At 45.9% G+C, this 141288-nt stretch overlaps 6 protein-coding genes across 13 annotated transcripts in view; 5 read left to right on the forward strand and 1 right to left on the reverse strand.

The window, feature by feature from the left end:
- cachd1 (cache domain containing 1) overlaps window positions 1-17020 on the forward strand; it is a 44533-nt gene extending 27513 nt beyond the window's left edge. The window contains exons 5-27 of the mRNA XM_029146123.3: window positions 798-924; window positions 1526-1670; window positions 1743-1959; window positions 2044-2193; window positions 3946-4227; window positions 4348-4497; window positions 4991-5114; window positions 5202-5319; window positions 6146-6314; window positions 6405-6547; window positions 7170-7351; window positions 7639-7749; window positions 7997-8119; window positions 8587-8686; window positions 8848-8964; window positions 9140-9300; window positions 9381-9467; window positions 10050-10166; window positions 10353-10504; window positions 10859-11020; window positions 11569-11646; window positions 11754-11855; window positions 14983-17020. Of these exons, the coding sequence (XP_029001956.1) occupies window positions 798-924; window positions 1526-1670; window positions 1743-1959; window positions 2044-2193; window positions 3946-4227; window positions 4348-4497; window positions 4991-5114; window positions 5202-5319; window positions 6146-6314; window positions 6405-6547; window positions 7170-7351; window positions 7639-7749; window positions 7997-8119; window positions 8587-8686; window positions 8848-8964; window positions 9140-9300; window positions 9381-9467; window positions 10050-10166; window positions 10353-10504; window positions 10859-11020; window positions 11569-11646; window positions 11754-11855; window positions 14983-15227 (3362 nt within the window). The 3' untranslated portion in view covers window positions 15228-17020. The remainder of the gene's footprint in view (window positions 1-797; window positions 925-1525; window positions 1671-1742; window positions 1960-2043; window positions 2194-3945; window positions 4228-4347; window positions 4498-4990; window positions 5115-5201; window positions 5320-6145; window positions 6315-6404; window positions 6548-7169; window positions 7352-7638; window positions 7750-7996; window positions 8120-8586; window positions 8687-8847; window positions 8965-9139; window positions 9301-9380; window positions 9468-10049; window positions 10167-10352; window positions 10505-10858; window positions 11021-11568; window positions 11647-11753; window positions 11856-14982) is intronic.
- Window positions 17021-23185: 6165 nt separating this feature from the next.
- On the forward strand, window positions 23186-72769 carry raver2 (ribonucleoprotein, PTB-binding 2). 4 transcript variants are annotated; one of them, XM_029146133.3, is made up of 17 exons: window positions 23186-23396; window positions 24158-24439; window positions 35779-35845; window positions 48889-49196; window positions 49647-49811; window positions 56505-56696; window positions 59498-59618; window positions 60953-61035; window positions 61115-61213; window positions 61663-61774; window positions 63219-63427; window positions 64381-64489; window positions 64629-64810; window positions 65428-65538; window positions 65934-66035; window positions 66724-66933; window positions 67295-72769. In XM_029146133.3, the coding sequence occupies exons 1-17, from the start codon at window positions 23265-23267 to the stop codon at window positions 67433-67435; spliced, it is 2625 nt and encodes an 874-aa protein (XP_029001966.1). In that variant the 5' UTR covers window positions 23186-23264; the 3' UTR covers window positions 67436-72769. The 4 variants fall into 4 exon arrangements, with proteins under 4 accessions (XP_029001966.1, XP_029001963.1, XP_029001964.1 ...); XM_029146130.3 differs by having other exon boundaries at window positions 23191-23396; window positions 63219-63571; XM_029146131.3 differs by lacking the exon at window positions 23186-23396 and adding an exon at window positions 23659-23935 and having other exon boundaries at window positions 63219-63571.
- On the reverse strand, window positions 72619-97331 carry jak1 (Janus kinase 1). 2 transcript variants are annotated; one of them, XM_029146125.3, is made up of 25 exons: window positions 97025-97331; window positions 87679-87890; window positions 87013-87136; window positions 85430-85583; window positions 84730-84893; window positions 83776-84041; window positions 83557-83672; window positions 83196-83378; window positions 82828-82985; window positions 82510-82624; window positions 81978-82176; window positions 79831-79925; window positions 79171-79323; window positions 78945-79032; window positions 78730-78857; window positions 78456-78594; window positions 76619-76770; window positions 76359-76506; window positions 75633-75730; window positions 75335-75527; window positions 75120-75244; window positions 74770-74942; window positions 74575-74692; window positions 74377-74487; window positions 72619-74162 (listed from the first exon to the last, which is right to left on the reverse strand). In XM_029146125.3, the coding sequence occupies exons 2-25, from the start codon at window positions 87881-87883 to the stop codon at window positions 74046-74048; spliced, it is 3522 nt and encodes a 1173-aa protein (XP_029001958.1). In that variant the 5' UTR covers window positions 87884-87890; window positions 97025-97331; the 3' UTR covers window positions 72619-74045. The 2 variants fall into 2 exon arrangements, with proteins under 2 accessions (XP_029001958.1, XP_029001957.1); XM_029146124.3 differs by lacking the exon at window positions 97025-97331 and adding an exon at window positions 92420-92687.
- Window positions 97332-98048: 717 nt separating this feature from the next.
- Window positions 98049-103280, forward strand: ak4 (adenylate kinase 4). Its single transcript, XM_029146134.3, has 5 exons — window positions 98049-98572; window positions 99276-99395; window positions 100661-100833; window positions 101287-101405; window positions 101847-103280. Exons 1-5 carry the CDS (start codon window positions 98431-98433, stop codon window positions 101971-101973), a joined length of 681 nt encoding a protein of 226 aa, XP_029001967.1. The 5' UTR covers window positions 98049-98430; the 3' UTR covers window positions 101974-103280.
- A 717-nt stretch (window positions 103281-103997) lies between these two features.
- dnajc6 (DnaJ (Hsp40) homolog, subfamily C, member 6) lies at window positions 103998-119081 on the forward strand. 4 transcript variants are annotated; one of them, XM_029146128.3, is made up of 18 exons: window positions 103999-104428; window positions 107149-107287; window positions 109855-109990; window positions 112150-112199; window positions 112275-112423; window positions 112524-112646; window positions 113039-113172; window positions 113302-113496; window positions 113584-113701; window positions 113936-114015; window positions 114115-114308; window positions 114826-115197; window positions 115292-115360; window positions 115584-115685; window positions 115758-116231; window positions 116303-116451; window positions 116793-116969; window positions 117048-119081. In XM_029146128.3, exons 2-18 carry the CDS (start codon window positions 107275-107277, stop codon window positions 117147-117149), a joined length of 2637 nt encoding a protein of 878 aa, XP_029001961.1. In that variant the 5' UTR covers window positions 103999-104428; window positions 107149-107274; the 3' UTR covers window positions 117150-119081. The 4 variants fall into 4 exon arrangements, with proteins under 4 accessions (XP_029001960.1, XP_029001961.1, XP_055363945.1 ...); XM_029146127.3 differs by lacking the exon at window positions 107149-107287 and having other exon boundaries at window positions 103998-104428; XM_029146126.3 differs by lacking the exon at window positions 103999-104428 and having other exon boundaries at window positions 106800-107287.
- Window positions 119082-128683: 9602 nt separating this feature from the next.
- Window positions 128684-141288, forward strand: part of lepr (leptin receptor) — a 15988-nt gene continuing 3383 nt past the window's right edge. Inside the window, exons 1-16 of the mRNA XM_041070459.2 lie at window positions 128684-129198; window positions 131040-131096; window positions 132014-132057; window positions 132472-132687; window positions 133975-134095; window positions 134412-134608; window positions 136980-137134; window positions 137296-137434; window positions 137958-138118; window positions 138201-138300; window positions 138382-138481; window positions 138920-139122; window positions 139206-139360; window positions 140187-140340; window positions 140451-140533; window positions 140619-140832. Coding sequence (XP_040926393.1) covers window positions 131083-131096; window positions 132014-132057; window positions 132472-132687; window positions 133975-134095; window positions 134412-134608; window positions 136980-137134; window positions 137296-137434; window positions 137958-138118; window positions 138201-138300; window positions 138382-138481; window positions 138920-139122; window positions 139206-139360; window positions 140187-140340; window positions 140451-140533; window positions 140619-140832 — 2056 coding nt within the window. The 5' untranslated portion in view covers window positions 128684-129198; window positions 131040-131082. The remainder of the gene's footprint in view (window positions 129199-131039; window positions 131097-132013; window positions 132058-132471; window positions 132688-133974; window positions 134096-134411; window positions 134609-136979; window positions 137135-137295; window positions 137435-137957; window positions 138119-138200; window positions 138301-138381; window positions 138482-138919; window positions 139123-139205; window positions 139361-140186; window positions 140341-140450; window positions 140534-140618; window positions 140833-141288) is intronic.

Genomic DNA, 141288 nt, shown 5'->3' on the forward strand with positions numbered 1-141288 from the left:
GCTTGATTATCGACCCTGTGTTTTGGCGGTTAGCGCGTCTGGCGTGAGTCGTAGCCTTAATCAACAAGATGTTTGAAATCCTCCACGTAGTTCAGGCACGATCGGCTAATGCAAATATGTGCAAACAGATGCTAATGAGCTGCAAAACCATCTGCAATTTGTATTTTCATAAACAGTATGGCTTAATCACACCAAGCTGATAATAGATTATCTTGGCCTGGATTTTACACAAGGTTAACTTTTATGTACGAAAAAGTTGAGTGAGTTTTCACCATTCCTGAATTGAAAGAGGCGAAAAAGTAGTTTTTCCAGCTGCGTCATTCTTTTCTGCTTCTTTAATGGAGCCTGCATCGAGGGCTACGCTCAGTTTCCCCCTCTCCCTGTCCCTCCGGTTTGGTTTCTCCCCCTCCACCTCGTTGTGAAAGGCCGTTTTGTGTCGCAGCGAGCGGAAACGTCGTTGCCGGCTTTGTGATGGGATCGCTGTGCACACGCCGGCGACTCTCTGACCCAGAGAAACAAAACGTCTGCCAGTGTTGAGCGAATCCTCTGTCTGCCGGGGTCGTAGCGGCGAGTTATTTCACCTCGCCCTGCAGTCACTGCTAGGACGCGGGTCAATATCCGCTGTCTGAACCCCAGGGAGAAAACGGAGGCGCTGTGAGCGACTGGGACGTCTACAGGAGATTCTTTGGTTCATTTATGCTGAGGTGTGAGTGAGGAAATACAGCTATGAGCCAGGTTGTCTCCTGTTATTAACAAACCTTTACAGTAAAGACGCTCTCCGCCTCTTCCTTTACCAGTGTTGGCAGACAACCTAAAGTCCAACCCGGGAATAAAGTGGCAGTACTTCAGCTCCGAGGAAGGCATCTTCACCGTGTTCCCCGCACACAAGTTCCACTGCAAAGGAAGCTACGAGCACCGCAGCAGGTATGAAAACACGGCTCCCCCTTCGTCTCCGCACTCGGTTCGACTCGGCAACGACGGGGATGACGAGGCGTCGCCTCGCTCCCAGCAGGTACTGGCATTCAGACCGGCCTTCAAACCCCCCGCTGCTGAGGGGTGGCCCAGGGGGCATGTTGATGGCATGCCACCCTCACGCGCCCCGACCGCACATTCCCTCGGTGGGAATGCAGCTCTGTTCCACTGAGGCCCGTTGGAATTTCACACCTTTAGCGGTGTGTGTGTGTGTGTGTGGGGGGGGGGGTTCTGCCTCAGAGTGGAGGAGATCGCTCTGTCCTGGCTGATGTATTTCGCATTAGTTCTCTTGTACTTCAGTTGTGTCTTTGGAGCTTTTGGCAAACGGCCACGTCGCTGCTTGGCCTTCTTCACGCGTGAATGAGGCTTTGTGAGTCCGTTGCTGAACTCTGTGTTGGCGTCTCCCCGTCCACCGGACCACACAGTCTGAGGCTTTGACCCCCGGCCTCAGCCTCTAAACTGATAATATGTGGAAATGCAGTAACACGTGTAAGTTAGGAGCTTCACAGTCAGGGTGAGATTCCTATGAAAGCGTGTCTGATGTGTCTCTCAGGCCCGTGTACGTGTCCGCCGTGCGTCCTCAGTCCAAACACATTGTGGTCATGGTCGACCACGGGGCGTCTGTAACCGACACCCAGCTTCAGATTGCCAGGGACTCTGCACTAGTCATCCTTAATGCCATCGATGAACACGACAAGGTTAGTGGGAGGATAGACATCAGAGTGTCCTCGTTTCAGCGATGGCGCTTTACGACCTTCTCACCCCTCCAGATCTCGGTCCTGTCGGTGGCGGACACGGTCCGCTCCTGTTCCCTGGACCAGTGCTACAAGAGCTTGCTGTCTCCAGCCACCACTGAGACCAAGAGGAAGATGAGCACCTTCATCTCCAACATCAAGGCTTCCGATGGGGCCACACAGCACGCAGCGGGTTTCCAGAAAGCCTTCCAGCTCCTGCGGAACACCAGCAGCCTCAGCAGGCAGAGCAGCAGTAAGAACCCCCAAACACGCGCGTTGAAGCGCCTCCCGTTGGGCTCCGAATCACCGTGCGCTGCGTGTGTTCCTGTCCCGCCAGCGACGGACATGATGGTCATCTACCTGTCGTCCGGCATCACGTCCCGGGAGTCGTCGGAGCAGGAGAAGAAGGCAACGCTCAGCGTGGTGAGGGAGGAGAACCGGCACCTCAACAACTCGGTCATGATCCTCACCTACGCCCTCATGAACGGTAGGTCGCTCGAATCAAAGAGCCAGATCGTGGCTCGAACGTGTTGTCTCAGGGCTGTTACCGTAAGGAACCACTGATGAGCCACTGAAGCCCTTTATTTGTCTGTTTGGAAAATATGAGCATGTGAAACCATTTAATATCCTGCTTTAAAACTAGAACAAAATCCATTAGTTTTATTATTTTACACAGCCGTACACTAGTTACACATACAACCTGGGCTCCACACATACCTATAACTCTGCTGGGAGCCTTCTCTTTGTGTTCGACACTGCTTCTCTGCGTTCTTGGGCACATTGTGCCAAAGCCTGCCTGGAGCCGGGGAACCTCAAAGCCTTTTTGTTTTTGTTGTGTGTGCCTGAGTGTTGGTGTGCGGTGTGTATGCGTCCATTTCCTCCTCTATTGTCCTTGTCCGTCCATCTGCCCCCTCTAATTCCCACCACCCTCTGTGGTGTGTACACACACACACACACACACACACACACACACACACACACACACACACACACACACACACACACACACCGTGCATGCATTAGTCCACCATTAATACAAATCATTTTTGCATTGGAAAATGGAAATGAGGTACATCTAAGAGAGGAGATGGTGAAGACTTCAAAGCGTGCACGGCTCACTCTGTGTGTGACTGACAGAGGACCCGGGCTGTTTAAAGAGCTCGGCGATGAAAAGGGTGCAGAAATCTCTCGTCCTGAGTTTATTAGCATTGCTTATCCAGAAAAACATTTGTTTTGTTTCTAGAGCTTTAAAGGTGGACGCATGCGTTGTAGCGCAGGTCTGGTTTGTGAATGCAGACTCTGCAGCAGCTGTGTGCAGAAGCCACGTGACGCAAGATGAAGCATCAGTTTGTGCAGGAGAAGTTTCCCAACTTATCACAGGATCGTCGTCGAGAAGGAAGAAGCCCGTCATAAATTAAGCAAACAGAAAAATGTGCTGTTCTGCGGGTTAAAGATCGCCACCCATGACGACATCGCCACCCACCAGTCGGCCAGCGCCTCAGCGGAGCAGAACCTTGGCATTAAAAGGGATTCTGCTTTAATCCCGTCAGCGATTGAATGCTGGCAAAGCGCTGGGTGCCTGATCCTTCCAATAGGCCGCGATGCCAAGAGTTCCAGGTGACAGCTGGGGCCCCCGCTCTGCTCTGAGCGACCTTTTGGGGCTCGGAAAGACAAAGTCTGAAGCGTGCATTAGCGTCTGAGCCGCATATTTTCTTTAACATGATGCGGCGCTTATAAATGTCACAACCCCTGAGCTTGACGGATGACAGTTGCGTTTGGCAGATGCACGGGATTGTGCGATTAAAGCCTGGGAAGATCAAGTCGCAGCTTGTGCGAACGGTCTCTGCTGCCGAGGCCAAGTGAGTGTAGGAAACCACGCGTGTGCTTGGAAACGAGAGGCGTTTTCAGAACAGGGTCCGGATTCGTTCTTTCAGAATTCATTTTTCATTTTGGGATTTTTTTTTTCTGTCCTTACAGCTCGAGGGGACCGCGAAGAGTCTGCTGCCTTTTATAACTGGAATCTGAGTCATGTGCTCCCATGTTATGAACTGTTACTCCCTGTCAGCCGCTCCCTCCACCTTTCATTTGCACAGTTGCCCTTTTCAATAGACCTTAAGCTGCGCTGCTAGTTGCAGATTTGTTCCTAAGATCTCTGCTTGGTTAAATCAAACACATTCTGCACCAGGCCTCCTTCCTGTCCTCAGCTCTCTCTCTCTCTCTCTCTCTCTCTCTCTGTCAGAGGGGGTGACGGGCCTGAAGGAGCTGGCCTTCCTGCGGGACCTGGCCGAGCAGAACTCGGTGAAATACGGCGTGGACCGCGTGGCCGAGCGGGAGCGGGCCTCCATGATGTCGTCCGGGTCCGCCGGCGCCTCCGTGATGCCGGTGGTGAAGGGGAGCATGATGGTGCTGAACCAGCTGAGCAACCTGGAGACCACGGTGGGCCGCTTCTACATCAACCTGCCCAACCGCATGATCGACCTGGCGCGCTTCAGCCTGCCTTACTCCGACCCCATGGGCGACGGTGAGCAGCCGCGAGGTCGAACTCCGGACTGATGTTGGTCTGAGGTTCAGTGAGGTTCTAGTGCTTTTCCTGATTCCGTAGCCGAATGCGCCTTTGACTGAACATGTGCGTGTTCTCCAGGGTTCATCATGACTGTGAGCCGGCCCTGCTACTTTGGAAACCTGCTGCTGGGCGTCGTTGGGGTGGACGTGAACCTGGCCTACATCCTGGAGGACGTCACCTACTACCAAGACTCTCTGGCTTCATACACCTTCCTCATTGACAACAAAGGTTTGTCACAGCACACAGTTGTGGGAAACCTTTTGGGTTTGTCTCTGCCAATAATGAGCAGGGCTTCGCTGGAAGCGTTTTTTGGTGATACTGATTCTAAAGTTTGTTACAGCAGAAACTGTGGAACTCAAAACTAGTGGAACCAAAAAACAAACATGCCAGTCTGCAAATATTTTGTGAGCTGGGAGTTTTTAAACAAAGATCTCACAACAAAGCCGTGAAGAGCTAGTGTCAGGACACGGCACACGGTGCAGAAGGAGCAGACTGCAGTTCTTCTGCTTTCTGAACCTATTGAATCTGGATCTTCTCCAAGTGACCTTAACTAAATTCAGCTTTAGACTTTTCTGGGAGCTCAGCGACAGGAGGGAGGCAGGCGTTTAGAGCAGCGTGTCAGGATTTGGGCAAGGAAGGAGAGAGAGGGGCAAAAAAAGCTGTTTAAATTTAACTTCAGGACCACTAATAATTAATGATGGAGCTGTGTTTGATATTTCAGGTTACACTCTGATGCATCCATCGCTAACACGACCCTACCTGATGACGGAGCCTCCGCTGCACACCGATGTCATCCACTACGAGAATATCCCAGGATTCCCTGCTGTACGACACAACATCCTCAAGTAAGGAAGACGCACACGCAGCTCCTTTTAATAAATCTCTCTCCATTTAAAGCCACGGGTTCAGTTAACTCTGTGTCTGCTTTTCAGCCTCCCTCTGGGCAGTCAGGTTATTGCTGTTCCTGTCAACTCCTCTCTGTCCTGGCACACAAATCGACTCCGGGACAACAGCAGAGAGGCGTATAATGTCAGCTACGCCTGGAAACTGGTAGGTGGTGGTTTACACATGACACACGGTGACCGATTATATTTAGCCTTTAGCCTCCATTAGACCATGAACTCTCTGGTCGCTCCCCGGCTCTTGTGTACACCGACAAGGAATGTGCCTTTAAAAACACATTACAGTAGATAAATACATCACACATCAACACAAGGGATCTGCATCCCTTGACGGGCTGTCGTGGTGGAACAATAGGTGTCCAATATACTTTCCCTCTGTTTCTCTGACTATCTATAGGACATCTCTTTATCATTGCTGTCTACACTCACTGCAGTGATTTACGCTGTCTGTCTTTGTGTCTCCACCAAACCTCCACACCTTTCAATTAGTCAGTGGAATAAAAACAAAGCGCTCCCACACCCAGAAACTGTCGATCCCTGGAACACGCCTTCCGTGTCCTGTTTTAGGAGCTAATGGCAGCGGGACACTTATAACATCACACCATATTGTGTCTGTTTGCTGTCTGACATTTAGACTTTTGGCAGGAGCAAAAATATCACGCTTGATGTGTGCGTTTCCTTTTTAGTGGCTTTTAAAAGCTTGTGACATTCTGTTTTTTTTCCACACAGTCGCTGCAGTTCAAACTGGCACCTTTGCCATGTGTTCGCCGGCGCTCTCTGTTTTATTTAAGTCAAACTTCCCCGAGGCCAAAAAAGTGACCTAGAAAGCAACGACTGAGACGAGCCCCTGGTTTCACAAGCCGTTCTGTTCTTCCAGATAATATCCAGCCGCATTCATAAGCTGCTTGTCCATGACGTCAGATGATGCTTGGGTGCAGAATCTTGAATCTTGTTCCTCCCGCGTTGCCCTCTAGGTTCAGGACACGTCCTTCATCCTGTGCATCGTGTACGTGCAGCCTGAAATCCCAGTGAAACAGCTGAAGAACCTGAACACGGCTCCCAGCTCCAAGCTGCTCTACCATCGCCTGGACCTGCTGGGTCAGCCCAGCTCCTGCCTGCACTTCAAGCAGCTCGCCACTGTTGGTAAGAGGAGCGATGGACACCGGGTCCTCAGTGCCGCACAGTGCAGGATAACTTCAGTGATGGCTGTCGTTGGTCCCCTTGCTCCTTCAGAATCCCCCACGGTGATGCTTGCAGCCGGCAGCTTCTCGTCCCCGTACGAGCACCTCAGCCAGCCGGAGACCAAGCGCATGGTGGAACACTACACCGCCTACCTGAGTGACAACACCAGACTCATAGCCAACCCAGGCCTCAAGGTACGCGAGCACAGGAAATAACAGCAAAAACCCGTCTGAGCACCAACACCGAGGCCTAATGATGCGTGTCTGCGCGCACGCAGCTACGCAAACAATACGACACACTCTCCTCCGCGTTGCCGTTGAACCCGCCTGCTCCGTAACATGTGCTCCCAGCTTTTCGTGGCCGCTTAGATTAAAAGCCACAAATTGCCAGTGCGGCCCTGTGTCTTTAAGGAGACAAACCCCCACGTGGTTTTGGCAGCCCGTGTGCATTCCTGTCGCTCGGGGAGTGGGAGGTGAGAGTTTGAACTCTAAGCCCCAGTCTCAGCTCTGATTCCCAGGCTGGTGTTAAAGCCCCCCCCCCCCCCGGTGACCTCATCACCCCTTTCAAGCCTAGGAGCTTTAGTGAATATGGTACTGGGGTGTGACTTTTTTCTATGATTGGGACGAGTCTCCCAGTCTCCTCCTGGGCCTTTTCTACCTCACGTTCCTTCGTCTTTATCAGAATTAAAACGCAGCTTTTGCAGCTTTGCTCTAATTGCAGATTGAAAGAGTGTAAACATTTTTCCTGTCCCGTTATTCACGCTTCTGTCTCTCTAACTCGGTCTCCCTCCACTCTTTCCTGCCTTCCCCTCTGCAGTCCTCTGTCAGGAACGAGGTTATGGCGACCAGTCACGTCACGGATGAGTGGATGACACTAATGGAAATGAGTAGCCTCAACTGCTACATTGTGCGCCGTTACATAGCAACCCCCAGTGGGGTGCTCCGGATTTACCCTGGATCGCTGATGGACAAAGCCTTCGACCCGACCCGCAGACAATGGTGAGGCTTACTTTTGCAGGGGCTGGGGAGGAAGAGGGGGGTAAAGGTGTGAGACGCTGTTTTGGGGACAGTGGAGTTAAAGGTAATCAGAATGAGGGAACCTGCAGGTGCATGTTTGTGCTTCAAAAGGTGTCCGAACCTTTTAATGAGATCCGCCCACTCGAGATTTTCACCTTAAACCGCACTTTAATTCGAAATAAAACTGTTGACGAATGACACCGTGGAGCCCATTCGTAGCTATTAGCCGCTAGCAGAGATAACCCTGAGCCTGTGGGACGTGCGTGCAGGTACCAGCATGCCGTGGCCAACCCCGGCCTCATCACCTTCACCGGGCCCTACCTGGATGTGGGAGGGGCCGGATACGTGGTGACCATCAGCCACACCATCCACGCCTCCAGGTGAGTGCGCTCGCACGCCTCCAACAGCGGTTTCCGCTTTCTGGCTGCAGCTGTGACTGCGTTTGTTTTTGGTTCGGCTTGAAGTAGAACCCACATGTTTGTGTCTTGATATCCGTGCGGCTGATAAAGTGCGGACCGCTGCTCGGCGAGCGTGTGATTGTGCCCGCTGTGGCCTGCGCAGACACAGATTTATAGCATGTGCTTGTTTGTGTGACACGCATTCACGCGTTTCCTCGTCACGTTCTAGTTCTCAGATGGCCCCTGGTTATGCGGTGGCGGTGATGGGTATAGACTTCACCCTGCGCTACTTCTACAAAGTCCTGCTGGACCTGCTGCCCATCTGCAACCAGGACAAAGGCAACAAGATCAGGTAGGGAGAGGGACCCTTTCGCGGTGGCTCGATGTTTGTTTCACCGAGCAAGAATGAAACTTTCAGAGAGCCTGAGAATAAAAGAGGAGACGGGAGGAGGATATAAGCTGATTATCACGGCATTCCAGCTGGAGATGTGTTGCTGTTGCTGCTCCAGCTTGTGCATCCTTTTTTGATTTTCTTTCTTCATTCTTTCATCATTTTTCTCCCCCAGTAGCTCTCGCTCTCTGCTTCCTTCATTCTCTGTCTGTTGGTGTGCAGGGCCCATATAAAACAGGATTAGCCCATGCAGGGTGTGGGGCAGAGAGGGGCAGGGGAGCGGACCTGAGCTGCATTATGCACATGAATGAGCTAGAATTTAGCACAATTAAACAGAAGAATTTCAAACAAATAATACTCAGCTCACACATTTAAATTAATCTAAAAGTGTCTGTCTGCATTCTTGACGGTTGTTATTGTTGTTGTAGGTGCTTTATAATGGAGGACAGAGGGTACCTCGTTGCCCACCCTACTCTGATTGACCCCAAAGGCCATGCTCCTGCAGAGCAACAACACATTACACATAAGGTGAAGCTTCCAGACTCCCATAACAAATGCCAAATGTGTGTGATTAAAGAAAAAGTAAATTTGAAGCCTCCTGAAAACATTTAAAACTGGCAGTGGCACCAAACTCTCCGCCATCTTTAGTTTACAGTTGTCTCTTGTTCATGCTGACCTTTGTATTGCAGGAGCCGCTGGTGGCTAATGACATCCTCAACCATCCCAACTTTGTCAAGAAGAACCTTTGTAACAGCTTCAGCGACCGCACGGTGCAGCGCTTCTACAAGTTCAACACCAGCATAGTGGTGAGTCACAGAGAAGCAGGACGAGGGTGAATGTAGAGCACCATGGCAACTGTGTGGTCATTTGATAGTACGAGGCTGCCATCTGGTGGTGAGGAGTGGTTCTACAACCGAAAACAAATGTAAAGAATTGAAATTTTACATGTTGATCTTAAATAACTACAACTTTTTTCCCCAGGGTGACCTCACTAACCTGGTCCATGGCAGCCATTGCTCCAAGTACCGTCTGACCAGAATCCCAGGCACCAATGCCTTCGCCGGTATCGTGAACGAGACGTGCGACTCATTGGCGTTCTGCGCCTGCAGCACCGTGGATCGGCTCTGCCTCAACTGCCACAGGTCTACAGAGTGCAGAGTCTTTCTGGTGCCAGAACAGTGATGACGTCGTGTCTAACGGGACAGTTAATGGTGTTTTTCAGGATGGAGCAGAATGAGTGCGAGTGTCCGTGTGAGTGCCCCCTGGAGGTCAACGAGTGCACCGGCAACCTCACCAACGCTGAGAACAGGTCAGTGCAGGACCTGAGCGCCCGTGTCGCTTGGCTGGTTTCACCCTGTCCTGATTTTAGTTCCGCACGTCTGTGGGCTTCTTGAAATACTGTGGGAGCTGTTTGCTGCTGTGGAAACGTCTGTGGGTGTTTCCTCACTTCTCTTTTTTCCCTTTCTCACTGTCTCCGTTCTTTGATCTGTCCCGGTCTCCTCTGTCTTTTGTGCGGGTGCCTGTTCTCTGTCTCTCTCACATCTCCCCACTTCCTTTCATCAACCATCAGCAGCCTTTGACAGGACGTCAATGTTTCAAATGCCAATTCCTCTTTTATTTCAGGAAGACGTGTAATTATCATTTCTCCCCGTCAGAATCGTCTCTGCTTTGTGTCAGGCAGCAACTGATGTTTGTCCTTTTTTACTGCTGCTTTGCATACACTGACACACTCAGCATCATCTTACCTGCTGCATTTCTACACTACATGCTACATCCTGCTTGTTTTTTTTGGCTTAGGTTTGAATGATTGTCAGATAAATAGTTTGACTAATATGTGACCTCCACCCTTGTGTAAATCCCCTTTTGATGAATGTGTGTTTGTGTTGCACAGGAACCCTAGCTGTGAGGTGCATCAGGAGCCAGTCAGTCTGAATGTGATCGATCCCAGTCTGCACGACACCCTGCCCCAGTGCATCAACACACGCTGTAGCCAGAGATACACCAGCAGGTGCAGGCATTTCTCTACACACATACACGGTTCATAGTAATGTTTGTTTAAAACACATGTTCTCACAAAAGCTGCATTATAAAATGACATGACCAGCTGCAGCAGCAGTACAGCGCCACCAAGTGTCAGTAAATGGAATGAAAAATCTGTAGTCTCACATCGTATTTCCTATGATCTCTGCTGCAGCGATTGCTTTGGCGTGCTGGACTGCGAGTGGTGCATGGTGGACAGTGACGGTAAGACGCACCTGGACAAGCCGTACTGTGCCCTGCAGAAGGAGTGCTTTGGCGGCATCGTCGGAGCCAAGAGTCCCTACGCCGATGGCCTGGGGCTTTTAGGTGAGTCCAGCATGGACGGCGGTCGAACATGCTCCAGCTATAACTATTACCATAATATGTGTGGAACAGGGATTTTGTAAATGGTGAGAAGAAACCACGTGTGGCCTGTTTTTTTTTTTTTTTTGTATTATTTCCGTTTGTGTTTTGCTCCTGGTATTGGCTATTTGAAGCTCTTCTGGCTACCTGCCTGCAGTTGAATAACTTTTCTGTGGCATTTCACACTGATTGGAGAGAGGAAGTGAAGTACAGAATGTTCCCACATCGCAGCGTGCCTTCAAATCTGAGGCCAAGCTGCTTAAAACTGCCCTCGTATTTGACTTTAAACATGATCTTTTGGTTTCTGTTCTTCACCAGATGAGGAGGTGGCGTCTCTGAACATGATCAAGAGTGCTCCCGTGGGTCCCGTTGCCGGGGGCATTATGGGATGCATTATGGTGCTGGTGCTCGCGGTGTACGCGTACAGGCACCAGATCCACAGGCGCTCCCACCAGCACATGTCACCGCTGGCAGCACAGGGTAAGAGGATGGGGAGGATGCTGCGCTGCCGCCCAAATGCTCACATCGGGAACAAGCTCAGGAACCTTTACGTTGTCCTCTCCGGCGGCTGACATTTGGAGAAATACCAAAGGCGGAAACAGAGTTTTTAAAGCAGCGTGATTAACAAGCGAGTGCCGCTGGAGCCAAACGCCTGACATTAGCATCACGCAGCAGCTGCTGCTGCATGATTTATGAAATTACTCAGCGATATTGACAAAAACATCAAACGAGATTACAGCCCCATTAAAGCTCTTCAGTCCAAGTCCCTTTCAGTCTGATAGTTTGGTAAACAACTTGGAATAGATGGTTGATGGTTGCATCGAGGCCCAATACTGGGGAACTGACTCATGCATCACAGGGCTTTGCTTGTGTTTGTATGGGTCACACAAGCGCTACTGAATAAATCCAGCATTGTTTGGGTGAAGAGACGTCGGGTCATTTGTATTTCCCACCTTGCAATACTTCTCATTTTAGAGTATCACTGTACAAACCTCACGCTTCTGCCCTCCCACCTGCTTCATCTTCAGAAATGTCGGTGCGAATGTCGAACCTGGACAATGAACGGGACGACAGGGATGAAGACAGCCACGAGGACAGAGGAATCAGTGAGTGCTGTTCATTCGGATGAAGTGTCTTTAACCTTGTTTTAGCATTTAGCGTTTCGAGGCAGAAGTGGCCTTTGTGTTGATGCGTGCGCTCTCTTCTCTTCCAGTCAGTAACACGAGGTTTATAGCGGCGATGATCGAGAGACACACTCACACGCCTGAGCGGAGGCGGCGCTACTGGGGTCGGTCCGGCACGGAGAGCGACCACGGTGAGATCGCGTTCAAAACTGTCTGCTGCTTTCATCGACGTGAGGTCATTGACTGCATCGGCATATTTTAAAAGAGGAAGTGAGTGAGTAGCGCTGCATCAAAGCAGAACAAAGTCCCAGACGGAGACACGTAAGCGCTGAGAATGTGGTTCCATCACATCCAGAAGCGTTGGCTGCTTCACTGGACGTATAAATAAACCTCTGCTGAGGTAATTCTGGCGAATTGACCTGTATTTTCCTCCGTGTCATGCTCATGTTGTGTCATGTTCTCGCACAACAGATTGTTCAGTGTAAAATAATGTGGTTTTGCGAAGAAAAACAAATGAATCACCCGCTGGTTACAAAACAGACACGTCTTCTGACATTTCGCTTCAAACGGGAACAAACTCGCGCAGCCACAGCTGTGGAGTGGCTCATAACCATATGTGCGTTGTTTGAAATCGGTCCTTCTCCTGGTGAGAGGGATGAGTTGTGTCCTTGGTAGAGTCGGGACGAGGGGCTCGTGTTCAGAGGCGTCCTGGATAAAAGCTGCTGTTTGTGTGCGCTGGGAGCAGCGACACAAGGTTTAGCCACGCGTCCAGGAAGCTCGGTGGACACCAGGGAGTCTGGACCCCTGCTCCAGAGCTGGATGATGAAGAAAGTCTGAGTCACCTCCATCACTCGCTGCCACCGTTCTGTGTGAAGCCCCCATGAGCTGCCGCTTGTTTGGCAGCGGTTCAGCCCTGGCCTTGTTCCTCCGATTATGTCACCGCTCAGATCCTCTGTTCTCCGGACGAGATGCCCGCGTTTCTAAAATCGTTCAGAGAATTAGTACAATAAGTCTGACGCTGAGTGTGGATGGACAGTTCCTCCCACACGGGCTCTCACCACCTACATATGCCATCACTCCACTTCCTGGCAATGATCGTCCGTTACTTAACTGATGCTAACAGAGGGAAAAAAGGAAACCAAGACCCTTCATGGTATCTGCAGTGCAAGTGTTAGCAGCAGTATGAAATGATGAGCTCCTGTTTCCAACATATAACTGTTAAACTGAAAGTGTGAATCTGGAAATAAACAGAAAATAAGTCGTTGATTTCAATGAGCGAAGAAAAAGTCATGGGAAAGATTATCGCGTGTTGCATAACTGGGGACTGGAAACTGAAAATGGAGGGACACTTACAGACATGTTAATATGATGAAAGAGGGGAAATAATAGTGAAACGCGCAGGCAAGTGAACGGAGGTGGAAAAGGAAGAGGAGTCTGGAAAAATGGAGCGAGGGGGACGTTCATCCATCATAACATTAGAGCAAATTCATTAGCGCGCTGACGCCGGGGAGTTGCTGCTCGTCTCTCCACAGCCCACTCCCTCCACCGCTGGAGGGTGTGATACAACACACACGCACACATAAAGCTACATGCAGATCACAAGGATCGGTGCATTAAAGCCGAGGGAGTGACGCACACATGCAGCACAGAGTGCCGCTGCCTTTCAGCTGCAGTAATGGCTTCCAGGGGATGACTGATATTACCCATTTCTAAATGAATATTGTATAACACTGCGTGCAATCTCCAGCTGTAATCCATGTGATTTATGTGTGGGGAGGAGAATAAATAATGTATCTGAAATGTGTGTTGCACAATTGTGCATCTTCAAATTCATATTTAGTCGCTCTGCTCAAGATTAATGGCACATAAACAGCTTATATTAAGTGAGATCAGCTTTAACAAACACTGATTTTGGTTTGATCTGGTAGGAGGTCCATGGCAAAGGCCTGCTCAGTAGGCAGGTACTGTATAAGGTGTGTTTGTGTCTGGTCTGGGGGCGTTTAATGTACTGTACCTCACCTGATGCCTCTGAAGGCTGATGCTGGCAGCGTTACACACCAGAACTTGTCTGAGGTCTCCGTCCTTTGCGGTGGTTTTAACCCCCTCTGTTTTTCTCTCGTCATTCTTTGCCAGTTTTCTTTCATTTGGAGTAAAACCCCAGCTTATCTTTAGGGAATATAAACAAGGGATACTCAGATTCCTAATGGTGCACACTTTGGTGATTCTCTGACTTTCCATCCGGCTCCATTATCGGGTGAAAATGTTCACTCGTGACATCATTCGTGGAAAAGTGCCTCAGAGTTTGGTTCTGAGGAGTCTTTCCGTTTACACGCCGCACACACTCTGTGAGCATCACTGCAGGTTTAATGTTTCATCATCCTAAATGGCAGCGGTTTCTCTATAAATACGATCACAGAGGCCTCTCTCTCTGCTTGCTTGACAGATTGATGTTCACCAGCTTGTTGCTGATAATCAAATCAGAAGCTCAGGATGATGGAGCTGCAGGAATTAAAGAGAATGAGTTTATTTTCAGATCAACTCCCAAATATTCCACTTAGAAATCCTGAGCACAGTCTGTTTTACAGATAGATTTCATAACCCTGGAGGTGATGAAACCCCGAGTAGATAAAGCGATTGACATAACCTTTTGCAATAAATGAAAACTGTGGAAACAGAGAGCTACAGGGATTTCGGTAAAATTGGCAGCTGGGAGGTTTGTTGAGCAGGATTAAATCCAGTAAAGTATGTGATCACAAAGTCAAACGCAGTATCAGGAGAGTGTTTGTGGCTTTTAAACAGACTTTGCAGTAATTTGAACGGAGTTAAATATCTTGGGCTCCCTCCGCGGAGCAGTGCTGCCCTGTATTAAGCCGTGCTGGCATGATTCTGTGGCTTCAGGCTAGACATATGTTGGAAAGTGATCAGAAATATGTACAGCTTAGTTCAAATTGTATGAGAAAGCTGAAAACATAAGGAGAAAACGCCCAGTGGGGGGATATGTTGTCATTGTGCCATCAAAGAGCTTGTCCTGCTTCCTGTTACATTATGTGTTGGGCCTTATTCATCTTGGGCTTAAGCTTTGTGACTGGAAGGAGTGCTGCATTAGACAATACACTACATTTGATGATGCCTCCATTGATTTTAGCTCGTTATTGAATTAATATAAGTAAATATTCAGGTTTTAAATATTCGTCTGCCATTATTAAAATTATGGAACTGATTTAGACTGTGGGTTTTTCAGGGGTTTGATTTGACAGAATGTTGTGAAATACGTGTGTGTGTGTGTGTGATGCTGAACCCTGTACTGTTTGTGTCCAGGATACAGCACGATGAGTCCCCAGGAGGACAGCGAGAACCCCCCGGGGAACAACGACCCGCTGTCAGCCGGCGTTGACGTGGGCAACCACGACGACGACCTGGAGCTGGACACGCCCCCGCAGACCGCGGCGCTGCTCAGCCACAAGTTCCACCCGTACCGGCACACGCACACGCACCACCACCCGCTGCACACGCACCACCTGCAGGCCGCGGTCACGGTGCACAGCGTGGACGCGGAGTGCTGATGCTCGGTCCTCCTGCGGCGGATGGGAGCCTGTGTTGAGTTAAGGACTATTTACGAGTGTGCTCTGGTCACGTGGCGCAGTGGACACTGCCACGATGGAGGGACGGCTCACGATGCCACTGGGCCATGGGACCTCCGCCATGAAGGGAATCTGTGTTTTAATCGGAATATTACCCGTGTGGTTTCACTGTGCCAGTGTCTCCATCTGAGTCCCTTCAGCCTCATGTATCATCTGCTACGTGTGCACAGCTTCACACACACACACACTGAAAATGGCCAAATAGGATTTTCAATTGTTGTTCTGAAGGAATCTGGCATTCGGGACGATTTGGGAGCGCTGGTTTTGGCTCATTCTTTAAGCCATGATTACAGAGAGGACATGACTGGAACCTAAATGCCTTGCGAGAGGACAGACCTCATTATCACATGGGAGTCTAGACACTTGATTGAGCCAGCGGGTAGTCAAATTGAATTCAGAGTGGATGTGGACCCTTCATGTCAGGGCTCCATCCCAACCTCCAGAAGTTGTTTCCTACTAAGCCCACTTGGGGTGATGCGATTAAAGCACTCCTCACGTTTGTGAAACCGATGGATGTCACGGAGGATAAGCAGAAATAACAGGATGATCTTATGGATTCTGTCACAGGTTTGTGGTCCCGTCGACCGATGGACACTTTAAGTTATGCCTTCATCCAAAGGAGCAGCTACTGGCCTTATACAAAACAGTTTGACAAGGTATTTGGACATTTTCGTGAATGTCTACGAAGAACTACGATGTAGGAAAACCTCCTCTGGGTCCGATGAATAGAGGAGAATACAAATAAAACAAGATATTATTTTTCTACTATTTATTATAAACAGATGTACGAACCCAGTTCCTGCAATGAGTGCTTTATCTTTTGGGCTCATGATTTTTAGTTTTTTTATTTTCTTCAATGATGTATTTGAAGATTGGTAAAACAACAGCAACTTACAGCTATGTAGTGAGGTCCTTTCAAAGCAAGCGGGAAGTCACAATCCCTTCAACTGCCAGGTGTTTTTCAGTGAATATCAGTTAAGTAAGAAACTAACATGATGAGCCTTAATTACGTATTTCTCAGTGTCAATCTTTGGGATGTAGCCCATGTTGCTGCTTGTTTAAAGACCTGTATCCCCCGGTTGTTTTGTACTCTTGTGGGCTCAAAATGTTCTGGACAGGTCCTCCGTATCAGGAGGCAGAACTTCTTCGCTCGCTGGCCTTTTTCAAGCTCCCTGGGGGTCGAGGAAGCAGGAACAAGAACTAACACCAGCAAAACATTCCTGGTTTTAGTCGAGGCTGGGGATTTGGTGTGTGAGAGGATAATTGGGGAACCTCACAGAAATCCTGAGAGACTCACAGAGCGAGTGTTGTGCCGCCTGTGAAGGAAATCTAGCAGAGAATGTTGATTTTTATTTGTTTTCCTACATTTTGCCATGACCTGTTTGCCTGTGAGGCCAAGCTAATGTTGTATGTCGAGTACGTGAACGTTGTGTTTTAGATTTTATGCAGAACCAGTGGAATTTCCATTAATGCCCATGTTGGAGTCTCTGTCTTGTTAGAGATTAAAAAGAGGAGAGATGCTGCTGTTGTTGTACAGAGGCTACACATCTGTTGCCTCCTCTGCGATTAACCACTCAAAATGTCTTTTTCACACATTTCTGGTTTATTTTAGTGTGTGTGTGTGTGTGTGTGTGTGTGTGTGTGTGTGTGTGTGTGTGTGTGTGTGTGTGTGTGTGTGTGTGTGTGTGTGTGTGTGTGTGTGTGTGTGTGTGTGTGTGTGTGTGCGCGCGGCTCTCGCGCGCCTGCTTCTCTCCTGGTCCTTTTTCTGCCTGCCTTCTTGTGTTTTTTTTTTCACCCTCGTTCTCGGTGCCCTCCTTCTCGTTCGCGCCCCTTTTCTTCTGCCCCCCCGTCCCCTGACCCCTCTGTGCTTTCTGGGTTTACTGTCATTGTGTTTTCTTAACTGGTCAAATCATGTCAGTGTGTCATCCAGTTACTGCTGGGTGTCAAAATGTCTATTATTTTTCTGAGAGTCGTTATGAAGTGTAAATACAGAATCACAAATAGTTGATTAATGTCCTGTACACTTCATGTTTATGTTGGTAAGAAACAGTGTATGCTTCACATGATACTCAGATATTTGAGTTGATAATTGAATCTGTTCATGGTGTCTTGCTATATTTTTGATGCCTTGGATGTTTTTATTTTTAGACTTAAGTTTTTTTTAGGTCCATATTGGATGAAAGTCAGTACTTGGAAAAAATAATACACACTTTTTACGTTTTAGAGACTTTTAGTTGTTAAAGTTTTATTGTGTCTTAAAAATGTTTATTGAAAGCTTATCTCTGTATGAACTAATTTAGACCTTAATGACCAAAACGTAACAGGCTCATAGTGATTGAGGGTTTACAGTAGTGGTAAACCGTGCTGTGGTTCTGTTGCTACCTGAGACTGTCACTCATTCACTGTTATTTGAGAGTTTCCTCTGGTAGAATATTCACATTTGTGCACTCAAGGTGATCTCATTAAACTCATCTGCACTGGTGTGAAATGATGTGACGCGTGATGGAGCAGCGATTATTGTTATACTATAATGAGCTATTTCTGCTGAAGGTTTAAATTACAGCGGGTTCTTTATCAAAACGTCTCACCACTTTAACACGGTACATGTTTCAGTTCAGTTCCTAATGAAGCAGTTTTGTAGCGTTTCAAGGCAATCTTCAGATCAAATGCAGTCTTGTGAGTAACTTTTAATGTGTGTATGCTGGAGCAAACCTTTTTTCTCATCTCCAAACTGAGTGGGATGGCAAAGGCGTTTTTATTTTTGTTTGTTTGTTTTTTGGAGATCTTTTAAACAGTATTTACCAACTGTTGTTGTAAACAAGTATATGTGTGTATAACAAACACTCTCAATCACATAAATTAATGTACTGAAGGAACATGTGTACATCACCTCTCATGTATCATTATAAAGTTATCAAATTGAGATTTATTACAATGTGAATGTGATAAAGTCCATTTTACACTTAATGACCTGCCTTTTTTATTCCTGCACTAGCTCTGGTCCACAAATGGCTTCTGCCCTGTTTAGTTTAGGGCTCCTCTTTATTATGTCATAACTGTTAAAGCATATTTATGAGCAGCTAAGAGGAAAAACCTTCATCCTGCTGTTTCCAGCTAGGATCTTTTTCCTTTTTGTGAACTATACGGCTCACTCTGTGTGTGACTGACAGAGGACCCGGGCTGTTTAAAGAGCTTGGCGATGAAAAGGGTGCAGAAATCTCTCGTCCTCTGAGTTTATTAGCATTTCTTATCCAGAAAAACATTTGTTTTGTTTCTGGAGCTGAAAGACTGTGTGTGTGTGTGTGTGTGTGTGTGTGTGTGTGTGTGTGTGTGTGTGTGTGTGTGTGTGTGTGTGTGTGTGTGTGTGTGTGTGTGTGTGTGTGTGTGTGTGTGTGTGTGTGTGTGTGTGTGTGTGTGTGTGTGTGTTCTCAAATGAAAAGCAATATGTAACACAACTATTCAGGATAATTTAGGCTATCGAATGTTATCACCTTTAAATAAAGAAACGTACTTCCTTAAAAAGCTATATTAGTCAACTGTAGAAACATGTTATATTTAATGGTATTTGCTTACTTTTTAAAAACCTAAACTTTTCTAAAACGTTTCTCCAGACTTTAACAGATGATATATAGGTAAGAAGTTGGAATCATTAAACGGTTTGTTACTGTAGCTAATAGCTGTAGCATTTCTAGCCACAGAAGGCCATCTGTTGCATGTAAGTCATTCATTGACCCACTATATCACCTACAGTATACGTGTCTGTCTTTTTTTGTGTTTGTCAGGTAGCTACCACTTGCAACAGATCTTTTTTTTTTATTGGTTAGCTCCCTTAGCTTTGTCATTAGCCCAGGCATCATCCTAATGCATCTACAGCACAGAAACACACAGTCAACAAAAACTATGAATCTTTCTGAAGAGTTTCCAGAGGTGCTAAACAAAGATGGCGGCTAACGCTACACGGAATTCAGAAATTCCACATTGGCGTTAGCATTTGTTAGTGTTTTAAATGGGCTGATACGTCCAAACATTAGTCTGAGTGAGTTTGAGGAACATGTGAAGAAGTTGTGTAAAGTGTAAAATGTGTATCTATTAAACCTGGTTTAATTTAACCGTTGCTAGCTAGCATGTAGTCTAATTCATGTATTGTCAGTAAGGTGGTTCTGATCTCTCTGTGGCCTCGGAACCACTCAGCAGAGACGATCTGCTGGGATTCCAGTGTGTTGTTCCAGTACCTGGCCAAGTGCTCACACTGGCTGATGAGTAATCTCGTCTGATGTCTCTCCAGCTCCCATTATTCTCTCCGGTTCACGCAGGGACGTTTCGGACACCTACGCACTCAAAAGCTGCTCTTCAGAGGCTTTTTGGCCTTGTTTGGGGAGAGATTATTTTTAAATGTCTTGTAGAGCTGCGTTAAACCAAGACGGTTATTTGATTCAGTGCTTGGGAAAAAATTTAATAATGGTGCAAGAATCCTGGTGTTAGACGCACGTTTGATTGATAAAGATGGATTTAAATGTTATGAAAATAATGGCCTGTTTTTAGTGAGTTGTGTTATTGGTTATTAATGAATACAACATTTCTCTGTCTTATAAAGGCCAGATCAAGGTTTTGGGTTTTGTAGTTCAGAAGAATCTCTTGAAGAGTCTATTGTAGTTCTTGACCGCTCCTGGAAGAAACACACATTTGAGAGTAAAATTGTGTTCTCTACACTTGCACCCTCAGGTGTTTTTCAGTGCGTTTCAAGCTGTCGGTTGTAGGTCATGCCATTTGTGGGCGAAGAAAGAATGGTGGTACATACTGCCTGAGAGACCTATCAGTTATTTATGAGGGGATCCGGGAAGGAACCGCAGATGGAAAGGCAACATGGTTGTTACACAATATGACATGAGGCTGCTTTTGGTTTAGGCGCAGTAAATTATATTAGGGGTATTTGTTACTCTTGAATGGAACCAGGGCCAGACGGCAGCTTTTAGAGTTAAGGTGCCTGCTCCACTTATTATGGTTTATTTCTGAGCAAAGATTTTTGTACCAGATCATTGCTTTAGCTTTCATATATGAGTAGTTTATTTAAAGGCACTTACTATTACTATAAACTTGCTATAACCTGAAATATTTAGCATTTTTAAATTATAAAAGTGAATTTGATTGCTTGTTTCTTGTCACTATACGAGTCATATACAGGAGTGCAGTGGAAACTTGCTCTAGCATTCTGGACACACTTGGCCTTGCCTACTGTAAATTGCCTCTCCAGTTTAAAGCAGCACATTTTGTTTGTTCCATTAGTCATTGTTGACACTGTGCATTTGATCACATCAGCAAGCAACTGCACAGATAAGCAGGTGGGATCTGACGCGATACCCACTCTGTTTATTTTAAGAGAAGGTCAGGGAGTGTAGCTTAGTAAATTGTTTCTCCTTGAGCTGCATGGCGACAGTGGAGAATGGCACACTGGGCTCTCAGCTTACACCAGCAGGGACGTGGTTTCACTGTGTGGAGCCCAAGGAGAGAGGGTTCTGTCCCCGCGTCTCGTAAACCCCATCGCTTTGTCCACATTCATTCATAGCTCGCCTTCATGTTGCTGACTTCTCCCTCTGTCACTGTAGCTCCTTCACGCTCGCTCTTCCTCTCAAGCTGTCTGCAGCTCGCTGCCAGAGAAATGCTGTGAATTAGAGCACAGAGCTCTGTGTCCAAGCACCCTCGGGTCATTTCAGTCAGTCTACACGCTGCCAACTAGTACAGCAGACGTGCACTAGCAGCATATTTTTGCCCGTGCAGTCCAGAGTCCCAGTTTTCCCATTGCGTCTTATCCCTGTGATCATTTGAAGTCTTGCATGCAAGCAATTAAAGAAAATGTGGGAAACATGCAACATACAACAACATACAAAAAGCTTAACATGAGCGAATGAAAGCTGGGCATTCAGAGATATGAAGACCTTTAAATAATGCTTGAATGGTTTCTCATGACTTAATGTGTGCTGGCTGTATGAAGTGGTTTTCCTGATGCACTGCTGCTACGCTTATGACCACTGTAATTAGGACAGGAGTCGAGCGGGGACCTCAGGTCAGCTGTTTTTAGTAGGTCACATGTCCCTTAATCTCCTCTGTGTTGTGAGAGAAAAGAGGCCTGCGCCCGTGAATAGTGAGTGAAGGACTGCTTCATAACGGCCGTGGAGGGATTTCCATCTGCACCTGCATTCATGACAGCGATGTGGCATGTCCGTGATCTCCTACCCGGCGACATACTGTATGTGCACACGTGCTCATCTCAGCTACCCCCCCCACACACACACACCCACGCCTACCGAGCTGAACCCGCGTGCTTACTTCGCCCGTTCAGCCACTCTGCCCACCCACACCCTCACACTCAGTCCCAGCGAGCTGCGGTGAACGTTTCCCTGCTTTCTTCTCTCGGCTCCCACCCACTCCAAAAGGCTGTGAATCACTGGCTGACATGCTGAAGCACCAGCAGGGCTCTTGTGTTTTCGATGGAGAGACACTAACATCTCTTTGTTTCCTTTGATTTGTGAAGCGTAGCCCATTATACTGGGGTTTGACTTGCACATAGGTACCACACGTTGAAAGATACGCAGTTTGTGTAACAGCGCAGGGTGGTTGTGCGCTCTCGCGGGGTAATGCCATTGTGTGTATGTGCATGTGTTAGAGTGTGTCTTGGTGTAAAACAGTGCTGGCATGAGTGTATGCCAGGGAGACTGAGAGAACAAATTAATTGTTCTCTCATGGAAATGTTGTTTAGCACTTAGTGGAGTGATTCATGCATCTCCAAAAATCAGCCTGTGCAAGTGACAGGCAAGTCCTTGCTGCGCTTTCAGACAACCACTGCTCAGTGATTCGTGTCCCTCAATCTGTCAACAGGCTATTGTATGAGCTGCAAACATGACTTCTCACTGTTTATACATTACTGTATGTGTTTCACTTGACATAAGTTTGGCGGCTTAAAGGTTGAGACTAGTCAGGAGAGTTTCTCAACTTTGATTCCCCAGAGTTTGTGACTTTTACTTTGACAGATACAGTAGATTTAGAAGGAGTACATAAAGTACTGCAATACTGAATTCAATTCTACATAGTAATAGTGAAAATATAATGTTAAAGTTTCTGAACTAAAATAACCCAAATTAACACCTCAGTATTGACATAATTGATATATTTTCTATTAATCAGTTTATGATTCAAGATACTGTAATATCTTTTATTTTAGTTGTTTCATCATTTTAGTTCTCTTCATCAGTCCTGAGGATCTCTAATAAATTTCAGGTGTCTTGTGGAGTTAATATATTTTTTGAATCTGTTTTGTACATTTTATTTTGCTGAGGGAACGTGATAAATGTTTTACTTTATACTGTCCTGGAAGAGGGTACATTGTGATTTAGTCTATGCATCAAATTAATACTCATAAAATAAAAGAATGAACACTGTTGGTGCTCTACCCGTTATTACCCATCACCCTTTGATGGCTTTGGAGCGGACAGAGCGTAAGCCCGTCTAAAGCACGCGTACAAACAGCCTTCATGCAGTCGCCGTGTTTCAGCTACTCTGGTTCATCCACTTGGCAATGCGAGATCGTTTTCACCCACTGACAACTGTGATTGTCTGGACTCCAATCTGCCAAGAAACGCTCCTCACAGATGGTGGGGAGAGAACATGGAGGACGGATGATGGAGGTTGATTTCACCATCTCTTACAGGCCTCGGCATAATCACGCTCTAAATATTTCCTAAGTGGGTTGATGTGTGCTCGGTGACATGTTTTTGTGCTTGCACGGGTGCAGACGCGTCCCGCGAGCGCGCGCGCGCGCCGAGCGTTCGTCTGTCAGCCTGCGGAAGCTACACGGGCATTGTGAGGACTCGGCAGGGAGCTCTGTTCCCCGTGTGTTTGCCAGGAGCAGCTTCCACCCACGGTGGGCAGGCAGGCTCGCGTGGCTGCTGGCTTGGCATTCGCTGGATGACTTGGGTAGAAGAGAGGGAAGGCGCGCAGCCACTCACGGCCCCATTATGCACACGGGGACCAGTAGTTTGCAGATATTCTCCCATCAACCCCCACTCCCCTGTGTGTTACTTGGGCGGAACAATTAAAGTAAGGTCTCTCATTTTCCCCTGCACCCAAATGTACACGGTTTTGCATATATTGACAGTTTAGTGGCGTCTAGTACTGTAAAGTGTACCATGCAGTACATCCATTATATCCTTAGAACACAGCTGTCACGCGCAACACGCGGATGGTTATTAGTCCTGGTTGTGAGACATGTTTGAGGAGAGAGATTAGTCATGGCAGCTAACATAGGCAAATGACGGCATTGTTGGTTACACAAGAACTACTTGGAAAGAGCCACACGCGCACACGGAACACGAGTTTGACGGATCAACGGTCGTATTGACGGATTCCAACGGGCTCCTATACGTTGAGCAGACAGTTGGGGTCGCCAGGAGTCCGAGGTGGACGCCGTTCCAGGCGCAGTCAAACCGCTCAGATCTACCGGAGTTTGGTCTTTTAGCCTCGGCAACATAAAACCTCGGTTGGAAGAAGCCGCGTGCAGCGCGTGCCCGGTTGGAGCTTCACTGTTTCAGAAGCGACAAAATAGAAAAACAACACAACCCAAAAAAAACGCGGCACAGGTTGAAGATGTATTCTCGTTTTATTACACGAGCAAACACAAAAACAGATAGATTAAAATGCTATATTAGGGCATTGTCATATGTACATTAATGTTTGATAGTTTCATTCGGGATGTTTTACCTCGCTCTCCCTCTCTCTGCCTTTACGCACACACCTCCCACCTGCTTTCGCGCCCTCTCTCTCTCTCCCTCTCTCGCGCACTTCCCTCACTTTTCTCGCAGAGACCCAAGATGGCGGCAGCCTCATCCATCCAGCCGCCCAGCGTTCACTCTTCTCTCGCCCGGGAGAGCGCACTTTCCCCGGAGATGGACAGCCCCGAGAGCAGGCAGCCAGAGGACGAGGAGGCGGCGGCGGCGCCGCCGTCCGAGCCGGGAATTAGCCCCCGCGACCTGCCGGACCTGGAGCCGGAGGAGATCGAGAGGAGACTGGCCAAAACTCGCCAGGAGCTGAGCAACAGGAGGAAAATCCTCATTAAGAACCTGCCGCCCGACACCACCAACCAGGTAGTTACCGCTTGGAAAAGTGTCGCGGTCCAGGTGGTTGCCAGTTTTTACGCACGTTGCGAGTGAGCGCGCGTCTGTTGTTTTCGGCACTTTAGTTTAGTCGTACTTTTGTTGTCATTTATTAGAGTGTCGAGATTAGTGAGCTTATTCTGTATCATTTTGGAATCTCGCTCTGTGGATATTTAATTCACAGTTTGGTCTGCGTCCTCGGGCGATTTGTTTAAACACCAGGCGGTTCAATAGTCAGAAGCTGGTTTGTGACAACATAAAAAGCTTCACACGCAGCTTGCACGTTGTGTGAAGTTGGAGTATGATACGCTGATTAAAATCAACACCTTATTTCTCATCTGACTGCCAAAACAAAATGTTCATCATCAGCAACCTATCAACAGCATTTAAACAGTTTCCTCTTGAATTGACCTTCTTCTGCTGCATCTTATATCATCATATACTGCTCTGTTTACTGTAAATCATGGTTCAGTGCAACATGTTTTGCCAAGTGAGGTGTGAAGGCATCTTACTGTTTCCCTGCCTCCCACCTCTGCCAGTCACACTGAAATGTTGCTATTTGCAAATAGATTTATTTGCCATTTTAACAGTTTGCTATAATCAGATTCATTCACTAGCGGAAAAAAATGATTGGGTTTATATTCCATATCTTTTTGCATGCAAGTACTTCAAAGCATATTTTTTCAGGGAACACAGACTGAATTCAGCGTTCATAACATCATGACCTTTTTCATCTCTCTTACCGAGTGCATTCGCCGCTTGCCAGGCTGCATGAGGCAGCGTGTCAGAGGTTCCGATAGTGTATTTTCCTTCAGGTCGAGGCACCAAACATTCTTGGACAGAGGTGCGCTGCCAAGGAGACCCATCATTCTGCCTGGTGTTTGTGTTTGTGTGCGTGTGTAAAGCGGGAGTGTGAAAAACAGACTACTGTGTGAGGAATCAGAATCCTAGCGCGAGCGACGATACTTGAATCAGTGGAGTGAGGGGAGCGGAGTTCCTCTCGCTCTCTCTGTATTTTCCACATTATTCATACAGTATGTCAGGTTGAGTGTGATATGTGGTGTGAGCCTGAGCAGGACAGTCGGAGAGGAGGCACATGAAGGCGTTCACACTTTAACACTCACATGCTGCTGATTGTGAGCTGAATACTTTTTATCAGTGTGTTTGAGTCCTGTAATGTTCCTATTGGATTTTAGTGATTATGCAATAATAGAAAACAAAAAAAGAAATGTTGATTATAATTATTATGAATTTTATTTGATTATCACTCCAGCAATTACAATAACTTTTAGTTGCCGTCATGATGTGAATAACCATGGAGCTGGGTCTCACGAGTTGTTTATTGATCAGGGGTCCAGTGGTTCAATACCCTACTTTTCCTGCTCACATGTTTACATGTCCTTGGTCCAAGATACTGAAATCCAAGTTACTGTGGACAGACCGACGGGCCGTTTCTGTGTTAAATTTCCCATAGGGATCAATAAAGATAAAAAAAACAATCATGTACAGTATACCTTTGTGGACAGTTGAGCTTAAAGACTAAAGCGCTGCTTTTGCCTGCTTCTGTTCAAGAATCAAGAGCTTTACACAGTGAATGTGCATTATCTGTAAGGTTATGGATTTCTGGTGAAGGAAAGGCATCGTCAGCTGTCAGATGTACTCCACGATGCACAGCCAACTTCATCTGCTGCTCCCCTCATACCCGCTGCTCCATTAGTGAACAATATATCGTGCAGTGCGCTGTGTCAGATATATGGCCCCGCTGATGGCTCTCGTCTCCGGGAAAAGTAGGGGGATGGGAAGAGTGCAACGGGAGCAAGATGAGTCGGGAGAAGCAATGACGTAAAGGACGGAACAGGACGAAAGTGGTTGAGATGTTTACGGGATTAGGTGGAAAGAAGGTTTTTCTTTTATGAATTATATTAGGAGTCATAGCTTTTTAACAAGTTCTATCAACTTAATAAAATGCTAGTGGCAGCATTTTGGTGACGCAGAATACATTTATGGAAACCAATTTAATCACAATTTGGAAGTTCTCAAAGTGAAACATAGCTGAATTTTTAAGTTTTAATAAAATTTATATACAGTACATGAGATTTTGACAGTTGATGTGAAAGGTTAGTGAGCTGCTACCGTGTTGTTCCAGCTTCTGGGACAAAGCTCAAAATCAACCTGCCAACAGGCAAGTTTAATTTTAGCGAGTGCGAATTAATGATAATTAGTGACCGTTGATTCTATCTGCTGCAAAGTTTGGCATTTTAACCTGCAAAATGATGTGCGAAAGTCGAGAAAAGAAAACTAATAATCTGCTCAGGGTTTTGTTCATTGCTTCTTTCTGCAGAAAAAGTGAATATTAGTATCAGGGCCTAGAGAATGCAGATGTCAGATTCCAAGTCTATACTCAAAACGTTCTTGAACTCAAATTTCTATGAAATTAAGCCAGCCTAAATATTTAATATTTAGTTAAAAAAGCAAATACACAGAGGGTGGTTGTCCAATTTCTCAGATAGAAGAAATGCAAAGCATAGCCAAGATGTGTTCTGTCCATGTGTTAGGTTTTTTTTGTGGAGGTGTGAGGGACCAAGCAGGCAGGCAAGAGAAATACAGGTGGATTTCCAAAAAGGATTTAATGTTATCCCAATAAAGAATATTAAAGATTCTATATTAAAGCCAAATTCATACACGCAATGGAAAAAGACTTAGTAATAAAGTTACTTACTGAGATGAACAAACATATAAAATGGCTGATCAGACCACGTGAGACACATACAAGTACTGTAACTAAGACAAATGCTTCTAACGTACAAGACCTGAAAACAAAGGTCTTGTACGACAAACCAGACAGTCAAGTGAATTATTAGTATTGATCAGATTATCCCAAACCAACTGTATTCAAAGTTAATGTACCAAAGCAAACTAAGCCATAACCTTTATTCCCCCTTGAAGGTGGTGGACAGTGACCCCTTCCTGTATAAAATGGCCACTCTTCACCAGGGCTCAACCTTTACGCAGCTAAACGAGACCATCCAGCCAACACCAGTAACCCAAAAAATGAATACGAACAAGAGTCGTTAACTCAGACGTGACTGTACAGAAGAACTACATGTGTGTGCTACACATAGAAACCTATGTGCTGTCACTTATGCAAAATAATGATGTATTTTAGGTGAAACCAAGTCCGTTTACTTGCCAAATTGTGTCTAAACCAGTAAAATAAATGAGAGCTAAATATGAATCAAAACTGAGGTGTTTAACATGGACTCATGATCTGTGACCATAATAGGACGTGTTTGCATCTGTACAGGTAAACACAAATATGTGTAAATGTGACAAAGCAGCATGCTCCTGGCTTGGCTTAGCATTGGAGCGCCTCGGTGCCAGATGTTCCTGAGCAGCCCCCTCCCGTCAGCCGCCGGCCTTCAGCACCTTTGTCACTTAGAATCCTGCACACATGTTGAGATGTAGCTGGTGCCTTGGTGCTGGTCACCTGTAGCAATAATCCTTCAGCAGAATGTTCAATGTGAACCTAGATGGAAAGTTAAAAGGAACGTTATGATATTGACTTATTGTGTAAAAGAATGAGAAGTTGTGTGACATTGTCTAAACCTCTGACGTACAGCTTTCCAATAAATCTCTTTACTCTCTTAAAGCGCATGAAATACCTCTTGCCGTGTATGTGGCCATGCTTAAGTCCTTCATAATGCAGCCGGTGTGGTGTGTAAGTCAGCACCTTACACTACATGTCAATTTGTCAAAAAGCACCAAAACCAGTTCTTGGAAGGAAGGGTGGTGTCATAAACTGAGGGAGATCATTTTGATAAAAGCCTGACCTACATGGTTCGACCTTCCTGTGGGTGGAACATGATAGATTCTCCACACTGATTAAAGCCCCATGATTGCTAAGGACTTTCACAGTGTAATTGGCTTAGGGCAATTAAAGGGTGTCAGTTCTGTCTGTAACACCTGACCCTTATGCATTAGAGTCAGTAGCAAAAAAAAAAAAATGCAGCCGCTCACAGCTGTGTGTGAGAAGGCATCTAGTAGGTAGAAAGGTGAGATGACGTGACCGGAGTAAGGCAAGCTGAATAATAAACAGTAAAACCAAGCAAGAAGAAGTGCACGCTGCATTTTCAACCCACAGAACAATAGGAACTGTCACTGTCAGAATAAGAAGCATGAGACTGTATTGTTCAGGATAAAAAAAGTAAACCCAATTCAGATTTTGATCAAACTGACTTTAGAAATTGCCTGAGCTTCTGGCAGAAACTGTCCACAGGCTCAAATGCGCATTGTGAAAATACTCTTATCATGCCGGCTGGTGCATGCGGCTGTTGAAAATGACGGTTCAGATACTTTTTCTATACGATGTGAATCCATTTTAAATCCACGAATCAGCTTGTGTTTAAAAAAAGTCACATTTTCAAGCTAGAACACTTGATGAGATTCTTAATTTGAACACATTAATGTGCTTTTGATTGTTTAAAATGTGCTAATGATACTGAATTGTGAGCCATATAAGCACCGCAGACATTTTTGCATGAATGCGATTTGCATGTTAGCTTTTACTGGCGCCGTGGTTTATGAGTCCAAATGACTACAAGAGGCCATTTAGCTTTTATGCCTAAAAGCTTCTCTGTGTCTTCACATTTCTCCGCTCGCTGTGCAGCGATGATGCTCCATGCTGTAGCTTTGTGCTAAAACTGTCTTCTGAGTGCAAGTATGGTGTAATTTTCAGAGAGGAATTCTAGCACAACTGTGGAAAAGCTCTAACATGTTGGAATTAGATGATGAAAGACCTGGAGATATCGGCGATGTTCACTGAAATCGTAATTTTATGTTGGATTTTCTCATGTTGGTTTACCTTAAGGTTAGGATTTACCATATCTGATCTACTCAAGCTTAAATACTTCACTTTTTCACCGTTTTAACACTTCCACATATTTGAATTTTTATTATCTTATGCTGTGAAATCCCACACATCAGGTGCTGCTAGCCAAGCCATGCAAAAATAATGAAATGATGTTGTGATCTAAAGTCTGTAGGACTGTGAGATACGCGAGTAGGAGTGACTGTTGGCTCAGTGTGGAAAATAACCTCTGCTGTGAACCCCACTGCCTCAGGGCCCGGAGGCAAGCAGAGATGGAGGGAAGTGGGGTCACACCGGCTGACGGACGAACGGAGTCTGTCTCAGGGCAGGCCACCTGCTTCCCTCAGCCCACTGCTTCTGCCCTCGCTGAGATCAAGTAAACCGGCTCCTCTGACAAAACGGGTCCCAGTTACTGAATGATAAAGCATGTTGAAGTACCCCAGTGGTGATGTTGCTCTGCAGAGCTATAAAGCGAGGTCTATCAGCTGACCAGATTAAAGCTTACATTACTGCAGCTCCACCCACGTTTCCATCATCAGATGGGGGGGGCTCTGTGTATTTGCCGTTTTTACTGTAACTTTAATGTGGGGTTTTGACAGGCATGTGTAATTTATGCTGAGCGTGGCCAGCTGTGCAGAGGTGACAGAGGAGCTTTTCTCCTTTCTATATGGTTCTTTGTAATGTGAACAATCAAAGGCCGTACTGTGGCCGTCCTCCTAGAGCGCCTGTGTGAACATATTACTTTCAGTGTTTTCAGACAAAGTCTTTACCTGAATTACCAAGTAAGGAAGCAATTTGCATTACACTGTTTTATTTCTGTGCAAGCTGTACTGATCTGATGAATCATTTCAGTCAGCAAGTGTTATGTAGGAATTCAGTCAGAATTGATCCAATTTACCATGTGGTCACATGGGTAAATTTTTCCACATAATAATGCACTGTGGGTGTTAAAGGCTGTGGGGAGATGACCATAAGGTTTTAACAGGAAACCTCTGTTGCTAAATTTGGTAGTTGGTGCATAAAACACTCCTAGGCCATAAGCGGCTGAGGTTGATTATGGGTTTGAATCCCAGCCCCTGCTGTGCTCCTTCACTGTGTCATCTGTTGCTGCTCAACTGGAAACAGAACACCTGAAAGCGAAGTAAATAAAAAGTCATCAATGGAAAAGAAGTAGAAAGGATGGCTAAAAGAGAGAAGAGTAAAAGGTGGAGGAACAAGAGCAGCAAGAAACAAACTTAAAACTGAGAAAATTCTGCTGGCGTCGGTGCGGTGGGGGTGTTGAACTAGCAGGCAATGTGTGAAAACTCTAAAAAGAATGAGAGGATGAAGAAAACAGGACATGGGTGTCTCCCGTCCATCTATTTATGCTCGTCTGTTAGCAAAATGCGAGTGTGCACGTTTCCTAAGACGCTTTCCTGGCAGGCGTTTGATGAGCCAGTGATCCGTGCTGCGCTTGGTTTGAGCCACCTGTCACACACACATGCACTGGGCTTGGCTTGGACCACATATGGAAAGCAGAGTTCTCCTCTGATTAGAGATGCGTATTTGTAATTTTCAATGAATATTTAGCAGATTTCTGAACTGTTAGAACGGAATAGGACTGTGTTTCTGTCGATGTAGCTTCTAACTCTTCAAATGGGCTTTTTTGACTATTCTATATGGATCCTTACTTGTTGCACCAGCTGTTTTGTCTATGCATGCTTTTCTGGTAGCTTGAAGCTACCATTGGCTACTAGTGTACAAAATGACATACAGTAGTGCGTGAGCTGCATATGCAAATCTTGGATTGAGATGGTCCAGTGTTACTGGCTATATGCAACAATAGCTGAATCTCTGAGGAATAACAGGCCTCTATACTGTATAACCCAAAACATGCAGTGAACTAGAACAGCTACAGTAGGAGACAAGTATTGTTTCCTAATTTCTTAGTAAATGTGTAAAATATTAATTATAGGGCCTTGAATAGCAACAGATACCCTCTGTTCACTCTGGTATTGGATATAAAGAGAGTCATTTTAAAGCAGATCTACATGTTATGGTGCTGTGTGGGCGTAGCCGACCTGGGCTTCAGCCTCTCTCCTCTCAGTACAGCATATATCACTCTATCAGTAGGTCAAGGACACCGGTACTGCCGGTATGGAGGCCATGCAGAGTGTGTTTGTCCCCTAATCCCCCCGTCCCTGAGTCCTTCTCAGAACACACACACACACACACACACACACACACACACACACACACACACACACACTTATACAGAGTGGAAATAATAGCTTACAGTTTCGCTTCCTCCCAGTGGCCCTGTTTGTATTTCTAAGCCATCTGATTTATGCCTGAAAGATAAAAGAAGTGTGTGCGTGTGTTTGTGTGAGCAATGAATGAACAGATGTCTTAGTAAACACATAATTCTCCTCTGTCTTTCTGTAGCTGGGCTTTCTCTTTTCTCGTACATTTAATGCTAAATGTGATCTTCAGCAGAGCTGGTTTCCTTAACTTACCGTACTTAACAAACGGTGAGAGTGAAAGGGTCAAGACACCATCAGGACCCAATGAAAAGCTGTTTGCAGCCTGGTTTGCATTGCCTTTGAAGACGTGATAAAAGCTGTGAGGAATAGAGTTTAAATTCAAATAGTACGTAGTATCAACCACTTGTGACACTTCTTGAATATCCTAGATAGTTTATTCATTACCTGATGACATTTGTGTTGAAGTACAGCTGAGGTCTCGGTGTCTTACTGTTTTTTAGAAGACGCTGAAGCAGAATGTTATTCATGTTCCATCATGAGCCTCCAGTACGTCCATGAGCAGTGCGAAGCCTCATCTGATGCCAGAGCAGGCTGCTATCACATTCCTTGTCGAACCCATCCTCTCAGGGCAGCGTGCTTTAATGTCCCAACAAAGTGAGTATCTGCAGTATGCATGCAGAGACACTGGCCCTAGGCATGAGACTGGCTCTGGGCTTCTGACTGGACTTGCAGCTTCTGAAGCATTCAAACACGATAGAGCATGGAACCGAAATATTCTAAAGAATCAATTGATTCGGACACAAGGAGCAGTACAGTCATTTTTGGCCAAAATCACCTGACTCTTGGAAAGACGTTTTCACAAGAGAAATTAAGTTTAAATCTGTTTATCTCTTTATACCCGTTTAGAGGTTGGAGGCAGCAGTGTGTGTGCAAATGTGCAAATGTTTGTTTTTGCGCTACATTTGTGCTAATATACAGCTGTAGGGACGAAGTTTGCCTGACTGTCTTTTTACTGGACCCTGTGGAATTTAAAAGGAAATAGAGTGAGACAAAGTGGAATATAATAAAATTTGCAGCATAACGTGCCCAGATGGTAAACTGTATGGTTGAGATGAGAGGCATAACTGTTTGGGCTCCTAAAAATAGTCTTATTTCTTGTGATGTGCCAGCACTGTTGGAAGACAAACTTTCAGCTCAGTTTGAATTTTGCATGTGCAGAAAAGAATAGATACACAATGAATTGATGCAAAAGAAAAGGACAATGTCTGGATAAAAATTCTTCTAAAGTTGTACTTTGTTGGGTCCCATTCACCAAAAATCAGACTGCGTTTATACAGTAGTTGGTTTCATTCGTTCTAATTGTCCAGTGAAAGTCCTTCATTGCTGCTTATTTTTTTCTCTCACCCTTTCCTGCATAGAGAAAGTGAAATCTTTCTTTTTGTATAATTATCTTTAATAAGACATACTGAAGTTGTTTCTCCCACAGAAACATGAGAGAGGGATAAGCCATTATAAAAGGAGGAGAGCGTTGGTTGGCAATAACAGCTTAAGCCACTTTACTTAAATCCTCACACATTTGTACAGACATGCTTTAAACTAAATAGTTTAGTCCCATTTTTCCTGTTTGTTTGTTGTTGTCTTTACTTTAATGGCACGTTAGTGTGAATGTCTTGAAAACCTTTTCCTATGGTTTCATGAATTGTTTAGTCTCTTAATCTCATCTCATGATGTGATATTCAAAGTAAATTCATTTCTATAAAATGTCTTATTTGAAGGAGCGAGTAGAGGTTCTTAAACTTAATCTTAGTGTTAGTTCCATTTTCCCAGCTAACATATTTTGAGTATATTTTTCACGCAGAAGCTACAATACTCTTCTACATCAGATGCTCTGTGCAGAATGTAACCGTCGACAAATGCTTCCGATGCAAACAGGAAACCATAAAAGACAAAAGGGTTGAAACTGTAACGCAGTCTACACATCTACCAAGAGTTGTAGAGCAAGACAACTGTAGGGGAGCAATTTAACTGGACATTGTTCTGGACATCATAGCAAGCACGAAAACGGGCCCGATGAGATCTTGGTCAGGATTTTTGCCAATACCTCTTCCTGGCACACACCAGTCTGTCTGAAACCCACCCAGTGCCCAGGCAGACAGTCATCAACTCTGAATGACTACAGACCAATCCAACTCCTCAAAGGCAAGTGCTTGGAAAGATGAGCCCCGGGACAATCCACTCTCTCCCTGACCCTGCATCAACATCAGTATGCATGCAGGGAACACAGAGGATGCTATAAACGCGCCTCTTCACATAGCATCGACCCACTTGGAGCAGACGGGGACTATAGCTTCCCTTCTAACACTGCACACAGCCTGCAGTATTATCAAAGATGATACACATCCCTTTCACCACCTGGTGCGTAGTCGCCATCTGGAAGACGCCATAGAGCCGTGAAGACCTACACAGTTTTTACCCTGCAGCCATCTTAAAATGTTTCCAGAAAGATCATTTCAAGTTAAAATCAAGCTTTATACTTAAGGTGTCACTTGAAAGGATGCATGGAAACATCACTCAATCTAAACAATACAATTATTCCAGCAATAATAGTTTCTGTGAAAGATCACTGTTCACTTTCTTTCATTCAGCGTCTTCAAAGAAATAGTCTGGACATCAACACGGTTGGATCAAGTAGATAAATCCAAAAAGATCCAATTTCCAAAATAAAATACCTTTTTCTTTCTCTCTCTGAACGGTTACAACCCACTGCTGTGATGTTGAGGGCGAGCGGAGCGACCTTCTGTGTGGGCTGCCTCACATGGATTTCGCTGATAGGGAACATGCCTGTTCAGTGTGTGTGAGTGGGCTGCTTGCGCTTAGAGGGGCAGAGAAAGAGAAATGTACATTTGGGAACGCTTCAAAAAAAAATGTTTTCCCATTATAGATAGATATGAACTGTTTTTGTGAAGTATCTGTCCACATGACCTCCTGAAAATGTCAAAGCTGCTTTCGCTTGTGTAAAAGGTGAACATTGAATTTATGTTGAACAATAATGCGTCTGTTTTTATATTTCCATTTAAAAAGAGAAGCGCAGCTGACCATGAATGAAAGCACAGGGTTTTAGCAGTTATTGATGATACAGCTCAGACTCATTGTATTTAATAATATCTTTTTACATTTCAAGCCTATTTCTCCTACAACTTTTCCTTTTATTCGCTGTGTCTCAAAAGTTTGATTAAAGCTAGAATGCCACATAAGCACAGGGTAGAAGGTGAGACGTTCCACAGGGTTTTTGTGTTTGCTGTTGCTCACTTTCCTTTTTCTCAGATAAGAAACGAAAGTGTCATTTGACATTAATTGTTTTGTGCTGCAGTGATCTGCCCGCTGCCACGGACTGATGGCTTTGAGAAACCACGGGTTGCTGTTGTTGTGCAGCCTCACTGCCTCCACCATGCTCCTATTTGATCTGACACTTAAGTGTTATTGCACAGGGTTGGCAGTGACTGGCTCCACAAGCTTGCTCATATCGCAGAGGCAAAGAAAAAGCCCTGGTTGTCGTTACCGTCCTCAGACTTTGGTCTAATGGAGAGTTAACAGTGAGTGAGATCTCTTCCTTTATTGTTAGTAGCTCTGCTCTGGCTCCCTTTCGTGTCTCCCCTCATTGTGCATTGTCACTGAAAATATTCTTTGGAACAAAGTAGACTGTATTTATTTAAAAGATACAATCCGATTTAATAGTGGTCGATTGCTGTCATTATGAGCCTGAAAAGGGACAGAAAGCTTTTCATCTTTAAAGCCCACTTATTCAAATCAATTACTGCAGCAGGCGAGGGATTCAATCACCGACTTAGGAACGTAGGAAGAGGAAGTTTTGCTCAGTGTCGTCATGAGCAAGAGTCCACTTTTTAACCTTGGACTAAATTCAAGTTGTCACAGTGGCTATTTGAAGACGCTGAGGGCGTTGTTCACTCGCTGCTGGTGGCGCGTTGAGAATAAAAGTGGGTGATTTTTGATGAAATTTCTGCTTTTCACATGATAATGGTTTCAAGTGATTGTTGATGTTTTGATAACTTTTGTCATTTTAAAATTAATAAGACAAAATATGTTCAGCCAGTAAATTTTGGATAAGTTGATGAACAAATATTTGATCTAATTGTAAAGTTTATTTACTGCATAATTATTTTGGTGACTGTTTGACTGAAGCATTTTTTCTCTCTTTATAGGAAGTATATGACATTCTCAAAGAGTATGAGTTGAAGTACTGCTTTGTCGACCGCAACAAAGGCACAGGTAAAACTCCCATGTACAGTCACATTCATAATTTAGTACCTCTGCTTTTAAATCCATATTTTTGTGTATGTAAAAACAATGATCTGATTGCAGCAGGCAGTAGGAAATAAACACCTCATAAAAAGATGCCGTATGCTAACTTTAACTTCAACTTAGTCCTGTGGAGGTGTGAGCACTGACCTTGTGTGCTTCTTAAGTCCTCACGAAGACACAGTAGCTATACAGCAACACAGACACATGCAGCACAAACTTGCAGCTCAAGCAAGGGTTTGATCCTCAAATGAACCCGTAAACTAAACCCTAAACATTTAGCCGCCTCATAGCTGTCACAGCTCACAAATCAGTATTTATAGAGATATGGAAAATAGTAGATGAGACTGAAACGCTGCGTAGTTTAATGTATAGCAGTAGTGGGTGGAACTACTTCAGAACTATGCAAAAGCAAAGACCTACAGTATTTAAACGTACAATAGTTTTGTTCAAACTAGTTGAATCAAAATGTTTAAAAGTAAAGTAGACATTCTTTTAATTTATAGTACTGACACAGTAGTAATAGCAGATAGATTTCTCTACAGTCCCTTGGGACATATTTGCGATATGGGGCTTTAAAAATAAAACTGACCTGGTGGAGTGTCGTTCTCCACAAACTGTTCAGACACACACTTCACTGTAACAAACCAACACCAGCATTGTGTGTTTTTTTTTGTTTTGTTTTTTATACTCATGTTAATGTTAACCGCTATTGAACTCACTGAACTCTACACAAACATCCATTGAAGAATTTCTGATCTACATACAAGTGATTATTGCACGCCTTCCTCATGTTGCCAGTACATTTGGTCCTCGTAAGTGTGGAAATTAAAGAACACACTCTGCCCCTAGAGTGTGTCCTTTTCCAGGGAAATCTTACATAGTGCCTATATTTAGTCAGCGCAGTCGGCCAAGCACCTGAAACATAACGCTTTCAGAAAGTAGCGGGGAGCTGTAAACAGCTGAGATATCAAAGCGCCAGCTTGTCCGAAAGGTTAATGGTGTTTCAGAGCAACCGAGAGCCTGATGAAACACTGGCCCTCGACGGGCCGGGCCGGGCCGGGCGTTCTGCTAATTAGGCCACTGTGGTGGCGTCGGGTGTTGGCCTTCGCATGAGCTGAGAGTTTAACATTTAAGTTAAGAGGCTGATGAGACAAATTTATATTTTTACTTAACAAACTGGGTGACAGCTGGGTTAGGCCTCCACACCCCTGCGACCCTTACAATGATAAGTGGTTCTGATAATGGACGTCACGCTCAAAGCTCTTATTACTTGGTTTATGTTTCTTCTCTAATGTCGCCTCCATCGTGGTGAAGGTCTCTGATTATTTCTTTCAACATTTTTACTCCTTCTCTGTTGCCCCTTCATGTAATGTCTCCATGGCTTTTACTGTGGCCCGAGATGGAACATTTCAGTGGCGAGTGGGAGGCTCCAAAGCAGGAGGCTGAAGCTTTTACAGCCTTTTAGCCATACACCACCTCTTGAAGATGATAATGTGCCAATAGTTACAGAAAGAAGCAGAAACACAGCATTTTTGCATCACCTTTGGTTCAATCATAATTCATCAGAATACTTGAAATGCAGTATAATTATGTGTTATGGAACATAATGTGGTCGAGATTGGAGGAGTTGAATCGATACAGTCTTTTAGGGAACGTGGGCATTTGGTGGTAGCAGATTCAACATTTTGAAATAACCACTCTCTGTTTTTTCCTGTTAAAGAAAACTCTAAGAACAGAGTCAGGGTGTTGGAGTAAATACTGTGGCTGTTGGTCTAGTGATAAGCCATAATAACATTTCTTACTTGTTGAAAATCCTGTATTACATGTTGAACTGTACTGTAGTGTGAAGCAATGGCGCACAGAGATTCAGGGTCAGAGAGGATGAACTTGACATTTATTCTTGCCCGAAGCAAAATGAGAAGAAATATGATGTTGTGAAACGCAGACTTGATTATTGGCTCTTAGCTCACCATAAAGACTGGAAACCTCTATCAACTAGCCAAAGGCTAAAAAGCTATCAGCAGGAGACATGACAGTGGTATCAGTCTGGACAGCCGCTGATGACGGCTGACTTGTTTCACTTACGTGAACTAAACCCTGAAGTGGCGCGATGGAGACGATGCTTCACCCGCGTAGACGCTCTGTCTGCAGTAGGTGGCTTAAAATGCAGCTCAGCTCCTCAGTCCAATAAAATAAATCCACTGTTTTATTTTAAGATGGACTCAAAGCTCGGCAGGCATCTGTCTCTGAGTTGAGTGTTTGCATGTGAGGTGGGAGATCCTTAGAAAAATTGATTTCCACCCTCTGTCTGTAGCGTTTCACTTTGTGTGTCTGTGGTGAAGGTTGAATATTTTGCCTTTTAACCTCCTGCCTTGTCTGCACTCCACTTACCCTGTGTGTGTGTGTGTGTGTGTGTGTGTGTGTGTGTGTGTGTGTGTGTGTGTGTGTGTGTGTGTGTGTGTGTGTGTGTGTGTGTGTGTGTGTGTGTGTGTGTGTGTGTGTGTGAGAGAGACACGACAGTCAGCTTGAACTTGCCAGCCATTGGATCAGTTTTCATGGCAGCTGGATAATCTCACCCCAACCAAGTGTTTACAGTCTGACTCACCCTCTCCTTCGTCTGTTCTTATGTCTCCTCTTCAGTTCACCTTTTCAGTTCCTCCAGTCTCACAGCTTTAATAAAAAAAACATTTTCTGCTACTTGCTGTCTCTCAGGATGCAACAAGTTGGAAAAAGTGAAACACAGTGGAATTATTTGTGTGTGTGTGTGTGTGTGTGTGTGTGTGTGTGTGTGTGTGTGTGTGTGTGTGTGTGTGTGTGTGTGTGTGTGTGTGTGTATTGTAAGAAAATATCCAGCCCTGTTGCTTTGTCATTCTGAGGCAGACCTTCAGTTTTAATCAGTGAAATCACAGTATTTCTAATTGGGTAATGTATCTTTCTGCTATCATCAGCCCCGAGGCTCTGCAATAAATGCAGAATAAATTATTAATCACAAAAGGAATGAAAGTTCCCCCACTGAACTTTGATTAAGGATGTTTAGGTTTAAAATCATTCTGTTGGTGCTTTTGTTCAAAATGCTAAATGGCATTTGTGTCTTGGTATTTTTTAGAAAGTGTACTTTTACTATGATAGAGGACACAAATATCCATTCAAGTGGAACCGTGCTGTAAATTTATTCCTCAGTTCAGCCACGGTCCACAGTGATTTACACTGTTATCTCCAAACATCAATGCTGATATTCAGGAAACCTGTTTCTGTTTCTGCTGTCGAGGACACACGGATCAAGAATGGCAGAATTCTCCAGGGAATTGTGTGTGCAGGGAGATTTATAATTGGTATAAGGTTCAGACCTGCAGTATTCCATCAGCTGAGCTCTTCAGAAGTGCAGACAGAGAGCACAATCAAGCTTCAAGCAGTCACTTAGGACTGTGAAGTGTTGCTGTTTGTTTAAATATCTGAGCAGTTTGGGACTCCTTTAGAGTTTTTCATTATACAGTCACGCTCTGCACTGTGAAGGTTTCCTGCTCTTCTTGGCCTGGTTCAAACTTGCTTAAACACATCCAATTTTCAATTACCCTGATTCAATTTGTCCAAAGACTGTGCTGCCAAATATTCATCAGACTTATTTGGCAAAGCCCAATCTTGCAGTTTTGTGCCACTTTGTGAGGGACGGTTTCTTCTGGGACGCCACGAACAGAGGCTGGTGTCACCCAGTGTGTGTCACTGTCTGATCGGCCTCTGAAACATAAGGTTCCACATATAATCTTTATACCAAGTCAGGAACTCTTTCCTGTCTGTCTGTCAGAAGGCCACTGTGTTAATGGTAGTGTGGTTCTTCGGTTTGTCCTGATCCTCTTGTTCTGCTCCTGTTATTTTAAAGGGTCTTTACTGTTCAGTTTACTTGTTTTTACCAATGGAGCCCCCAGTTTGTTGCATTTCATACACTATCTTGTGTATGACTGCTCTAATTGAAATGTACTGCTTGGAGCAGCGTTGGCATGTATCCGCATCTCATGACCATATCAGCCCAGCGAGCCGGGCCTCACCGTTGGACTTATTAGGTCATAGCGCTCCCAGTGTTTGTGTCTGAGCGAGTCCTGCAGTGCACGTGTGTGTGTGTGTGTGTGTGTGTGTGTGTGTGTGTGTGTGTGTGTGTGTGTGTGTGTGTGTGTGTGTGTGTGTGTGTGTGTGTGTGTGTGTGTGTGTGTGCACGTGCATAGCCCTGTTTCCATTTGTGGCGTCGCTTCGGACCGTTGCTTCACCTTCTTGGCTAATGGTATTTTTCCTTAAACACTGTCTGCACACACTGAGACGCACGTCAGCATCCCCTGCCTCTGCTGCCTTCCTCTTTCTCTATCTTAGGTCACAGAGGATCCAGACCTCTCATTCTTTCCACACTTTCCCTCTCTTCTTCCTGTCTTTACTTGTGTCCCTTCCTCACCATTAGATAATTATTACTCTTCGCCACATGGCCTGAATTCATACTTTAAATATCCATCGCTGTCAAGCTTCATGTTCACATCTTCGTCAGGATTTGCCAGCATATTATAAAAGCTCATTACCGGAGCAGATTATGAGTTGGCTACAAATTTTGCATATTCACATTCCAGCTCTGTTGATATTTAATTTAAATTTTGGGCGACGCATCAAAAGGATTTTTAATTCACCTGTTGCCACAAGCTTCAGAAAAATTATGCTGTTAAATGGGCCTGCCCACTGTGCATTTTAAATTGTATTAGATTAGAAGCCAAAAAATCAAACATTAAAGTTCAGTTTGAGCTTCTGTCAATCCATTTACACTGCCAGTCATCGTTTCCTCGGGCAGTGATCTGTGCCATCACTTTTAAACAGCTGATTATTATGGACTGATTATTGTTTTATGTTGGGTATAGTAGGGGTTTCGGTTTTTCCGGTCTCTATAAGTCCATGGAGGCTGACGTGAACCTTACCAGGCGCTTGCTTACACACCAGCCAGTTAGAAATCTGCCAACCTCATCCATCCAGTCACCCAACCTGAGCTTAGGCGCTTCCACACTCCAGAGGTATGTGGACTAATTCGGCAGTGCTGCGGAACGGGGGATCTGGGAGGACAATAGTGAGGGTTATCCGGGGATTCCCTGCTTTTCAATGGAGCGCTTTGTGTTTGTCGGTGCACAGTCCAGTAATGAAGGCAACGCTGGCGCAGAGCTCATTGGTCTGATGCTTTGTGTGTGTAGTAGTGAGAGTAGAACATACAGCATGTCACAGTCCAGGACACACACACACCGATGAGTGCTGCAGGAAGGACCCAGCGCCGGTCGCTTCTACCGGCTCAATAAAGCTGTTGTCTCACATTCACTATTGGTTTGTATAAGTTATCAGCCGTCCTGCCTTCACTGCGTTCACCATCTGTCACAGAGATTAATATCCCTGCGTTTGCAGCTGATTTGAGTTTTTCTCTTACTGATGCTGGTACTGATGCTGCTGAAGGGAATGTGGATCCGCTCGGCTGCTGGCAGATCGTGATATCTGGAAGCCTGCGTTTAGTCCAGAACCAGAGGGTGGAAGCTGCGGGGTCGGAACATGAACGCACTCATTCTGTTCAGCTGTATGATCATACAGAACATTTAGAGGCATTTCACAATGTACGCGCTGTAATACATGTAGGATGTGATCTCATGAGAAACTGAAACAAACATTTTGAGGTGTTAAAAATTAAAAGCTGACATCATTTATTTTTCTTGAATACTGAAGTTCTGTGACACACTTTTGTAAAGATGTTACAAAACTATATCCTGGCTTCACACACAACACATTCCTACACACTTACATAAGGCTGGTGCCTGCTTCCATCATTTGCTGAAGAGCTTCTGAGCACTTCCACCACCGCTTCAGCTTTGCAGCGCATTAAGAGCAGTTATTCAAAACGGGGCGTTAGTAATTGGAGCTGATGCTGTGGCTCTTTAATAGTCAGTGTGTTTTGAGGCTGCTCTCATAGGACTGCACAACACTACAGTGGTGAACAGAGACATTAGGAGGCTCAGCACTGCTCTTTCTGTTTTCATACTTAGTTTTCCATGTTCCTCTTCAGTGACAGCAGCGGAGTCCGTCTAATTGCTTCCTCGTCACTCTTCTCTCGTCCTCTGTCTTTTTCCCTACATCACACTCTCTTCCATCTCTTTCTCCTCTTATCCGTCCATCTGTTTCCTTGTGAATAACTAAATGCAAATCAGAGCAGGCCATGCAAATGTGCTGTGACCGTTATCATTTGATCACATGTAGGCTTTGTTTAGGCATATCTTACCTTTTGCTGCCTAGCTGACTAAACATGTCATAACATATTTCTGTGTGTGTGTGTGTGTGTGTGTGTGTGTGTGTGTGTGTGTGTGTGTGTGTGTGTGTTCTAAGTGCACTGTGGGAAAGTAATAGACACTCCGCTTCTATTATTGTATTAGTCTTATTAGAAGATGCTAAAATATTGAGGTTGTGGATTTCTCTTACTTTTCAAGGCCTCTAGTCACTGTAGGAGGCCGGAGAGGAAGTGCTTAGAGAATGTCAGCATTGCTTTTCTACGTTTCGGACATTAAGTTATCGATTGTGGCTTCAATAATAACTCAAGTCTGTTGCAATCTATTTATTTTTGAAATTATTCATGGGAAACCAGATTTAATCATTCCCCTTTAGTCAGGACGTGTGTGTTTGTTTTTTAGGCCTGTTGTTTATCGGTGGCCTTGCTTTTTCAGTTTAAAGCTTTTGGGCCCATCAAGATTTTTAAGCATAGATAAACTAAAGCACACAGGCAGGTTTAGATGAGGACGTGCACTGCCTTAAATGACGTACTCAAGAATGACACTTCCTTTTTATGTTTAAAGTGTGTCATTCAGTGACTCCCTGAAGTATCATCACTATGTAGTTTTTAATAATCATGTTTCATTATTGGTAAACGCAGCTCTGTGTGTGTCTGGCTGAGCGGTGAATCCTGTGAATTAGAATGTACAGTAACTAAAGCACTCTTTGTATTCTAATTGATTACGCACTTCCAATGTATTCATTTAAAGATGGAGATATCATTAGTACAGTCATTTAGTGTGTTGGTTCCTCTGTGGGGTGTATGCAGATTCTTAAAAAACAGTGCAGCCTCACAGTGCAGTCGAGTGCTTCTTGTAATGTGCATGTCATTTTCACACATGCGTTGTATTAGCTGGAAATCCCACTGAGTAAATGTGGCTTTTAATTAATATGCGAATGAAGTTATTGATTTTAGGAGGTGATGGAGGAAAACGTCTGAGGTGTGGAAGGGGGTGGAAAGTTGACGGCTGGGTGGTGAATACTGACGCATCATGTGTGGATTGTGTAAATCACTTCTTTTAGATCTTCTTATTTTGGTCATATATGAAAAGGTGCCTCATCTAAACAGTCAAACCAGGGACAGAGCAGCTGAGTGAACAACGTAGCTGTGGGCGTGTTGAGTGGGCGACCGGCTGAAGAAACGGCTTATGTTTGATCCACTCCATGCATTTGTCTAATCCATCCATCCCTCCATCTTTCTGATACTGTGTCCATGTACTACAACCTCACATACAGTATGTACATTAAGAATGCCTTTATTAGTCCCACAGATTACACATTAAGACATTAATGGAGATACTGTAAGGTAGGGTAGTGAAATTTGTGATGAATTAGGGTAAAGTTATGTTATACGTGATGGTGCACACTTAGGAGGAGCATGTTAGGGTTATGAGGATGAGACATCATCAATCGCAAATCACGTTAACTACTGCTCTGTGATGATACTGTACCACCGATGCTGCTTTTCTCCACAACAGCATCTGCACCTTTTAATATCAAGTATATGACAAAACAATCTATGGCCTATAAAAACACATTACAGGACATCCATGGCACGATTTGTTCAAAAATATAACAGTTGAACCCAGAACCTTCTTGTTGTGAGGTGACAGTGCTACCCACTGTACCACCGTGCTGCGTGGCTCCTACATGAACTTGACTTAATAAACTAACAGCTAAAGGCTTAAAATGAGTGGCTGAGATTGAGACACAAATCAAGGTGGAGTAACAGAGATTACGTCTCTAGACTATTAGAAATAAGTGTGGTTCAACTGTTACATTTTTGGAAAAATCGTGCCATTAAGTTTTGATATTGAGTAAGTTTATAATGATACAGATTTGATAATTAAGCACTGAATCTTCATCAGGACTGCCATGGACTGTGGGGGGGAGTGGATGGATACAGTGAGAGACGAGAACGCGAATCAAGAGGAGGTGGTAATGATGGAGAGGGAAGTGTGGGAGGGCTGACGTGTTAAAAGACAAAGGGCTCTGAGGATGAGAAGAGTGCTGGAGAGGAGGGAGAGGATGAGAGATGAGGATAGAGATCCTCTAAAGTGTTTAGTAGCAGAGAGGAAAAACCACAGAGATGCAGAAGAGACACAAATAAGAGGCTCAATCAACTGTTTAGCTGTTTGTGTGCGTTGCATCTGTAGACGTACAGTATTTGCTGATGGTGTCTTACTGCATTAAGTCAGAGGTAAACAGCCTGTCAGCAGGGGGCCACGTGTAATTTATGCCTTTATCCTTCATTGTGGAAACTAGCTGCCTTTTAGACAACACATGTCTGATTAGCCTTTCACATCAAACCGTGCGCTCCTCAAAGATGATGTTTGCTGCGTTAAAGTGACAGTTAGGAGCATCCTCGGGGGCTTTGTGGTCAGGACCCGGAAGATCTGCTCTGAGGATGTCATCTCCAAACGCTGTCCTCAGCTTCCTGGTTTTTTCTTATCCTGCTTTTATCTTTGTAATATTTTTAATCTCTTTCAGATCATTACTCAAGCATCTCTTTTAGCAGAGATAGTCTTGTGAAATGGATAAAATGTTTTTATCGGCCTGGATGAATAACCCACTCGATGCTGGTGAAATCTATTGACCATAACACAAACTCACACTTGAGGTTTGTCAGTGTTATATGTTTTAATAAAATGAAGATGTTTATAGTGTTGTTTTGCATTGGCCAGTGTGCTGAATGCCATGTACCATAACTGTAGGTACAGTATTGTACGTTCAGTTGCATATTGGAGCTTCGTGGGTATTTTGAGTTGTCAGTCACCGTTATGACAGCTGTGTGGATGTGAATGCCAATTATCTGTCAGAAACTAGCGATCACCATAATTCAGAGGTTATATTTTACAGTGATGGCCTGTTAAGGCAGCCAGACGCTGTCGGGCTGTTGGCTTGGCAGCAGTGTACAGCTTGTCAGAAGTGTAGATCCTAAACGGAAGTGAGCCGGGTGCTTTTATTGTACGGACACTGATGCACAGTCATGTACACATCTTCTGCTTCCCTTCCTCCTTTTGCTGTCACAACAAAACATCTCTTTGTCTTTTTCGATATTGGTTATTTAATAAATAGGCCATTATTACATAGTTTCTCAGTTTCTGTCCAGCTTCAGCAGCACATGTATGACTAACAGGTGTGTAGTTGTCGTGTCATAATGCTGTTTAACATATGCTGAGCTGCCTGATTGTCAAGCATTGTTCTGTTAAACGTGGAGCTGTTTGTTTGAGGCTGGCCCATTGGATGCTTTCATGTTGGCATCGGGCTGAGATGAAACAGCAGGGCCAACTTGTAGACGGCGTGAGGAGCAGCCCCTTGAGTTTCAGGGGTCCACTGTTGCATGTATGTAACTCCCCTGTTTTTAATTAGCTCCTTCAACTGGGAACGTGGCAGCAGAATTGCAGCCTTCGAGGTGATTTCAATGGAGGATTTCTTTTCTTTTCCTGCGCCCCTACACGCTCCTCATAGGAAGATGGGGTAATAATCGACATGTTCAGAAGCAGACCCATAATTAAGACGTTGGCGCTTTTGTATGAATTTTTTCGTGTTTTCTCTTGTTCTTTTTTGTGTGTAAAAAAGTTCACTTGGTGCTGTAGCCCACTCAATGATTTCCAGACTGTGAATTATAAAATTATTTTCACGCTCTTTAGGAGTCTCGGAGATCTCCCTTTGACTGCGGCAGAAAGTATTGAGCAGTATTTGACGTCAGCCCCCGCTTCCTGGCCTGCACTGTGCCATTAGAGGCGATACAAAGAGAGGGAGAGAGCTCTGACATGAAGCTCAAACCATATTCTCCCCATCGCCTCGTAACGCCTAATGTTAGGTTGCATACTTAGCGGGTTAAAACCAGATTAGGCTCCCAGCTTAGTGCAAAAGATCCATTACAGTGTGCAAGTATGTGTGTTTGAAGGAGTATTAGATGGAGTTTGAGGTAATTGATTTGGGTGGAGGCAGTATCTGAAGACAGATGGAGGCGCACGGAACTGGAGCTGGAGATACTGGGAGAGAAGGAGTAAGAGAGACCAAAGGACAGGCAGGCAAACAGCCAATAGATAAAATTAAAAACTGGAGTCAGAGGGAGGTGAGGTGGGAAGAAAAGACACAAAAAACACAATACGGAGATCAATAGAGATACGGGAGCACTGGAGGGGAGAGTGGCTGCAGGAATACAGGCTGATAGATGAAGACTCCGAGAGGTGAGGATAGATTTTCTGTGTGTGAGCCCGATGCTGACCTTGTATTAGATCTGCCTACGGTGAACTGCTCTGTGAAAACTAAAGGACGCCTGTGGAGCAGATGTCCCGATTGTTGCTCATTTCAGCACCGTTGGCGAATATTCTCCATCCGTGATTCCAACACCTACCTGATCTGCACACGAACGCGGGCGCGGATGCCTGCACATGCACAGGAGCAGTTTGTTCTCTGCCTTCAGAGGCCTCTGCGTTTGCATGTGCACATTGTTCCAGCCAGTGCGATGGAGCCTTTGAGGGTCAGCGGGGCATCCTGCCCCACAGATGTTTTAAACCACTGCTCAGCATGTGTTTTAAATGCATTCAGATACGCTAGACAACACATACATGTAGGTAAAGGTCCTGTAGGTTGCTCCTAACCAGTACGGTCCGTTGTCATGGTAACGTGCCGACAACATCCGATACAGTGAATACATCGTCTTTTTCTACTTCTGTCTCACTGTTTATCCACAGCACAGTTAAACACAAACACGTACATTAATGCAGATTGGAGTGTGGTCTGTAAATGAGCAGCTGTTCAGAGTCTTCTCTGGAAAAGCTCTAAAATACTCAATTTTACCCAATTTCAGCATATGCACAAACAAATGTACACAGCTGTTTGATGTTTCACACTGATGATGGGGCAAAATGGAGCCAGATACCGGGAGATCTCTAATTCCTCTTCCTCTCAACATTCCAGTGATGACTATAGGACGTATTTTAGGTTCACATTATTACTTTTGAGGCTGGCACATAATTTAATTTTCACTGGATTACAATAAATTCAGAATTCAGAATAATTTTTATGTTCTCAGTCCAGCATGTAGAACAGTCTAATTTTAATGCTCATTATGAAGATGAAACCTCTTTGGCTTTGACTTCCTGCACAATGCTGAATTTTAACTGTGATGGATTTGGCTTTTCCATCTTGTTATTGGTAATGGAACATAAGAGCTAAGAGTGAGACTTAGCCCTGTTTCTAGAGTTGTCAGTCCCATTTACTTCAGCTTCAACATGTAGGGCCATTAGAAGAACACACAAAAGGGGCTTCAAAAAAGAATTCACAACACACTGGCGCTGAGCAGAACTCTGACTCTGACTCTGTCTTCTTCTCAACTGATGTCTGTGTCAAAAACTAGTTCTGTTGGACTTTTGCATTCATATTAAAATAGTTCAACTAAAACCTTTAAATGTTTAACTATGGAAGCAGTTAGTAATGGATTCAATAATGTAACCTGGTAAATGTTTGCTGTAATGCCACACGTTTTGGTTGAGCCAAACTATTTAAATTGGACCCAGTCTGCTTTGAGCTGTTTACATATGAGCTAATGACCGAACAGAAGGAAATAAAACATCTGTGCTGGTCTGCATATTTTCTAAATCACAGATGTTCTGACTACACTTTCAGCCTAAGAGCTGTTGGAGTGATCACGCAGACAAAGATCGTCAGACACACAACAGATACTGATAGAAGTAAAAACACACAACTGTAGGTTTTATTCTCAAACTGACTACCCCCAGGTGCATTTTGCATAAACAAAGCAGGATTGTGATGTTGTCCTCCAGCTGTGACAGCCTCATACTGTACAGTAACTGTGTTTGGTTGTGAAAGGTACATTTTGTCTGGTGGTGATCACGTCTTAACTGTGAGCTTTGGCTCATTTAACAGCACTGTGTGCGTGCGTGCGTGCGTGCGTGCGTGTGTCCGACAGCAGATAAGTCTCACAAACCACTTAGACACACTCTGGGATTTGTTTTGTAAGTGATATTGTATTCGCTAACACTAATCCACATGTTCAAGAGCTAGATTATCTTTTCAAAAACTGAGAAAATAAAACGTGACATCAATTCAGCAGAGATAATTAGTAGTAGAAAATATCTGTAATTTGAGATAAAAAAAATATGAACCAAATTAAACCAATGCTTCTAAATGTAATGTTCCCTGTGAGTCTGAATAAATTGCTTCCACTACTGAGCTATAAATCAGCATTACTGGTTCCTGGACAGTCAGGTTGTGTTTAAATGAGATACGGTTTGTATGTATGTGTATGTCAAAGTGGATTCCCCCTACGTAGTGGCTCCCTATGGGCTTTCTAGCTAATGTGTTGTCTTTCTCTCTGTGTATCTGTGTGTCTGTCTTTATGACTGTCTGTCTGGACCCAAACTTTATTTCATCTCCCTTTTTATTGTCACTTTCCACATTGGGCCTGTCATTTATTTTCTTTGCTTTTCATGTGAGTTGTTTTTTTGCATGTTTTTTAACGGTGTGCCTTAATTCGGCATCTTCTGTGACTTGCTTTTCTGCCTGTTTTTGAATGTCTGCTTTGAATGTATGTTCCTGTGGGTCTTTCAACTGTCCCTGTCAACCTGCGTCCGTGCACCTCTCTCTTTGTGTCTGTCCTTGTGTTCGTCTGTCTTCTCTCGTCGCTGTCTCCATAATGTCCCCTCCTCCAGCCTTTGTGACTTTGCTGAACGGGGACCAGGCTCAGGATGCCATCCGCTCCCTCCACCACAGCACTGTCCGTGGACGCCTGATCAACGTCACTCTGCAGCCCACCGACTCGCTGCTCTGCCTCACCAACCTGCCCCACACCTTCACCGCCCAACAGTTCGAGGAGCTGGTGCGCTCCTACGGCAACATCGAGCGCTCCTTCCTGGTGTACAGCGAGCTGACGGGCCACTCCAAGGGATATGGCTTTGTTGAGTACATGAAGAAGGACTCTGCTTCTCGGGCCCGATCTGAGCTGCTGGGCCGACCGCTGGTGTGTTACTGCAGGTTTTCAAAATGATTATCTTATGTATTAAATGGCATTCGACTATGGGACCATCCACACAAAAACTGTCTCTAGCAGAACTTATGTTGTTCTGTAGCTTTCAGTCTTTTTAAATTTGAAGTGTTTATTCCCAAGAAAACTTGGCTGAACCTTGTAATCAGCCGCTGCTGATGAAAACAAGCGGTACACGGGAGAAAAATACCAGTTAGTATGGAATATAAATCAGCAGTGTAAACGCAAATTAAGTCTAAATGTTATTTCAGTGCACGCAAATGAGTTGACTTTGGATTATATAACAGTCTGGCCTTGCATTTTTTGCATCTTAAGGGCCTAGAAACTTTTAAACCAACACTTGAGAATCAAGTAGGCCAAAATAAAGCGGCAAGGAAAGTGTTTTAAAATGTATTTATAGTGTACACAAAATCCAACTCTTGGCAGGGTGATCGCTCGCTGATGGTGCAGTGGATGGACGTCAATCAGCTGAGCCAGGAGGAGAACCTGCACTCCAAGTGTTTGTGTGTGGACCGACTGCCGCTTGACCTTTGTGACTCAGAGGAACTGACCCAGCTCTTCTCTGAAACCTACAAACCTGTCTTCTGCCAGGTGGGTTCGTTGCTCATACAGTACGACCATGATGTACAGAAAACTGTGCAGCCAGTGGTGAAAGTCTAGCTTCACATTCAGAGCCTTGTAGTGTTGAAACTTAAATGACGATGTTAATATTAATTCAACTCCACTGGAGGATCTTTAGAATCTGCTTAAGCCATACAGTACTTTATCCACACACACCTTTATCCATCACCAGGTGAGAGGTGTTGCTTCCTAGCCTCACTAAGCAACCGTTTCCATGGTGATGTGTGGCTTCTGTGACACCAGCCCCGCCCTTCAGCTCCCTGCGTCCCACTCTGCTTTTTACATGCTCCCTTCAGCAGAGTTCCATCCCACCCTGCTCCTTCCATCCACTCCACCCCCACATGCCCATTTAGACATCACTCAGTGGTCATCTTCTGAATTTCCAGCTTTAGCTCCACCCTTCTGCCCTACTCCCACATAGAAATCAATACACCCACATCATCCTGGTCCCATGATGCATTGTGGGTGTTTAGTTCATGTTGCTTCACTGTTGAGGAGCCAGCAGGATTTGACCTATGGTGTATGACTTCACTTCAGCATGTATGTGCTGGAATATTTAAGGCACAAAGCTTATGAAATCAAACCGTGAGTAAAAATGATGCTGAATGTTCCAGGGCGACATCAACAGGGTAGTCATGTAGTGACCGTACTATTACACTAGGTTGGCCGTGTGGGACAGTGCCTTTTAATCAGAGCCCCTGCTTTAGGCTCGTCTGCCTGAGTCTTAGTTTAGTTGGCTCTCGTAGCAGGAAATGACTGGCCTTCAGGTTCAGTAGATTTGTTGCCAGCCTTTTCTCCAATCTCTGAGCCAACAGTGAGCAAAGCGCTGCAGGACACAGAGAGGGGAGCTTACACCCTCGCCACCAGCTTGGTGAGAGTGTACTTACTGTACAGTAGCTGAATGCTGACACCAGCCTGGTAGTAGTAAGGTGGAGAATGTGAAAGCGTACTCTAATAAGATGTGTGTGATGGTTCTATAGATGTATGCTTCATTCAAAGTGCAGCTACTGAGACTGTGTAGTATGATACTACTAGGGATGTGAAAAAGCATAGGCTCGGTTATTTAGCATGCACAGCTATGATGAGTGTCTGTTTCTATTTTCCACTGTGGAGACTTCACTTCTTTGTCTAGTCGTCTAAGATGTTGACTATGTAATTGCAATATCCTCGCTACACTGACATGCAGACACATGATAATCCATTAAGCCCTCATTACCGTCACCCTTCTGCCATCTATTATGGCCAAGTGTCCCAAGAACGTTATACGCTTAGTATTACTGCTCTGCAAAGTAAAAAGGCTGGTCTGGGGTCATTGTCAGCTAAAGTGCACGTTAGACTGTTTATAGACACTCTTCTAGTTTCAGTTGTCTCCTGTATTTGCCTCTTAATACCCTGTCTCACAGTATTACCTACTGTTTTGCAGTCTGTCTTACATAAACCTACTTCTTCCTCTGCACATAGGCAGAATTCAGCCCTCTTGTCACTTTTCCTATGTTCAAATTGCACTTAACCTGTGGCCGTGGCCCTGAGTGGTATAATTCTGCAACCTACGAAAGGGCCCTCTAGGCAGCACTTTAGGTTGAGTCAGCTGGGAGAGTTGGAAGGGGCAGAGGGTAAAGAATGTCAACCATATTAGAGAGAAGGACAGCAGATGGGAAGGACTAAGGAGGGAGGACAGAGCTGAGAATGCCAGACCTATTAGAGAAAGGATGCAGTGAGAGCTGACAGCGCCGGGCCTGATGGCGGGATGGAGGGAGAGGGAGCGAGTCGGCGCTGAGGTGAAATAGTGCAGAGGCGTAGAATGTCAATCACAGTAAGAAGATGGCTGGCATATTTTCAACTGTACAGTAAATGTAATAATGATGCTTGAGAACAAGTTAAAAACTCACCTTTACTCTCAAATTAGGAGACAAACACAATGTATTGTATGAGTAATATAGCGATATCTTTAAAATGGCTGAAATGTGGATTAAAGTGTTGGCAATAACGTGATGGATAAACAGAAATGGAAATAGAGCATGGATGGAGACAGACTAGTTAATGAAAGAATACCTCCTAATCTTCATAGGCCACTGGCTGTTCAATTTGGCTTAATGTTCCCTTTGTACGTGCATTTTCGAGAAGAAAAGGAAAGCGGGACGACCATTACTTCAAATGTGTTCACTTACAGGCTGCAATATTTAATTGACAGTCAAAATGCGTCACAGCGAGAACGAAGACATTAAAGTCAACTCCACCCTGAGCATGAGAATCTTAATAAAGAAACAAAATCAGGATGCGGGTGGTGGTTAATAAAAAGAACTCTGAATTCTGAAAAAAAGAAATTAGAGCAGCATGGATTTACAGCAGAGTAAGAACAAGCATCGACGGAGGGATTTCTATAAAGATGATGGGTAGGATCCCCTTCAGTTCGTACGGTAGGCACCACAGATAAAACACTCAGGACTCATCGCTGCACAACAAATTAAATGCTTCCCAAGTTCAATCTTTGAACTTGACATAATTCTGTGCATTTGGAGAAACTGACTGCCCTTCAAAGTCTTGGTCAGTAAAGGAGGTCTTCCCTGATTTATTCAGCTGGTTCAGCTGCTGGTGCATACATGAGAGGACATGTAGGACAACCCTGTCTACACACACACACACACACACACACACACACACACACACACACACACACACACACACACACACACACACTCTGATCAACTCTGCAGCTCTTCATACAGATCCCAGTTTAACTTGTCATTGTGATAGGTCGTGAACCATTCACAGACAGCTGTGACAGGGCTGTCGTGACCTCATCACTTGGTTCAGACAACTGATGTGACCGTTTAAACTGACTCCATCTCATACACACACACACACACACACACACACACTGACAGGGATGTTCCACCGAGTCTTCGCAGTGTCTCAGTCAGCATCTCTTGAACGGGGACCTCCTCTTGAAGCGCTGTCACACACTGGTAGCTACATGTAGCTTAGCATTTCCTCAATCACACTCACTTATAAATTGTTTAGGAAAGCGGTGCATAGAACATCTTCTAGTACAAATGTGGTCCTACTTATAATAAGGTAATAAGTAGAAACAGGGTAATGAGGTATTTGTGTAATAAAACGCCACAAACCCTTGGTTGACATATAAAATGACCAGTATGTGGTGGGACACAAACACAGAGAACAGAATGACAGCTGGCGTGTACGAGGCTCGCTCACAGCTCTCACTTGCATATTTTAAATGTGCATAATAGTTTGTGCAGACCTGGGTAATGATTGAATATTTAATATTGCGTGAGTGCGGAGGAGCTCACTTCATTCCTGCATACACAAGCGCACATACATAAATTTAATGATAGCTTGAATTCCATTTTCATACAATCTGATTTCGTACGTTGTATGTTTCATAGTTTATTCACTTTTCCCCCCTGCTCACAAACATTAATGATTAGAAAGTATTTGTTTTCCCCCGTCGCTTCTGGATCGCGTCCTGCGTCAGCCTCCCTCACTCTCCACTCGTCAGTCACTTAATCAATCGCTGATGGGGTTTTTTCTACCCCCTCCTCTTTTCTCTTGTTTCCTTTCATCCTCCACTCCCACTCTCTCCACCCCTTCCCATCCATCCATCCATCCATCCATCCATCCATCCATCCATCCATCCATCCATCCATCCATCCATCCATCCATCCATCCATCCATCCATCCATCCATCCATCCATCCATCCATCCATCCATCCATCCATCCACCTCTCAACTGACAAAGTGGTTCTGGTCATTTCCATACTGTTTGCTTAATGTATGCTGATGATAATAGCCTATCGACCTACTCCCCCACACACATTCATTTTCCTCCCTCCTTTCTTCCATCCATCCCTTTCTGCCACCGGAGGGAACGGCAGACGAATGAGCGGAGAGGTGGAGGGAGGGAGTCGCTGGAGAGCCACTTGATTGAGAGCTGTGGTTACAGGCGTTGGCGCTCAGACTGAGAAAGTACAAATACATTTGTTTCCCACTGATTCGTAATCTGCCCACTTCTTCAGCAAATGTATTTGATGCGAATGTGTTGCTCATACACGCCATTACCGGTAAATGTGAAGGTTTAAAAGCATTCACAAATCTTTTCAAATACTTTAGTATTGTGTATTTATTTACTACATTGGCACACAAGGTTTTTAAAACTGTATATTATTATAAAACAAAAAAAATAAGCAAATGATATTAAGAATCAGTAACCTTCGATTTTTGGTGTTTATTTTTTGCTATGAATTTTGAACTCATCTATTTGACAAACTGAAATAAGTCTCACATCAGCTGTTGACGTCCAGAATCATCCAAGCAGCTGCTGCGTGCTGCTGTAGCCTGTTTACTTCTCCCTCCTCCACCCTCTGCTCTCTTTGCTCTGCCGACTCATTATAAACCATGAGTGTCATGACATCTCATGTCCTATGTGTTGTGGGTATTCATATCCACCAGATCTCAAAACTTAGGCAGAAGCCATGCTGCATGTGTTTCTGTCTGTGTTGGACTGAGTGGAACCGTTAATTCCCCACCTGTTAACTCCACGATGCTCTGGTAGCACTCGGTGTAAATTAGAATCAGACTCATGTGCTCATGGTTATGAGTGACAGTGTGCTTTGCAGGGTCCAAGGCAAAATGAGGCTATGCAGCATTTTATGGAAATTTTAGGAAAAGGACACTTTTCAGACTTTGTGTCTCATCTGTCTCCTTTTCCTTCTTTTTCCTCCGACTCGAATCTCGAAGAAAATACTTTTCTACTGGCCATTTGTCCATTTTGACTCATGAACCCTTTAAATGTCTGTCCCAGTGACGTGTAGTTATTAGTGTCAGTCTGAGCATCAGAAAAAGTCCAGCTTTGGTGCCACATCTGCACCTAAATTTCTTACATACGTTTTACAAAATACAAGTATAGGCTGTATATTTTTGGATACTTGGGTAAAATTCATGTCCAGCGTCTTTGAATTGATATTCTCTTACGATTCTCCAATTGTGGTTATGCAAATATACACAGTTCCCATTTAAAGCTTTTCACACATCATTTTCCTTACACACTTACAACATGTCTGGATTTGATCACTTTTATTAGCAGACGAATGTTAAAGCAATCATTGGTTTGTGCACAGTAGAGGCAACCAGCAAAGTGAAGGAACACAACAACAACCACTGGAAGAGTTTGGTCACGCAGGTAACACACTGGGAGACTGCAGCCCTCATCCATAGCTAAGCATTTGAAGTCAGTTCAGCCACTTTTAATAAGTTCAGCTATGTATTGCAGCCATGAGCTCTTTGCCATTGTTATGGTCTAGTATCGTTCATTAGCTTTAATCTCTCAGCCCGCCTGCATTATTCAGTTGTGTGCCCCACTTTGGAAACGACTGAAGCTTTTTTTTTTAAATAATGTTGCTCAGCAGTCCTCTCAGGCCAGGAGAGATCAATGTATTGAGTAACCATCAGGAGTTAACGCTGTTCAATAGACTCGCTGTGTTTGGTACAGGGCCAGATGCTTCACGAGACGTGGCTGGTGTGTTTCTAGCAGATTACTCATGTCAGATCAGTTCTAATTTAATTGCTTGTGCACAGAGACGTGTATGTCCTTATGTCCTTAGGCCAAAGGATTCGTACTGTATCACGTCATTTGCCTTTCACCCTTTTATTTCACTAACATTGGTCTGTTGTCAGCTTTGGACTTGATCCTGGTGTTTTTGGCGGTGGAATCGAAAAATATGAAATGCCAGTCAGTTTTATGGATAAATGCTTTTGCCATTCTTAGATGGTGCCGTGAACTAGAAAAGATCCTGTGTGCAAAGCTTTTTTTTCCTCATCCTTAATTTATTAGAGTTAAATTAAATGAAAGTAGTGTTTCAGGCATTTTACCCTCTCTAGTGAGGGGAAAGACGCCTTCTAATAAGCAGCCAGCTTAAATTAGATAGTTCAAATTATCACTGAGTACATTTCCTTTTGCATATTCGAGGGAGATCCACTCTAAAACACTTTCACTCAATTAAAACAGCTGTTTGCGATAATGCTGCTGCGGGTGTAGTGAAGTCTGAAAGGAGAAAAAGCACAGTTAGTTTAAAGGTCACGTTAGGCTGAAGTAAAGTCCTGTGTAACAATTGTCAATGTTTTAGAAAAATCTGTTCATAAAAATGTATGAACCCTTTCTGCTCTATGTCTGGTAACAACAGATGACACTGTGGCTTTGTATCTGTCCCTTTTTGGTGGTGGTGCTTCATTTCGCTCCCTTGCGTGTGGATGAACAGCTGAGCCACCTCAGATCATCCATTCATCCGTTACCCGCCTGTGCTTCTCCAAGTCATTGTTATGGGGTGGGGATAATGGACTGGTTAGGTAAAAGGCCACACGGTGACACACATCAGACTGCAGATCTAACAGAGGCAAATGAAATGAAGGTATGTAGGAGGAGAGGTTTAATGAAAAGACTTGGAGGCATGGTAAGCAAGGTTGTAGTGAATAGAAACAAAATGAGGACAATGCATCGACAGGTAATGGTTGCTCAGTATCTGACATTTCACTGATTTGCTGCTCTAGCCTTTTTGCTGCTTTTTGTAGTTGTTTTTATGCTACAATTGTTCCCTAAATACAAAAACTACAGCTAATTGTGTTAATTAGTGTTGTTTGTCCTTCTAGCTTGCGCAGGACGAGGGCAGCCCCGTGCGGGGCTTCGGCGTGGTGGAGTACGACAGCGCGGAGCAGGCCGAGGCTGTGCTGATAGAAATGGACCGGACGCTGGTGGGAGGACACGAGGTCCGTCTGTCCCTCTGCACCCCGGGCACCTCAGGGAGGAGCACTCTGGCCGCACTCATCGCCGCGCAGGGTATGGTGAGTACGATGCGTTCAGGAGCGGCGCCACGCAGGATTTTACAGGCACACAGTTAATTCCAGCTGTGGCTCAGGCCGGATCAGAAGCCACACGCTGTGTCATCAACGCGCTGGACTTCCCGTGCCGTGTGGACGCACGCTCACAGCCACATCTGCTGCACATCTAATTGTGAAGTCAGCTCTGGCTGGTTATTGTCCATCCAGCGATGAGCCACACTGAGGTTTGACACGGTGCACGTGCATGAACACCCTCTGGGTGAAAGAGTCTTTGTAGCTGCGGTGTCCCTCCTACACAGCGCCGTGGAAGCAGAGAGGCACTGACATGATAATTACAGTTCTATGGACTGATTGGGCTCCTCCACTGTCTCCTGCTGCCTGAAATAAACCCAACTTACAGCCAGAATCGCAGTATGACACTCATGCATACTGTAGGTGCGCTCATACAGACATTCAAATAGATGCACACCAGCCGACTTTGCAGTATCTAAATAATAATTTATTCATACGGACACAGATTTATTTGGTTTATTTATAAGTGCAGTGTCTGCATTTATTTTCCTTTAGGTGCCTGTAGGAACTAAAATGCTTTTGTCATCAATATTTAAATATAAATCTTCAGTGTTTCAATATTGTGACCTGTGACCAGATTTGTGAGTAATTTTCAAATATAACTAAATAATGGTGAAAAATGAAGCTTGTAGAGGGCGAAAGAGTAAAACACTTGAATTGAATAGTAAAGGAAACATTCTCTGACTTTTCATTAACAGCTGCTGCAGGGAAGGAATTATCAGGTGCACTTGCAGTGATTGTAGCCTTGAGATTGACGGGTTGAAAATTACAGGCTGGGAAACAGGCCAGTCATGGTCAGTCAGAATTACAACATAGCCGATTATAAGACAAGAGCAAATGTGTTTCTGCATGAATTAGCTGATGGGGATGACGGACTGAGTAAAAAAAGCCAGGTAGAGAAGCAGAAGGTGTTTAGTGGATGTGAGCAGCTCGTGAAATCAGCATCAGATCTTCACCAGGAGATCGGGATCTGGCTCCAGCCCTGCTCTGAGGCCGTTCTCTCATCCCTCCACCTCGTGGATGCGAGTGTGAGCGCTGAGGACCAGATGGCCGCCTCCTCCTTTCTTCTCCCCCGTCTTTCTCCTTACGCCGTGCTTCTCGCCTTGCCTTCCTCGCAGCCTCCTTACCTCCTCGGTGTGTGTGAGTGAGTGTGTGAGTGTTTTAGCGTGTGGGTGTATGGCTGGATCTTGTGCCAGTAGCCATATAGACGGATGCAAGCTGACATTTCCTGCAGCCAAGAGAAAAGGAATGAGGGCTCTCCTCCTCCTGCTGTCCTCTTCCTCCTCCTCCTCCTCCTCCTCCTCGCTTTCTTCCCATGAAAGACGTGTCAGCTGCAACTGGCCTTGTTCAACACCTGGACACACACAAAAAAACACCAGTTTCTCCTGCTGTAAGGCACAGGTAGACATACTGTATATGTGCACCAGACTCTCCTTCTCCTTTCTTGCTGACAGGCTGGAGTCAAACCCACTCTTTCTCCATCAGTAATGTTCTCTCTTAAGGAAGTGACAGGGAGGAAACAAGGGTGAGTTGAGCTGAAGTCTTTGCCTCCGGGGGTGGTGGTGGTGGGGGGGGGGGGGGGGGGGGTGATGGGGGGGACGTATCACGCTCCTGCTAACGTTGTTTTAAATAGCCTCGTCTTTGGGACACCCAGTGAACACTGCACTGTCGATGCTGAGGAGGATCCACCGGAGCAAAGGCTACACTATTTGATTTGACGCGGCCTAATTAAATAAGGTTTTCATTTGGGCCTTTTAAATTGAATTTCCGCAATGCAAAGAGTGATCGAATTCTTATTTGGGAATCTGCTTTTGTCTCTTTGCTTTTCTATTAAATGCAAGGCGGCGCAGATCTCTTTAGTTCCAGGACATTCCTCTCGTGTCAAATGAAATTCAGGCTTCAGTGGTTGAAAGTGAAAACAAGGAACGTGTGTGTGCTCATTAAGACACAAACAACATCTTATACACATTAAATACAAACCAGTCACAGACCAGTGCTGACTAGACAGGTGCGCTGGACTCAGGTTTGCTGCAGCGAGCCTTTAACTACATGTACAGGACAGTAGTTGTTGCAGATACGTCCTTCTTCCTCATAGAAGCAGACCACAGTCTAACTGCACTCAGCTCAATACCAGCTGTGATCATTACGGTTTTCTTTCCTGTCTGCTGCAAAGAAACACTAAAACTCTAAATGTCACACGAGTAAACTTGCCAAGCTGTGTAAAAAACAGCAATTTTTTAATGTCACGGTTTATCTGCTGCTGTGTGTGACTAAGAAAGGAGTGGTAGAAGCTGCATTTATAACGCGCTGCTTCTCCACCAGCAGGATTGTGCAGATGCTTCCAGATCATGGCTCAAGGTGTGTAAAGCTGGTGGTAATGTCTGATTGGTGGCTCAAGTTTCTCGCCTCATCCGCTTTGTTCTTTATATCCCTGCAGCCTTTTGGTGGTTCTCGCACCGCTTTGTCCCTTTCTCTTCCTTTATTGTTGTTCATTTGTCTCCCAGCCCGGCTCCCCTCTGCTGACACTGCAGTCATATTCTGATGATGTAAACGAGTGTAATGATTACCACAGCCATCAGGGGCTCCTAATGACGAGATCAAAACGCCAACTGTACACACACACACACACACACACACACACACACACACACACACACACACACACACACACACACACACACAGGCTCAGTAGTTCTTCCTTAAACCCGCGTGTGTGTATTTCTCTCCTCCAGATTCTGAGTAATAGAAAAGGTCTGCTACCAGAACCAAACCTGGCCCAGTTGCTGACCAGTATGACGAACCCCGCTGCCCTGCAGATCCTCATGAGACCGTACCACACTGGGAAAAGAGGAGGTATGACTGGATGGAGGCTGGACAGATGTTGCTGTATGCTGTGCAGACTAGTTTGTAATCAAGGAGCTTTGTGACTTAAAGTGAGACGTTAATTGCAGCTGAAACTAAAATAACATTTAGTTAACAGGTTATATCATTCATTACCCTTTATGCAACTTTCAGATGAGAAATATTACTCTAAGTCTCTGGCCCAGGGACCAGTATCGGTGACCTGTGTCCTATTGAGCTACCTTTAATCCACAAAGTCCTTAGATTGATTTATTACTATGGATCACTGGCGTAAGTACTAAATATATTCAGCTGCCCTGTCATATCAAAATCAATGCTCATATGGATTAACAGCTCTACATGGCAATTTGAATGTGGTGAAGCAAACATGCGTCCAGCTGAACAATATTAGGAAAAGTATTTTTCACACCTATCAGTGTCCTGAACTGCTCATTTGAGCCTTTGAGTCCTTTCACTCTCGATAATCAGAGTTCCAAAGTACGAGTCTGTCCCGCTCTTAGACCCCGTAACATGCGATAATCACTTCGTTGGCGACTTCATTATTTGATGAATGGCTAATCAGGTATTAAAATGAAATCGTGCGACATTAGAGGAACAAATGAGAGCAGGAAGGAGAGAAGACGTGAGGCGGGGGAGCTCTCAAAGAAGAGTTCGCACAATTAAAATCTAAAATTAGCACCTTGATTAAATGTTAAATTTCTTCACCTGTTCTGGAGGAAACTACCGTTAACAATCGACTCTTCCATCCAACGAGGCAAAAGAACACAACAAACGGTGGAACTGGTGTGTTTACAGTAGACGCCGGCCACTGAATGACCGATCAACACATTTACTGAATCAAAAGGCGAAATGGTGGTAAGGATGTCACAGAAGTGTGCCGGTAGAGGTTGCTATAGCAACACATCATCCAAATGAGCCATGGTTTGAGAATGAGCAGCGTGTCTTCACTCAGTCGATGTACAGTAGCTCTTCAGCTTAGGCAGGCGCCACCTTGCCTGCCTTTGGTTTGCTGGAGCTCCTTCTCAGCAGCATTTAAAGAAAAACTTTACCTCTGAAAAAGTTTGATATGTAAGTAAACACGTTGCTGTTTACTTACATAATAAACCCACATTGCTTTGTTTTAGCTTGTTAACTGAAAGCCCGCGTGACAACCTGAAATGTGCTGTAAATGACTGATGGATTGCTTGTCTGGCGTCTAACTCCTTTTGTGGATGCCTTTTGAGGTGATGATTGATTAATGCATTAGTGAAAACCAAATATAAAACAGAAACTCACAAGCGCGGGCACTGATTGATGTTCTCATTTGTCGGCTCTCTGTGTTTTAGGGAAGTACGGCTGTCACGCCAGTCTGCCGTTCCTCAGACCTCCTCTCACCTCAGCGCTGCTCACTTTAGGGAAAGCACACCAGGTCCCACTAACGTCTATTCCCATTTCTTTCGTGGGTCGATGTGTTTGTCCAGTGACAGTAAGGTCTGGTTCCGTTGCAGAACGCGATGCTGGGTAACGGCCTCGTTCTCCAGAACCTCCTGCATATGCAGCTCGCACAGCAGCAGCTTCTTCACATCAAAGACAAGCGCCTCAGTAGTGTAAGTGTCCCCTGTTTGTTTGCCTGTGTGACACTGTGTCAGCTCATTTGCATACAGACCGCTGAGGGTTGAACTTGGTTGTGGCCATGTGTTTCTGTTTAATGCGCATTAAACTTGCAAAGATCAAAACCTTAATTGCTTCCTTTCCGCTGGAGGTGCTGACATTTTCTTATATATTTTCATTTGCATATTTTCTTTTACAGTGTCTCTAGTGTTTTCTTTAATTGCTGAAGTGAAAGTTAAAAGTCACATTAGTTGATGGCTGGTGAAGTTTTTTTCATAAACTGGATAAAACTGTCATCTTAAAATACTGAGAACAGTTTTTATAATCATTTCAACTGGCTTTCCAAATACAGCAAGAATTATACTTGCGTTCTTTAGTATATATTGTGTCGTACACCATGTTCTTCCCTATGTTTCATCCTCCTCTTGTTCTTTCTCTCCTTCAGGTCTCCAGTCTGCTCGGGGATCCATCCAGGCTGCTGATGCAGAAAGCTTTGTCCCTGCGGCCTCCAGGCCTTGTGCAGCTGGGGAAAGGCCTCCTGGGGGACTCCCCTACAGGTGAGAGGGGCCGAGTCCCAGCGGTGTGCTCCTGTCAAATTACTTGGCATAATTATTGCATATGAATTAGGCAATAATGGCACAAATGGACTTGCCTAGTTAATCTCCATAGGCCAGAAGCCAATGTGGAAGAAAACTCTGGTTTGTGATCAGTTAATAATGTAATAGTCGATTTGACAGTGAGTCTTTTCTCCTGTGATATTTAAGACTTTATTGATTATTGCTGTGAAATGAACCTTTATGTAGGTTTTCCCCAGAGTTCAGTGAGGCCTACTGTACACTGTTTGACCAAACATGGTTAAAATAACCAAAAACCAGGAAAAATAAACTGGTCAGATTTACTTTTAATCCCAGTAGACCTCATTAGGCTGTTGATATAAACACATACACATACACTACAGGTGTGTATTTATATACTGTATCAGCCACAGAACGTTATAAATGTGTATTCTCCATTTGTCATAAAAGCCAACAATGAGCTATTTCCTTGCTGCGTGTTGCAGCTGGGACCTGTTTTGTTGTCGTAAAGGATGTAAACACAGAGGAAGGGGGCGACATACACCCACAGAAATATGGAAATAACGCTCATAATGTGAGTGTCAGGTGTCAGGGTTGCTCTGCAGCTTCCTACGTGCCTCACAGTACAACTGTACAACACGCGCAGGAAACCGCTGCGCATTTACAATTCAAATCTCCAGCTGAGAAAAGCTGGGCTTTCAGTGAAAATTATTTATCACAGACGTGCGTGCGCGAACAGTGTGTGTGTGTGTGTGTGTGTGTGTGTGTGTGTGTGTGTGTGTGTGTGTGTGTGTGTGTGTGTGTGTGTGTGTGTGTGTGTGTGTGTGTGTGTGTGTGTGTGTGTGTGTGTGTGTGTGTGTGTGATGGGAGGCTTCTAGCTTAAGGCCCTTTATAACTGATTCCTTTATTGTGCTGTTGAGGCCATTTGTCACTGCAATATTGGATTCATAATAAGTGTGATCGCGTCTGTGTGTGTATGAGCATCTTTAAGTTGTGTGCTCCGTGCCCATTTGTGTCTCGCCCTTGTGCATACGTGGCGTGTACTTATTTGTGTTTATTAAACCCTGGAGTCAGTGAAATATTGGGAGTGTGGAGCAGAGTGCTGAGCTCTAAATAAACACGATAAGTGATGATGTATGAGCAAATATTACATCTGGCTCTACAGAGACTGCCGGGCTGAGCTCTTAGAGTCCAGCCGTCTGAGTGATTCTAGGTCTGTCCAGACGAGGCCGAGACGCCGATGGTCATCTGTAAAAGCCATTTTGTGTTTATTTGGCATCTCTCATGGCCTACGTTTCATTTCTTTTACTTTATTTTGTCTGTTTTTTTTTCTTCTTTCTGTTCCTCATCCTTTCCTGTGATCCCGTGCCCTTTCTCTCTCTCTCTCTCTCTCTCTCTCTCTCTCTCTCTCTCTCTCCTCCTACAGAGATGGTCCAGGAGTCAGTGCCAGTGTCTACCCACAATGCCACAGTAGTGGTTTCAGCAGCAGGTGTGATGCCGTACCTCCAGAGTCGTACTGGGGCCGTGGAGCCAAGCAGCACCCTGTCGATCCCCACCACCCCCTCAGCTTCCTCCTCCACTCCGTCTTCTTCCTCCACCTCATGCGACAGGCAGCCGGCTCCTCCGGGGACCATGGTGAGCTCCCAGCTGGCAGGACAGAGCTACTCCTTGGGTATAAGTAACCCAGGCCATGGCCTACCCCCCCCTAAACCCCCCGGGGGAGGTTATACATCATCAGGCCAGCACAACAGCACAAACGGCTGCCCTCTGACCAACATGGTGAGCAGTAAACAGTCCCCTCACTGCATGGTTATTATTCTTATTGCGCCTGTCAGCTTCTGGCTGCATTTATCTGTCTGAATCCATAATGCTCTCTGGGGGGAATGGGGACAGTGCTTGTGTTTTTACAGATATCATCACTTAATAGAAAAAAACATAATGGGATTTAACAAAGACAAGAAGCAGTGATAAATGGTTTGTTACTGTAGTGGCTGAACCATAGTCTTCCACTGTGCTGCCATTTTAGTTTCTGTCCCTAGTGGCCAGGTGTTTATTCCTGGTTTAAGTCTGTCGGGGCTTCCTCTCGTTCAGAACACACAAACACATTGAAAGAGCATTTGCATAAACAGCCCCTCAAGGACTCTCCTTTGGGAAATCCCCATAATGCACCTCTGTCTCAACACTATTACTGAAGCAGAGTGTGCCTGTCCAGCTTTCTCTCTTCTCCTTTGTCCTGTTCACCAAAAATAATTTGTGTACACAGTGAAGGCTTGTCCTAAAAACGAAGCAATTCTACGCGCACGTCATCTATAATGGTTCAGTGTACAGAGATAATCACAGCACTCTTAAGATCTTGTGGGAACAGCTTTCTGTCCCACTGGTCTCTTCTCTAAAGTCTTTCTAATGGAGTGAAAGTGTAATTAGCAGAACAGTCCTTCCAGACTTTAAAGGTCTTTAGCAGTTAATCAAAATTGCTTATTATATTTATATTAACATTCCCAATACACTTTTAAAAAGCTAAATGTTTGCCCTTTTTAACCATTAGTCGTTTCAAGTGGCTTGAAGAATCCCCCCCCCCTTCCTTTCAGGTCAGCAGTGGTCAGAGTTCACTGCTGGGTGATCCTCCTAAAGAAGTCAGGTTGCCCTCTAACCCGTATTTGAACCTGGCCAGTGTGATGCCCGGCGTCATCCTCCAAGGTAAACGTCTATAATAAGCATTTAGACATAGGGTGGAAAGCTTTATCAAAAGGAGAAATACTGAAGGAGGCCAAGTAGGCTTCAGGAGTAGTTTGATCAGCTTGTTTGCTTACACAGATGTAACTTTGTGCTTCCTCAGGGTCAGTGGGGACCAAAGCCCACGGCGGACAGTCAGGATCTGGAGTTTACGGCGCCTCCGTGGCTCCAGTCGTCTCCCAGGCCTCCAGCTCCTTCTCACACAGTGCTGCAACTTCCACGAGCGCTGCGTACGCCACTGACACCTCCACTGACTACAGCCAGTACAACCAGGCCTACACACAGGTACTGAACAAGAGACAAGCCGACGCAGTGACAGATGTGAAGGTTGGGTTTAAACGCAGGGAGAACGGCGCGGCGGCTGAACCCATAGATGCATGACGAGTGCAGCAGTGACAGGGGGAGCAGGAACTAGTGGAGGCAGAGAGGTGCAAGAGATGACAATGGGTATGGATATTTGGACAGACCGAACGAAAGAGGATTTGGCAGAGAGCACTGTGTGTCTCCATCTGTCCCTATCACTCTCTCTCTCTCTCGCTTTCTCTCTCTCACACACTCCACTCAGAACAAGTCCTGAAGCCTTTCCCCACTGGCTGTTTGTCTTTCTTTCTCTTTCCTCCTGTTGTTCTGCCTCCTCTTGCAGCAAGTGGAGCGTCTGGTATTTGCAGCGCAATCCAAACCCAATTTTAAATGTTAATTACAATCTACTCATCCAAACAAATGAGTCATGATTAGATAACCAATAAAACGCTCGGTTTAATTTGTCTGTGAAAGGCGACGCGAGGGATGAACGAGAACGAGCCGACAGCGGGAGAGGCCGTTAATGTAATGGAGGAGGACAGGAAAGTCGCTGTCTGTGCTCCGGCCACACTCCAGCTCATGTTTGTCTGTGTGCGCTTTAGGAAGCCATGCAGCAGTGGTACCAGCACTACCAGGCAGCACAGACCCACTCCTACAGCACCGCTGCTCCACAGGAGGGAACGGCCTCGGACTACAGCAAGGAGCACGCACAGGTGACACACACACAAACACACACACACACACACACACACACACACACACACACATCCACACACACACACACACACACACACACACACACACACACACACACACACACACACACACACGGCCTCGGACTACAGCAAGGAGCACGCACAGGTGACTCACACACACACACGCGCGCGCACACACACACACAAACACAAACACACACACCCACACCTCTTCTACAGCAAGGAGCACGCACAGGTGACACACACACACGCACACACATGCACGGCCTCGGACTACAGCAAGGAGCACGCACAGGTGACTCTCACACACACACACACACACACACACACACAGTCCCAGACCTTTCCTTCCCCCTTACATAGATCCTGACGAGGGTCCTCCTCTCTTCCAGGCTCCCCCCGTGTCCTCCTATGGGGATTACAGCTCCTACATGCAGGCCATGACCCAGTACTACTCCCAGCCTGCAGCCACCAACCCGGCCTACGGCAACAAGGTGCGTGCACGCAGAGCACATCCAACGCAGTTTGGGGTTTTGTTTGCTTTGAGGCGAGTCTGTTCAGGGTTCTGAATGTTCAGTGTTAAACCATCGTCAGCCTTCTTAATTTGCTGAAGGTCATATTGCAGTGACCATTTTGATTCTTTACTTAGTGATTAGAGCGGCACAAAAACAAATTCTCTCTACTTCTAAATGTCTTATTCTTTCAGGGGTGTTTTATTTAGTGAGTTAGTTGCAGGAAGAGACTCGATCGCAGCAAATGGAAGAAATGTTTTTATACTATGATCTAGTGTAAATATATAAAACCAGGAAGTACATTTTGTACATACAAAATAAAGTAAATAAAACGAGAGGTTTTTAAAAAATCTCTCATTTAACTGATTTTATTTTACTTAACAATTTATTTTAGTTAAGGTTGAAAATCTTGGATGGTGTGAAATCTTGGTGAATACGTAATTCAACTCTCACCTAAAACCAAAGCTCTGTAGAATCTGCGAGTGTAAATGATGGGGCAGTCGTGCTGCTGTTTCCACGCAGGACGCTGATCCGTGATAGACGCCGATCACAGCCTGTCTGCGACGGCTTCCTGACCCGGTGTGTGTGTGTGTGTGTGTGTGTGTGTGTGTGTGTGTGTGTGTGTGTGTGTGTGTGTGTGTGTGTGCGTGTGTGTGTGTGTCTCTGGCAGGAGGAGGTGTGTAAACCCCTGGGCGTGTCCCTCCACGCCGTCAGCAGCGGCGCGGCTCCGCCCCCTGCTGTGCTGCCGGCCGCCGCCGTGCTGCCGGCCTACGGCGCCCTGCCGCTGGTGCCCGGCTTCCTCGGGGCGCCGCACCCGGCCGCGGCCACGCCCAGCCCCGTGGCCCACGCCGCCGCCCCCGACTGGAACGCCTACTACTACGTGAGTACACGACGACGGGGCCGCGCTGAGCATCATACGGTCACATGTCACGAGCCGCTAAACAAGTAGCAAGACTTCACGAGTTCTTCCAAAATGGACACTTTTAAACTATTTTAATTATGTACTCAATCTGTTTTTTTTTTCTATTTTAAAGGTTGTTCCTAATGATGACCAATTCATAATTATCAGTGAAGCTCTGACCGGGGACCTTTAGATCTTAACTTTAGTTGGAGCTTTTCCAAAACTTTTAAAACAGGAAGGGTTGGACATCTTCTTGTCCACTGTCTGTTCACTTGCAGGATAAATACACAGCTGGATCTACTTCCATCGGTCCTTTCACGCGTTTTCCTTCTCTCTCCAGAATCAGACAAGGGGCCACAAGAGGGAGTACCCTCAGCTGGTGGTGCAGGAGGTGGCGTCCTCAGACGGCGCCTACATCGGGCAGCACTCCCAGGGTCTGGGGGGGCAGTACGCTGACTACTTTAAAAGGAAGAGGCTCTAGTTCCAACCAAACCACCGTAAAGCCTAAAGCTTATGGGGGGGGGGCGTCTGCTGGCTGTCACACTGCCCTCTAGTGGCCTTTCTGTGGCTGCCATTTTGCATCCCTACAGTAGGTGTTGAGTTTACAGTAGTAGAACTAGGGGTGCAGGTGGCTCAAGTGAACGCAAGCCATAGTGCTCTTTGGATTCCAGCACTTAGACACACACACACACACACACACACACACACACACACACACACACACACACACACAGCTTTTGTCCTGTTCAAGCCTTAACTTAACCTGTCGTTTCCTGGTCAGTGTCCGTGGGTCCTAAGCGATCGATAATATCCTGTACTTTTTTATTAATATGATATAAACGACGGCATATTGTATCTGTGTAGAAGCTGCTTTTGTATCTGCATCCGGGCGAGCCGTCTGTCTGCTGAACCCGTCTTAGGACTCGGGTCCCTCCGTGTTTCCTTTTATTTCCTGGAGACAAAAGCTCGTCGCGCGCTCTTCACTTTGATGCGTCACTCGCAATGACACGTGTTTGTTCCCGCTTCAGTGTCTTTTCTCTTTCCCTTTTATTGCCCAGGTTCCTCTTTAATATCTCCCCGTGGGGAATTAGAGTGCACGCGCGTGCTCGTGTTTGATACGCTGTATCTGTAGGAAGCGTCAGCCATTTCAATCCCAAGCTTGGGAGCACATCAGGAAAACAAGGGCCTGAACAAATCAAAGCGATTTATCGCAGGGACTTAAAATGGCTTCCCTCAACGAATGGACCTTTCTTCTACAGACTGAACTCCAAACAAAAGGCTCGTGTACATACGCTGTGTAACACAGACTATAGACAGACTATATAAAGCCATGCGTAACCGACAATATCTTATTTAAAGGACATTTCCACAGTTTTTCTTTGCACATTTACTTTGTGTCGGGTGTTTTTCAGTCTATACTAATGTGTGTATGTAAAATAATCCAATATTATCTGTGGTTCTAACGGGAGCTTTAGAACACAAGTGTCCTGCACATGCGCTTCTCGGTTCTGACACGAGGCCGAACCCGGATGTTTGAGGGTTCTGCTGTCGCACAGCCTGCAGCGGTTCCTCCTGCTGTAGCGTGTGTGTTCGCTCGCTGTGGTGTAAATACCAAGACGCTGTATTTACCAGGACACAGTTTGGCCTTTTGACAGCTTTTCCGCCTTTTTTTTTTTTCTTCATCAGTGACTGACGGTGAACACGCGCCTGTGCGTGTGTTTTTCTCATGAGACGCTGGAGTTGGTTTAAAGTTCTATGTCACAAAGCAAAAAAGTTGTATTTAGCTACTTCTAACTATTGTTTTTTAAAGGGTTCATTTGTTTCCAGTGGCTTTTATGGAGGACTGTGTGACTTAGCTTTATGACAAACACTTCTGTATGTTTTGGTTAATATTTGAAGCTATTTTTATTATTACAGCCCCGTTTTGTACCACTGTTATCAATAACAGAGCACAAGTTGAGGTGTTTCATGTCTAGTGAGTTCACTGGATGTTTGCTGTAGAGTTTGGACTTTAGGTTTGTAATGTGCACATGACTCTTACCTGACAAACCGGCAATAACTAAAGCTCCTACTATACTGTAGTAAGTTGAATGTAACATGTTTATTTTGCTGTGTAATATTCTAGGAGACGCTCCGTGTAACAGCAGTGGGTTAATACCAGTGTTTGCTAAAAAACAACAACAACAACAACAACAACAACAACTTTTGAATGCGTGTTTGTGTTCTTCTAACCTCCTGATTGTTTGAAACGGACCCAACGTTACTTGCGTCGCCATGGCAACCACGCGTCACACACCGCCAAGGCCGGTCCCGACGCGCGTCGTGACGCACACGTGCACACGCAGTAACGGAGTCAGTGACGTGGAGGAGAGTTAGCGTTAACGGCAATACAGACGCCTCCACCGGGGCACGCGCTCCAGAGCCGAGCTGCGCGGGAAGCCGTGACCCACCTCCTTCTGATCCGGACAGTTGGGCTCTTATTTCTGTAGGAGTGTGACATCTGGTGGCGGTTTCACAATGTTTATATTCAAACTTGAACAAAATGGCATTGAAGTAAAAATTCATTTGATTTTATTAACGATAATAAGACGTCGGAACAATAAACACAACTTCATATCTTCAACTGTATTTTCAGTTTCATTGAGCCTAAATCAGGAATATTTCAGTTGCTTCTATTTTTTATTCTGTGTCTTTAATGCAGCAGATTTCAGTTGTCACTGAGCTCCATACTAAAGTGAATGTTCACACACACACATATATATATATGAATACGTTACGCCTTTACATTACTCAAAATTCTTTGTTTTGAACAGAGAGAAGTCACATTTTAATTTGATAGAGGTCGGAAACTTAAAGAAACGTTTACTGCGCCAGTGTTGGGATGAATGTCATGACATACAAAAACAAACATGTATTTACAGCAAAGGGCAACAGCAGACGAAGCCATCAAAACCCGTGCACGCGCGAAGGGTTCATTTCATAACGGGTTTCCTTCCAAGTGCAACGAGTTCTGGAGTCAGTTCTGTTGTTGCAGGTGTTGATCAGTTCGGTCGGATCTGTGAAAGGCTTTGTTGACGTTGAAGATTTGCTCGCGCACGTAGGTCGAACCCAATGACGTCAGCATCTTTGGTTCGGACGCGAAAAAGTTGAAGAAATGAGCTAAGGACGTTTCCGTTTGTCTGCAGAATGACGTCAGCGTCGGTTTCCAGGCTCTAGCGTTTGTTTACATGTCATAGACGAGCTTTTTTCCGCTCGTGGCTTCACGTTCAGCTTCAGGAAGCGCGTCGGATTCACGGTAACTCCAAACATCTGATCTGTGTGAGCTCCAACATTTAGACGGACCCTGTCTGACTTACAGCAAATCAACCTGTAACTGTTCAGACACGGGCCACAGGTTGTGAGCCGCCAGAACCTGAGGCAGCAGTTAGACGGGACCTGTGTGTGTCTGTGTCTGTCTGTCTGTCTGTCTGCACGTCTGTCACAGCTGATCCAGGGTCTGTCACGCGCTGAGCTTTTTTCCAGCTTTACTCCAACACCTGCGTCAGCGTTTTCTCTCCTCCGTGTCCGTCTGGCTCCGAACCCGCACCCACTGAACTGCAGCGCGTGCGTGTTTGTCAGCTGGTGACAAGTAAAACCCGTGTGAGCCTCGGTTCTGCAGGTCCACGTCAACGGCGACAGACGGACGGAGAGTTTCGGCTCAAATCACTGTAACCACTCGTGTTCACGTCGTTAAAGTTTCCTGACTTTGGCTTCGACGTGAACTCTGACCCCGTCTGCTCTCTGGTGCAGATCGACTCGAGGTTCGGTGTCGCTTGTGGAAATGACACCTAATGAGAGGTGAGCTTCTTTCAGCCGCTGTCAGTGTTGGGCTCCTGGCAGGTGCTGTGGGTAGAGACAGGCTCCACGATGAAGGGGTAGAAAAACAAGTGCAGCCTCGTTCTCGTTATTCTGGCCTTCTCCTGCAGAGGTGTCGCGCGCGCGCACACACACACACACACACACACACACACACACACACACACACACACACACACACACACACACACACACGCTCTATATTCCTCCTCCTGCGCTCCTTTCTACCACAGATGACAGACTCAGACAGTGGTCCGTGTGTGATATTCTACATGTGTGTGTTGATGTGTTCAGGTGCTCATGTTGGATTCCTTTCAGCTTCGTACTTGATGCGTTACTTGGTTGGTTCGCTCCATCACTTGTAGTCACGCGTGCTGTGGGTAACGTGAGACCCGGTCAGATGCAGATGTTGAGGCAGACTCCGTGTTCCTCTCTGGCAGCTGCTGGAGAAGTGGACCTGAGTTTAACGCTTCAGACACTTGTCTCTTTGGTCCTCGTCGTCTCTCGTCCGTCACGCTGCATGTGATGTCATTCCCCACTGTCTTCCTCCCTCTACGGGTCTAAAGAGTACATGCGTTGTTTGTGTTTTTAACATCATACAAGGTGCAATAAAGAACCAGTCAATATTTTCTATATTGTCTTTCTCACTTAGTCTGTGGCATCTGAGATCTGTTTCTGTTGCACAAATCATTGCTTCGATCTTTCAGCGTTTTGACGCCGGCTGCATGTTTGGAGTCGACTAATCAGACGCCTCCGTGATGGACTGTGACGCGGCTCCTTGGAGATTTGAACACGTGTTAGTACTGAAGCGATGAGTCCACGGTGTTTCTTTACCCTGGAGGTGGAGCCTAGTTAATGTCACAGGACGAGTGGTTCAGAGACACCTTTGATTTTAGAGCTGAGTCTGCACCAAGTGCTGATCACTTTTTCTTAATGCACTTCTGCAGCAGATGTTGATTTTCTTAATGCTTTAAGTCTAATTCTGCTTCTACTATTTCTAAGCACCGTAGGAAGCGCGATATTTTAAACGTTTAGTCCACTTTGTTTTAGATTTGATCTTTAAACCTCCTCCCAGAGCTGAGCAGCTGGAGCAAACGGTGCGTCTGCATTTCCTTCTTTTCTGTGACATCTCATGATGATTGTACACAAAAGTGGCCTGAAAGCAGCACAGCTCAGTCTGAAGGCTGAAGGACCGGCGCCTGTCAGAACCAGCTGCCGTTTGCACCTTGGAGAGTTCAACACCAATTCTGTTGCTGTGGAATTTTTTTTTTTGTTTTTGTTTTAATTTTCAGTCCTGAGTCACTGGATGAATTGATGACATAAAAATGTAATTGATTTTCTTTGTGTTGTGTAGATGAACTACTTTTTGTTTGTAGGATGAACAAAAAACTAAAAGTCACTTCAGGGTAAAACCCAGATTTTTCTTGTGTAAATGGAGCCTCTCCGCTTTGGCGTGTTGCCATTGTATAATCAACAATACTAAGGTAAAACATGAGGCTGGACTTTGCAATAGTGCACGTGTGTGTGTGTGTGCGTGCGTGTGTTGAATAGAAGCTTTGCGTTACTGTATTCCTGGTTTCCCGACACTTTAACGGCTGTAGAAAAACGTTGCTGTGCTTCTCGCCTTGTAAACAGTTTTTGAAGTGAATGGATTTTTTTCTGACCTTAAAACTAACTGTAGATTTTTCTGAATTTTATATCTTACTGACATCAATATTGGTTTACTGTGAATAAGGTATTTCTAGAGCAGCATGAACAGTAACAACTGTAAAATCTAGAGCAAACTGTTTGCAGTAGTCGCACATGGACTGACATGGACATTGATTTTATTTATTTTTTCATTGTATTTATGGATACTTTTACCTCCCATAATCATACTTGTTATATTTTGAAAAATATATATTTCTTTTCTTTTGAGCGGGAGATGTCTTCTACATTCCTAAATAAACTGTGGACTGAAGCTCGTCTCTCTCTCCAACAGTCCGGCGACTTCTTTGTCAACGTTCACAGTACAAGCTGCAGGTTTGCATTAGGTGGAACTGACCATGATGTTTAACACACTGAAGAAACCCCCTCTGCTCAAACCTTACATAGACATAGATAAAATACATTTTAGATTCAGGCCTGTTGGTGTCAAAGTACAGTGATTAAATGGAGAACGTTACAAATAAAATGCACAAAACAGCAATGAAAGGAACGGGACGGCTGCTGTGGGAAAACAAATGCCATGTGAATAATGTGTAAAGTCACTGAGTAAACTCTCACCCTGTACCAGATAAAGTCCTTCCTCCTGTCGTCTCTTACATGAAGTAGAGCATATGTAGATATTTCTCTGACTAATGAAGCTTTGTTTCTATAAACGCTACATAACCGAGGAAGAAAATGACATGATACTGCCCCCAAGTGAGTCTCCTGGGTAGTAAACCTCTGCTGCTGCTGAGCACAGGCGAGTCATCATCTAAGTGCATAAAGTTCCCACAAAAATCACGTTGGCTCTCTGCTACATTTCAACTGTTCCCTCCAGGTGGAAGAGGACAGCATGAAGCATGATTATTACAGTCACAACTGATCCTGTGCATCTCAAACAGCCTCTGTGTTGTTGGGTGTGTTAGCGCATTTAAACGCAGGCTCCTAATCAATTTTAGTCATCTACAAAACTAGAGCAGCAACTTTTTATCACTTACGGCCATAAAACTCAAATCAGGTGATTTCTCTCTCTCAGGAGTCCATAAAAAAGGGTGAAAACCGTTTCCGGTCCAGTCTCACATCCATCCAACCGTTTCACAGGTGATTTAGCAGTGATCCACTCTGCCTCAGTCTTGAGTTCCATCGCTTCTGCTTCGATTAGCAAAGATCAGCCTTGGGTACGCAGCCTCACGAGTTCCACAATTCTCTCAATGCAGGCAGTTAAATGTGTTGGATACACTTAGAAATCCTTTTGAGGCAGTAAAGTCACATTTAGCAAAGACTAAGACTATAAGAAGATTGAACAGTACAGACTTATTCCAAATATCGTGGGAATCAAATAAAAAAAAGCTGGACAGAGAAATGGATTCTGGCTTCAGTGGTTATAACATGCGCTGTAGAAGGCTTAAAAGTGAAGCAGTGTGAAGTTTTTATCCCTCGTTACTGTCTCTCTGTAAAATGTTACTACTGTGTGTGGGTGCCCGCTGAGCTGGGATCAGTTCTGAAGGTCACGTCTGACTCCACGCTGGCAGAGCGGAGCCTCGGAGCCCTCAGTCGTTCTGGGGTTGGAGCTGCTGCTGCAGGCGGGTCAGCTCCTCGATCAGTTTCTTGAAGGTGATTCTGTCTTCGGGCATCTGCTCCCAGCACTTGCGCATCAGCTCGTAAATCTGTTCAACACAAACGGCGTCAGATCGCAGACGGAGGCATTTTAATTGTATTTGCATTTAATTGAGTGAATTCGGGCGAGCTGATGGTTCTGTAGCTGCGGGAGAAGAGCAAACCTCTTAAGAATTACCCAAAAAGTGTCTTATTACTTCCCAATCTAAAAATGTCCATGTGACTATTGTGTCGCCTTGTGTTCACAATGAGAAGGGCTCTTACGGGATCAGGACAGCCCTCAGGACGCGGCAGCCTCTTCCCCTCTTGTAGCACCCGCACCAATCTGACTATGGTCATCTGACCCTGGGTTTTACCGATCATGTTGAGGAAGATCTGTGTGGGGGAGATCACATGCGAGTTACACAAGAAGCATTCAACACTGAGCCGCTTTCATTTAAACAAGAGAAGCTGCAGGCTGACCGGCATCGGGCTCTTGGCGGAGTCGCAGTAGGTGATGAGTTCGTACATCGTCACCCCGAACGACCACACGTCTGAGGCGAGGTAGAACTTGCAGTGGGTGAGACACTCGGGAGCGTACCTGGAAGGCAGACGAGGGCGGGCGCTTTTAACCAGGTCTTTCCGATATTTTCCACCTACATTTCTCTCTTCACTCACCAGAAAACAGGGCTGTCGTTCTCGTCCTTCACAATGTAGTATCCCTCGTTGTCCTTGATGCTCTTCGTGAGGCCGAAGTCCCCGATCTTCACCGTGCCCTCGTTCTCCACCAGCACATTCCGGGCAGCCAGGTCCCGGTGGATGTAATTCCGAGATCCTAAGTAGTCCATTCCCTTTACAGAGAGAAGTGTGGGATCAGTGCGAGTGAAATGCAGCCTGCGGCAATTTGTGATTGCCCTCAACTCATGCACAGTCAAGTAATTACAATGCAGCAGGATCTGAACAGAAAACAGGAAACTTAAATAGATGAAGCACAAATGAGCCACCAGGTACCAAGAAAACAAGGCTACCTTGCATATCTGGGTGGAGTAGCTGAGCAGGGTGCTCAGGCTGGTCTTGCTTTTGTTTCTGGGCAGGTACTCCTTCAGACTGCCCATAGGAAGATACTCCATGATTAGCTTAATGGCCTGTCCTCCTGTAAACACATTAGCCTTGTAATGGAATGCTGCTTTTGAGCTGCATGCGGTCATTTTAATGCATTCTGGCCCAGTTTTGAATGCCCTACCTTCTTCCTGACAAATGCCCTTGTATTTGACGATGTTGTCGTGGTACAGCGCCTTCAGGATGTTGATCTCTGTGGAGAGGTTGTTGTTCTGCTCCTCTTTGTTCTCGGGCTTCAGCGACTTCACCGCCACCAGCTCGCCTGTCCGGTCTCCTCGAGGGTCGTAGCGGCACAGCTCCACCTTACCAAAGTGGCCCTGCACGAGGGAAGTGACGACCCAGAATGCACTAAAGCAACCTGCTCAACTCTGAACATCTGTCAATGAAGAATGAACGAGGCGAACAAGCTGTTTTGAGTTCACCTCTCCCAGGTCTCTGATCTTCCTCAGGAATCTCTTCTCAAACACCGTTGGATCGACCTCCTGTGATGGTTGGGGTTTGATTAACGGGTCTGTGAAAACTAAGAACAAACAAATACATTTAAGCTGCTGTGGAAAAAAATATTCGTCATAGGAAGTCGACTGTGGTTGACAGTGTCAATGTTTTCACCAGAATTTTCAGTGATTATGTAACCGTTGGCTCGGTGTGGTTTTCATGCAAAGGGCTACTGTCGGCAGGACAATTCAAAACATCAAACTTCAACACTAACTTCAAAGTTCACAGAACCCTTCTGGTAAATATGACAAACGAACGTTTAGGTAAGGGTGATTCCTGCAGTGTTATACCCAGCTCTGACCAGCAGGTGGAGGAACAGCCTGTAATGGCTTCATGGGGCCCAGCTTGAGGGGCAGATCAGTGACACCGAACCCAGTGAACTTCCTGATGAACATTTGAGTTGGGTAAACAAGTCTCTCGGCACGGCCTACCAGGCGGCTGCTAGGTGAGACACTGACATGCAAAACACCCATAAACCATGCTCATTAGCCATTGAGGGCCCTGCGCTCTTTATCCTGTGTGAAAGTCGTGGCTATTGCGTTGTGGGTGATCTGAGGCTGCAGGAACACGATGTTACTGAGGTTTTGCACTATTTGTGTGTTCACTCCCTGAAACATAAATACTGTCCATGCGACAGTACAAAACACACATACCTTTATACACTCGGTCCAAGTCTCGGACAATGGCCCTGAAGAAGGGTCTCTTCTTGACATCGTAGTTCATGCAGGCGGTCATGAGTTGAGCCAGCTCTGTGCAGTCTGGAGTGGCCAGTTGGCACTCGGTTTCATAAAACCTCTCCTTCTGCTCGGAACAAACACGCAAATCCATAAGGTGCACACAAACGGGTAATGTAGCTGCTGATATGTGATACTGGACAGGTGGGTAAGCGGACGTGGCGGCCTGTGGCCGATACCTCTGTGAGCTTCTTGTCCTTGAGCGGGACCTCTCCATCGTAGCAGATCTCCCACAGGGTGGTACCAAAGCCCCACTTGTCAGCTGCGATGCTCAGGGCGGACACGCTCTTCACACACTCTGGAGCGATCCAGGGGACGCGGTGCACGCACTCTGCAGAGGCAACCAGCAAGTTCAGCACCCGCACCACCATGAGGAATGTGAAGCACGCCTCCTGGAGCAGTAAGCCAGGCCTCGCTGGCTTTCTCCTCAGTTATTAATATCATGTCATCTGGAAGGAGGCCGAACTAACCGTAAAAGCCTTTGATTGTGTGGTTTGTGTGTGGCCTGACTGCAACCAAGAGGTCAAGTCTATCTGCTACAGTGGCTTCTTCAAGTTCAAAGTCAACAAGAACAGATACAATCGCTACATCAATCTTCCTTTAAAATGCCCCGTGCAAATATGTTTTTGAAGCACTGGTTAGGGTGTGACTGTGGACTTCAGCCAAGCACCAGCAACTATTTGCGTACGGGGTTGTTCCGACAGGCTGCCTCTACAGTAGCAGTGGAATGCAGGCTAACCTACTGGCGGAGCCCCTAAAATAGGTGTTTGGCTTCATCTATCGATAACATCAGGTGAGGGATGCGAGTCAGAACGCGTACGCAGGTTGAACGGGAACACAGAGTAAACAGACAATGGAGCAGAGGAGCAGCAGGAGACAGAAATCGAAGTGGGAGGGGAGATCCAGTAATTGAATGTGGGGAAGAAAGGATGAGTGCTCGCAGTGCGGTTCCGAGCACTTTATCCACTGTGTGTTCAATCAAATCTATGTAGAGGCACATTGATGTGTAACTGGAAGATGGGCTGATCAGCAGAGTGGTGGAGACAGAAAAAAAATGTTAAGGGTTCTGGGAACAGCCAGAGAAAAGGGGGGGGGGTCGGAGAATTCCCACGAGCAGGCACTGATGAACACTTGCACTGAAACATTTCCAGTTCGTCCTGTAATTTGCTTACATCAGCCTTTTTCACTCTAACAGACGAACAGAAATACGAGGCGGACGTCTGAGGGGACCTGAGAATTGTCCTTGTGCCATTTTCACAGGCCAAGCATGCGCGTTCCTTCTGCTGATTCCTAATTTACTTTCAGAAATGTTCTTTGTTTGAAGAACTGAGGACACAGAGTCACAAGTTCATTTTAACTGCTTTGAATTCATTTTAATTTGGATCATAATTGAAGCAGTGGAATTTGAGTTAATCTCACTAACCAATCTATGATCCAGATTATATTAGAATTGCATGTGATCAATACTTTGTGAAGTGACAGTAACTGGTTTTATTATTTAAGTTGGAACTATTGAAGCCGAACCGGAGGGGGAACCGACGTTCCGGGATTTGAAGCAGTCAGGGTCATTAGTATGAACGCATTCAAAAAAAGGGGGGTTTGAGTTCACCTATAGAGTAATAGTAAAGTAATAGTCAAGTGTTTTAAGTTTCTCCCACAAGTTAATGAGGCCAACAGGGTATGTTGTTATTCATTTGTATGTATCCTGTATATTTTCACTATTTTGCATTAAGCTGCTAATTACTTAGGTAAGTGAAGACAGCTAATTTGTAGCTTTTCCTTTATGTTGTGCTGTCATTTATTTAACGCTTTTGTATGTGTTTCTTTGTTGTGTGCTAAATAAATGCCCGTAAAAGAAAACCTCTTGTGTAAAATAACTTGAAGGGAGTTCCAGCTTTGATTTTTTTGGCAGCTGACTTGGAAGGAAAGCACCAGTTATTGTGAAATTTTCCATGGCAGCTATTTTGTAACATGTAGGTTTCACTTTGACTAACGCTGAGAACATAGAGCGCTCACCCTCCCTGCTCAGCACGGTGATCGGCAGCCCCGGGTCACTGAGCTTGATGAATGGCCCTCCTTCGTTGGGGTCCAGTCCGTCTCTGGCCAGCAGGATGTTCTTCGCACACACAAAGCCGTGGACCAGCTTCTGGTCCTCCTATGAACACAATATAAGACACACACATTAGTCCACCGTCAAATGTCCCAACTTCCGACAACGTTTCTGAGGTAGACTTTGTTCAGCTTATTCAATGGTACATTAGCATGATTTGTGAGTATTTTCCCGCTTTACCAGGTAGCTGAGGGCTGACGCCAGCTGCATGGCCACCTGGAACTTCCACGGTGTGCTGAGCGGACTCTGCTGTCTCCTCATGAACACGTCCAGAGGACCGTACTGGACGAACTCCTCCACAATGATATCTGGTGACACAGAGGGTGACAACGTTGAGGCGCAGCACCACATCACCGCTCCCCCGTGTCCCCACATAGTTTTTTATAGTCACTTACTCTCCAGATAGTGGACACACACGCCAAACAGGAGCACGATGTGTTTGTGTGACACAAGCCGCATCTTACTGGCTATTTCAATGAAGTCCTGTTAACAGGAAAGACAGGAGTAAGTCGCGTACAAGTCTTTTCCACCACACACATTTACATCTTATTACTGGGAGTGTTTGAAAGTTGAGATGTAAATAGAAATGAGCTATAAAGTCACACTGTAAGCACATCTCACCAAGAAGTTGTCCCTGTGTCCAGAACCCAGCACCTTCATGATCACCTTGACCTCCTGGAAGGACGTGTAGCCAGCATCTTCGTTCTCCTCATTCTTCACCCTCAGCGTGCCTGAATAAATGTTTGTCCTTGTGCCTGGGCCAAGGTGCTCCTCCTAATTATAGGGCAGCAGGGAAAGCAGAAAGCAGAGGAGTGAAAGTCTCGAGAACCCAAACTGGACTGGGGTTATTTTTCCTTTGTGCCACAGGATAATAAACCCATATGAAAAGACAGGTGACTATTAATAGAGATGAGCTCAGCTCTGTGAGGCAGATATGCAAACAAGTAACTAGACATAACATCATATACACATACAGTAAATCTAATAAAGTTATACTGCTTTTTAATGAGGCATTCCCTTTGTTTGTCAGCAGCAGATTCGTTGTAACTGGACAGTTTCCAGCTGGCAGGGACAAACGGGCAAACAAAGCCCTGCCGCCATTGGACTTTCCAGTCTGCACCGGTCCAAGCTGAGTGCAACAACCTGTATAAACCTACTCGTGCCTGTTTTTTTTTATAAGGGCCTGTTCCTTCAGTGCTTCACATATTTCTGAACTTTATTGCTGTCATAATGTGTGGGACATGGGAGACAAATAAACGACCATAACAACTTTTGATGTACCTGCTCAATATCCTCTTTGTGAATGTAATCGAAGACCCTGAGATTCTGTGTGGCTGGTGCTCGATCTTTAGTGACCACAAGCAGATTAGAGATCTCTGAAACACAAACACAAACACTTTTTAAAATGTGTCCACCACAGATTATTATGATAATGTGCATACTACATAGTATTTTTTCTCTGAATTACTGCAACAAAAAGAAAAATCCACTCGCAGAAACCTGTTTGAAAGACTTTGTGTTAGGTGTTCATCGAATGTTACGTGCTCATGTTGTGTCAAGTTTATGTTTAACACTGTCACAAGTCACAGTTGAACGGCCTGAGCTGCATTCAAGTATGAACTATGCAAGCAACAAAACAAGAACCGAGTACGTGCTGGTACTCAGTCTGAAAGTAAAACTGTGTTTACATGTGGTGAAACGTGCTCTCAGCAGTTACATCAATGTGGCGACGATGTGAAAAGCTATTCAGGTTAGCATTGTGATTCAGGCTATTTGTTGTATATACACTGAGCAACGTGTGGGAGGATGAAGTGTCTCGGTGCCTGTGTTGTACTATACGTGCATATGGGTCTGTGAGCGTCTGTGGGTGTCTAATGTTGTGACAAACCAGCACACTGTGGTCTAAGGGCAGGAAAAGTATCTGCACTGCATCAGCTTTATGCCAAACAGTTTTAAGAGCAAGTTCCATGACATGAAATCCATGTTTTTGTGCAAAAACCAAACAACGCATGCACCGACCGTTAAATACGACACTGCGGAAGCCACTGCACTAATGTAAAGCCATGCTGCTGCACGAGGCTCTAGAACCTGATACAACCTTCAGCACTGATGGTAAATATCCAAAAGTTCAAACTGCCCATTTCCATCGACACTGGTGCAAGGAGAATGTTAACTAATGCCAGTTGTATTAATGATGATACAGTATATTCAGTTATGTTGAGGAACATTATTCAGTATTTGTTTGACAGCTTGTTAAACAAGGTGCAGCTTTTCACTGACTTTGTTTCTGAGAGACATCCATTTTTTTTACATGAATGTTACCTTTATTTTTTATTTAAATAAAGGGTTTATTTTATTTTATTTTTGTCATTGTTGTTGCAAAAATGTCCAATATTAGGTCATATATACTTTGGCAGTGAAAACAACGTAATTTTATCATTACTCCAAGGCAGGTCTAGTCCTACATCTAAGACAACACAGTCTTATAATGATAACAATCAGCACCACGTGCCCTCAAACTAACATAGAAAGCTTAATACTTCCATGCACACATGACTCCACCTTTCCCTGTGTGAAGTAAACACTAGATGTAAAAGATTGGCACCGGAAACCCACATTTACAACTCTCTTCCTCCCTGACACCATTTCTGAAACATAGATGTTGTTTCTGGCAGCAGCGCTTCACTTGGCCTCTCTTAGTGAGAGACATAACCACATATAGACTTACTTAAAGAGCAGCGCTATGTTAAATGGCGTATGAAGGATGAGCTTTATATTGCTGAGCTACATAGGTTTAAATGTTCAATATCACAGTGAGCCATTATTCTATAACATTAAGCAAGGTTTTGACCCTTGCAGAATAGCTACACTGCAAACTTGGACCCAAACATGGAACCCTGACCAACACAAAGCAAAAGACCAGACCAAGACCACCACTTGTCTCCCACCCATCAATCTCAAGATCCATTTGCACTAGTAATGCAAGTAGTAGCTGGGTTTATTAATCATCACTATACTTAAGCTCGTAGGAACCCTGGCTATAAAGACCACACAATAAAACTGTGTCATAAGTTCTCATTTTTGCTGTTGCTAGGCGCCACAGGGCTCAATTAGCCTCAGCCATCTCTGGCACACATCTATGGCATGACTACGTCACAAACTCAGCAGGTTTTGTGACTGGAAAGGTTTGTTGCAAAGTCCATTTTAGACGTTGATTTCACTTGTTACCACCAAGGCGCGTGATCGAGCACAGAGACGTGCGTGGTGAAATGAAGCACTGGGTGGAGGTGCAAACAAGCAGAATTTAAATGGAAGTACATTTCTGTGAAGCTGCTAAATTACTTCATCTACAGCAAGGACATCATTATCGAGTTCCAGTGGGACACGGAGTGTAAATAGTTGGGTCTGATCACCGACTGTAGGTTTACCTCTCGGCTGTGGGGGACAGCAGCGAAGCAGTTGGAACTGGAGGTTGTCTGTGCGAAGACTTTGACCCTCCAGGTGCTCCAGCAGCTCCCTCAGAGTGGGCCTCAATGTATCAGTGCCATACAGGCTGTATCCCTCAGAGGACACCTCAATCTGGAAGTTTTTATACTGACGCACTGGACGAGACTCTCTCAGGTCCACCTGGATTAGAATAAAAAGGCGGGAATTTAAAATGAGTACAGCGCAATGTATGGTATACAATAGGAGAGGTTTAAGGTGAAACTAAAATGAAAAGGAATATTTAATTTTGCAGAGAAATGGCATAAAGCGCTGATGATGCTACTCTGAACTGATTTGACAGTGAAGTGGTCTGTAAAACGATCTTTCCTTGGGATTAATACAACTAAAATGTTTGTTTAGTTTAGAAAAAATGTTCAGTGAGGTGCTTTACTTTAATAACAGTTATGCTCGAGTAAAGTGGAGTGGACTGGGTTATTAAAATGCAGCTCCCTAACACTTAATAAATGTGTCTACCTCCTTGCAGACCACAGTGATGATGATGTGCTGGTACTCAGTGCAGCTCCAGCGCAGGATGTAGGTTCCCTCCTCGTTGCCCTCCTGACGCAGCTTTTGGCTGGCATACTCCGTACTGGAAACAGGAGAAATACAGTAAGAGGGAGCACAGGTGGAGATGAAGCAAAATGAATACCAAGCTTATAAATACAGAATATAGCTTTGATACGCGTTCTCATTTACTACTACTACTTTTATCTACTTTTTTCATATTACTAAAACAAGAACCATAGATCTAAAACACACATGCACAGCTCAATTAAAAGTGCCAGTACAAACCAGATGGGTCCGTGGCAGCCGTTGTTAATGTTGTGCACAACTGATGCGGGGGCCACATCCTTGCAAAGGTAGTGGTGGGCATCTACAGTCAGCCTGAAGTACCCGTCCACCAGGGCCACAAAGGACAGAGCCTCAGCATGAGAGCTCATCTGCAAATCCTGCAGGGACGGAACAGAAATGTAGAGGTTGAGAAAGTGGGAGGTAAGAGATGTTCAGCGCAGCTGACAATAAAAGCCACAGTCCTCCAGAGGCCAAACTGAGAAGGCAACAAACTGGAACAACAGATTCTAGTGATATTTGTGAAGAAGCGTATTAAGCGTAAGCGAAGAGTATTAGTATTTAGCATTTGTAGCACTTGTGCATCTCACCATCCTCTTGTTGTCCTGTCTATAGATGGTGACCACTGCCTCTTCGATGACGGCGTGCGTGATCTCGTGGAAGTCGCTGAACACCACCCAGTTATCAGCCGCCTCTTTTTTTTTGTCGTCCTTCTGTTTTCCATCAAGCTTATTTTTCTTTGATTTTGTCTTATCTTTGGCATTCGCGGATGTCTATTTTACAGACAAACAAACAGATACTGTAAACACCCATACAGGCATTTTATACTACTTTAGCATCGGTTGACTGCCCTTCAGCTACTCCTTTCTATCCTGTACAATAGTCCTATAAGGATCCAGTTTACCATCGGTCCCTTGGGCCTGAGTATTATTAACACGCAGTGTCACTTACCAAAACATTCTTCTTCCTCCAGGAAATGCCAGTGATACCAGTAACCAAGACCTGCATGTCTTTGCTCGTCTCCCCGTTCTGATTTTGGGGCTGGCGTTGGCTCTGGTTGTAGTAGCCTGCAAAACAGACAGCTATAATAATATCACCGGGAAAAGGTCCAGTCAAACATCGTACCTGGCATTGCTGCTAAGCGTCACTAGCACGTTGCTGAGCTCTTACTGTTGAAACCATCGTGGTAGTCTCCTTCATTCGTTATGCTGAGCGAGGCGGGTTCAAACAGCTCGCTGCCAAGGCCGCTGGTCAGACCCTCCAGTGTGGCCAAGTACTTGATCTTCAGGTCATACTGTGTGATGTTGCTGTCCTTCACCGTGCGGCGGTTAAATTCGTTGAGGAATTTCTTAAAGACGTTGTTGATGCGGATGCGTGTCAGGATGTTGCGCTGCTTAATGTTACGGTTCAGTGACTCTGGGATGAATCTTTTGTAGCTGGAGCAAATAGGAAACACAGATTTATAATCTAGCTACAGCTAGACAGGGTTAGTTTTAGTTTTTAACGTAAACCATGTTCTATCAGTCATTTTTGATGCTTTTATCTTGCTTGTTCATGAACACACATATGCACATGCTACACATGCAAACAAATTGTATGTGGAGCATGCAACTATAAGATAAGTCTGATAAAGCAGCCTGTGTGGCTAAATCAATGGGTACATTTCAAGTCTCTCAGACCCAGTTTACTGTAAAACAGTCAGAGCATCAGTGGCTGTGGATAATGGCTGCCTATTGTAGCTGGATGGGATGTGTTGGAATCTACTGAGTTAGAGGGTTTTGTGCAAATAATAAAACTAGGCACGCACTTACAACCCTCAGTACAGATCACTGTTGCTTCAGTGTGTCTGTATTTGAACATGTTTGGTTTGACAAACATCTGAGCACATATTTACAAGCATACATTCAGACGGACAGACAGCTGTTTAAATGAATACTCTTCAATTCTCACTGAAAGCACATAAACACACTGGCAGCTATTTAATGGACTGATCATTTGCATGTGTGCATTTTCTAGTATTTTGTTTGTAACTGTGTAGACAACCTTAAGTTAATGATCATAATGTCAGCATAAACTTGGGAAACTGTTTTTTTTTTGTGATCTGTAATGTTGTGTCTGTGTTACCTGATTTCATTTGACGCGGTCGACAGAGGCATTTCCTGGTGCATGGCATAGTGAGTGATAGCGAGCACAGCCATGCCCAGACACTCATTTTCCATGTCATGCTGCTCCGCCTCCGACTGGCATGTTCTCAGCGGAATCACGCCGGCCTGAAAGTCGTGCTGGCCCTGCGCAAGAAACAAGCACAATTACATAAGGGTATGGAAACTAAAATGATGCTCAAGTCCTATTGTCATTACTTGAAATTCAATTAATTTGGTTTCCTCAGATTTTGGACATCTGTCATCATTATCATTTGTAAAAAATCAGTTCGTAGTTTGTCACTTTCTAGGGTTTCATTCTATTCTGGTCTTGGTTTTGCTCATTTCGTTAGATTGTTTTGATGGACTGAAAGAAGTTCATCAACAACAGCGGATCTGAAAGACACTGAAGGGGTAGACCGTCTATCGATGACCTTCAAGGTGCACTTCCTGATATTGTTCGGTTTCCTCTCAGCTGTTGATGTTTTTAGACCGAGCTGTGAACAGCGTTATTGTCTGAGCTTTCAAAACAGAATGTACTTTCAAAAGGTACTTGAAAGTAACACATGTACACAAATACGTAGCTATGCAAACATATTATTCATGAGGGATGTAAAGAGAAAGCCTGAAAACAGCACAATAATTGACTGTAATTGAGGCTATTTTCTAAGTCGAGCACGTACCTGGACAAACAGGTAGTCCAGAGACGCGGCGTCCAGTAGAGGCGTCCCTTCAGGTGCTTTCTGTGGGCTCAGTCCACCTCTGAGTTTACTGATACAATGTCTCCATACTGGATTCTCTCCTTCAGTGGTGCCATGCCAGTTTCTAAAATAAAACCTAACCAGACACAGAATGTTTGCAAAGCTTAAATATTTTGTCTGTATTATTCATTGCATTAAAACAAAAAAAGACACTTTAGAAAAAAATAGTACTTCAAATATAAAGTATTGTTAAACACTGAAACGCTGAAATAGAATTAGACAAGAAGAAACATCAATAGATACAAAACAATATATAACTAGATTTCTAAAGCTTTGGCCAAACTGTGCAAAAAACAAAGAATTGCTCTTCTGCCTCCTGTATTGTAAACAGCGTTCAACCAGGTATTGCCAACTGAACATTCTGTTTACCTCCACACCACTTCAGTCATATGAGATCAGTCAGCCAGAATTTCAAAGCTGGGCAGTGTCTAAAAATATGCCCTTTTAGGTTTTGACCCATTTTCCTGTTTTCTCTGAAAAGCAGCGATTTTTTAGCTAGCCTGCACTTTTCAGAGGAAATATAAGATCACTGTCTGTAGAACGCCACAGACGTCCGTCTACAGCAGACAAGTAGCGGTGCACAGGGTGTCTGTTGTGATGATGAAAATGAATCCAGGAGTCACTTCAGCTTCCACTTCATGTGTGCATGTTTTTAGCATGTATATGCTAAACACTGTTTGTATATCGAGATTCAACAACAATACACCGCTTGTTTGGAAAATTGTTTCACAATTTGCAAAACACACATGCGCGCGTGTGCACGCACACACACAAACCTCTCTCTACACTAGCTGTTGTTGAAGCAGAGCACAGAAAAAGAGGAAGTGGAGCCGACACCTCATGTATTCTTCCTCTAAAGCTCTAATGCTACATTTAGAAGGGATTCTCTAAGGAGGAACATACCTAGTTTAAAGTTACTGAGTCTGATGCAAACATGACCCTGTTGGTACGTCCCATATGTCTATATGTATGCCTTTAGTAGTACCTTTCACTTTCCTCTTATTATTTGACAGACACAGCAGGCACTTCTGCCTCTCTAAAAACATTTACCATTTTTAGCTTCTTTTAAAGAAAATGGCAAATAGAGAAATAGTAAGAACAACAAGACGTTTCATGACCAGTATGTTTCTATAATACCTTTGATGCCCGCTAGTAGTTTCATGATGGTGTTGAATATGGTTGATACGTGCTTGAACTAGTCACAATTAACCTGCATTTTGTCCTGCATAATTTCTTTGGAACATCGTTCATTTCCAGGAAGACCTATCCAAACGGCATGCCTCAAACACTCTTCACTCATGTGTCTATTGAACATATTTGATATGTTGGCCATGAACTAAAACGTCTGGATAAAAAGGAATGTTGGAATGTAGCTCTACTGGTAAATGCGCTTACGTGGCCGACTCCCTTAGCGTATTTCTTAATTTATTAGTGGCACAACTAAAATATGTCGAGATCCCGAGGGGTTCCATCATAAAGAACATGGCTTCCTTGACTTTGCTTACCTCATGCGATAATGCAACTTGATACTGGTGTCTTCTGTGACCTTGAACTCGTGGTTGGGGGGATACCATGTGCCGGTTGTCTCGTTGTACAGGGCAAACAGGTTATGGCACAAGGGAGATATTACTGAGAATGAGAAGGGGAAAAAAAAACATATGAGCAGGTGGTTCTTATTAGACCAGATAATAATTTGCAGCCTGTTCCAAAACAGGGCTGTAGCAAACAACCTGCTAATAAAAGAGAGTAAACAGGAAGCAACCAGAGATGAAGTGTATGACAGACTGGATACAGTTTTCATCCATATTCATTTAAACAGTCAACAAGCCACATGGCTAATGGTTGTGTGGAGTGTAGAGAGAAAGCTTCTAAGAGCCCCAAGAGTGGCACTTATACAGAAGGTAAATCAGCAATTTGGTCTGATATTGTAATTGTGCTACTGGAAAGTCATATTAAGAATGGAAGTCATTGATCTTCTGACAATCTTGTTCACTTAATGCTGACAACTAAATGGTAGCACTTAGAGACATAGACGTGAGAAACAAAGAACAGCGCTTAAATTGACAATCATAGGGTCTGAATATAAACATCATTGCTCGAAAGAGATCAGATAAACAGGCAAAGACGGACATTCTTCACTTCGCCACACTGCCAGGATGGGAGTCACTTACAGCACTTCTTGGCCGCTTCCACACAGAGCTCCTCTACAGTGTAGCATCCTTTGAAGAACTCCAGCTGGTGCACGTCTGGTAAGTAAAAGTGGATCTCAAGGCCACAAGGGGAAGCAGGTGAAGTGGAAAGCTGAGCTTTCCTGGTGGACCTCTTCATTTTCCCACAGAGTTGCCTGCTCAGCTCCATCACCCACAGAGTTGACATTCAGACACTAAATATGTAAGTGAAAGACAAAAAAAAAACATTACTTTTTTTTAAGGTCACAGTTTCTTCATGCAGCAACCAAATATACAAAAACACCAAACGTAAACAGATCTGGACTTCCACGAACACGATATGACAACATGATTCTTCAGTAATTTAGTCTGTTTATCTAGTTTCAACACAAACCCACATACAGCGTCTTGCATACATCACAGAGCTGAGATCATTTGCAACTGAAAAGTAAACCATCAAAAGGGAAGCGCTGGACTGGAACTATGTCATCATAACCAGTGGCCAATGGGGATGTGCAGGCGCGTTACAGTACATTAATTATTGATCACTTGTGCAACCAATGTGCCTTTAAAGATCATCAATAGTTGTAAACGATTTAACAATCAAGCACACGCTGTATTCTTCACACTGCATATATAAATGCTGCATTATGTGTTTTTAGTGATGGTACCTACTTACTGATCATTTTTTAAATTAATTCACATGCAGTTCTCATCTCCATGCTTGCACATTCCCACTCTGCTTGATCTTCCTTGTTACTGTGTGTACCCACGTCCACAGCGACCAGAGCCCAGGTTTATTACCTCGTAAGAGCAAGCACAGTGGGCCAATAAATCCCAGTTGGACTGGGACTGGCTGGTGAGCTCAGCGAACGGCAGCAGACACGTGAAGGAATCATTTACGTGATGACTCATTAATACGGTGCCGCCTGTATAGTGGTTTTATTTGCAGTATTTTCAAATGAGCTCATCAACATCTGCTATTTGAAGCCAATTGACCAAATTAATTTCTAACAGTGTTATATGAAAATTGGCAGAAACTCCAACAATTATAATTGGAAAACATATGTGCTGAATTCCAGTAAATACAAAAAAGAAAGGGTGGAGGTGTCTAAAAAGGTGTCCAACAGTGTCTACTATCACAAATAATCAAATATAAGGCATTGTTTTACATCTCTTTTTGTCTTAGTTACAAGTTTAATATGAAGGGTGTCCATCCTTTGCTTGGTACTTTATATAGGAGCAAAAACTCACCTGAAGCTGAACATTTCTAGGTTCAGAAATGCAAATATAAGAAGCTTCACGAATAGCAGAGTCAGCTGCATTCACTCTGAGATGAAACATTCAATTACTGAAGTTCATGTTACCACAGCAAACCTGCTTTCTCAAGCTCCATCATTCCTGGGTCTCTATTGTGACATGTTATTGTTCTCAGATGATTTCGTGGAGACAACAGCAACGTAACATCCTGATAGCGTCAGACCGACACATCCAGAAAACACTGACAACACATCTTTACACATGCGCGCACACGAGCGCACACACACGAGATGGAGACAGTGAGGGGGAGAGAGAAAGAGAGAGAGAGACAAACTAAGTAACTTCCCTTATTTTTTTAATAGACTTTTATCATATTTCCTGTCAACTATAATGTTTTTAAACAGAGAAGACATCAGTGTGACAAAGCAATCTTGTAAGTTTACACTGATAATAATAAAATTACCTGCCCAGGTATCGTTTTAATTATGTGCCCTGGTGCATGTCGACATAATAGATGAACACAGGCGTTAATCTGCTACATGTGCTTATCCTCTTCATGCACTACTGGTGAATTTCTGAAGAAAAGGTTTTCAGTGAGTCACGCCTGTTACAATGAGTCAATCATTCTTCCTCTTTCTAGCTAAATAAAAAAAGCTTTTGAATGTTGCTTTTCCCTATATTCAAATGTTAGGAAGTAAATGTGGTGTTTACAAATATTTCATATTTACAAAAGGCATCTTTATGAAACGATTGTATTCAGACAGAGACCGGCAGTGCTGATCTGAGGCCAGTTAACACAACAAAGATGTCAAAGATGACAGTTTTCAACCCTTCAGTAACAGAACTCTGGCTTGTCTCTATTAAGAAAACAATTACCAATAAGAATACAACTATGTCGCATGTTTGCTGTGTAACTTATAAACTAGTATAATCTTTTCAGTGGCTCCACTTGTCTGAGTTTTTCACAACCTGTAAATATTTGGATTTGGAAGCTTTGGGGTCCAAACCTCTTAATGCAGCATAAGATGCTAATACGTTGTAAAGGCAGCAACTAATTAACATTGTTTTCAGTTATTAGGAAAATGCTTTACATACTAGAGCCTTGTGTGTCCTATTATTGTTGTTTTTATTAACGAGTAACTGAAAGAAACTTGTTTTTAATCCAATTCTTATTTTAGGCTATGATAACAGCTTCTAAATGCTTATTGTTGTGGTTTTCCTTTTTGTCTCAACATTAAAAGGTAATAGTTAAGCATCTCAAGACTTCACTTTAGTAAATGACTAATCTGGTGATCAAGAAAATGAACATTAATAGAAACTAAAAATAATTATATATATATATTATATATATATATTAAAAATTAGAAAAAAACAAAGTGGTGGTTTAGTAAATGAAACAAAGATGCAAAGTTTGTAAGATGGAAGATGCTGCACCTGAAGAAAACACTTAAGATGCCAACCCAACTTCAGTTTCAGAAAAAAAAACACTAAATAACGTAAATACACTACACTGGCACCACTGAGCTCATGTTAGTGAGCAGATCAGATTAAAACAAATAAGCTACCTAATTCAAATTTAGGGTAACTGTGAAACAAACACAAGTAACATACCGATACAGACAGAAAGGAAAATGAAAGTGGAACAGAATGAATCTTTTCCCATGTCTAGGTTTATAAAAGCATAAAATCATGGTCATAAAAAGAGGAGCCAGGCAAAATCACAATGACTAAAGGTCAACTCCTCACACGGTGTAAAGGACTGACAAGTCAGAGCATGCAAATTTACACAGACATGCACACATGAACAGAACACTTTGGACTTCTGTTTGTCAGTGCTTCAAATACAGCTGCTGTACAGAAGCTACAACTTACTGAGTAAAATTCTGCTCTACGTATATTTAGTTCACTGGTACAAACTAACTCCAAGCACAACACACGGCTTTTGCTCGTCTGTAATAGGACATTGCTTCTCGTTTTTTTTTTTTTTTTTTGCAGATGATGTGGTTGTGGTGAAGTGGCCTCACTGCGACTCTAACTTTAAGCCTGTACCAGTATGAATTGGTTTGACATGGTCTCCTTCAGGGAAACAGTCTATTTGCTTTGGCCCAGCAGTGATCCCTGGGTCAAGCAGCAGGAAGAAGGACATGACACAAAAACTAAACTAAACAAATCACTGCCTTTTGTTTACACTGCTGAAGCACCGGTCACATGATTGTTTACTGTGAATTCTCTGGATAACTACTGTATTTGAATTTGTCATGGAGTCTCATTCATAAGTTGCATGTTAAGTACATTTGAGAAGTATTCACTTCAATTTAATAATCCTCCCAGTGAAGGAAAGGACTAAAAGGAAAATCATCCTATTTGATGTTAAATATTGTGTTATGACAGTTGTGTTTTCTTTTAGTCAAGAAACATAACCCTGAAAGCTTTAGTACTAGAAACTAATTATCCACAGTCAGACAATGGTTAGTTGTTGACTAATTTTACATTTGCCACAGCCTATTACAGACATTAATATAAATATTCAGATAATTTACTTAAATCTGTGCTTTCATCTAATTTAAATGCAAAATTCATGTAAGAAACCACTTTTTAGTGTGCGTGCGTGCGTGCGTGCGTGTATAACACGGGGAGGAGCCACTTGTAGAGCTTTCATAATTTAGAGCTGCATAGTCTAAACAAGGATGACCACAGCTGAGTCACTTTCGCAGCTCCAGAGAATGAATATGTCTTTCCTAATTAATGAATTGTCTGGTCAATAAAATGACACCAAATTAAAAAAAGGCACATTCAACATTTTATGGTGTCATCTTCAGCTATCTTCACTTAGTTAAGCCATTAAAAGACATACGAATATGGTATTTTCCACCCAAGAATGACTAAATTCACTTCTTTCAGTTTCTCAAATGTGTGTGAAATGACAGAGAAACATGGCTCACGGCCCCAGAGGCGAACCATCGCTTACATACACCGTCACTGTGTAGGAGGTCGAGAACAGATCGATCCAACAAGTTCCTGTTTCCTGTTATAAACTGTTTTCGCTTTCTCCGGTTCTACTGTGTCAGACAGATGACTGTTCAAAACGACACAAGGTGGAAGGTCCCTGTGATAAATAAACCCCTGTGACCGAGCATCGGTCTGGAGATGATGAAACTCTGTCAGTGCCGCAGGCCCGTGTTAGGTTCGGAGCTGCTGACTTGGACCGAACCGGATCACAACACATCCATCCTCTGGAGGCTGTGGTTCCCCCCGTCCCCCGTTGCATGTGTCCACCTGAGCCGAACACGAACAGTCTCACTGCGATCGAGCCAATGGGCTGGCGTCGGCTGCCATTAGCCTCGTCTCCATTTACTAGTTCAAGCCGAGCAACAGCTGGACTTTTTCCCGCTTGACAACACCGAGGGAGGCTGGCAAACAAGCAGGTCTGACGACACGCTCTACTTTCTGTGGAAAAGTAAACTAATAATGGGCATTTACTCACCTAGCGAGCTTAGCCAGACAGCTGGCAAGTTACTTCCGTTTCGTTTAGTGCATCAGAGGCTTCGACCGAGTTGGAGCTCCTCTTCACGCGGACTTAAAGTATCGCTCGTCGGCAGTTTGACCTCACAGCTTCCCAAGGAAATATCCAGTATCCAAACAAAAGGAAACGTTAAGATAAATCCACGGAATTTTGGGGTATTTGCGAGTTCGAACGGAGACGCTCTCCGTCTCTCGTCTTGCTAACCCTTCCTGTTAAGCCGAGCCCCTTTCCCGAAAACAACGCAGTAACCTTCGAGTGATCACGGCCGCTGATTGGTTGGTCGGCCCGTCAGTCATGATGACGACATTAACCCTGAGCAGCGTATTAAAACTTGTACATATTTATATTTACGTAAAATCTTCTTTGTGGGGGACATAGTAGAAAAGGATCTTTCTATATCTACTCATCACACATTATTCTTCTGACTTATGTAAATCAGATATTACATTAATTTCTTCAAATCAATAAACGGATAAAACAAATCCACAGGGAACTAGTAGATGAATTATGATTCAATTGTGATGGTCCATCTTTTACTAATTGGTATTGAAGTGAATAAATAATAAATGGTGCTGCAAATTTTACATCCATCAGTTCAATTTGTTTGGCTCTGATTTCATAGGTGTGAAGCCCTTCTTGATTATAAATAAACATTATGGACTTAACTGGATTGTGTACAGTTTTGCACAGAGGTACAGTAAAAACTGCCTTTTTAAAATAGATCCAATCCATTGCAGAATAATTAAAATCCCTCGGAAGCCAAACTGGTCCAGTTTATCTTTGTAATAAATTGTTGATGTTTTAATATCCAGTAATGCTTTAGCTTCTCTCAAGTTCATGACATATGAATCAAATCTTTGATTTAGAGGTTTGAGAACCAAGCAATTAAAGTGAATGTGTCTTGTTGTGTTGTTTTTGTATTTTTATACATACAAGCCAAAAAACAAAATGTATTCTTACTATTAAACTGTAAACAAAACAAGGAAAAGTAATATCAAAATCCACTTTAATGTTTCATTACTTATCTTGTAACCAGTGCAATAAAAAAATATAAATTTTCTATATAACTTTAACGGATAACCTGAAGAACCAAACAGCAAAAACAGCTGTTTGTAAGAGATTTTAATTTATACTAATAAACTGGCACATAAAGTGAAAGTGCAAATATTGATCTGTGTTAAAACAACTCTAATTTCTCTTCAGATACATTCAGCTATACTTTAAATTTATCAACTACTTTCAACCATAGTTTAAATGCTGCAGCAACCTTTAGCAATTCTTCAGAAAAGAATTCAGGATTACAGCATTTTTAGTGAGTTTCTTTCTAGAAATGTTTTTTTTTTAATCTAGTTACTGGTGATTAAAGGCAAAATATGCCTGAAGAAATTCTTTGTTTTTCACTTCTTTGTTCTATCAAAAACATCCCTGTGAGGAAAATATGTTTTTGCAGAAACACAAAACATGCAGCAAGAGCCTGTGGTCGTAAACATCACTGCAATCTGCAGATCTCCTGCAAATGACCATAACCATCCTTCTGGAAGAGCTTTCATCACTGGAAACCATCTGAGTGCATTCCAGTGGCAAAGCGGTGCCAGTATCCCAACCGTATTCGTCTCCACAACATAAAAATGTCTTACCACACTTCTAAGTGATTATCCTGCAACTTACAAGTATATGCCAGTTTCTAACTAAAATGTAGCTTTTAAGAAGCAGGGATCACAAACAAGAACATATTCATGGTAAAGTTAATGGACAATCATTCAAAAACACTCAATATACAGCATTTTTATACATCTATTAAAGAGAGTGTTTATTAATATTAATTTTCATTACAAGTTTTAAAGAGATGATTGTGGTTTTCCTTCTCATCAGTGTTCACAAATATAGGCTAAACATTAAAGATAAAACAATAACCGTATCTGCTTACAACTACAAACCTATTAGTGTTACAAACACTAAACAAATCCACTGCGTATAAAGGAGGAAAGACACCGAACGCTTTGTAGATCTACAGTAAAACAATCTACTTTATTCCTGCAACTTAAAGAACAAGGATGTGAAGGTTTCTATGAGAAAAAACTATGCAACACATTTTAAGGGAGGGATTTCCCAGTCCACATCCCAGTAGTCAAGTATTGTCTTTCACTGTAGGAAGTGACACAGAAATTCCCCACAATCACGAAGTGGAGTTTTGGCTGTAGCACACCCTGAACCAGCTGAGCACACCGTCCTGCAACACGAGGCTTGGTGCCCGTTCTGTTATGCTGTTCACTTTATTAGATAAGAAATTACCTCAGAGGATCTTAAATATCACCCGGTGAGTCAGAAAAAAACATATGAGCGCGAGCAGATGGAGGTTAGTGAGACAAAAACAAAATATGTATGACTCTTGGGGGATTTCCACAGTAGCTTCAGTGTGTACCCTTTGTGTGAAATATACCAGGGACAGGTGGAGAGTGACCTGTGGTGTATGCGACATGACTCACAAGTACATGTATTTTTCTAAGTAATGTCCTGAAAAGTATGATTCATCGTGAATAAAATAGCAAATATCTAGCAGAAACATCTAGCAGATTTTGATGGCATATCTTCAAAGTTACCCACAACCAATTAAAACAATTAGTTCACATTTCACAACCCAAGGACAGCTGCAGCTGTGGAGCTCACACACACTGTAATTTGCTACTGTCTGAATCGTGCTCAACGTTCTTGTTTAGTGACAAACCGTCACCACACGATCACAGAACAAGGAATGAGCGCTTCCCTTTCTGGTTTCAGCTGGATTTAAAATGATTCTTGGCTTCTACTGTAGTGTTCAACATAACGCACTCTTTTTGCCTGAATTCGGTAACATATGGCACAAAAAGGCATATACCTACAATAAGTGCTTGGGGCTCAGGCTACATTGATGGATCTTTAGCTCCCTCTGTTGACAGCAATGTGTAGTGCACCTGTGCTGTCAGTGGGACAGGACGGTATCAAAACTCTGTTATTCAAGTCAGTTAAGCAGATGTTACATGAGTAGCGAAGATTCACTAGCAGGATTTGCATAATTTTACTATTTGCCAGCTAAGAACGTCACAATATACTGACAGAATGAACGGGAGCATGTAGCATCCTATAGATATATTCTGTTTCCTCCGTTGCATCTCACGTACACGCTGAGCCGCCTTCTCGGTCCTCCAGCTCCTTGGCTCTGATCCTGGTGTCAAGTTGGCTGCCATCCTTCAGTTATCACAGTACTGTACCTTCGATGGGGACAGCATCAGCACTGTGATAACTGAACCAGGGCAGCCTGTCAAGTCTAGCAGTCCATGGCTTCACAACAGGCGCTGCGTCGGACCGGTCCTTCGTATTTACAGGCAGGCGGCTTGTCAGCTCGTATCCCATACAAAGCATTGGCAAGAGGTACCTTCACTGTGGATTTTATTTATGTCTATGGTTCTTAAAGACATAAAGCTGCACAACAGATTAACAGTCCATTATTATTAGAACTATTATAAACGAGCAAACAATATCACATATGTTACTTCTACCTGTGTCTCAGAAAAGATAATGTTTTTTGGAAAAATTTCCTGTTTAAAAAGCAATAAAAGTGCCTCATTGGCTTTTTGACTGTATTAAATCTTTGTTGTTCTTCTGTTCAGTGCATTTCTTTTAAACACCTCACCTTTTTCTTGTTAGCAGTAGCGAAGTAATATTTCTGAACTGTACGTTATTACATATCAACCTCAAGGCCGAGTGACGTCAGACTTGTTATGATCCCCGTCTCTGGGATCCGCCCCCCTCTGCCCCCCCTCCGCCCCGTCAGTGAGAGCAAGTCCGGTCGCGTCGCTGGCCGACGTCGCTGCTCCTCCTCCTCCTCCCCGTCGTCAGTCCGCCCTCCGCACTTCATGTAAACAACTCCATTAGCCCCGCTGCACCGGGCACTGGCCCAAAAACGTTCACGACAGACGCGGACGGCGAAGCAACATGTGCGGTACCTGAGCGGAGGAAGGGGAAGCACGCACAAGCGGCGCCTCGAGGCTGCGTCCGTGGTCGTCGGCGTCCGTCAGAGCCCCCGCGGCGAACGCACATCCATGTTGCATAAACCCCCCTCACACGCGCTGTAAAGACGCGAGGAATGACTTGTGACCCACTCACTGCAAACCCCAGACGCGGATGCGGTTCTCGCGTTGACGCGAGCGCCGAGGAATAAAGACGACGGCGCCAAGTGAAACAAAACCGCGCGCGAGCTTGTTGCTGTTTTCCCACGAATGAACAAAAAGTTGGCAAAAATCTAGAGACCGCCGCGCTTCGCGTCATAATTTCAAAGCATGCACGACCGTGATAATAGGAAAAAGCAAACGAACACGCTCTCCAAAGAGCGCGTAAAGGGAAAACGTAGCTAAGTGCAATGTTCGCACAGACTGTTGTGTAGCCAAACGTTAACGCCCAGCGTTGCATCCTACACACCCCTTTTCTGGGCAAAAACAAACAGCATGCTTTAAGGGGCTAAATATAAGAAATTATTCTTTACGACATTCAATCCGCGTTGAATAAACAACAAACATTTAGCGGACTTACCTGCAGATTTCCCGTTCAATCCTCCGTGTTTACATGAATATTTTTAATGACGCAGCAAGACCACACAGTGCAACGTGATTGTCGCCATTTTTTGTTGTTATTGAATTCTCCAAAGCCATGTGACAAACCGATTGTGATTTTAAAAGCAGGCTTCCGGGTGCGGAGACGACGCCGAGTTTGGCGAGGCTAAAAAAAGGTTAATCTTGCGAGTTGTTTGTCTGACGGATTAGTCTGCTGCCTCCACTGACTGGAGGCGGTGCGCAGCGTTTGACAGCTCCGGGACGCTGCCGCCGCCGTACGGCTCGCAACAAGTACTCTCGATCCCTCCCGTCCGCAAACGTTGCGCGCAGTGACAGCGACTTTGTGCGCCTGTTGCCAGCTGTGCGCAGCCACGCGGACGACGGAGCCCGCGCACCGTTGGCCAGTAATAAAAAGCTCTGATCTGAGGGGAGAATGCTGGCTACAAGTGGTGGGCTCCTAGAATAGACCGCTTCTCCAACTAGTGACCGAACACGCAGCTGTGTCTGTTAAACGCAAAACCGAGTCTCAGGACCGTGGTGAATAATTATACCTACGTCCCTGTCACCGCCGTCTGTTGTGACTCTTAGTCCCCCAAAGTCATCGCAAAGATGTGACTATCTGATAATTCATGTGCATGCACGTGAAAACAACTTTATAGGAGCCAAACCCAACAGTCTGACGGTGCACACACTGGTCTAAATTTACCGTGCACAAATCCATTGCATTGTGTTCAAATTACTTTAAATTAAATGAAAAATTCTCAATTTATTTTCTTGCTTTCTCCTTAAAGATAGATAGATAGATAGATAGATAGATAGATAGATAGATAGATAGATAGATAGATAGATAGATAGATAGATAGACAGACAGACAGACAGACAGACAGACAGACAGATAGGCGGTTTTGTTGTAGACTACAGTTGAACGCCGCATAAAAACTACATTAACCAGTTTACCCCGCGAAGTTCGCGCAAATTGTCCATCCGCATTTTTTCTGGATGATGTGCGCAGAAAAATAGGGCGTTGTGGAGACTCCCTCATTCATTCGCGGAGAAAACTCTCTTCTCTTAAAGACGTAGACGTGCGCTATGCCACCTCTAACGGCGCTGGGGGGAGACGGGGAGACGGCGTTCTGACTCGGTCCCAGTCGTGCAGCAGGAGAGCCCCGATGCGTGCACGCGGTGCGCGCAGCGTAACTAACGGCCGATAGCCTCCAACTTCCACCCCGCAAGTTTACGAGCCGCCGGGGCGTTGTACTTGTTTGATTCCTCGTGGCGTGCAACTGATTAGGAGCTGAATTAAGAGGTCCCTTTCTTCGCTCGCTCGGGCACAGACGGGATCAAAACGACCCATTGTGTGCATCTGAGGCGCTCGTTGACGAGGACATGGCCAAGTTATTCCGGGCGGCTATCATGGGTCCACCTGGATCAGGAAAAGGAACCATATCCAAGAGGATCGCGCAAAGCTTTGGCCTGCAGTACCTGTCCAGTGGCCACTACCTACGAGAGAGCATAGCGGCGAATACAGGTAGGAGACGAGCCCAGATGTTCCAACGGCGGCGTCAACAGGAAGAGGCATTTGCGTGGACGCGTCTCTGCAGGCGTTAATTCAAATGTTTATTTTTCCATTTGAGTTTTGCGTAACTCTCACAAACATGCAATTATAGAAGAAGGGGAGTTGGCAGAATGTTTTTATCCTGAGTTCAAACTCCCCGATCAAAAACATGTCAAGTTTTTCATTTATTACATTCATTCTCCCAAACACACACTCTGTCCTGGTTGTGTCTCTTTAAACTCCCCCACCAACTGGGAATCCCAGCGTGTGTCCAGCTCGTGAATCCTGACACTAGCACTGAGTTCAGTGTGCACGTCTGGCTTAAAAAAAAAATTCATTAAAATTGGGGTTTCTTGAATGTCAGGATGACTGTGCTGTTCCCCTGTTTGCTTTAAAACCAGGTTGGCCAGTTTTACAGCTGCGTTTTCGTAATGAATTCAGCAACTTGGCGTCAATATCGATCCCCGAGGCTCCAGTGTTACTGTAAACAAGTGGGTTGCTGACCTTGCTGTGATGTTTTCAATCTTCTCCCTGTTCCCATTTTCCCAGATGGTTACATTAACCAAATGCTCAGCTGGCGTGAACTTGTCCGTATTGTCCTTTTTTGTGTGTTGGGTGAAACGCGACCTGGCACAGGTCCGACACCGTCCTCATGTGAGTGCGTTGTGTGCATCAGAGGCCGGCGTGCTGGTGAAGACCTACGTGGACAGAGGCATGCTGGTGCCGGACCACGTGATGACCAGACTGATGCTGCCGCGGCTGGAGCAGCTGGGCGGCCACAGCTGGCTGCTGGACGGTGAGTGACGCAGGGTTTTTGCTCCGTCGCGGTCGGAGTGCGTGGTTCCCGCTTTATTCTCCGCTGTGATGCATAATTTAGCTCACGGGACGTCTCCAAATGCGATCAGGCGCCACAGTGTGCAAAATGTCTCCTCCACTTGACCTTGAGGAACACTGAGTGTAGTGGATGCGCCTCCCCAGCGGTTATTCATGAGCTAATAAAGACCAAAACAAAGAAAGAAAGCTTGAATGAAAGCGCCGACCAGTCGTTTGCTGTGAATATGAGCAGGGTCATCCAAGTTCCCCGCGCTCGCGCCAACTCCTGCACCAGTTATAATTTATTCACGACCAAGCGTCTTCTTAGCAACCTTTGACAAGGAACTCAGGAGATCGTTGCACTTGTGTCGCGGTTAAATATTAAACGTCATCCGCGAGAGAAGCGCCAAATATCGATGAAGCGACCTAGTCGGCGTTGATCCGATTTGAGCCCTGGACCACGATCAGTAAACAGACACATTGGCAGGAGATGCAGAGCATTGATTCGCGTGCACGTCTTTATGCTTTTGGTTTGTCAACACATCCGCTTGGTAAAAAGGCACAGTCCGCAGACGTGGGCCGTCGCCTTCTGATCCGTTTGCCCCTCGCAGGCGGTTCTCTGGCGCTTAGAGGTTCAACAGCTCAGTACCGGCCCAGTAAAAGGAGTAAGAGCCATGCCAGTTTCCACACATGGAAGCAATACGCTGAGGACGCGTCCAAACACATTCTCAGGGTTTGTGGTTTTAGAGAGACAATGGCTGTAAGTGGAGGTCTGTATTCATCCTCCCCATCTGAGCTAAGTCTGCTGTGTCCTTGAGCAAGGCACAGAATCCCTATCAACCCTAGTGGCAGTTTACTGGAAGTCCCCTTGAGCTCCCAGTGGAGGGAAGCGTTCCCCCATAGAGATTATTGGCAAAGTAATCCAAAATCACCCAATCGTATAAACATGGAGCGTGTTATCTTGTCTGCTGTTTTCTAAAATCTTGCCGACATCTTGTTTTTACTGCGTGCGTCTGGAAGCTTTTTCATTGGGCTCATTCACGTGATTTTACTTAAAAAGTGGAAACGCTTGGATCTAGAAAATGAAAGTATGCCTGAAAATGGGGAAGCAGTTTTATGGACTGTGCGGCTTTATTGTAGAACATGTTCGTGCAGAAAACCAAATCTCACATGTCATCGTTTCGTCTCTCACGCTGCTCCTCTCTCTCTCTCTCTCTCGCTCTCTCTCTCTCTCTCCTTTCGGGTCAGGTTTTCCCCGGACCCTGGCGCAGGCGCTGGCGCTGAACAGCCTGTATCAGCTTGACTTGGTCATCAGCCTTAACATCCCCTACGAGACCCTGCGGGAGCGACTCAGCGACCGCTGGATCCACCCCGCCAGCGGGAGGGTCTACAACATGGGCTTCAACCCGCCCCGAGTGCAGGTCCCACAACTCTCGAATTATTCTGCTTGGCATTTACAAATGTTGCGGAATTTTATTGATTTTCTCCAGGCCAAATTTGCCATTTAGTCTTTTTACTGCAGCATTTGTGTCCTTTCAAGTTGGTATGGATTTAATTCTCTGCTTCGCTGGGTGGGAGCGTTTCAAAATGACATTACAACTTTACACTTTTAAGAAGTACAAGCAAACAGTGAGTGGGTTAAAGGGTTAAGAGAGAACCAATATGCTTCACGCCGGGTTCCCTCTGTTCCCAGCAGAGCCACGTTTAGTTTGCATCTTCAACGTGAGCTCTTTGAATTGGAACATATGCAAAAATGGGTAACCTGCAACAGACCTACGAGGTCTGGGATGAAAAGAGTCATAAGTGGACACACAGTGCATGTGTTCTCTGTTTGATTGTGTTGCATGACCTGTGACCTGGTGCTGAAACCTCAGGGTAAAGACGACGTCACCGGCGAGCCTCTGATTCAGCACGACGATGACAAGCCAGAAGCCCTGATGGCCCGACTCAGACACTACAAGGACGTGGCCAAGCCTGTCATAGACGTGTACAAGTCAGTAAACGCCTCCCTCTTGGTGTGAAGTGACCCGACTGCAGCCGCTGGTTGCGTTTAGACGAGCGCAGCACCATGAGTGTGAAATTAGTGACCCATTAAATGGTCATACACCTGTTAACTAAACATTAACTGACGCTAACATCAACAAAGCGCTTCATCCTCCCGTTCCACATGTTTGCTGATAGCTGTGATCGTGTTTTAGGGACTTTAGGTTTAGGTTTTTTAAGTAAATGTATTATTGAGCCCACATTTAAAAGATGTGACTGTATAGTGGTTTTCAATGGAATTACAAGACCAGGAATCCAGCTGAACAGTTCAGCCCATGGGTCGTCAAAAAGGTTAATACGGCCCTGGAAATAATTGACTGATTAAGATAAAATCTTAAAAATTTGTTAAAACAATAAAGTTTTTTTTAACAGCATTCATTTCTTCACGCAGGACACAGGGGATCCTCCACTCGTTCTCTGGCACCGACACCAATCGGATCTGGCCTTATATCAACTCCCTCCTCAGCACCAAGATGCACACGCAGCCCACAGAAACCTGCCGAACGCAGACGCCCTGACGCGGCCGGGAACCAGGGGACAGCGGGGAAACGTCAGAGGCTGCAGAGGAAGTGGGTCGAGGCTCCTCCAGGCTGGGTGTCAGGTTTCATGGTTAATGGACTGGCGCTGAACAACTCTGTAGTCTGCCAACGTGTTTTTGAACACAAGCTTTATAAGGTAGATTGCATAGGATCCCTAATACATTTTACTTTTTTATAGTGATCTGACCTAAAAACAGCCCAACAGCATAAATAATATTTATTTACCGGCGGCACCTCACAACCAATATTCTATTCACTAGAAACCATAAGACATCCAGTTTAAAACTGTAAACCAAAACTGTAATTCAAGGATATAGTAAAAATTATACAGTGAACTTTGATAAAGTGTTGCGCCAAAAGAATTTTAATGGAAGCAATAAGAGACGATATTGAATTAAATCTATATTTGATTTGTTTTATAAATTGTAGTTTTGTACCGATGCAAACATTCATCTCTAATGCTTAATAGATTTGGGGCGAAACTCTTTAAATACCGGACAAAGTGCAAATACTTTATGAGGAACTAAAGAGCTGTTTTTCTTAAATGCACCGACAGATTCACAGAGAATCAGTCTTTCGTAGTCATTTAGGGGTTAAATCTTTTCTACTCTGTTTCTGTCACTCTATAAAGGGTTTATCTTACCTTGGGTTGGTACTGGAGCTGTAAGCGAAGCTTACGACTGTTACATTCCTTTAAATATATTGTGCTGTAAGGTGTTAGAGCTCCACACTCATGAGATTATCACCATTATCATATGAAGCGTGTGCAGTTTGTTCAGCTTTAAAATAGCAGTGGGTTGTAACTTTAGTCTGAATTGATCATTTTTATATTTTGATGATGAACAACATTCATTTCATTTCATATTCATTTGCATGTCCAGTATTTCCTTAGCATGCAGCTACTTTCTAAACCATTTCTCAACCATTCAGAGAGAATAAAGTGTAAACCGCTTGCAGAGACCATTCTAAGCTGGACTTTATCAGGAGACCAAAGAGGTGTGAGTGCGAGTGTCGGTGCCTTCAGGTGCAGACGTGTGCGGCTGGTGTGTGTCCGGTCCCGTCCATGAAGTGGGAGGTGCTCAGCAGTCTGCTTTCTGCTGGGCCCAGTGTGTCTGGGATGCTCGGCCCGTTTGGGCTTATGGTGTAAGTGGAGACAGACTCGACCGCACCCCTCAGCTGTTGTGTAACTGTGGCTTCTGTCTTCCCCATTTTTGTGACATGCACGTGTGGTGTTACATTTCCAGAACAATAAAACACTCTGGTGGCTGCTTCCATTGTCATGCAAACACCTGTCCTTGTTTAATGTGTCCTGTGTTCAGCAGATTGTGAGACTATTATTATTATTATTATTATTATATGTAACTATGACAACCTCTTCTTGCTTTCTTTCTTTCTTTCGTTTTCTCTCTCTCTAGTAAAAAAAAAAGAACAGTCGCTCCTCCCCTCGTTCATCCTCGGTCTTTTCTATCATGTGAGAAAAACAGGAAGCAGCAGGGGGCCGAGCGAACCTCCGCGCGCCGAGCGCAGAACCTGCACGACACGCACGTACTGCAGTGAACCCAGGGCCGGTGCCCGTATCGCCTCCTCTAATCCTCTCAGTGCTGTAAATAAACCCCGTGAGCCAGAGCTGGTGTGGAGCTCCTGCAGATTACAGCCCGATCAGCTGTGTTTATGTTTGCGCCTCCTGTTCTGCAAACACGGAGTTGAACGGCGGCTTTTTAGCATCGCTGTCGCTGCTCAGAAGCCTGAATTCAAGTTGTTGTGCTTGTGTTGACACATTAGTAAGTCATTGTTGTCGTTATGAGGCCCCCTGCTGTGGGGAACCGGTACTCAACCGTGTGCTACGACCTAGATACTGACTCCTCACACACGTAATTCTGGCATTCATTGTAGAGTACATTTTTTTTAAATATTGCACCTATGTTTTTTTAGGTAAACCGCTTCTTGCACCTTGTCACAGCGGGACGTTGCATTCGTTCCCGGTTCCGGAATCCACTCCGGGTTTTCCGAGCTTGTCTCGGCCACTCTGACAGCTCGGACAGGATGCGCTGAGCGGCGCACTTTCTACTGTACAGATCCACGAACAGCCACGCCACCTGCTGTGGGCCCGCTTACGTCTATCCACATCTTTTACGCATCTACCAATCGCCATCGCGGTTACTCATATGACAAAATGTGTTTACCTATATGATCACACCTGAGCCTGCAGCTGCCTCTGTGCACCGACGGCCCGCTCGACTCGGAGCTGCCGGGGAATTCCTCCGCGACCGGACAGCGCGTCCCACCCTGCGGGACCCTCAACGCTTTGACCTTTGACAGACAGCGAATGACAAATCAAAGGTCCGCGTCCGTGCGCGGAGCCGGGGTTCAAAGCGCATCACCACCACGGCACGAGACGGCGCTCCCGGGAGAATGAAAGGAAGCGCGCTGGAAGGTAAAACCATCTGCAAGATGTGCGCGTGGACCCGTTCGATGCGATTCGTGGGCATGATTTTGCAGCAAAGCAAGAAGAGAGCATCGGGATTATTTGCGTGTGGATGTTACATAATGTGAAGGCGCACTGGGAATGCGCTTCCCCGCGCGCGGTGCGTCTCCTGTCGATGGGTAGAGGCGATGTCAGGAGCGTGCAATTTTCCCAGCAGAAATAATTATCTTGTCATCTCACAGAAGACAAATCCACCTGAAATTGTCTCTGCGTTCGAGGCCTCTGCGCGCACACGAGCGGCACGAATGACATCACCGTTTAGGTTATTTTTATCAAAGTTGTCATTTTTAGGATTGCTGTTCGCGCAAAGAATGCATGACACGTCTTATAATTACTGCACCGGAGTTGTTCATTTATTCTTCCTCTAAATGACACGGTTCGGTTCGAAGGTTGCTACTTGGATTTCTGTAGAATCCCTCTGTCATCTGACTGCGATGATTTCGGTAACGACATCTGAGGACACGTTTAAAGGCGCGCGCGCTTCATGAGCCGCGTTCAAAGTTGCCGACGCTTTGGAGGTGGACGACTGCTAAAGCGTCGTTTCTCACGGTGCGTTCGAGCGCGAGGATTCTTTTATCTTCATCATCAGCCTAATCACATTCACCATCTTCATCTTCACCCCGAGCTGATTGTGTTGAGAGCGCAGCGCCTGGCCTGCGCTGACCAATAGCGCGCCGCCACGTCACAGGGGCGTCACGCGCGTCACATGACGAGCCCAACGCAGCTTGGTGTGGTTTCATGTTGTGATCAGTGAGTCACAGTTTGCTCCCGAGTACTGAGGTTTAGTGTGTTCAGAGCAAACATGCATGTAATACAAGCACTTATGTTTGATGCTGTTGATGAAGTTTTTACTATTAGATGTGGTTTGTTACTGTAAACTTTAGCAAATTTTAGCGTACAAGACTATCATTTTACAATCACAGGATGTGAAGGAGGTGATGGTTCAAGCCTGTTTGGTCCAGTAGGCCCTACAGCTGATGCAGCGGATTCCCGGACTGTCTTAAAGTGTTATGAGGATAATCATTAATCCTTGATGATGATGGTTAAACCAGTGAAACATGTGTAACAGCTTCCTCCTTGATGAGAGGCCTTTAGAGCGGTGTACGTGCTGTAATGTTGAGCACACGAGGAGTCACAGTAGTGCATTTAGATTCAAATTACTACAAAGGTTCAGGTCCTAAATAAACATGGTTAAGTTATACACAGTGCTGTTTTAAGGCCTAACATGACTCACAAACTGTGGGAAAGACTTGACGTTTGTAAAAATCTTACCGTCCTCAGAGTTGCATCTTCTTCTGATGGACTCAGTTTGTGCACAAAGCACCAAGTGTGTTCCTGTGTTGGGCTCGTTTATGTGTGAAAATCTCCGTCTGACGGTCCGATGCGTCAGCTGCACCTGCCGTCCTGCAAACACGCTGAAAACGCCGGGACGCGCGGACAGGAAGCGCCCGCACAACACTGTGCATCCGGTTGTGCGGGTACCGTTCCACCCTGTCGGACATTCCGTTCCCGCTGCGCTCTGGGCTCCCGTCTGCGCTCCAAAAAACAGTTTCCCAGGCTCATGTCCTCTTTTCAGAACCATGCACGGCTTCCGTTGCCAGGGGAGCAGGCCAAGGAAGGAAGCATGGCACCGGGGCCAGTGCTCCGGCCTGCGTGGACCCTGGGTCACAGCACAGAAACTGCATTTAGAATTCTTCAATTTGGAGCTAGAATTACAAATTGGTTGGATATTAATGATGCTACAATGATCCTATTAACACTCAGGGCTGTTAGTGAAACAGAGACTGGGATATTTTCCCTGATGCTGAATGAGCTCCCTTTTCCTGTCAATGGCGCTGCTGCCCTGCAAGAAACAGCGCTCGTCTTATTTCTGTGGTGTATTATACCAGAGACCAGTGGTGCCTTTTTAGCACGGGACACAAATGACTTATTTCCTCTATTACTGGCCTCTAATCTGCTTCTCATTTACGCCCAAGGGAGAAACACACAGTCACAGGAGTTTTTTAAATGAATCCAAAATGTCCTTTTTATTAAAATCTGTATTGTATAAAATGAACGTAGCCATTAGGGAGGACATCCTGGACCATTCACTAAAATGAGCTCCCACTCCTTTACAAGAGGCAATTAGGAAAACCTTAGACTCTGTATTATATTAATATCAGTACTGTTATACAACCATCATTTACCTGGGGGTATACAGGTCAGTAATGAGGAACATGCCAATATGTATGTTGGTTTTCACGCACCGGCTCCCCATTAGAGCATGTGAATTATAGATGCAGCAAACATTAGACGACTCTCTGTTGGGTGGATTTTCCTTAGTCGGGAGATGCAGCAGCAGCAGCAGCAGCAGCGTCATCGTAGTAAAATGCAGTGCTGATAAGCAGCAGGGAGAGAGGGGGAGAGAGAGAGGGAGGGAGAGCGACCACCCGGCAGATCGTTTCTCGCCACTGAAAGCGGAGGAGACCCGTCGTCCTCTCCTCGGACATGCGGCGCACTCGGCAGCAGCAGTAGCAGCAGGACGGCGGCGACGGCGACGGCGACGGCGCGGCCATCCACGTCTCCCCGGCTCCTTTTGTCTCGAATCTTCGCCTCCGCGTCCGTCGGTAATGAGCTTGCTGGGGGCTTACAAGAAGAAGACCAGTTACGATGGCTATGAATCTTTGCAGTTGGTCGATAGCGGCGGAGACAGCTTCAGCGTCGGCAGAGGCGGCGGCGGCGGCGCGCTCGGAGGCTCCGTAGCGGCCACCCTCGGATCAAAGGCGGGCCCGCTGAGGGAGGAGGACTGCAGCACCATGGACAGCGCAGGTGAGCGCCCGTGAAGCCGCCGGTCACCCGGATGGCGGCCGTGGATGGCGCGCGAGCGGGATGCGGTGGCTGAAGGCTGTGGGACGGCGGCCTTGTGCCGCGTTGGTGTGGCGCGAGGCTGCAGGATGGCTAAATGGTGCCACGCGCCCGCTGGAAGCCCCCCGCAGACCCCACCTGAGCCACGCATGCCGACACGGCCCATCTGAAAATGAAGCCTAATCCCGTTTTATGCTCGAGGTTTTAAGCTGTGCTATGTTGCTGCAGGGAAACTAATACCAGCGTGTATGTACAATTTATTAAATATTTGTTACACGGTTAAAGGATTTTGAGGAATGGTGAGGATTTATGGAGTTCTTTTGAGAAAAAGTTAAAATTCATAAAAAAAATCAATTTTTACACTTTCTAAACGACATATATTTGCAGACAGCAGTTGTGAGAGAAGCTAAACTGAGGCTCACTTTTAGAAAGTGAACAGGCCTTAAATGAGCTTTCATTGCTTACAGACAGACTATAATGCATTTATTGTCAGTTCAACATGTTTGATGTATTTTGGTTTCATCCACAGATTCATAATGACAACATGCACCCCCCTATATAATACCTGCCAGTGTTAGCTTTCACGCATCATGTAATGTGTCATGGTCCAGATTTAGTTGAGCCCAGTTTGGGTTGAGTACACACCTTTTAGAAACGGTAGCAATCGCTCATTCCTGTTTCCACCCTGTGTGTGTCTCACTGCAGCGGTCTGTGCAGGCAGTCGAGCTCATGGGATGAACACTTGTGTGAAACAAAAGAAGCCGGGTGAGGAGAGAGGGAGGGGTAGGCGTCGGGGGAGAGGAAGTGGGACGTGGAAGGGGGTGGCGTGTCAGATGCCTGTGTGTGAGGCACGCCTTACGGAGTGTGCGTTTAACGTGCACGTTGGTCTTCCTGTGTTTGTGTCCCATTCACAAAAACGAAGCTATCGATGGGAGAGACATCTGAACAGAGCGTCCACCTGCCTGGACGTCCCGCTCCCTCTTCCTCTCTCTGGTCTCCCATGGAGGCTGCATCTGAGCCTCCCCTGGTGTCAGTATTAGCAGACTCTGTCACTGTAGCTGGCTTAGCAGCCTGCACACTCCCACATCCATCTGGCTGCAGACACAGAGGCACGCAGACTGGTTAATAGACAAACAGGAAGGGAACGGACGCGCGTTCACAGTGGATGCAAAGCAACGGACAGGTCAGCCACGAATCCATTACGGCAAAATGAGATGGACGTAGTAAACAAACAAAGGGCTGACGCGCGCAGTTCAACTCTGCAAGTGCTTCTCATCCCAGTGGGAGGTCACGTATTTGTTTTTGTCGTGAGTCACAAAAGCATGTGTGTAAATAGTAAAATGAGTCGTGGCTGAATGACGGTCAGGTTCGGTGTCATTGCCTTGGTATGTCGCTGTCACGCTGTCATGACTTACTGGGACAGAATCACTGAAGTTGTGAGCTGTGCCAGCGTAAGACTCCACAGGAGACAATTAGGCCCTCACTTCATCATCATCATCATCGTCATCATCATCATCATCATCATCATCATCATCATGCATACGCGGGTTAGGTTGGAGCGTGGGCTGATGCCACTCAATCAGGTCCAGCAGCGCTCCAAGGGTGTCATTCATACTGATGCATGTGCTGGGTACTAAGGTTGTAGGAGGAGGACGGAACTGGAGCGGCCTCCCCCTCCTCCTCCCTCTGTGGTTTTATTGGTAGACAGGGGCTGAGCCATTGTCTCGGCCCCGTTTTTGTGGAGCAGCTGTGTCTGTTGGGAGAAGCAGAGTTGTCCCTCATCACCACATCTGCGCAGGTATCATGACATGTTTGGCAGATCCAGGCTGGGATCGCTTGGCTCACCATGCTCAAGGTGGAGCCTGGCTCTCCTGATAATCACGCCCGTCGCACTCACTGACAGCGAAATAAGTACCGAAGTTAAAAATAAACCAACAATTAGTGTCGTCTGAAGGAGGCAGGAGCCTCAGTCATGCTGAGCAGTTCTGTCTCTGTTTCCTGTGGAAAGTCTGTGTTTCGGTACATTAAATGGGACCTGCAGCTAGTTAGCTTAGCTTCGCACAAGAAGTCTGCAGCGCCGCACCAAGTATGCAGATAAGCTTTGGATCATAAGCTGCTCAGCTTGAGTTCAACAAGCAGATGTTTTTATTCCTCGGCAGCAAAATAAATCCCTGCCACACATTTCAGGTCTCATCCAGTCAAGGATGAAACGTCTAAATTTGGAGGAATCGTCTTTAACTCGCGCGGATGAAGGAGCAGCACAGGGAAGTAGAAACGAGCGGTGGGTTTAAGAATAGAAGCTTGTGATGGAGCGATGCACAGCAGAGGAAGCAGTTCCAGCCAGAGGTTCAACAGACAGATTCCGTCTGCCTCAGGTTCAAATCTGAGCAAAGCCCCAATCACCCACATGTTCATGAAGGTGGTGTAGAAAGCTCAGCTCAGCTCAGCTCAGCGGCTCTGACTCAGACGTGACAGCTCCAGGTGATGTCATTCTCGTTGTCCAGTGTCTGATTGGCTGGTGTCACCCGCAGACATGGACGCCGGCTATGGTGGAGGGCTGCTGGACATGGTGAAGGGAGGAGCCGGGAAGTTCTTCAGCAACTTCAAGGACAACCTGAAGGACACCCTGAAGGACACCTCCACCAAGGTCATGCATCAGGTCGCCACGTAAGTGAGCTGGTGTCCAGACACCACGATGATGATGATGATAAACCTGTTTTAACAGCGGTGTCCAGAGGAGCAGTGAGGAAGGAGGAGGCAGCGGAGTCTGGCACCACCCGCCCTCCCGCCCCAGTGTTTATGCTCAGGCATCTGCACGGGGCAGCACAAAGGGGCCTCTGTATTGTCAGGCACACATTGCCCCCTCTCGCTGCTGACTCAGCAGCTTTGATGCTGATTATTCCTCTCTGCTGCTCACATCTTCGTGAGCTGTCCCGGCGTTCCCCCGTGTTTACCGCTGCCCCTCGCCTCTCATGCCCCCCCCCCCCCCCCCTCTCTCTCTCTCTGCCGTCTGCGGCTGCTCCCCGGCCTGAATTATTTATGGTGGCCCATTGTGCCAAACGGCCAGAGCACCGCTGATACAGAAGGATTCATTTCAGTGGGGCCTTCGGTGTGTTGGTGTGAACGGCTGGTTGGGACCTGGAGGCGGTGGGACCTGACGAGTGTAGCAATCAGGTCAAAAGCTCACTTATTGTCAGATTATGCTAATACTCACTGCTGTTAATTGGGAATTACGTTAATTGTGCATTTGCATGGATGCAGTTTAGCAAAAATGTCACTCATTTTCTAAAAAAAAACAACTTGACTAAACGGCACCATTCTCATTTCAAATGTAGAGTAGCAGCGAGTGACGTAAAACCAGAGCCAGAAACTGGACCTATGGCCCAAGTAACAGGTGCTGGCTTTGTGTGAGCAGCACAACAACAGGCACCAGATGCTAAGAGCTAGCTCATATAGCCCTGAAGGAATAGGTGTGTGCTCTTTAATCAGGTGCAAAGGTTTATGATGTTGGGTTTGTTTCGGTTCCCAAAGGCCTGAAAGTAGCTATGAGGCCCTTTTATGGCTGCATTTAAACCAGCAAAGAGTGTGAACTGCACTGAGGCGAGAGCTGCTGCCACTGAGCCTCCGTTGAGGTAAATGCTCAGTCTTGCTCTGAACTACGTCGCTTGGCTCGGTTGCTTCGCCTCCATCGCACGCATTGATTCCTCTGCGTGTGAGAAACACAGCGCTGACGGGCTCGGAACCGCTGATCCGGTTTTGTGAAAGACACAGTGGCCTTGTTCCGGACCAGCACCGTCCCCCCAACAACGCAGCATTTCCTCCTCTCTCTCTCCTGTTCCTCTGGTTTTCACCGAGGAAGAAAGGATATGTGGATCAGAAGGGTTCAGGCAAACTGAACCAAACGAGGAGGGAACAAATAGAAGAGAACATTTTAGTTGACTGTTAATTTGGTGATTTGCTTCACAAAAGTTCAGTTTAAGGTAAAGAATTTTGGATGGAGGGGAAAGTCGACAGCCTGAATCAAATATCCATCGGGATGTAGCCCACTTTCACAGTGTGTGTGCATGTGTGCATGTGTGCATGTGTGTGTGCGTGCGTGTGTGTGTGTGCATATGTGTGTGTGTGTGTGTTTGTGTGTGTGTGTGTTTGTGTGTGTGTGCATGCGTGCATGTGTGCGTGCATGCGTGCATGTGTGCAGGTGAGCGTGCGTGTGTGTGTGCATGTGTGTGTATGTTTGTGTGTGTGTGTGTGTGTGTGTGTGTTTGTGTGTGTGTGTGTGTGTGCATGCATGTATGTGTGCTTGCATGCGTGCATGTGTGTGTGTGTGTGTTGTGTGTGTGTGTATCCTGTAGTGACTTAAAGTGGTTGTGGCTGCTTCCCTCAGTGTGGTGGGTGCAGCTTCAACACCTGACCTCAGCAGCGTAACTGATCACGGCCACTGACTGTAAAGACGAGCTGAGGAGCATTTAAGCAACGTAGCCACGTGTCACATGATCACATGTCACATGACCACACAGAGGAGCCTGGCACCGGCCAGCCGTGCTGTGGCTCTGTGCGCTGCACGTCAGCTGGCTGATGGGGTCTGACCATGCGGCAGATGCTCCAGCTGCTGCAACAGAACACCTCCGTGTGGAACGGGTCCGGTTGGTCGGTCAGAGGGAGAATCCTTTGATCCAGGGAGGTTGAGCCCGTTGGGCCGACCTGGAGGCGCAGCCCCAGACAGAAGCCAGCAGAAATCCTGCTCTGAGGCCTGTTTGGTGAAGACTTGGTCATGTGACAGCCTGCAGCGTCACTCAGCTTCTTGTGTGTGATGTCGTCTGTTCCAGGTACACTAAAGGGGAGCTGGACATTGCTTACATCACGTCCCGGATCATCGGTAAATACCTCTGTGCCCGTTTAATGCTTTTATGAGGAGTCTAAGCGCGTGTGACCCGTGGCTCTTGTTCGGCAGTGATGACCTACCCGGCTGAGTCGGTTCAGATCGGCTACCAGAACCACGTGGAGGACATCCGCTCCTTCCTCGACAGCCGCCACGCCGACCACTACACCGTCTTCAACCTGTCTCAGCGCAACTACCGCGGAGCCAAGTTCTCCAACAGGGTGAGTGCAGCCGACCTGGGGGTTCGAGCACTGGGGCGAGAGCTGGAGGGAAACCCGCCGTTCACTGAGAGTTAACCTGGACCCTGTCCCTCGTGTCCAGGTTTCCGAGTGCAACTGGCCGTCTCGCCAGGCTCCCAGCCTCCACAACCTCTTTGCTGTGTGCAAGAACATGCACAACTGGCTCAAGCAGAATCCCAAGAACGTGTGTGTCATAACCTGCTCGGTAAGCGTTTGGACTCCCCTTCGGTCGTGCACTTGTCTTTTTTGGGTTTCGTGCTGTCTTTGCTCCATGGCCCACATTTGAGGGCTGCCCGACCCACTCCTCAGGCCGCTCAGAGCCCCCTCTCTGTGGAAACTTCCCCCTGTCGGATGCTGTTCAGCTGAACGGCGCACTGGCATGTGATGGAAATGTTTTTGCCAAGTTTGACTGGGGAAAAGCCCCTTCTTGCATCTCAAGCAAATAGAGACTGATCTTCTGTTGAACTGTTTCTTTGTAGCCCGAGAAAAGAGAAAAGAGATTAAATAAAACAATAATAAGCGTCTGAGCTTAACAGACGCCGACGGAGGTTTCGTGAACGCAGCTCGACGACCGCCTGTCTCATTGCGTGTCCTCAGGACGGCCGTGCTCCTTCCGGTGTTCTGGTCTGTGCCATGTTCTGCTTCTGCCACCTCTTCAACAACCCAGTTCCCGCCATGCAGCTCCTCAGCGCCAAGAGACCGGGTTCGGGCCTCTGGCCCTCGCACCGCAGGTTGGGCCTTAAAGTGTTTGCTGAAGCTTCAGACCTCTTTGAAGCATCATTTGCATCTTTAATGTGAGCTTAGCGAGCACAAAGCCCATTAATGATGACTTTGTAATGGTCCATTCCCGCCGTGTGCAGGTACATAGGTTATGTGTGCAGCATGGTGTCAGAGAAACCCAGCCTGCCCCACTCCAAGCCCCTGCTCATCAAGTCCCTCACCATGAGCCCCGTCCCCTGCTTCAACAAGCAGCGCAGCGGCTGCCGGCCGTTCTGCGACGTCCTCATCGGCGAGACCAAGATCTTCACCACGGCCCAGGAGTACGAGAGGATGAGGTGAGCGCTGCTCCCGAGCTGCTCTGAGCGGCCTAGCGTGTGCTGCACAGAACCTTCTGCTCCATGCGCCTGTTTGCGTCCCCTCAGAGAGCACAGGCTGCAGGAGGGGAAGGTGGCGTTCCAGCTGGGTGCCAGCGTGCAAGGAGACGTTGTGGTGTCTGTCTACCACATGAGATCCACCATCGGGGGGCGTCTGCAGGCCAAGGTAGCCGCTATGTTTCACTAGTCCAGCAGCTTCAGCGTCACTTTCAAAGCCCATATTCTGGGGTATATTCGCTTTACGGCGCACACACAGCCTCATAGTTTCTCTTGTTTTGGTCATCATTCGCGTTCGTAGATGAAAATGATGCAGTGATCTGCAGCCGGCTCCGTTTCACTGTTATGATCTTGTGTGATAAACTGTCGAGGTCCAGATTTAGTTACGCTCCGCTCTCGTTAGGTGTCCAACACCCAAATGTTCCAGATCCAATTCCACACGGGCTTCATTGCTCCTGGAACGACCATACTAAAGTTTAACAAGTGAGAACGTTTGCTCTTTTTAATATCATAACCAAAATTTAAAAGAAACAATTGAAAATCAAATTGAAATTGAACTTCTGCTTCTATTTCCTTTTCCAGACCGGAGCTGGACGCGTGCGACTCTCCGGAGAAGTACCCCCAGCTGTTTCACGTGATGGTGGATGTGGAGGTGGAGGGCACGGACAAACAGAAGGACCTGACGCCGCCGTGGGAGCAGTTCCCCTGCAAAGACCTCAGCCCCAACGTGCTGTTCTCCTGCCACCAGGAGCATCAGGACGCTCTGGCTATTGCTGGTACTGGAAGGAAACCTGATCCATGACTTACAGGACCCTGTAGACGCGTGCAATTTAAGACAAACCCGTGATCATTCTGTAATAATTAGTCTGTCTGTTTAATCATTTAAACCGGTTCTGCCTTGTATAACTTTAACTCACACCGTCGCTTGTTGCATGTGCACACGTTCACACACAACTGAACTAATGTGACCCGTGTTTGTGTCCCTACAAGACGAGATGGAGGGTTTGGATCTGGAGGGTAAGACAAGAGAAGAGAAAATCAGCAGGGTTTGGTTCAATTCATCCTCAGATAAGGATAAATAGCACAATAAAAACAATTAAAACAATGATTGAATTGAACTAAACCCTCTCTAGTTATGCAGTTCAGCTCTGTAGTGAGTGTGATCCTTGCATCTAATTCAGTAGTGTCCTTTTGGGTGAACAGCTGTTGCTGGTAGTAGTGACCTTAGTGACCTCTGACCTTTGTCTCCATCTACTCACCTCTGCCTCCTGCTCCTCCTGTTTCCTCCTGCAGAGCCGAGCCGCTCTCACGCAGGAGCAGACAATAAAGGCCACGGTGAGGAGAGCGAGGCCTCCGACGACGAGATGCTGTCTCTGTCGGGCCAGTCGAGCGGCACCAACGCGGCGCCCCCGAAGCCTCCGCCGCCCGCGGCGAGGCCCGCGGCGCCCGCCGAGGAGGTGGACCTGCTGGGTCTGGGCGGGGACGACACCGCCCGGCGCTGCCCATCGTCGCAGGCCTCCTCTGCGGCGGCGGCGGCCACTGATCTCTTAGGCGACCTGTTCGGGGCGCCGCCTCAGCCAGCCAGCGGGTCTTCATCCGCCCAGTCCACGCCCCACAAAGCCGCCCCCAGCAACGCCTCGCCGTGCCCCTCCCCCGCACCACCAGGTGAGACCGCAGGCTCCGCCCCCATCACCGTCACGGTGGTTGGACACAGTTCAGAACAAGACAGTTACAGTCCTGTGGCTTTGTTTCCTGTCAGCATTTGATCCTTTTGGAGCGGGTCCGATGCCTACAACCCAGGACATTATGGGCTCCTTCCTCGGACCAGGTAATGTGGAGCAGCCAGAACCTTTTCTGCATGCTGCCCGCTCGCCATCACCCACACTGCAGCCTGGAGCCTGGGTGAGGCTGCACTCGGCCTCAGAGCGGTGTGGAAATGATAAAACAGTGAAACGCAGGTTCTACAGCCTTTCAATGAGCCTTTGATGAGCTTGCATGAAGGTCTACACTGGTGTGATGCTGTAGGTCCATTCTGAAACCTTTCTGTGCAGGTCGGAGCTCCCCCATCCCACCCTCCACCCCAACAGTCAACATTCAGCAGCAAAATGCGATGGGAGGATGGGACTGGAACAGACCCGCGACCACAAACACAGGTAGAACAATAAGGCCACAAACAGGTGCAGGTCTTTTATTTTGGAGGAACTGAGGCGGTCTTCTTCTTCCAGCCGGAGGCTTCGGCGTGGGCAGTAGGTCGGCCACCACGAGCCCCACGGGCTCCGTCCACAGCACTCCCACCCACCAAACCAAGCCCAACACGCTGGACCCGTTCGCGGACATCGGGAACCTGGGCGGGAGCTTCGGCGGCTCCGGCTTCTCCAGCAAACCCACCACCCCGACCGGCGCCCCCCCCTCCTTCCCCGCCATGGGGTCTCCGTCACGGCCGCCCCCGTCCCCGCAGCACGCCGGCGCCTGGCAGCCGCCGCACGCGGGCGCCGCCTTCCCGGCGTGGCAGGCGGGCGGCGGGGGCGGCGGGGGGTGGCAGGCCCAGGGACAGGCCCCGGCGCCGCAGCCCAAGCCCAGTCCCAGCCACGGCGCCATGCCGCACACGTCGCCCCAGAACCGGCCCAACTACAACGTCAGCTTCTCCGCCATGGGCGGCGGCTCGCCGGGCGGCGGCGGGAAGGCGCAGGCCAGCGCGGGTAAGCTAGCTGCAGCTAGTCCCAGGGTGACGGGCAGGTCGGAGTGTGAGTGTTTGATCCGTCTCCGGCAGGTTCCAAACCCAGAGCCTCCGACGCCAACTTCGATGACCTGCTGTCGGGTCAGGGCTTTGCCGGGACCAAAGAGAGGAAGGGGCCCAGGACGATCGCCGAGATGAGGAAGGAGGAAATGGCCAAAGAGATGGACCCTGAGAAACTAAAGGCAAGAATGAAATCATCATGAAAACAATCACTAGTTAGTTGTTCATATTTGTCTTGAGGGCCTGAGATACTGTACATCACAAGGTTCTGATTACATCTGGATAGAGTTGCTCATCATTACACATTAAATGCTGTTTATTCACTTGAGCACAATAGAAGCAATTCAGTCTTTCCCAAAAGTGGGATGTGCGAAACCTTTGGCTGCTGGAGCCTCTCCTTTGTTTATGACAGGATTAATTAGGCAGCCAGTGTACTGTGGCTCTCCCATGTCCCTCTAATTACGCCTTTAAAAACATTTCACCGGGGCCAAAATAACTGCACACACTTCTGCTTGTTTCCCAGATTCTGGACTGGATCGAGGGCAAGGAGCGCAACATCCGCGCCCTGCTCTCCACCATGCACACCGTGCTGTGGGAGGGGGAGACGCGCTGGAGGCCCGTGGGCATGGCCGACCTGGTGACCCCGGAGCAGGTGAAGAAGGTGTACCGCAGGGCGGTCCTGGTGGTGCACCCGGACAAGGTGAGGCGCCGCCGCACGTGCCCGCGGTCCACCCGCTGCGGCTTCAGCTCAGCTGTGCTCTGTGCCCCTCCCTCACAGGCCACCGGACAACCGTACGAACAATACGCCAAGATGATCTTCATGGAACTAAACGATGCCTGGTCAGAATTCGAAAGCCAAGGACCAAAGCCCCTGTACTGAGAAGTGAAGCGAGTGGACGCGAATGAAGACAGGACCTGCTGATTTTGTCATCAAACCTGGGCTGGACACCTCCGACCTTCAACATCTGTTCGTCTCCTCACGCCACACGCACACAACTAACCGCGGCCGAACCAATGATTCCTGACATCTACCTACTGTGTCTGGTGCAACATGGCGGCTCCTTCTTCAGTGTGCGTGGCCCCGATTTATCCCACCGTTCAAAGCAGAGTGGCCGGGATGAGTACTGGATGCACAGGACGGAGGACACGCAGTAATACGTGAGGAAACCATGAGGAGAGATGAGCCTGCGACTAGAGGCTCAGCGGCAAAATCACCTGCACAACAAGCATTTAACAGCAGCCACGCCCCTTTTGCCCAAAGACCTTGGTCTTTACTTTAGTTTGTGTAGTGCATTGTTTTCTCCTACATTAAAAAAAAGTTAGCAAAAAGAGGAACTAGAAGTTTGTCAGAAAACAGAGTGAAAGTGACACAGATTTCAGTTGGAGTGTGACTCAGCAGTTGCAGGATTTGGAAAGAGCATAAAAGCTGTGTTTGCAGGTTAGCATTTAATTACATTACTGACGTCTACATTCCTGACATCCAAACGTCAGCCGTTTTACGCTCAGCACATGCACATGAAGCACCTCGAGGCCTCACGCGTTCATACAGCACAAACCGACAACTCGACGCCGAGCGGCTGCAAACGGAGGCCGCTATTATTCATTGGTTCATTCATTTTACATGTTTCGCGTCACGTGGAGCGAGTGTGAAGGAGACGTGTAAGGTTTGTGTGTGGAGCCTTTTATATTCTGCAATATTTTTATACTGGGCGGCGGCTACATGCTAATTGATCCTACAGTCATGTGAGTGGCTGCTGTGCATGTCTGTGCGACACCGCTACACAACTCAAACCGCTGACACCACTCGCGTCATCCCACACTCACCCGATGCCATTTTCCAGTTCCTTGTATTACTTGATTTCATTTTGTTTACATTTGTGAGACATTTCATTAACACTTTTATTTATCGTATCAGAGAAGTGATATCAGAGCGTTCGCGTGTCGTATCTGTTGCATGTAGTAAAAACCATAAACAAACTCAGTCTGTGTAACTTCATCATTATATGGACTATGAACTTCAATCTCAGCCACCAACAAAAGCAATTCTCATAAAACGTCACGTTTCAGCTTCGTGTTACAAGTGGAGCTCTACTGTGTCATGTAGGTGCTGAACCAAACCAATAAGAACGTGTGTGAAATGCTTCATGTGTTTAACTGTTGATTTAAGCTTCTGTATTTGACGCCGTTCCTCTGTCTTTAGAGGCAGCTCTTCCATTTTCACTGTACGTTCCGTTTGCTCATCTGCTCAGGAGTTTGAATGAACGCCGGCCACTGGAAAGAGAAAACTGGTCTTCTCCTTTTTTTGTGAACCTGGATGAGTCAAAGCAGACAGCAGAAAAATGTCTCCACTCACAGAGGTCTCCTTCTGAACAGACTCGCCTCTGATCCGGGGGCCACTGCTTTCTTTGGTGGTGATTTTCCAGCCACTGGAGGTGCGTGGCACAGACTGCTCCTCTGTGCTATATATTCACTAAGGACCTACAGTATGTGTGGACTGACCCAGTTCGCTCCTTCGCTGACTGAATCCTCTAATTGCGATCTCTCAGCTATGTTAGAAACGCTCACTTCTCTATTGTAGTCAGTGGATGTGTGTTGTTTGCAGTTGTGGTACGTATGGGATCAGGTCTGGATACAGAGTACTGGATGTTACTGTGTTTGCCTGTCTGCTGTTCAAGTATTACTAAACCGTGTAAAAAGTCTTCATGTGTTTCCTTTGCAGTCCTGGCTTCCATTACAGGATGTATACAATATAATCAGTGCAGTGCACAGCAATGACTAGTGAGCAGGAAACATTAAAGTGGGGCAGAACTGATCCGGTCTGTGCGTCTCTTTATCCACTGCGCTCTTAAGCGTTACCTGCTTTTATGGCCTGGGTTCATTCTGTCACTGAATAAATGAAAGTGCTGTTCTTCATGTTGACCGCAAGAGGGCAGCAGCGAACAACGCAGGAGCCACTCAAAAGCCTCGAAAAACAGTACAGTGATTGATACAAATTGAACTCATTTCTTCTTGAGTAGAAGCAGAAGAAGCATCAGATAATTCATTCAGGATAAAAGTAAATGCGCATTTACAAAACTAAGGATCTGCAAGATTAAAAGAATTAAGAAGCAGGCACCAAAGTAATAATGACAGCATTAATATGAAAATAAAGAAAAACTTGAATAATATCTTAATATAAAGCTAAAAAATGGCACAACTCAGACATTTATTTAATTATTTGTTTGTATAAAATATATTCACTAAAGAGTGGACTTGTTTTTACTACTTGTTTCCCTTTTAGACCAACATGATTTGATCAGATGATCACTTTCTGGTGCAGGGCGTCAATAAACACAGACTATAACAGCATTGTGTTACATGCTAAACTCATCTTCTTTGTCCTTCGGGTATAAGATCCAGGAAAACCAGGCTGCAGCGTCAGTGTTCGTGTTTCCAGAAGGAAATTTAGGGTAATTGAAAACAACTACCTCAATCAGTGATTCCTGGTAGAATATGGTTTACATGGTGCTTTTCATGAAGTCCCTCCTCCGGCGCTGACGCACTTCCTCACGGCGCTGATGGATGTGGACCATTAGCGCCGGCTGATCCTCCACCATTAGGCGCACGCCTCATCCAGATGTCAGGCTGTTACACAGAGTTTCAAACAAACATCCCGACACCAGCAGCGACGGCAGCACAGACCGTTAGGAACCGTGGACGGTGAAACGGAGTGGAAAGGTCGTCGCTGTGAGTGAATGCGAGGATGATAATGGTGTGACCACACATTCACACTAGCTTGTTTTCTCTGGCCTTCTTATATTCTAGCAGAAATCTTCAGCATCAGATTCAAATATGCTGACGTTAACTCCTGCTTAACACCTTCCAGCGCCTGCAGGCGTAGCTGCAACACTGCAGTATTTTCTGTTCTGTTCTGTCCGTGAAAAAACATCTTTCATTTCCACAACCAGACTAATAATGGTTTGACCCCACGGCCAAACAGTTCTGATGACGGCTGCCATTTACCCACGACGGCATTGTTTTGGTTCCCTGGAAACGCAGTGAGGGGAATAAATGTTCACATGCAGTGAATTTACCATAAAGCCCTGAAACATGAAGTGGTCTGTGAACACAGCAGCAACAGCAGGAACAGCAGGAGATGCTCGATAGACAGAACATGCGCTGTATGTGAACCATGAGGGCTTCATGTGGTTGGAATGGGAGAGCATTCTTCTTTCTTTTATTCCCACATTCCAGCGTTGCTTTTACCACGGCGGTGATGGATGTCAGTGATGTGTTCTTATTTCTCAATCTTTCATTGCTACTATATCTAAACTCCCTTCACCGCACGTCGTGACTTGATGAAAGGACACTGCTCCGCGTTATGATGCAATGTGAATAAAAGATATTAAATGTGCCGTGGGTGTGTGTGCATGGTGGAATTTGACATCTGCTTGTCGAGACTCTTCTACGGGCTGCGTGGGTTCACACAGGAAGCACAAGCAGAGCATATTTCACATTACTGTTGGCATTTCCTGCTCTGTCATGCAAAGAAAATGTGCAGTATCCCCTCAAAGCTCTAGGTTTTACAGATAATTATAATTATAATACTTATTATTATTATTATTATTATTATTATTATTATTATTATTATTATTATTATTATTATTATTATTATTATTATTATTATTATTATTATTATTATTATTATTATTATTATTATTATTATTATTATTATTATTATTATTGTTGTTGTTGTTGTAATAATAACTGCTTCATTATCTTGCCAGGTGCCAGGTTTTAAATAGTAGCTTCCCCTTTGGCCCTAATCGTGAAACTGAAGCCATGATGGGAAATGACAATAGAAGCGTACAGTGCTAATAAGTTATACAGGAATATAGCTAATCTAGTCCAGCTGTTGTCAGGGTTTGTTGCTATTCTCACAAGCTCTGTTATTTCTTTGGGGATGATCTGACTAGTACAGTACGTCAGTGATGTTTTTACTTGGCAGCCTATGGTAATATAGAGGTTTAAGCAACATTAATAAATGCTCAGTATAAAAGCAATAGATGCAAGCCCAGCGAGTGTGTGGAGACTCTCACACTGACTCTGTGAAGTCATTTCACTGATAAAGCAGAGCTGCGTCCCACAGTGTGAGGAGCCGCGCAAATACTGTGGAATCGCACCCTGAAGGCTGCTCTTGGCTGAAGTGCGTCAGAGGATTTAGGGGATCACTTATCACACACGGTGCTCGCAGACAGACACACACACACGCAGGTGGACTGAAAGCCCCTCGACGCTCATGTGGTGCAGACGAAGGGGACGAGGGACAGGGGGAGTTTTGCCCACGGCTAAAAATATGCCCGCGGCCTTTGTCCACACACACACACACACACACACACACACACACACACACACACACACACACACACACACACACACACACACACACACACACACACAGAGCATACGTGCGTGTGCTGTAGTCTGATACCGTGTCAGAAATAGCCCCACATGCCCAGAGACACCGGCTCCTCACACAGCTGTCCGTGCGTGCATGCGTGCGTGCGTCCGTGCGTGCGTGCGTCCGTGCGTCAGTCCGTGCGTCCGTCCATGCGTCCGTGGGACGTGTCAGACTCCAGGCTGCCGCCTTGATGAGCTCAAATGGAACTGTAGCTTTACACCTTGTGCTTCTGGAAATCTGCTGGTGTGAAACCGTTGGTGAGCACCCCCCCAACCCCCCCTCAGGCTGCTGCTCTGACCCTGCTGCAGATGCACAGCCTTTAATGCCTCTCACTTCCTTCCTCTGTTCATCTCAGACTCTTTGATATCATACACTGCCGCGTCTCCTGACACCGACTCTCCACTTCATTGTCGGCTCCTTTAAATTAGAATGAGCCAGTACCACAGGGAACTGAGACGTGGTTCAGTGGGTCTGTAGTCAGAACCTGATGTGTAAAACTGCCACTTTGGGCTTTTTTGATTTTGTTTGAATGGACATATTGAAAATGTTAAGTTAATGCTTTAACACAGAGACACGAGATCCATGCTGATGTTCCTGCAGTTCCGTTAAAACCTGAAGCTTTACAGCTTTTAATAAAACCCTGATCAAATCTAGTTGTGCCCCTGCGATCAGGCAGCGATTTCAGCCGAGCCTCAGGCGAAAGTTGACCAGAGCGGCTTCTATTGAGAGTCCAGCACCAGATGCTCAGACGCTCAGAGTCCTGGTCATTTAGCTGATGCTGGACCACTGGGTCACTGAGGTCTCCATGGCGATGAGGGGCCTCAGTGCAGCGCTGTTTGCTCAGTTGGCTGCTGAATTTACACAGGAGCTAAAAGCATAGCCTGGTGCTACTGTAGGCAGCGCTCGTGTCTCAGTCTTTTCTTGATTTATCTACAAGAGGCCAGCAAATAACAGCACCTGGTTGGTGCCAGGAGTCACAGCAGAGGAGTCACTGGATATTTAATGTATCTAATGCAGTGGAAATGCACTGCACACTCAAAGGCACTGAATATGAAACCCAAGGTAACAGAACCCACAGAGCTTCACCACGTCTGCACTGATTATTATCCTTTTAGCTTCCACATTATTTATTGACTGAAGGTGCTCATGTTTTTTGATGCCGTGGCCCCGTAGAGCTGCAATATTAAACCAGGCTCGTCAGTGTTTGATGCCTTGAATATGAAGCATCAGGGTGAGACGCCTTAAACAAAACCATAGCCTGGATTTTCCTTCAAAAGCATAAGTCATCGTTGTGTTTACATCTAAATGGAAATGCTAATTTGTATAAAAGGAGACTTAAAGTGCTTGGACCCGCTGGAGCGTTTAACTTTATTTATCATCACAGTGACTCGTGTTTCACAGACTTTTACACAGACTTTGCTAAACTTAAAGTTTAGGTGAAACTCAGTGTGTCATCCAAACACGGAGCCTTAAACATTTTATGTCTTTGTGCACTTTGCCAGTTGGAGCCTCGTCGCTGCCTGTTGCTGTTTGTCCTCCAGTGAATCACTCTGTTACGGCTCCATCCGCGGCCTCATGAGCACAATGTGACCGCAATGTTCTGGGTCTGAGTCTGTCAACAAACCACTTTACCTCTGCCTGTTTTGTAGTTTGGATGATAAAAATAATCAACATTTTTATGTGTATGGTGGAGTCTTTGGCGGATGTATTAGAAAACATGAACTTTGAGTGAAATGAAATTCCCTGATGCGGTTCATTTGGTGTGCGACTTCCTCTGCACTCCTCCACTCTGTGTCATTATCACCGCCCGTTTAAGTGTTTACTTCTACGTCCGAGCGCGTATTCGAGCACTCGCCTTCGTTGCGATCGCCGCCTGCTGATATGGAGTTTCATTTTTTTCTCATAACCAGCTTGATTATAGGACACATTGTACAACGAAAACACTTCGTAAGTGCAAATTACCCCCGCTTATTTTCACATGCAACGTGAAAGTGCTGCCCCCGTGTAGGCCCAGTGAAAGGTCAGGCTCCATTAAGACACAGAAAACGTACAGGAGTGGAAAAAACACTGCTGCCGAACACAGGGAAGCTCATAACAAGACTCCACAGCGAGTCTGTGAATCAAGACGTGTGATAAGAACTGCCTTCATTCACACAAGCAGCGGCTTGGCTTCGTTTGGCTTCGTGTGCTCCAGCACAGTCGGCTTCCATTTAGTCTGGGAGGGTGATTGACCACTGAGAGGATGCTGCGAGGCGTTAAGGTACCGTAGGCCATTCGCAAACCTGAAAAGGAGAAAGTCGTCTGGTCGTTATCAAGCATCACGAACGCACTGTGAGGCAAGAAAGCGTCTATAAAAGCAGATGGAGAGGATAGAAGAGAACCGTCCCAGCAGCTGTGTTCAGGTGGACGCCTGAGGCCACGGTGTGTGATGAGCATGAGCATTAGCGCTGGTGAAGCCACAGACTGACTCACGCTTCGCTCCTGCGTCCCCGGCTCGTGCTTTATGGTGCTGGGTTGTAGATAATAAGACGTGATAATGAGGGATCTCGCCGCCTCAGCACTTTCTCTGTTATCTCCTTTCCTTTTCCGCCTTGTGCTCAGGCACGTTCTGCCTTAGAACCGCGCTCGCCTCCCGAGGCACAGAGTGAACGGACAGCTCCGTGATCAAGCGGGTTCGGAACCAGGTTTGTGAGGAACGCGCGGCTCAACGTGAGCATGCTGCGCAGAAACAAGGCGGACATTGTGTCCGCGGGAGCGGCCTGAGCTTTAATGAGGGACTCCATTAGACTCTGATGATGTGGTTGTGACAGCTCAGAGGACCAACACGCCGCGCAGCCACTTCGTCACGTCACCACACACACAGCTTATGTCAGAGCACGCGTTAGACGAAAGGCAGAGAGAGAGAGAGGGAGGGAAAACAGAGCGAGAACCACAGGATGAATAAGAAGCGCTCCTCCCACCCCTCGGGCTCTTCGCTTTGGTCCTGGATGCTGAGAAGCGCCCTGCTTTTTGTTCGGGCCTCGCTGGTGTCACTGCCAGATGTTATCTGCTCACATCTGGTGTTAATGAGCGTTGATCACATGCAGCGTTCACAGACAACAACACAGCTCTTTGTGTCTTCCAGTCCAGTGTTTGGGCCAGCTGATAATGAGCTCTCTCACACACACACACACACACACACACACACACACACACACACACACACACACACACACACACACACTGGGTGGGCTTGTTATGTCATCAGTACACGCATGACCTCACTTCAGGTCCAAGGATATTGCGACACAAGGCGAACCTTCAGAACCCAACCCGAAATAGAAGAAGGGATTTAAAGCTCATTTAGTGCTGATGTCAGAAACTCGTCTGTCTGTAGAAAAACACTGTCAGCTCATGAGAACACAAGAACCTTTCTTTTTACGATGTTCAAACGTTCCACTGGAAAAAAGGCAACAGATCTGTTTGGAAGCAGTTTCAGGCAGCAGAAGAACCAGGTTCTGCCCCACGGCTTTGAAATGCGTCTGTCCAGATGCGCTGAGCTCTTCTCTTCACACGACGTTGCCTCATCGGTTTGTTTTGGACGACAGACGTTCTGCCGTTCTCCAGTTGGACACATTATTAGAACACGCCCTCTGACTGTCAGCACACGAGCAAATAAACGGACACGGCCTCTGTTCTGTCCCGACAGACAGAAAACAGACAAGCAGCCTTTCAGCCTGAGGTGTCAGTGCTTCTTCCTGTAGCGGCATTTCTCAGTAACAGGGTTAATTATAGCACGACGCTGGGCCTCATGCCAGTGGAAATAAGGATGCCTAGTTCATGGACCTCCACTAACACACACAAATGCACTGGAAGCACAAAGAGAAGCCCAGATGCTTTAATTGGACAATGCAAACAGACACATGATATAAAATGACCTGATGTCTTTTAAAGCACAGCTACATTAGGAGCGTCTGCCGTCCACAACCACGCAGCCAGGACCGCCTTTGGCATCCTGCCCAGCTGATACCAGTACTTGTGTGTGTTCTGGTCAACGGAGCGTCCAGCAGCAGGTGTTTACCCGCTCAGTGTTGTTCTGCACACAGACCTTTGGCCTGTCCCTCTGTCTCTCCTCTGTCACGCAGCCGTCGCAGAGGTAAACGGGTTCCACGACCCGCTTCGAGCTCACAAACAGAAAGTCTGTGTGAAAACGGGCTCAGGGCCAACGTTGGTGAGAGGTGTTCTGTTATAGGAGTTAAAAGTGGGGAAAGCCTGAAACCAATGAGCTGCGTCCAGCCTCCTTCAGCCTTATTTCATCTGCTCCGTGGAAATGAATGAACCCGTCCTGACATGGAGTCATGCTGCATTACATCCTTCAGTAATTGAAGGCATTTCATTTGTATGCAGAGCCAACAGGGGAATCTCAATGCAGCTGAATCATATATGCAGGGGTGACATCATCCCAACCACTTCACGTGAATGACATCATCGTCTCGGTGAGATGTTTCTGCAGCAGAGGAATCTGATAAATTTTTCACGAGCGGCTTCCCCTCTTCAGGCCGGCAGCGCAGCAGGGGCTGTTTGTTAGAAACACGGCATCAGACTCATGGTTCATCTGCTGCGATGGGAAGATGTCTGCCTTCAAAAAATACTGGAAAAATAATATTAACAGGTTTTTAGCCCCGAATTACAATACTCAGCTTTTGGTAAGTAAGTAAGGTGCAAAAAACAAAAGACCCGGATGAATTCATTTCATGCTTCGGAGGTGATAACAACAGAGGAAACGCTCAGCAGAGCAAAACCTGCTTTTATCAGCGGCCTGATAAACAAACGAATCCGTTGCCCCACGCGCACAATTATAACCTACCAAGGGGATGATGTCATCCTTTGCCCACAGGTTGCGATGATATGACTGGAATGAATGATGTCATCCTCTTATTGTGAAGCGAGGCTGCTGCCGTCGCAGGACCGTTCATAAAGCACTGTCTGCTTCACATCAGTGTTGTAGAATTCAAAGTATGTCTCTGCCCACATGTGTTTCTACTATTAAAATTGTTCCCAACCCACCAAGAATTTTAAAGAGTCACTAAATTAAGATCACAAAGTGCAGTTTCTTCTGTTTTTCCACCACAAAACTAAAACACGCTGGATGTTAATATTGCAAAAGACATATCACCCAAACATCTGGACCCGGGTGAGACACAGTATCTCATCATCTGTGTCTGTGGAACCATACGCTGCAGCATCCGGAGACCGAACGCTGCCGAGCTGCTGTCAACGAGCCAAATCCATCACTATAAATACCAGCGAGCCGTGAAAGTGCCTCCATCATGATGCAAATCAGGGAAATCCACATGCAGGATAATCTCCTCCCCCTCACAGACGTATGCAAATGACGCTTCCCTTCCACGTCACACAGTTAACTGGTGACTGTGGCCCTATCTCACTCGAACGCCCACACACGCTCTCACACACTTGACCCAGGTCTTCTAGTTCCTGAAGGCTCGTCCAGAATGTTATTCCAACCTCAGGCCGGTTGTGCTCCCAACAGAACTGGTTTGAAACTTTGAGTCTGAGTCTGAGACGTTCTGGAAGCGTGTGAGTTTTCTCCATCTTCTCCAGTTTCCTCAGATATTGCAAAGGTATGCAGGCCGGAAGAACAGGACATTTCCCACACTTCCCAGTTCTATCACCCAGTCTGTGTCCAGCCCTGGTGCAGTCATTCATTTAGAATTCTCTCTGGAGTTCATAATGACTCAGACACACGTTCCATTTAAAAATACTCACTAGACCTTCTGTTTGCATGCAAACAGGGCAAAGGACACTTCTCATTCCATGCAGCTTCTGGGGACATTTTTGCACCAGGGCCACAAGCTGATGTGAATCTACAGGATCTACATGTCAAGAAGTCAGAGGCTTTTCCCAGACAGAAGGGAGTGAAATTCAAGGGAAGACCAAGACACTGGGGACACTGCGGCATTTAATCTTTACGAAGCCTATCGTAATGTCCAGTTGTTGACACGTGGGAGCGACGTTGATAAGTTTGCTGCCGGTTTTAATCTCTTTGTAGCCTGTATGAGGAACGCAAACTGTTTATCTTCCCACCGCGACGTCAAACCACTGAGTGTTTGTGTTTGGCTCAGAGCTGGACAATCTCTCAGAACAGATACGTACAATGTGAATGTTGTCGGCTGTTAAACCTCCTAGGGATGCAAACTTACCCGCAGGGCAGAAGCGACTCGCGACAGTTATCCATTAATTAGCAGGGGTTGTTCTGGCTCGGCATCATCTCAGTAATAAGATTCACATGCACAGCTGTAGACTCACAGCAAAAATGCTGCCTGAGAATCAAATCAGGAGAGGAAGTTGCTGTTCCACAGAGCATAACTTCATGTGTAGGAAGCAAAATTCTTGGCTGTGGCTGAAACTGGGTTTTATAATGACATAATTCACAAACTGGACAAACAAACAGTGGAAAAGTGGACTTTGTATGTCATACTGTGTGTATGTCACATGGCAGGCTGATAGCCCCCACATCCACTCAAGTGTTCCTAGCAAATGCTCTTCTGCTGTGTGACCTTGCCCAGGAGAACAGACTGATGGATGATGAATGCAGTAATGAACGGATGGATTGGTCGAGTTGCATAGAAATTCAAAACATATCCTTACAATAAATAGCAAACCTTGTGAGGACTAGACTGCAAGGCTGCTCAACGCTAACCTCAGAAAAGATATAATACATGGGTATAAACTTTGTGATTTTATTTATACAACATTTTATTGTATGAAAAGCATCATACTTTAATTATATAATTAACTGTTTATTTAAAATACGAATATGCAAGGACAAGGGCAAATCTACTATAAAATACCTGATTATATACCTGATACCTGATATACCTGATTAAAACTGTACCTACGGGCCACCGTAGTTTGTTTGTGTTAGTTTTGCGCACATGTTTGCTGAACAGGATATTTGCATACTGGTAGGCGATGACAGGTGTGTACGTAGGTGTTAATACGTGGGAATGGATATTAGATCTCTGTAAGTTATGACATTTACTCGCCAAATTTAGAAACAGTAAAGCAGCGCACCCAAAATCTATGCCGCGTGACTGCGTAAGTAAGAGTATTGACCGCGTCCTACGTCCCGACTGTCACTTTACCGGTGAAAACGATCTTTGCCCATAAAGGCAATGGGATTTCCGTAGCTGCGCTTGAACGCAACACAGTGGGCTGGCCGCGTTCGCGTCCGTCGGAGACTCTCCTTCCTCTCTCCCTCTCCGCGCTTCACTCCCGACGCTGAGCTGAGGTTGTGGGTGAAGTCGACAGCGGCGGAGACAGAGAGCAGCGAAACGACCGTGTTCTGGGAGGTCTTCATCACTTCTGCCGCTCTCAGCTTCAGCCACGGACTCTTCCGTCCGCTCTCTGGGGAGGATTTGAATCTTTATCAGTCTGAACGGGACTTTAGGGAACGTGGACGTCACCTTCAGAAACCAGCGGGAGCGATGTAAGAAAGTGGTCTCATTATTATTCATTGTCACTGCTAATTAAAACTCGTCTCCTTCGCGCAGAGATGGAATGTTACTCACGTGCCCTGACTGTTTTCATATGATATATATTTTATTTATATTTCTCCTGGCGCTCCATTTAACATGGTCCTCTGAACTGCGTAATAATGCATGATGCTCGCTTAACATTAAAGTTTTAATTCTTTTGCGCATGAATCATGTTGCTCCGTTGGAGAGAAAATAAAAGTTGCCAGTGATGGAAACTTTCGCTGGACGCGTCCCGTCGTTCACGCTGACGTGCACGCACTTTGTCAGGATGGAGGGTGACGACGGAGGCCAACGTGCCCCGGCGCGCTCACCGTGCGTCGCCGCTCCAGACGCCGGCGGGGAGTGACTCACGCCGGGATGAATAGCTGGCGAGGTGGAGTCTGTGCAGGACGCGCGGCCAAAGGGGCACGATTTCCCTCGCAACTGGAAAACAGCTTCGCGTCTCGATCCAAGTTATTGTTTCCAAATAGGACGAGGAAGCGGCCGCGTGCGAAACAATGGTCCTTGAAGGAGCCGCGCAGTTCCGCAGGGGCGGCGCGCAAGTTTAGGGGGGTCGACGCCCGCGCTGCCAGATTTCCCAGGGGTGTCTACAAAAATAATTAATATTGAAATGACACCAAAATATAAACAAATGGACACAGTGTTGGCTTCTGTTCATCCACCCCTTCGCACTGCGGTGTCATCTCTCACAGACTTAATGATAATAGTTTTATTAATTGATAGTTAGTCTCCAACATAATTAATTCCAAGCTCAAAATGACATGTTTATGTTGCACAAGTCAAGTATTGGAGGAGCTGGAGCAAGGACATGATGCTCATTGTGATTAGGATCAACATCTGGTTGACTTTGGTTAGGTAAATCCTCACCTGGCCCAACTTTAAGTCCTGTACGAGTGGATGGGGAATAAAACCGACAACCTGTTGGTGACATTTGGGTCATGCCTGTGTGTTTGCCAGAGGTGGTGCGTTGACAATGCTACCGTGACACCTTTTCTGCTTTTCATTGGTTGATCTGTGAAAGGCTCCGCTGATCAGTGACGGGCTTTATTCTTCACACCTGTGGGAACAGACGCGTGTTTAAATCTGTACTGTAAGCTGCTTAATTATTTGATCTTTGAATTGCCATCGTCTGCGTGACCCGCGTTTGAGCGCAGCTTTATTTACGAGCCCCATTATGCACAGTTCCTGGCACGAGCGCACACCCCGGTGCTGTTTGTCGCTGCATGCTGGGTGTTTGTCTCGCTCTAGCATATCAATGAATTAATAGATGTGGTCACGTATTAATTTACTACCTGGCTGTGTTTGGTACAAACACAAGCAGAAGCTCTATGTCCTTTTGAATTTTTATTTTTTTTTTATTTTTGGGGGGGTCGGTACATTTAATTTTTTGAAAAGTGCTATAGAAATAAAGATTAACTGAATAAACTCCTAAAAAGGAATTGCATGGACTTTGCAGTGAAGAGCAGGAGTAGAATAAAAGGTTTGGTTTCAGCAGCACAGTGGCTGTAGTTTGCTGTGAAATGATTCGGTCTTGTGTTGATGACCTCTAGAGAGAATAATGAGGTGATTATATTCCCTCCTTGTGCTGAGCGGCTCACATGCCTGTTGCTGTTGAATGGGGAGCGGTTTTGGAGGGGAGAGTGGGTCGAGAGGACGTTTTGAGGATTTAAATGCCAAGTGGATCCTAGTTTTTTTTGTCCCGTCGGCTTATTTAATCTATTATAAATGGCATCTTCTCAGGAGCAGGGACTCCATGAAGCATCTAAATCTTTTGTCTCTTCTCTTTCTTCAGTGAGATTCATCCAGCTTGACTCCAGCCAGGCCATGCTGTCACTATGACCACTACAATGTAAGTGTTGGAGTGTTTGTTTGGGTTGGTCATATCGGGAAGCTGGTCTGGTGTTGGTTTGGGAAGAAAATTCTAACCGATACTGGCAATTATTCAGAACAAACAGCAGTTCGTTGGAATTATACAAAGCACATCATCCTCCATTTACTGTCAGTTGTGAAACTCTGAAGTGTTTTTTTGCTTTTTTGACAGGAAACTCTATTTTGCTGAGATATAACTTTTAGAGGCAGAAGGGCTCAATAATGCTTCTATTTGTCCCTCTGGCTCCGCACAATCCTAAACAGTTGATATTGTCATTATTAAAAATGAACATCTGGCGGACGTTCCCCCGTGGGTCAGCCAGAGGAATTATGGGTCGTCCGTCTGTCTCAGGCTTCGTTCGCCCCAGGAGCCACTTCTGCAGTTGCACAAACTCTACAAACCAGAATTTAGCAGACGCCCACTTATTTTGCTCCAAAGCCGTTGGTGTGAACTTCTGACCCCGGTCTTGTGTCACAGTCCTTTTCCAGTGAGTCATTTCGTATGCAGAGAGGCCGGTCCAGTTCTGCGGAACTGCTCCCTGGCACTGGGTTGTTGGGTGGCATCTTCACACATGCTGCTGTTTAGCAACCGCTCTAATCTTCGATCGATCTTAAAGACAAGCGACGGCATTATCTCCAGTTTCCACCCTTACTCTGTGATGCCCGAAGTCAAAAACACTTCCTTTGGTGCCTGAATAATTTAGCATATGTTTCACCCAGTCGTTCTCTCAGTTTCAGCTTTTAAACACCTGTGTTACCGTCTCTCTGTTACTTAAGTTTGATCCTGCTCTTGTTTTGCTGCTGCAACGTGGAAAATTCCCCATTGTGGGATGAATAAAGGTCTTATCTTACCCTCCCCCTCTAATGCTCACCCCTTCTTCTCCACCCTTTCCCCAGGATTCAGTCTGCAGCGTTGACCGTCGTAATCCTGGTGTCTTACGGTGAGTCGCCCCGACAACACAGCCTTTGGCTTCTCTGTCTTGGGGCCTAGATGCATTTTTATACCGATGACACAGTCTTCTGCAGTTCCACATCATACACGTGCCACGCACTGTATCAGCTCTGACTCTCGTGCTCCTGGGAGGTGTTTTGTGTTGCAGTGGTGGGGATTTCCCACACGTAGCTGCAGCTGCCAGCATGAAAGCAGCAGCGCTCTGCTTGCATCTGTCAAACCAACGCAAAGTCTTTCACCTGGGCCCCAATCAATAACACACCGTTTGTTCACCAAAGTATTTGCGCAAGAGGTTCTAGAGCCGCTGATGTGACACAGGGGTTTGAGGAACAGAAACGGACGAAAGCTCTTCACACATTATGAAACTGGGGGGAAAATAACTCCTTTTCCTCTCCACGAGCAGGTGCTCATGGTGTGGAGGCCGAGCAGGGAGCAGGTGTGCTGGAGCTCCCCTGGCAGGATCAGCTGTGCTGTGACTCACCTGTAGCCCGCCTCGCTGCGGAGGGAGCGGCCACGCACGCGCCGGGGCCGAACCGCTCTGCATCAGGCCTCCCACACCATCCACGCTGCCGCTTCAGGAGCCTGACGGCTGGATCGCATCCACAGCAGCCCTCTGGTGGTGAGCGCCTAACAAGAAACCCACACATATCAGAGGCAGAAAAGAGAAAGGCTGACGTGCCTTAATCAGCGTGTCGAGGCTTGTTGGCTGCTCCCATTAGGGTTCTTTTAATTTATTTACTGTATACCATCCACAAAATGCCACAGGTTCTGCTGGTTCAGTAGTCTCCCGTTGTTTTATATTTGAGTTTGAGTAATTGCAGGCATAGATGCGTCCATTTACAACCGATGTTGCAGTGATACTTGGCAGCAACGGGGCGGCTGCGCTCATTTGAGCAGCCAGCGGGGTTGGTATGACACAGCCCGTCCAGCAGCTCAGCCCCCGGCAGCCTCACCGCACTTTAATAGCGCTTTATTAGGGTGAGCGGCCATGTGAGTCCTCTAGCTGTGAAGCATTCACCAGATAGAGCCGCTCACGAGGATTCCCTCGTCCTTTTTTGTGAGTCAGCGCGAGAAGCCGTGAACGAGCCACTAAGGAACGTAGCAGGGGAGACGAGAAAGGGGGAGATGAGAAAGGTCTTTCAGTGCAAACAGCCAACGGAGGCGAGTTCAAGTGAGTCACGATTGCGAGACGCTGGCTTCTTGGGCGTGGGGGTGAAGGAGAAGGAGGTGAGGCAATATTGAAAAAGGCGAGAGGTGAGGATTTGTTTGTTTGCATCGATCCATGAGACGCTGTGACGCATTCAAATCGATGGTGATTAGCTGAGGCCTTCCAGCCTTTTGTCTCAGCAGCAGTAAATAAAGACCTGCACGCGGCTACCGAGGCTTCTCGACCGCTCTAAGTGGGATTTGAATCCTGCCACACGAGCCCAAGGCTCGCTTGCCTTGCTCAATTTGGATGCATGAAAAGCCATTCACACTTTTTGTTGCTTTCAGCATTAACAACACCCACAAGTTCAGTTTACAGTCAACAAAGGATGAAATTGAAAAAAGTATTAGGAATTTAAAGCATGTCCAGTCCAGTTTTATATATGCATTCATACTGCACCAAACACGCTCTTACTTCAGTGATGATGTAAAGACCGGTATTTATTAGTCACATTTCATCTGTTTTGTTATAATTTCTTAGGAGTTAAATCTTTTACCATGAAGGTGTTTAAACAACCGTCTCTTCTTCTTAAAGGTTAAGACTAGAATAAAGTGATTATCTCCTGACGGATAATAATTCACTCAGGTGTTCTGTTCTCAGAATAATACGTCTCAGTGTTTCTAAAAAGCTCTTATTTAAAGGTCACCTGTTTGAGTGTCTCTGACGGTTCGGTAACACGCGTGCGGAATTTCTTGCCAGGCGCCTGTTTGGACATTCTGTGCAGAGTCGATGAAAACTGGGAGAATGTGACCTGTGACGTCCAGTGGTCCAGCGGCGCCGCGGACGCTGGTGTCATGGCCATCAGCTTGCAGCGCGTCCCGTGAGTATGGAGCCGCACCGTCGCCTGGTTTCTTGTCTGTCAGGCCTCATATGTGGAGCTTTACCTGCTGCACAGTGGGAGGTCAGGCATGTGTTTACTGCTGTGTCATCGTTTGGTGGATGAAGAGATCGCTCTGATCAAACACACTCAGATTTAACTTAGTAAAAAAGCTTTTACTGGAATAACATGAAAAACAACATTACTCCAAAGTCAAACTTGGCACAGGGATCAAGTGTTCAGACTATAAACACTGTTTAATTTCTACGTTGTTCATTCACTGAGCTCTCGGTGAGTAACGCTCTTGTTTCCTCTGCAGGTCTCATAAAGATGACTCATCTGTAAATGATGAGGCTGCCGCATCTGATAATCCTGTTGTCTGTGAAGCGATGGATTCCTTTATGTGTTCCCTTGCACTTGACTCTGCAAGAAGCTTTGTTGCCGTGGTAACCATCAGTGTCTTGGATGCCATCGCTCCCCAGGTCTCGCTTAAAGTTCCTGCCCGAGTTTCTGCTGGTAAGAAAAGCAGACCCTTCGCTTGACCTCAAGTGAATGGTGTGGGTGCGAGAATGTATCTGAGAGTGCATGGGTTCATGATTGACTAGTTCGTTGTGAGAGAGTTTGTGGTGTGTGTGTGTTGTGTGTTGATGTACGTGTGGGTGTGTGTGTGTGTGTGCGTCTGTGTCTTTGTGAGTGTGCATGCGTGTGGTGCTGTTGGAGTGTGGGGGGTCCCGTTCTCCGCCCGGGATACGTTGATCCGCTGCCTGGGTGGTCTCTTTTCTGCTGACCCCCACCAATTGCTGGCCTTGTGCTGTGGGCCCAGTGTGGTGCCAGGGGATATGGTCGGGCTAATCGGTGGGCCCCGCTCCGCTCGTGTAGGGGTGGTGGACTGGGGGTGGGCCCCGCTCCGCTCGTGCAGGGAGGGTGGACTGGGGGTGGGCCCCGCTCCGCTCGTGTAGGGGTGGTGGACTGGGGGTGGGCCCCGCTCCGCTCGTGTAGGGGTGGTGGACTGGGGGTGGGCCCCGCTCCGCTCGTGTAGGGAGGGTGGACTGGGGGTGGGCCCCACTCTGGGCGCGGGGGCATCTCGTAGCGGGCTCCCTACGGACCGTGGGTCCTCGGGCTCTACTCTTTCAGGCCGACCCTCCCACTGGGGGAGTGTTTGCCCCTGGTTCTCATGGGGCGGACAGCGTTGACCCCCGGTGGCCCACTCTGGCCTCGGGTGCTGTCTCTGTGGCTGCTGCAGCTCTGCCTGGGGATCTCTGTGTGGGCGGCTTGGGTCGCAACACCTGCCCTCCTGGAACTGACGGTGTGTGGGCTCCCTGGCTGCTAGGATTCCTTCCTCTGCTTGCTGGATGGGCGTAGTGGCCGAGCCCCTCACATCACCCTGGCTTCCACAAGTGGCATTGTTCATGCACCAACTTCTGCCTCAGCCTTTGGGTGAACAATGTTAGGCTACAACTTTACTAACCTTGTAGTGGGACACTCAACACCTGAGCTGATAAACAGGCCTTCTAAACCCAACTAATACTTATCACTACCAATATCAATAATGTGTGAATATGGAAATTGTGGTGTTCTATGTTATGACTTTTATTAAGTTGTATGGGATATGTATAACAATGCATATGTGTATGTATATGATATGTATATGTTTGTATGAGTATGTGCACATACCTTAACACTATTATTGGTATTAGTATTAATCTCCACGGTAAACCACAGTACAACAGTTTAGTTATGAATGTGTTACATTACATTACATTACAGGTACATCCCTGCTTATTTATTTTGCTCTGATTATTTACTTAACAGATTTGCTTGGTTTCAGCAGCTGGTAGATCCACCGCACACACACCCCAAAGTAGAAACTTAACCTGTCCACCAACACAGAAACATCACACATATTTGGGATTAGATAAATAAAACATGACATAAACCATTAATCAAGAAGAGTATATATATTTTATATGTACCCCTCTTGTTAAAGCAAAGCTGTCCATCACAATATGGCATTCAGCGTAATATGCTGTATGCTGCTTTTTAAACTGCTGGACAGAACAAAAAAAAATCAAAAGCAGACATAACTGTAATAATGTAACTATATACCAGTAAGTCATTAAAAATTCATGTTTACGGCCTATTCATGTTTGACCTTTCTCTTAAAGACTCGTAGTCACCATCATTAGTGTGCCAAGAGTGAATTCACCCTCGTAGGATGATGATGCTGAGCTTTAATCTTAAAAGCCGAATATTTCAATCCAGCTTCAAACTGATGAATCTGAACAGATAAGGAGAAAACACCGTGCTCTCAAGACGTGAATGAAATGAATCTGAGAGGCGCTGGTGCGTGGCTTTGAGTGTCAGTAGATGAGGACTTTCCATTCCATTCCTTAGTTCAACCAGGTGGCTCTGGTTAAACTCTCAGAGGAGAACAGAAACTGAGCAGTCGCCCTGCAATGCCTAGATCTCAGGCTGTGGTTCCTCTTCTGTAGGTTTCATGGTCCTTCTGTCTTCTTCGTTGTCTTCTGTGTGGGATAAACATGTCTGAGATTTAATCCTACTGTGCCCTTTTTACGCTGATGTGAGAGTCGTCTGGAAAATGCATTTTTGAGCTATTATTCATAATGCTGGGTAATCTCAGCTTCCCCATGAGGCATCTTTGTGGTTTTATGAGACTTAATTATCTCCGGCTGTATTTGGCATGATTGATGGTCGGACTGGGGCGTCTTTGTTATGTGCCCTGCTACGCCTGTCTCACTTCAGTGTGAATGAAAGTAAACACGCGTCAGAAACGCTCCCATAGTTCTCTTTCAGTATCAGTAGCTGTATATTCTGTGTAAATTATTATTATAAGCATGTTGTAACTCAATTTTCCCCCTTTTCACAGAGCAACCAAGTCCCCCAGTCAACCTTTCCCACGTTCAGACCATCAAGGCTGAGCTGATTTTACAGTGGGACGACCCGCGAGGCACGGCGCTCGATGCCAGTCCACTGAGATTCCAGGTTCGCTACTCGTCCAACAACTCTCATTCGGGCTGGATGGTAAGTACTGGACTGGGCTGTTCGACACTCAGCTGTGCTCAGTATGGACAGTTCTCCTATTGGAGATGAGTGAAGTTGTCAAACAATAGTGAAAAAAAAGTTTTATGCTAAAACTTTGATGATTCTGCTCTCCAGTCACTTTCCTAATCATTAATCATCAGATAAAGTCAACTAAAGAGTCCAGATTGGCCCTGAATCTAAAGCCCAACCGGAACTACACCGTCCAGGTCCGCTGCTCCGGCCGATACAACCCCCCGCTATGGAGCGACTGGAGTAAAAGGCACCACATCTACCTGGACAGTAAGAACCAGTGTATTATTTTATTATACTCATGAAAGGCAGTGTTACTGCTGAAATGTTTTGGTTCCAAATAATTTAAGTGAGAAAACTTCTAAAACATCATGAAATGAACTGTACAATTTTACTTCACACAATAAGTAGTTACAGACAAGAACACAGTAAAGTTTAAACAAAAGTCTTCACAAAGTCTGAAGGATGATGCGACGTGAGTTGGGTTCAGTTCGCCATCGCTGCCTTGCTGATGAGTCACACGAGAGCCTCTGACGGAGCAGGCGACTCACCGTTACATGTTTTGTTGGGCTGCATGCGAGGAGGTGGTTAGATAACGACCCCTCAGCTAGTTTCAGACCGTGTGACAAGCAAAAAGTTTGCAAAATCCCTGAACAAGACATCTCCTTTGTAGAAGCCAACATTAAGATTGTGAGTGAATGAAGATGACTCATGTTCTTTGTTTTAGTGGTCATAGATAAATCACTGTTGAGATGAAAAGATCTCTTAAGAATCGTCCGTGCGTTTTTCTCAGCTGTGAGCTACATCCCTGAGAAAACGGTGGCGCGGCCGGGCGACAACGTGACAATCTACTGCGTGTTCAACGACCACAGCATCGGCGCCAGCACGGCCGCGTGGATGCTCAACTTCCGAGAGCCGCTCCATCCCAGCCAATACCAAGCCGTCAACCAGTGGGTAAGGAAGGCCCTCCAGGACGCGTCAGCACCTTCTGTGTGCAGGGAATCCGCCATTCTGACCTTTTCTTTACGTGAACCAGGTCAGCCAGGTGACGGTGCGCCCCTCAGAGGCTCGGATGTACGACCTGCTGCAGTGCACTCAGGGATGGTCCATCCCCTACAGCCAGATCTATGTGGAAGGTGAGTTTTCTCCTTGTCTGTTTTCTGAGGACGTGGAGTTTGTCTTTAACGGTCTCTAATTCTGAGCTCTGCCTGTTTAAGGAGCTTTTATTGATATAAGGTGTGAAACCAACGGCGATATCGATGCCATGGACTGCAGCTGGAAAAACACCCAGTGGATTCAGCCCGTGTTTCGATACAGGTAACGCAGCATTGCTCTGAGGTAGACGACACCTGGTTGCCTTTAGCGCGTTGTTGTTGTTGTTGACACTGTAATTCAACGCGTGAAGGAAGCAGGAAGCGTGAGCAGAAGCATACCAGACAACAAAACGTGACCCGGTGCAGAAAGTGTCTGTGTTTGTGTGAGTCATGAAGTCTCTGAGTCATCAGACCAAAAGTCTAGTAAGTGTGTCAGACATGGTGTGGCCTGGACAATCTGAGGCTGCGTGAGCTCAACACGTCGGAAACCTGGAAGCAACAAAACACCACCTTGTGCCCAAGCCTCCTGTTTCTGAGCCAAGTGTGTAGACTTTAAAATATTAAGGTCAAACCACACCCATGTTGATGAACCTCTGCTCCAGTAGGAGCTATGTTTCAGTGGCGGACAATGATCAACTGAGCGCATGTGTTTGGGTGCCAGGTGGGGTGACCTGCCTTGTGATGAGATGGAGGAGAGGGACCAAGCGAGGGAGAAAGGTGAGGACACGGGAGCTGCTTGTCCTCCAGCTCGATCCAGGCAGGAAAGCTGCACCATCAAGCCCCTCAGGATGAACTGCTACAAGCTGTGGCTGGAGGTGGGCCCGGTGCGCTCCAAGCCCGTCTACCTGTCACCTATAGATCATGGTACGTAAGGACATGAGTTAGTTGACACATTTAACCGACCCAAAGTCAGGATTTGGATAGAAACGTTGTTTTTGGCTTCGCAGTAAAACCCCATTCGCCGACCAACGTGAAGGCTGTGACCCGGATCAGCGGGGCCCTGCTGGTAACCTGGGAGCCGCCGTCGCTGCCGGTGGAGGGGCTCCAGTGTCAAGTCCGCTACTCCTCACTGTCAACGGTCAGAGCCCAGCCAGAGTGGAAGGTGAGCCTGCTGCCTCTTCAAGATGATGCAGAACGAGGTCCACCTTAAATTATTGTCTTGAAGAAACAAGCAGATATATTGGACTGAGGAGCGGCTTCGGACGTTATCACGCCATTCAATGGTCATTATCAGTGGTCACCTACCGGCTCATACGTATGGACGTATGAGCCGGTAGGTGCCCATCTACCTGCTGGCAGCGCAGAATAGGTGCAGTAGATCGCTGTCAGTGATCCGTAAGGTTGATCACGGCTCAGATGATTTAACCAGCAGAGTCAGTGGGGGCGCTGTTGAGTGGATCCAAAGTTTTGGATTTTGATTTATTAGCGAGCATAACTTAGCAAGTAGCTAGCGGTATTGTGTTAGCTAACTGTAACCTGAACCCCCCACCCGTTATCCAGCCCTAACCCTAACCACAATAACCTCTAAAGCTGCTTAACATAGCAACCTAGCTAGCTGTTAGCTGTTCGCGAGGAGGCAGAGCAGGCACCTACTGGCCCATTCGAATGCGCTGATAAGTTCTGATCAGCCCATTCGTTATGGCTGATAACATCCGAAGCGGGTGGACTGAGCTGGTAAATACACTGAAAATGTAGCTCATATTTAGCTGAACGACAAGAAGCTTTGACATGGACTCAGTTTGTCAGTTCGACCTAACATTGAAAGATTCACTTGGAGATTGGGAACATTTTAAAATGACTTCAATTCATTGGAAACAATGCTAAAAATCCAAAATAGACCTGGACTGATAGATGAATCAGATGAGACCTCCGCCAGATATTTTCCAATAAGGCTCTTTTTTTAGCTCTACCCTTTTTTCCGTCTGCAGGTTCTGCCTCCGGTGCTGCTCCCTCGGGCCGAGGTCGCGGTGCCCGACATGTGTGGCGCGTACGGCGTGCAGGCTCGCTGCATTCACACCAATGGCATCGGCTACTGGAGCGACTGGAGCGACCAGGTCTACTCCACCCCACAGAACAGCAGAGGTGAGACGCCTGGCTTCAAACGCTGACCTTTAAACGCGTTGACGGCAGGTTAATCAAGACACATGGAGATGAGCGCCGTTACCTGATGTCCTTGTCTGTCTTGTCCTCAGCTCCTGAGCGTGGTCCTGACTTCTGGAGGACTCTTCAAGATGATCCTTACACAAACCAGACGTATGTCACTCTGCTTTTTGAGGTACGCATTCAGAGAGACGTGCAAACTTGTACTGTATATGGTTTAGAAATATATCATTGAACAGCACTCTTTGTATTGGTTCCAGCGAGTCCCAGCATTGGGGCGCTCCTACTGCGTGGACGGATACGTCATTCGGTACCAGAGCTCGGCTGGCGTCGTGACGCTCCAGCGGATGGAGGTGGTGTCCTCCTACAGCTTCGAGTGGAACCAGGAGCCCGTCACCGTGACGGTGGAGGCCTACAACAGCCTGGGCAGCTCCTCCAGCAACATCAACATGACGCTGGACAGTCGGCCCAGACGTGAGTGGAGTGGAAACAGGCGTGTTCACAGCCACTGCTGCTGGATCCCAGTGTCGTCATCATTATCACCACTGCTGCATTAAACATTCCATTTAGTCAGAATTGAAGTCACGCTCCATTATAGAATCCAGATAAAACGTTACATTCTGCAATGTGTGAGACATCAAACAGAAGCCTTGATGAAAGGGCTCTGCAGTTCTGGTGCAGAGAGAGAGAGATAAATATGCGGGAGACTGTTAACAGCTCCTCAGGCGTTTATCAGTGCCCACATTCACAGTTCAGGTGCTGGAAAACTAGTGACTAAATCAGTGAACCCTTTTTGTCCTTGTTTGTCTCAAAACAAAGCTTTTCTCAGAGCATCTGTTACTGTTGAAGCCCAGTGGAGGCAGATTCCTCTAATCGTTTAATTTACCAATGTGACCAGTTGGTCAGATTCACAGTAACTGTGTATTTTAT

This window comes from Betta splendens, chromosome 4, assembly GCF_900634795.4.
Source record: "Betta splendens chromosome 4, fBetSpl5.4, whole genome shotgun sequence".
Lineage (NCBI taxonomy): Eukaryota > Metazoa > Chordata > Actinopteri > Anabantiformes > Osphronemidae > Betta > Betta splendens.

Bases quoted from the DNA above. Each gene is read 5' to 3' on its own strand.
- jak1 (XM_029146125.3), bottom strand. From the start codon at position 87,883: ATGTCAACTCTGTGGGTGATGGAGCTGAGCAGGCAACTCTGTGGGAAA. The intron at 84,894-85,429 runs GTACGTGCTCGA...TTTCTTGCGCAG, and splicing joins TGGACTACCTGTTTGTCCAG to GGCCAGCACGACTTTCAGGC. The intron at 82,986-83,195 runs GTGAGATGCACA...CCGTCCCTGCAG, and splicing joins GACAGGACAACAAGAGGATG to GATTTGCAGATGAGCTCTCA.
- dnajc6 (XM_055507970.1), top strand. From the start codon at position 106,756: ATGCAGCAAACATTAGACGACTCTCTGTTGGGTGGATTTTCCTTAGTC. The intron at 107,288-109,854 runs GTGAGCGCCCGT...TGTCACCCGCAG, and splicing joins CAGCACCATGGACAGCGCAG to ACATGGACGCCGGCTATGGT. The intron at 112,647-113,038 runs GTAAGCGTTTGG...GCGTGTCCTCAG, and splicing joins TGTGTGTCATAACCTGCTCG to GACGGCCGTGCTCCTTCCGG.
- raver2 (XM_029146130.3), top strand. From the start codon at position 23,265: ATGACTTGGGTAGAAGAGAGGGAAGGCGCGCAGCCACTCACGGCCCCA. The intron at 49,812-56,504 runs GTGGGTTCGTTG...TTGTCCTTCTAG, and splicing joins ACAAACCTGTCTTCTGCCAG to CTTGCGCAGGACGAGGGCAG. The intron at 59,619-60,952 runs GTATGACTGGAT...TCTGTGTTTTAG, and splicing joins CCACACTGGGAAAAGAGGAG to GGAAGTACGGCTGTCACGCC.
- ak4 (XM_029146134.3), top strand. From the start codon at position 98,431: ATGGCCAAGTTATTCCGGGCGGCTATCATGGGTCCACCTGGATCAGGA. The intron at 98,573-99,275 runs GTAGGAGACGAG...TGTGTGCATCAG, and splicing joins GAGCATAGCGGCGAATACAG to AGGCCGGCGTGCTGGTGAAG. The intron at 101,406-101,846 runs GTCAGTAAACGC...TTCTTCACGCAG, and splicing joins CCTGTCATAGACGTGTACAA to GACACAGGGGATCCTCCACT.